The following is a 144,179-nucleotide window of genomic DNA, read 5'->3' as shown; positions in this document are numbered from 1 at the left end:
ATCTCTCAGAACTGAGCAAGTGGAGAGACGTTCGTTCATCTAGCACCAATGGAACGGGTTGCAGGAGACACTTTTTCTCTGCTTTCTCAGTCTGTTTCCTAGTGCCGGTTTGAAGTTCCTGCAGTTTTCACTGTCAAACCGAGTTAGAGCTTGTACCTATCCATATATATGTATGGAATGGAGTTTGCAACTGAAAAGAAACTTTGTGTTCCCAACAAGCTAGGTGAAGGACGGCTTTCACACACACTTATCTCTCAGAACTGAGCAAGTGGAGAGACGTTCGTTCATCTAGCACCAAGGGAACGGGTTGCAGGAGACACTTTTTCTCTGCTTTCTCAGTCTGTTTCCTAATGCCGGTTTGAAGTTCCTGCAGTTTTCACTGTCAAAAAGAGTTGGAAATAGTACCTCCCCATATATATGTATGGAATGGAGTTTGCAACTGGAAAGAAACTTTGTGTTCCCAACAAGCTAGGTGAAGGACGGCTTTCACACACAATTATCTCTCAGAACTGAGCAAGTGGAGAGACGTTCGTTCATCTAGCACCAAGGGAACGGGTTACAGGAGACACTTTTTCTCTACTTTCTCAGTCTGTTTCCTAGTGCCGGTTTGAAGTTCCTGCAGTTTTCACTGTCAAACCGAGTTGGAGCTCGTACCTCCCCATATATATGTATGTATTGGAGTTTGCAACTGAAAAGAAACTTGGTGTTCCCAACAAACTAGGTGAAGGACGGCTTTCACACACACTTATCTCTCAGAAGTGAGCAAGTGGAGAGACGTTCGTTCATCTAGCACCAAGGGAACGGGTTGCAGGAGACACTTTTTCTCTGCTTTCTCAGTCTGTTTCCTAGTGCTGGTTTGAAGTTCCTGCAGATTTCACAGTCAAACCGAGTTGGAGCTAGTACCTACTTATATATATGTATGGAATGTAGTTTGCAACTGAAAAGAAACTTTGTGTTCCCAACAAGCTAGGTGAAGGACGGCTTTCACACACACTTATCTCTCAGAACTGAGCAAGTGGAGAGACGATCGTTCATCTAGCACCAAGGGAACGGGTTGCAGGAGATACTTTTTCTCTGCTTTCTCAGTCTGTTTCCTAGTGCCGGTTTGAAGTTCCTGCAGTTTTCACTGTCAAACCGAGTTGGAGCTTGTACCTCCCCATATATATGTATGGAATGGAGTTTGCAACTGAAAAGAAACTTTGTGTTCCCAACAAGCTAGGTGAAGGACGGCTTTCACACACACTTATCTCTCAGAACTGAGCAAGTGGAGAGACGTTCGTTCATCTAGCATCAAGGGAACGGGTTGCAGGAGACACTTTTTCTCTGCTTTCTCAGTCTGTTTCCTAGTGCCGGTTTGAAGTTCCTGCAGTTTTCACTGTCAAACCGAGTTGGAGCTAGTACCTCCCCATATATATGTATGGAATGGATTTTGCAACTGAAAAGAAACTTTGTGTTCCCAACAAGCTTGGTGAAGGACGGCTTTCACACACACTTATCTCTCAGAACTGAGCAAGTGGAGAGACGTTCGTTCATCTAGCGCCAAGGGAACGGGTTGCAGGAGACACTATTTCTCTGTTTTCTCTGTCTGTTTCCTAGTGCCGGTTTGAAGTTCCTGCAGTTTTCACTGTAAAAACGAGTTAAAGCTTGTACCTCCCCATATATATGTATGGAATGGAGTTTGCAACTGAAAAGAAACTTTGTGTTCCCAACAAGCTAGGTGAAGGACGGCTTTCACACACACTTATCTCTCAGAACTGAGCAAGTGGAGAGACGTTCGTTCATCTAGCACCAAGGGAACGGGTTGCAGGAGACACTTTTTCTCTGCTTTCTCAGTCTGTTTCCTAGTGCTGGTTTGAAGTTCCTGCAGTTTTCACAGTCAAACCGAGTTGGAGCTAGTACCTACTTATATATATGTATGGAATGTAGTTTGCAACTGAAAAGAAACTTTGTGTTCCCAACAAGCTAGGTGAAGGACGGCTTTCACACACACTTATCCCTCAGAACTGAGCAAGTGGAGAGACGATCGTTCATCTAGCACCAAGGGAACGGGTTGAAGGAGACACTTTTTCTCTGCTTTCTCAGTGTGTTTCCTAGTGCCGGTTTGAAGTTCCTGCAGTTTTCACTGTCAAACCGAGTTGGAGCTTGTACCTCCCCATATATATGTATGGAATGGAGTTTGCAACTGAAAAGAAACTTTGTGTTCCCAACAAGCTAGTTGAAGGACGGCTTTCACACACACTTATCTCTCAGAACTGAGCAAGTGGAGAGACGTTCGTTCATCTAGCACCAAGGGAACGGGTTGCAAGAGACACTTTTTCTCTGCTTTCTCAGTCTGTTTCCTAGTGCCGGTTTGAAGTTCCTGCAGTTTTCACTGTCAAACCGAGTTGGAGCTAGTACCTCCCCATATATATGTATGGAATGGAGTTTGCAACTGAAAAGAAACTTTGTGTTCCCAACAAGCTTGGTGAAGGACGGCTTTCACACACACATATCTCTCAGAACTGAGCAAGTGGAGAGACGTTCGTTCATCTAGCGCCAAGGGAACGGGTTGCAGGAGACACTATTTCTCTGTTTTCTCTGTCTGTTTCCTAGTGCCGGTTTGAAGTTCCTGCAGTTTTCACTGTCAAACAGAGTTGGAAATAGTACCTCCCCATATATATGTATGGAATGGAGTTTGCAACTGAAAAGAAACTTTGTGTTCCCAACAAGCTAGGTGAAGGACGGCTTTCACACACACTTATCTCTCAGAACTGAGCAAGTGGAGAGACGTTCGTTCATCTAGCACCAAGGGAACGGGTTGCAGGAGACACTTTTTCTCTGCTTTCTCAGTCTGTTTCCTAGTGCCGGTTTGAAGTTCCTGCAGTTTTCACTGTCAAACCGAGTTGGAGCTCGTACCTCCCCATATATATGTATGGAATGGAGTTTGCAACTGAAAAGAAACTTTGTGTTCCCAACAAGCTAGGTGAAGGACGGCTTTCACACACACTTATCTCTCAGAACTGAGCAAGTGGAGAGACGTTCGTTCATCTAGCACCAAGGGGACGGGTTGCAGTAGACACTTTTTCTCTGCTTTCTCAGTCTGTTTCCTAGTGCCGTTTTGAAGTTCCTGCAGTTTTCACTGTAAAACCGAGTTAGAGCTTCTACCTCCCCATATATATGTATGGAATGGAGTTTGCAACTGAAAAGAAACTTTGTGTTCCCAACAAGCTAGGTGAAGGACGGCTTTCACACACACTTATATCTCAGAACTGAGCAAGTGGAGAGACGTTCGTTCATCTTGCACCAAGGGAACGGGTTGCAGGAGAAACTTTTTCTCTGCTTTCTCAGTCTGTTTCCTAGTGCTGGTTTGAAGTTCCTGCAGTTTTCACTGTCAAACCGAGTTGGAGCTAGTATTTACTTATATATATGTATGGAATGTAGTTTGCAACTGAAAAGAAACTTTGTGTTCCCAACAAGCTAGGTGAAGGACGGCTTTCACACACACTTATCTCTCAGAACTGAGCAAGTGGAGAGACGTTCGTTCATCTAGCACCAAGGGAACGGGTTGCAGGAGAAACTTTTTCTCTGCTTTCTCCGTCTGTTTCCTAGTGCCGGTTTGAAGTTCCTGCAGTTTTCACTGTCAAACCGAGTTGGATCTAGTACCTCCGCATATATATTTATGGAATGGAGTTTGCAACTGAAAAGAAACTTTGTGTTCCCAACAAGACAGGTGAAGGACGGCTTTCACACACACTTATCTCTCAGAACTGAGCAAGTGGAGAGACGTTCGTTCATCTAGCACCAAGGGAACGGGTTGCAGGAGACACTTTTTCTCTGCTTTCTCAGTCTGTTTCCTAGTGCTGGTTTGAAGTTCCTGCAGTTTTCAATGTCAAACCGAGTTGGAGCTAGTACCTACTTATATATATGTATGGAATGTAGTTTGCAACTGAAAAGAAACTTTGTTTTCCCAACAAGCTAGGTGAAGGACGGCTTTCACACACACTTATCTCTCAGAACTGAGCAAGTGGAGAGACGATCGTTCATCTAGCACCAAGGGAACGGGTTGAAGGAGACACTTTTCTCTGCTTTCTCAGTCTGTTTCCTAGTGCCGGTTTGAAGTTCCTGCAGTTTTCACTGTCAAACCGAGTTGGAGCTTGTACCTCCCCATATATATGTATGGAATGGAGTTTGCAACTGAAAAGAAACTTGGTGTTCCCAACAAGCTAGGTGAAGGACGGCTTTCACACACACTTATCTCTCAGAACTGAGCAAGTGGAGAGACGTTCGTTCATCTAGCATCAAGGGAACGGGTTGCAGGAGACACTTTTTCTCTGCTTCTCAGTCTGTTTCTTAGTGCCGGTTTGAAGTTCCTGCAGTTTTCACTCTCAAACCCAGTTGGAGCTAGTACCTCCCCATATATATGTATGGAATGGAGTTTGCAACTGAAAAGAAACTTTGTGTTCCCAACAAGCTAGGTGAAGGTCGGCTTTCACACACACTTATCTCTCAGAACTGAGCAAGTGGAGAGACGTTCGTTCATCTAGCACCAAGGGAACGGGTTGCAGGAGACACTTTTTCTCTGCTTTCTCAGTCTGTTTCCTAGTGCTGGTTTGAAGTTCCTGCAGTTTTCACTGTCAAACCGAGTTGGAGCTAGTATTTACTTATATATATGTATGGAATGTAGTTTGCAACTGAAAAGAAACTTTGTGTTCCCAACAAGCTAGGTGAAGGACGGCTTTCACACACACTTATCTCTCAGAACTGAGCAAGTGGAGAGACGTTCGTTCATCTAGCACCAAGGGAACGGGTTGCAGGAGACACTTTTTCTCTGCTTTCTCAGTCTGTTTCCTAGTGCCGGTTTGAAGTTCCTGCAGTTTTCACTGTCAAACCGAGTTGGATCTAGTACCTCCGCATATATAATTATGGAATGGAGTTTGCAACTGAAAAGAAACTTTGTGTTCCCAACAAGACAGGTGAAGGACGGCTTTCACACACACTTATCTCTCAGAACTGAGCAAGTGGAGAGACGTTCGTTCATCTAGCACCAAGGGAACGGGTTGCAGGAGACACTTTTTCTCTGCTTTCTCAGTCTGTTTCCTAGTGCTGGTTTGAAGTTCCTGCAGTTTTCAATGTCAAACCGAGTTGGAGCTAGTACCTACTTATATATATGTATGGAATGTAGTTTGCAACTGAAAAGAAACTTTGTTTTCCCAACAAGCTAGGTGAAGGACGGCTTTCACACACACTTATCTCTCAGAACTGAGCAAGTGGAGAGACGATCGTTCATCTAGCACCAAGGGAACGGGTTGAAGGAGACACTTTTTCTCTGCTTTCTCAGTCTGTTTCCTAGTGCCGGTTTGAAGTTCCTGCAGTTTTCACTGTCAAACCGAGTTGGAGCTTGTACCTCCCCATATATATGTATGGAATGGAGTTTGCAACTGAAAAGAAACTTGGTGTTCCCAACAAGCTAGGTGAAGGACGGCTTTCACACACACTTATCTCTCAGAACTGAGCAAGTGGAGAGACGTTCGTTCATCTAGCATCAAGGGAACGGGTTGCAGGAGACACTTTTTCTCTGCTTCTCAGTCTGTTTCCTAGTGCCGGTTTGAAGTTCCTGCAGTTTTCACTCTCAAACCCAGTTGGAGCTAGTACCTCCCCATATATATGTATGGAATGGAGTTTGCAACTGAAAAGAAACTTTGTGTTCCCAACAAGCTAGGTGAAGGACGGCATTCACACACACTTATCTCTCAGAACCGAGCAAGTGGAGAGACGTTCGTTCATCTAGCACCAAGGGAACGGGTTTCAGGAGACACTTTTTCTCTGCTTTCTCAGTCTGTTTCCTAGTGCCGGTTTGAAGTTCCTGCAGTTTTCACTGTCAAACCGAGTTGGAGCTAGTGCCTCCCCATATATATGTAAGGAATGGAGTTTGCAACTGAAAAGAAACTTTGTGTTCCCAACAAGCTAGGTGAAGGACGGCTTTCAGACACACTTATCTCTCAGAACTGAGCAAGTGGAGAGACGTTCGTTCATCTAGCACCAAGGGAAAGGGTTGCAGGAGACATTATTTCTCTGCTTCTCAGTCTGTTTCCTAGTGCCGGTTTGAAGTTCCTGCAGTTTTCACTCTCAAACAGAGTTGGAGCTTGTACCACCCCATATATAAGTATGGAATGGAGTTTGCAACTGAAAAGAAACTTTGTGTTCCCAACAAGCTAGGTGAAGTACGGCTTTCACACACACTTATCTCTCAGAAATGAGCAAGTGGAGAGATGTTCGTTCATCTAGCACCAAGGGAACGGGTTGCAGGAGACACTTTTTCTCTGCTTTCTCCGTCTGTTTCCTAGTGCCGGTTTGAAGTTCCTGCAGTTTTCACTGTCAAACCGAGTTGGAGCTAGTACCTCCCCATATATATGTATGGAATGGAGTTTGCAACTGAAAAGAAACTTTGTGTTCCCAACAAGCTATGTGAAGAACGGCTTTCACACACACTTATCTCTCAGATCTGAGCAAGTGGAGAGACTTTCGTTCATCTAGCACCAAGGGAACGGGTTGCAGGGGACACTTTTTCTCTGCTTTCTCAGTCTGTTTCCTAGTGCCGGTTTGAAGTTCCTGCAGTTTTCACTGACAAACCGAGTTGGATCTAGTACCTCCGCATATATATGTATGGAATGGAGTTTGCAACTGAAAAGAAACTTTGTGTTCCCAACAAGACAGGTGAAGGACGACTTTCACACACACTTATCTCTCAGAACTGAGCAAGTGGAGAGACGTTCGTTCATCTAGCACCAAGGGAACGGGTTGCAGGAGACACTTTTTCTCTGCTTTCTCAGTCTGTTTCCTAGTGCTGGTTTGAAGTTCCTGCAGTTTTCACTGTCAAACCGAGTTGGAGCTAGTACCTACTTATATATATGTATGGAATGTAGTTTGCAACTGAAAAGAAACTTTGTGTTCCCAACAAGCTAGGTGAAGGACGGCTTTCACACACACTTATCTCTCAGAACTGAGCAAGTGGAGAGACGTTCGTTCATCTAGCATCAAGGGAACGGGTTGCAGGAGACACTTTTTCTCTGCTTCTCAGTCTGTTTCTTAGTGCCGGTTTGAAGTTCCTGCAGTTTTCACTCTCAAACCAAGTTGGAGCTAGTACCTCCCCATATATATGTATGGAATGGAGTTTGCAACTGAAAAGAAACTTTGTGTTCCCAACAAGCTAGGTGAAGGACGGCATTCACACACACTTATCTCTCAGAACCGAGCAAGTGGAGAGACGTTCGTTCATCTAGCACCAAGGGAACGGGTTTCAGGAGACACTTTTTCTCTGCTTTCTCAGTCTGTTTCCTAGTGCCGGTTTGAAGTTCCTGCAGTTTTCACTGTCAAACCGAGTTGGAGCTAGTGCCTCCCCATATATATGTAAGGAATGGAGTTTGCAACTGAAAAGAAACTTTGTGTTCCCAACAAGCTAGGTGAAGGACGGCTTTCAGACACACTTATCTCTCAGAACTGAGCAAGTGGAGAGACGTTCGTTCATCTAGCACCAAGGGAACGGGTTGCAGGAGACACTTTTTCTCTGCTTTCTCCGTCTGTTTCCTAGTGCCGGTTTGAAGTTCCTGCAGTTTTCACTGTCAAAACGAGTTGGAGCTAGTACCTCCCCATATATATGTATGGAATGGAGTTTGCAACTGAAAAGAAACTTTGTGTTCCCAACAAGCTAGGTGAAGGACGGCTTTCACACACACTTATCTCTCAGAACTGAGCAAGTGGAGAGACGTTCGTTCATCTAGCACCAATGGAACGGGTTGCAGGAGACACTTTTTCTCTGCTTTCTCAGTCTGTTTCCTAGTGCCGGTTTGAAGTTCCTGCAGTTTTCACTGTCAAACCGAGTTAGAGCTTGTACCTATCCATATATAAGTATGGAATGGAGTTTGCAACTGAAAAGAAACTTTGTGTTCCCAACAAGCTAGGTGAAGGACGGCTTTCACACACACTTATCTCTCAGAACTGAGCAAGTGGAGAGACGTTCGTTCATCTAGCACCAAGGGAACGGGTTGCAGGAGACACTTTTTCTCTGCTTTCTCAGTCTGTTTCCTAATGCCGGTTTGAAGTTCCTGCAGTTTTCACTGTCAAACAGAGTTGGAAATAGTACCTCCCCATATATATGTATGGAATGGAGTTTGCAACTGAAAAGAAACTTTGTGTTCCCAACAAGCTAGGTGAAGGACGGCTTTCACACACAATTATCTCTCAGAACTGAGCAAGTGGAGAGACGTTCGTTCATCTAGCACCAAGGGAACGGGTTGCAGGAGACACTTTTTCTCTGCTTTCTCAGTCTGTTTCCTAGTGCCGGTTTGAAGTTCCTGCAGTTTTCACTGTCAAACCGAGTTGGAGCTCGTACCTCCCCATATATATGTATGGATTGGAGTTTGCAACTGAAAAGAAACTTGGTGTTCCCAACAAACTAGGTGAAGGACGGCTTTCACACACACTTATCTCTCAGAAGTGAGCAAGTGGAGAGACGTTCGTTCATCTAGCACCAAGGGAACGGGTTGCAGGAGACACTTTTTCTCTGCTTTCTCAGTCTGTTTCCTAGTGCTGGTTTGAAGTTCCTGCAGTTTTCACAGTCAAATCGAGTTGGAGCTAGTACCTACTTATATATATGTATGGAATGTAGTTTGCAACTGAAAAGAAACTTTGTGTTCCCAACAAGCTAGGTGAAGGACGGCTTTCACACACACTTATCTCTCAGAACTGAGCAAGTGAAGAGACGATCGTTCATCTAGCACCAAGGGAACGGGTTGAAGAGACACTTTTTCTCTGCTTTCTCAGTCTGTTTCCTAGTGCCGGTTTGAAGTTCCTGCAGTTTTCACTGTCAAACCGAGTTGGAGCTTGTACCTCCCCATATATATGTATGCAATGGAGTTTGCAACTGAAAAGAAACTTTGTGTTCCCAACAAGCTAGGTGAAGGACGGCTTTCACACACACTTATCTCTCAGAACTGAGCAAGTGGAGAGACGTTCGTTCATCTAGCACCAAGGGAACGGGTTGCAAGAGACACTTTTTCTCTGCTTTCTCAGTCTGTTTCCTAGTGCCGGTTTGAAGTTCCTGCAGTTTTCACTGTCAAACAGAGTTGGAGCTAGTACCTCCCCATATATATGTATGGAATGGATTTTGCAACTGAAAAGAAACTTTGTGTTCCCAACAAGCTTGGTGAAGGACGGCTTTCACACACACTTATCTCTCAGAACTGAGCAAGTGGAGAGACGTTCGTTCATCTAGCGCCAAGGGAACGGGTTGCAGGAGACACTATTTCTCTGTTTTCTCTGTCTGTTTCCTAGTGCTGGTTTGAAGTTCCTGCAGTTTTCACTGTAAAAACGAGTTAAAGCTTGTACCTCCCCATATATATGTATGGAATGGAGTTTGCAACTGAAAAGAAACTTTGTGTTCCCAACAAGCTAGGTGAAGGACGGCTTTCACACACACTTATCTCTCAGAACTGAGCAAGTGGTGAGACGTTCGTTCATCTAACACCAAGGGAACGGGTTGCAGGAGACACTTTTTCTCTGCTTTCTCAGTCTGTTTCCTAGTGCTGGTTTGAAGTTCCTGCAGTTTTCACAGTCAAACCGAGTTGGAGCTAGTACCTACTTATATATATGTATGGAATGTAGTTTGCAACTGAAAAGAAACTTTGTGTTCCCAACAAGCTAGGTGAAGGACGGCTTTCACACACACTTATCTCTCAGAACTGAGCAAGTGGAGAGACGTTCGTTCATCTAGCACCAAGGGAACGGGTTGCAGGAGACACTTTTTCTCTGCTTTCTCAGTCTGTTTCCTAATGCCGGTTTGAAGTTCCTGCAGTTTTCACTGTCAAACAGAGTTGGAAATAGTACCTCCCCATATATATGTATGGAATGGAGTTTGCAACTGAAAAGAAACTTTGTGTTCCCAACAAGCTAGGTGAAGGACGGCTTTCACACACAATTATCTCTCAGAACTGAGCAAATGGAGAGACGTTCGTTCATCTAGCACCAAGGGAACGGGTTGCAGGAGACACTTTTTCTCTGCTTTCTCAGTCTGTTTCCTAGTGCCGGTTTGAAGTTCCTGCAGTTTTCACTGTCAAACCGAGTTGGAGCTCGTACCTCCCCATATATATGTATGGATTGGAGTTTGCAACTGAAAAGAAACTTGGTGTTCCCAACAAACTAGGTGAAGGACGGCTTTCACACACACTTATCTCTCAGAAGTGAGCAAGTGGAGAGACGTTCGTTCATCTAGCACCAAGGGAACGGGTTGCAGGAGACACTTTTTCTCTGCTTTCTCAGTCTGTTTCCTAGTGCTGGTTTGAAGTTCCTGCAGTTTTCACAGTCAAATCGAGTTGGAGCTAGTACCTACTTATATATATGTATGGAATGTAGTTTGCAACTGAAAAGAAACTTTGTGTTCCCAACAAGCTAGGTGAAGGACGGCTTTCACACACACTTATCTCTCAGAACTGAGCAAGTGAAGAGACGATCGTTCATCTAGCACCAAGGGAACGGGTTGAAGGAGACACTTTTTCTCTGCTTTCTCTGTCTGTTTCCTAGTGCCGGTTTGAAGTTCCTGCAGTTTTCACTGTCAAACCGAGTTGGAGCTTGTACCTCCCCATATATATGTATGGAATGGAGTTTGCAACTGAAAAGAAACTTTGTGTTCCCAACAAGCTAGGTGAAGGACGGCTTTCACACACACTTATCTCTCAGAACTGAGCAAGTGGAGAGACGTTCGTTCATCTAGCACCAAGGGAACGGGTTGCAAGAGACACTTTTTCTCTGCTTTCTCAGTCTGTTTCCTAGTGCCGGTTTGAAGTTCCTGCAGTTTTCACTGTCAAACCGAGTTGGAGCTAGTACCTCCCCATATATATGTATGGAATGGATTTTGCAACTGAAAAGAAACTTTGTGTTCCCAACAAGCTTGGTGAAGGACGGCTTTCACACACACTTATCTCTCAGAACTGAGCAAGTGGAGAGACGTTCGTTCATCTAGCGCCAAGGGAACGGGTTGCAGGAGACACTATTTCTCTGTTTTCTCTGTCTGTTTCCTAGTGCTGGTTTGAAGTTCCTGCAGTTTTCACTGTAAAAACGAGTTAAAGCTTGTACCTCCCCATATATATGTATGGAATGGAGTTTGCAACTGAAAAGAAACTTTGTGTTCCCAACAAGCTAGGTGAAGGACGGCTTTCACACACACTTATCTCTCAGAACTGAGCAAGTGGAGAGACGTTCGTTCATCTAACACCAAGGGAACGGGTTGCAGGAGAAACTTTTTCTCTGCTTTCTCAGTCTGTTTCCTAGTGCTGGTTTGAAGTTCCTGCAGTTTTCACAGTCAAACCGAGTTGGAGCTAGTACCTACTTATATATATGTATGGAATGTAGTTTGCAACTGAAAAGAAACTTTGTGTTCCCAACAAGCTAGGTGAAGGACGGCTTTCACACACACTTATCTCTCAGAACTGAGCAAGTGGAGAGACGTTCGTTCATCTAGCACCAAGGGAACGGGTTGCAGGAGACACTTTTTCTCTGCTTTCTCCGTCTGTTTCCTAGTGCCGGTTTGAAGTTCCTGCAGTTTTCACTGTCAAACCGAGTTGGAGCTAGTACCTCCCCATATATATGTATGGAATTTAGTTTGCAACTGAAAATAAACTTTGTGTTCCCAACAAGCTAGGTGAAGGACGGCTTTCACACACACTTATCTCTCAGAACTGAGCAAGTGGAGAGACGTTCGTTCATCTAGCACCAAGGGAACGGGTTGCAGGAGACACTTTTTCTCTGCTTTCTCAGTCTGTTTCCTAGTGCCGGTTTGAAGTTCCTGCAGTTTTCACTGTCAAACCGAGTTAGAGCTTGTACCTATCCATATATATGTATGGAATGGAGTTTGCAACTGAAAAGAAACTTTGTGTTCCCAACAAGCTAGGTGAAGGACGGCTTTCACACACACTTATCTCTCAGAACTGAGCAAGTGGAGAGACGTTCGTTCATCTAGCACCAAGGGAACGGGTTGCAGGAGACACTTTTTCTCTGCTTTCTCAGTCTGTTTCCTAATGCCGGTTTGAAGTTCCTGCAGTTTTCACTGTCAAACAGAGTTGGAAATAGTACCTCCCCATATATATGTATGGAATGGAGTTTGCAACTGAAAAGAAACTTTGTGTTCCCAACAAGCTAGGTGAAGGACGGCTTTCACACACAATTATCTCTCAGAACTGAGCAAGTGGAGAGACGTTCGTTCATCTAGCACCAAGGGAACGGGTTGCAGGAGACACTTTTTCTCTGCTTTCTCAGTCTGTTTCCTAGTGCCGGTTTGAAGTTCCTGCAGTTTTCACAGTCAAACCGAGTTGGAGCTAGTACCTACTTATATATATGTATGGAATGTAGTTTGCAACTGAAAAGAAACTTTGTGTTCCCAACAAGCTAGGTGAAGGACGGCTTTCACACACACTTATCTCTCAGAACTGAGCAAGTGGAGAGACGATCGTTCATCTAGCACCAAGGGAACGGGTTGCAGGAGATACTTTTTCTCTGCTTTCTCAGTCTGTTTCCTAGTGCCGGTTTGAAGTTCCTGCAGTTTTCACTGTCAAACCGAGTTGGAGCTTGTACCTCCCCATATATATGTATGGAATGGAGTTTGCAACTGAAAAGAAACTTTGTGTTCCCAACAAGCTAGGTGAAGGACGGCTTTCACACACACTTATCTCTCAGAACTGAGCAAGTGGAGAGACGTTCGTTCATCTAGCATCAAGGGAACGGGTTGCAGGAGACACTTTTTCTCTGCTTTCTCAGTCTGTTTCCTAGTGCCGGTTTGAAGTTCCTGCAGTTTTCACTGTCAAACCGAGTTGGAGCTAGTACCTCCCCATATATATGTATGGAATGGATTTTGCAACTGAAAAGAAACTTTGTGTTCCCAACAAGCTTGGTGAAGGACGGCTTTCACACACACTTATCTCTCAGAACTGAGCAAGTGGAGAGACGTTCGTTCATCTAGCGCCAAAGGAACGGGTTGCAGGAGACACTATTTCTCTGTTTTCTCTGTCTGTTTCCTAGTGCCGGTTTGAAGTTCCTGCAGTTTTCACTGTAAAAACGAGTTAAAGCTTGTACCTCTCCATATATATGTATGGAATGGAGTTTGCAACTGAAAAGAAACTTTGTGTTCCCAACAAGCTAGGTGAAGGACGGCTTTCACACACACTTATCTCTCAGAACTGAGCAAGTGGAGAGACGTTCGTTCATCTAGCACCAAGGGAACGGGTTGCAGGAGACACTTTTTCTCTGCTTTCTCAGTCTGTTTCCTAGTGCTGGTTTGAAGTTCCTGCAGTTTTCACAGTCAAACCGAGTTGGAGCTAGTACCTACTTATATATATGTATGGAATGTAGTTTGCAACTGAAAAGAAACTTTGTGTTCCCAACAAGCTAGGTGAAGGACGGCTTTCACACACACTTATCTCTCAGAACTGAGCAAGTGGAGAGACGATCGTTCATCTAGCACCAAGGGAACGGGTTGAAGGAGACACTTTTTCTCTGCTTTCTCAGTCTGTTTCCTAGTGCCGGTTTGAAGTTCCTGCAGTTTTCACTGTCAAACCGAGTTGGAGCTTGTACCTCCCCATATATATGTATGGAATGGAGTTTGCAACTGAAAAGAAACTTTGTGTTCCCAACAAGCTAGGTGAAGGACGGCTTTCACACACACTTATCTCTCAGAACTGAGCAAGTGGAGAGACGTTCGTTCATCTAGCACCAAGGGAACGGGTTGCAAGAGACACTTTTTCTCTGCTTTCTCAGTCTGTTTCCTAGTGCCGGTTTGAAGTTCCTGCAGTTTTCACTGTCAAACAGAGTTGGAAATAGTACCTCCCCATATATATGTATGGAATGGAGTTTGCAACTGAAAAGAAACTTTGTGTTCCCAACAAGCTAGGTGAAGGACGGCTTTCACACACACTTATCTCTCAGAACTGAGCAAGTGGAGAGACGTTCGTTCATCTAGCACCAAGGGAACGGGTTGCAGGAGACACTTTTTCTCTGCTTTCTCAGTCTGTTTCCTAGTGCCGGTTTGAAGTTCCTGCAGTTTTCACTGTCAAACCGAGTTGGAGCTCTTACCTCCCCATATATATGTATGGAATGGAGTTTGCAACTGAAAAGAAACTTTGTGTTCCCAACAAGCTAGGTGAAGGACGGCTTTCACACACACTTATCTCTCAGAACTGAGCAAGTGGAGAGACGTTCGTTCATCTAGCACCAAGGGGACGGGTTGCAGTAGACACTTTTTCTCTGCTTTCTCAGTCTGTTTCCTAGTGCCGTTTTGAAGTTCCTGCAGTTTTCACTGTAAAACCGAGTTAGAGCTTCTACCTCCCCATATATATGTATGGAATGGAGTTTGCAACTGAAAAGAAACTTTGTGTTCCCAACAAGCTAGGTGAAGGACGGCTTTCACACACACTTATCTCTCAGAACTGAGCAAGTGGAGAGACGTTCGTTCATCTTGCACCAAGGGAACGGGTTGCAGGAGAAACTTTTTCACTGCTTTCTCAGTCTGTTTCCTAGTGCTGGTTTGAAGTTCCTGCAGTTTTCACTGTCAAACCGAGTTGGAGCTAGTATTTACTTATATATATGTATGGAATGTAGTTTGCAACTGAAAAGAAACTTTGTGTTCCCAACAAGCTAGGTGAAGGACGGCTTTCACACACACTTATCTCTCAGAACTGAGCAAGTGGAGAGACGTTCGTTCATCTAGCACCAAGGGAACGGGTTGCAGGAGACACTTTTTCTCTGCTTTCTCAGTCTGTTTCCTAGTGCCGGTTTGAAGTTCCTGCTGTTTTCACTGTCAAACCGAGTTGGATCTAGTACCTCCGCATATATATTTATGGAATGGAGTTTGCAACTGAAAAGAAACTTTGTGTTCCCAACAAGACAGGTGAAGGACGGCTTTCACACACACTTATCTCTCAGAACTGAGCAAGTGGAGAGACGTTCGTTCATCTAGCACCAAGGGAACGGGTTGCAGGAGACACTTTTTCTCTGCTTTCTCAGTCTGTTTCCTAGTGCTGGTTTGAAGTTCCTGCAGTTTTCAATGTCAAACCGAGTTGGAGCTAGTACCTACTTATATATATGTATGGAATGTAGTTTGCAACTGAAAAGAAACTTTATTTTCCCAACAAGCTAGGTGAAGGACGGCTTTCACACACACTTATCTCTCAGAACTGAGCAAGTGGAGAGACGATCGTTCATCTAGCACCAAGGGAACGGGTTGAAGGAGACACTTTTCTCTGCTTTCTCAGTCTGTTTCCTAGTGCCGGTTTGAAGTTCCTGCAGTTTTCACTGTCAAACCGAGTTGGAGCTTGTACCTCCCCATATATATGTATGGAATGGAGTTTGCAACTGAAAAGAAACTTGGTGTTCCCAACAAGCTAGGTGAAGGACGGCTTTCACACACACTTATCTCTCAGAACTGAGCAAGTGGAGAGACGTTCGTTCATCTAGCATCAAGGGAACGGGTTGCAGGAGACACTTTTTCTCTGCTTCTCAGTCTGTTTCCTAGTGCCGGTTTGAAGTTCCTGCAGTTTTCACTCTCAAACCCAGTTGGAGCTAGTACCTCCCCATATATATGTATGGAATGGAGTTTGCAACTGAAAAGAAACTTTGTGTTCCCAACAAGCTAGGTGAAGGACGGCGTTCACACACACTTATCTCTCAGAACCGAGCAAGTGGAGAGACGTTCGTTCATCTAGCACCAAGGGAACGGGTTTCAGGAGACACTTTTTCTCTGCTTTCTCAGTCTGTTTCCTAGTGCCGGTTTGAAGTTCCTGCAGTTTTCACTGTCAAACCGAGTTGGAGCTAGTGCCTCCCCATATATATGTAAGGAATGGAGTTTGCAACTGAAAAGAAACTTTGTGTTCCCAACAAGCTAGGTGAAGGACGGCTTTCAGACACACTTATCTCTCAGAACTGAGCAAGTGGAGAGACGTTCGTTCATTCAGCACCAAGGGAACGGGTTGCAGGAGACACTTTTTCTCTGCTTTCTCCGTCTGTTTCCTAGTGCCGGTTTGAAGTTCCTGCAGTTTTCACTGTCAAACCGAGTTAGAGCTTGTACCTATCCATATATATGTATGGAATGGAGTTTGCAACTGAAAAGAAACTTTGTGTTCCCAACAAGCTAGGTGAAGGACGGCTTTCACACACACTTATCTCTCAGAACTGAGCAAGTGGAGAGACGTTCGTTCATCTAGCACCAATGGAACGGGTTGCAGGAGACACTTTTTCTCTGCTTTCTCAGTCTGTTTCCTAGTGCCGGTTTGAAGTTCCTGCAGTTTTCACTGTCAAACCGAGTTAGAGCTTGTACCTATCCATATATATGTATGGAATGGAGTTTGCAACTGAAAAGAAACTTTGTGTTCCCAACAAGCTAGGTGAAGGACGGCTTTCACACACACTTATCTCTCAGAACTGAGCAAGTGGAGAGACGTTCGTTCATCTAGCACCAAGGGAACGGGTTGCAGGAGACACTTTTTCTCTGCTTTCTCAGTCTGTTTCCTAATGCCGGTTTGAAGTTCCTGCAGTTTTCACTGTCAAACAGAGTTGGAAATAGTACCTCCCCATATATATGTATGGAATGGAGTTTGCAACTGAAAAGAAACTTTGTGTTCCCAACAAGCTAGGTGAAGGACGGCTTTCACACACAATTATCTCTCAGAACTGAGCAAGTGGAGAGACGTTCGTTCATCTAGCACCAAGGGAACGGGTTGCAGGAGACACATTTTCTCTGCTTTCTCAGTCCGTTTCCTAGTGCCGGTTTGAAGTTCCTGCAGTTTTCACTGTCAAACCGATTTGGAGCTCGTACCTCCCCATATATATGTATGGATTGGAGTTTGCAACTGAAAAGAAACTTTGTGTTCCCTACAAGCTAGGTGAAGGACGGCTTTCACACACACTTATCTCTCAGAACTGAGCAAGTGGAGAGACGTTCGTTCATCTAGCACCAAGGGAACGGGTTGCAGGAGACACTTTTTCTCTGCTTTCTCAGTCTGTTTCCTAGTGCCGGTTTGAAGTTCCTGCAGTTTTCACTGTCAAACCGAGTTGGATCTATTACCTCCGCATATATATTTATGGAATGGAGTTTGCAACTGAAAAGAAACTTTGTGTTCCCAACAAGACAGGTGAAGGACGGCTTTCACACACACTTATCTCTCAGAACTGAGCAAGTGGAGAGACGTTCGTTCATCTAGCACCAAGGGAACGGGTTGCAGGAGACACTTTTTCTCTGCTTTCTCAGTCTGTTCCCTAGTGCTGGTTTGAAGTTCCTGCAGTTTTCAATGTCAAACCGAGTTGGAGCTAGTACCTACTTATATATATGTATGGAATGTAGTTTGCAACTGAAAAGAAACTTTGTTTTCCCAACAAGCTAGGTGAAGGACGGCTTTCACACACACTTATCTCTCAGAACTGAGCAAGTGGAGAGACGATCGTTCATCTAGCACCAAGGGAACGGGTTGAAGGAGACACTTTTCTCTGCTTTCTCAGTCTGTTTCCTAGTGCCGGTTTGAAGTTCCTGCAGTTTTCACTGTCAAACCGAGTTGGAGCTTGTACCTCCCCATATATATGTATGGAATGGAGTTTGCAACTGAAAAGAAACTTGGTGTTCCCAACAAGCTAGGTGAAGGACGGCTTTCACACACACTTATCTCTCACAACTGAGCAAGTGGAGAGACGTTCGTTCATCTAGCATCAAGGGAACGGGTTGCAGGAGACACTTTTTCTCTGCTTCTCAGTCTGTTTCCTAGTGCCGGTTTGAAGTTCCTGCAGTTTTCACTCTCAAACCCAGTTGGAGCTAGTACCTCCCCATATATATGTATGGAATGGAGTTTGCAACTGAAAAGAAACTTTGTGTTCCCAACAAGCTAGGTGAAGGACGGCGTTCACACACACTTATCTCTCAGAACCGAGCAAGTGGAGAGACGTTCGTTCATCTAGCACCAAGGGAACGGGTTTCAGGAGACACTTTTTCTCTGCTTTCTCAGTCTGTTTCCTAGTGCCGGTTTGAAGTTCCTGCAGTTTTCACTGTCAAACCGAGTTGGAGCTAGTGCCTCCCCATATATATGTAAGGAATGGAGTTTGCAACTGAAAAGAAACTTTGTGTTCCCAACAAGCTAGGTGAAGGACGGCTTTCAGACACACTTATCTCTCAGAACTGAGCAAGTGGAGAGACGTTCGTTCATCTAGCACCAAGGGAACGGGTTGCAGGAGACACTTTTTCTCTGCTTTCTCCGTCTGTTTCCTAGTGCCGGTTTGAAGTTCCTGCAGTTTTCACTGTCAAACCTAGTTGGAGCTAGTACCTCCCCATATATATGTATGGAATGGAGTTTGCAACTGAAAAGAAACTTTGTGTTCCCAACAAGCTAGGTGAAGGACGGCTTTCACACACACTTATCTCTCAGAACTGAGCAAGTGGAGAGACGTTCGTTCATCTAGCACCAATGGAACGGGTTGCAGGAGACACTTTTTCTCTGCTTTCTCAGTCTGTTTCCTAGTGCCGGTTTGAAGTTCCTGCAGTTTTCACTGTCAAACCGAGTTAGAGCTTGTACCTATCCATATATATGTATGGAATGGAGTTTGCAACTGAAAAGAAACTTTGTGTTCCCAACAAGCTAGGTGAAGGACGGCTTTCACACACACTTATCTCTCAGAACTGAGCAAGTGGAGAGACGTTCGTTCATCTAGCACCAAGGGAACGGGTTGCAGGAGACACTTTTTCTCTGCTTTCTCAGTCTGTTTCCTAATGCCGGTTTGAAGTTCCTGCAGTTTTCACTGTCAAACAGAGTTGGAAATAGTACCTCCCCATATATATGTATGGAATGGAGTTTGCAACTGAAAAGAAACTTTGTGTTCCCAACAAGCTAGGTGAAGGACGGCTTTCACACACAATTATCTCTCAGAACTGAGCAAGTGGAGAGACGTTCGTTCATCTAGCACCAAGGGAACGGGTTGCAGGAGACACATTTTCTCTGCTTTCTCAGTCCGTTTCCTAGTGCCGGTTTGAAGTTCCTGCAGTTTTAACTGTCAAACCGAGTTGGAGCTCGTACCTCCCCATATATATGTATGGATTGGAGTTTGCAACTGAAAAGAAACTTGGTGTTCCCAACAAACTAGGTGAATTACGGCTTTCACACACACTTATCTCTCAGAAGTGAGCAAGTGGAGAGACGTTCGTTCATCTAGCACCAAGGGAACGGGTTGCAGGAGACATTTTTTCTCTGCTTCTCAGTCTGTTTCCTAGTGCCGGTTTGAAGTTCCTGCAGTTTTCACTCTCAAACCGAGTTGGAGCTTGTACCTCCCCATATATAAGTATGGAATGGAGATTGCAACTGAAAAGAAACTTTGTGTTCCCAAGAAGCTAGGTGAAGGACGGCTTTCACACACACTTATCTCTCAGATCTGAGCAAGTGGAGAGACGTTCGTTCATCTAGCACCAAGGGAACGGGTTGCAGGAGACACTTTTTCTCTGCTTTCTCAGTCTGTTTCCTAGTGCCGGTTTGAAGTTCCTGCAGTTTTCACTGTCAAACAGAGTTTGATCTAGTACCTCCCCATATATAGGTATGGAATGGAGTTTGCAACTGAAAAGAAACTTTGTGTTCCCAACAAGACAGGTGAAGGACGGCTTTCACACACACTTATCTCTCAGAACTGAGCAAGTGGAGAGACGTTCGTTCATCTAGCACCAAGGGAACGGGTTGCAGGAGACACTTTTTCTCTGCTTTCTCAGTCTGTTTCCTAGTGCCGGTTTGAAGTTCCTGCAGTTTTCACTGTCAAACCGAGTTGGATCTAGTACCTCCCCATATATATGTATGGAATGGAGTTTGCAACTGAAAAGAAACTTTGTGTTCCCAACAAGACAGGTGAAGGACGGCTTTCACACACACTTATCTCTCAGAACTGAGCAAGTGGAGAGACTTTCGTTCATCTAGCACCAAGGGAACGGGTTGCAGGAGACACTATTTCTCTGCTTTCTCAGTCTGTTTCCTAGTGCCGGTTTGAAGTTCCTGCAGTTTTCACTGTCAAACCGAGTTAGAGCTTGTACCTATCCATATATATGTATGGAATGGAGTTTGCAACTGAAAAGAAACTTTGTGTTCCCAACAAGCTAGGTGAAGGACGGCTTTCACACACACTTATCTCTCAGAACTGAGAAAGTGGAGAGACGTTCGTTCATCTAGCACCAAGGGAACGGGTTGCAGGAGACACTTTTTCTCTGCTTTCTCAGTCTGTTTCCTAGTGCCGGTTTGAAGTTCCTGCAGTTTTCACTGTCAAACAGAGTTGGAAATAGTACCTCCCCATATATATGTATGGAATGGAGTTTACAACTGAAAAGAAACTTTGTGTTCCCAACAAGCTAGGTGAAGGACGGCTTTCACACACAATTATCTCTCAGAACTGAGCAAGTGGAGAGACGTTCGTTCATCTAGCACCAAGGGAACGGGTTGCAGGAGACACTTTTTCTCTGCTTTCTCCGTCTGTTTCCTACTGCCGGTTTGAAGTTCCTGCAGTTTTCACTGTCAAACCGAGTTGGAGCTCGTACCTCCCCATATATATGTATGGATTGGAGTTTGCAACTGAAAAGAAACTTGGTGATCCCAACAAACTAGGTGAAGGACGGCTTTCACACACACTTATCTCTCTGAACTGAGCAAGTGGAGAGACGTTCGTTCATCTAGCACCAAGGGAACGGGTTGCAGGAGACATTTTTTCTCTGCTTCTCAGTCTGTTTCCTAGTGCCGGTTTGAAGTTCCTGCAGTTTTCACTCTCAAACCGAGTTGGAGCTTGTACCTCCCCATATATAAGTATGGAATGGAGTTTGCAACTGAAAAGAAACTTTGTGTTCCCAACAAGCTAGGTGAAGTACGGCTTTCACACACACTTATCTCTCAGAACTGAGCAAGTGGAGAGAGGTTCGTTCATCTAGCACCAAGGGAACGGGTTGCAGGAGACACTTTTTCTCTGCTTTCTCCGTCTGTTTCCTAGTGCCGGTTTGAAATTCCTGCAGTTTTCACTGTCAAACCGAGTTGGAGCTAGTACCTCCCCATATATATGTATGGAATGGAGTTTGCAACTGAAAAGAAACTTTGTGTTCCCAACAAGCTAGGTGAAGGACGGCTTTCACACACACTTATCTCTCAGATCTGAGCAAGTGGAGAGACGTTCGTTCATCTAGCACCAAGGGAACGGGTTGCAGGAGACACTTTTTCTCTGCTTTCTCAGTCTGTTTCCTAGTGCCGGTTTGAAGTTCCTGCAGTTTTCACTGTCAAACCGAGTTGGATCTAGTATCTCCCCATATATATGTATGGAATGGAGTTTGCAACTGAAAAGAAACTTTGTGTTCCCAACAAGACAGGTGAAGGACGGCTTTCACACACACTTATCTCTCAGAACTGAGCAAGTGGAGACACGTTCGTTCATCTAGCACCAAGGGAACGGGTTGCAGGAGACACTATTTCTCTGCTTTCTCAGTCTGTTTCCTAGTGCCGGTTTGAAGTTCCTGCAGTTTTCACTGTAAAACAGAGTTAGAGCTTGTACCTCCCCATATATATGTATGGAATGGAGTTTGCAACTGAAAAGAAACTTTGTGTTCCCAACAAGCTAGGTGAAGGACGGCTTTCACACACACTTATCTCTCAGAACTGAGCAAGTGGAGAGACGTTCGTTCATCTAGCACCAAGCGAACGGGTTGCAGGAGACACTTTTTCTCTGCTTTCTCAGTCTGTTTCCTAGTGCCGGTTTGAAGTTCCTGCAGTTTTCACTGTCAAACCGAGTTGGATCTAGTACCTCCCCATATATATGTATGGAATGGAGTTTGCAACTGAAAAGAAGCTTTGTGTTCCCAACAAGACAGGTGAAGGACGGCTTTCACACACACTTATCCCTCAGAACTGAGCAAGTGGAGAGACGTTCGTTCATCTAGCACCAAGGGAACGGGTTGCAGGAGACACTATTTCTCTGCTTTCTCAGTCTGTTTCCTAGTGCCCGTTTGAAGTTCCTGCAGTTTTCACTGTAAAACCGAGTTAGAGCTTGTACCTCCCCATATATATGTATGGAATGGAGTTTGCAACTGAAAAGAAACTTTGTGTTCCCAACAAGCTAGGTGAAGGACGGCTTTCACACACACTTATCTCTCAGAACTGAGCAAGTGGAGAGACGTTCGTTCATCTAGCACCAAGGGAACGGGTTGCAGGTGACACTTTTTCTCAGCTTTCTCATTCTGTTTCCTAGTGCCGGTTTGAAGTTCCTGCAGTTTTCACTGTCAACCGTGTTTTAGCTCGTACCTCCCCATATATATTTATGGAATGGAGTTTGCAACTGAAAAGAAACTTTGTGTTCCCAACAAGCTAGGTGAAGGACGGCTTTCACACACTCTTATCTCTCAGAACTTAGCAAGTGGAGAGACTTTCGTTCATCTAGCACCAAGGGAACGGGTTGCAGGAGACACTTTTTCTCTGCTTTCTCAGTCTGTTTCCTAGTGCCGGTTTGAAGTTCCTGCAGTTTTCACTGTCAAACCGAGTTGGATCTAGTATCTCCCCATATATATGTATGGAATGGAGTTTGCAACTGAAAAGAAACTTTGTGTTCCCAACAAGACAGGTGAAGGACGGCTTTCACACACACTTATCTCTCAGAACTGAGCAAGTGGAGAGACGTTCGTTCATCTAGCACCAAGGGAACGGGTTGCAGGAGACACTATTTCTCTGCTTTCTCAGTCTGTTTCCTAGTGCCGGTTTGAAGTTCCTGCAGTTTTCACTGTAAAACAGAGTTAGAGCTTGTACCTCCCCATATATATGTATGGAATGGAGTTTGCAACTGAAAAGAAACTTTGTGTTCCCAACAAGCTAGGTGAAGGACGGCTTTCACACACACTTATCTCTCAGAACTGAGCAAGTGGAGAGACGTTCGTTCATCTAGCACCAAGCGAACGGGTTGCAGGAGACACTTTTTCTCTGCTTTCTCAGTCTGTTTCCTAGTGCCGGTTTGAAGTTCCTGCAGTTTTCACTGTCAAACCGAGTTGGATCTAGTACCTCCCCATATATATGTATGGAATGGAGTTTGCAACTGAAAAGAAGCTTTGTGTTCCCAACAAGACAGGTGAAGGACGGCTTTCACACACACTTATCCCTCAGAACTGAGCAAGTGGAGAGACGTTCGTTCATCTAGCACCAAGGGAACGGGTTGCAGGAGACACTATTTCTCTGCTTTCTCAGTCTGTTTCCTAGTGCCCGTTTGAAGTTCCTGCAGTTTTCACTGTAAAACCGAGTTAGAGCTTGTACCTCCCCATATATATGTATGGAATGGAGTTTGCAACTGAAAAGAAACTTTGTGTTCCCAACAAGCTAGGTGAAGGACGGCTTTCACACACACTTATCTCTCAGAACTGAGCAAGTGGAGAGACGTTCGTTCATCTAGCACCAAGGGAACGGGTTGCAGGTGACACTTTTTCTCAGCTTTCTCATTCTGTTTCCTAGTGCCGGTTTGAAGTTCCTGCAGTTTTCACTGTCAACCGTGTTTTAGCTCGTACCTCCCCATATATATGTATGGAATGGAGTTTGCAACTGAAAAGAAACTTTGTGTTCCCAACAAGCTAGGTGAAGGACGGCTTTCACACACTCTTATCTCTCAGAACTTAGCAAGTGGAGAGACTTTCGTTCATCTAGCACCAAGGGAACGGGTTGCAGGAGACACTTTTTCTCTGCTTTCTCAGTCTGTTTCCTAGTGCCGGTTTGAAGTTCCTGCAGTTTTCACTGTAAAACCGAGTTAGAGCTTCAACCTCCCCATATATATGTATGGAATGGAGTTTGCAACTGAAAAGAAACTTTGTGTTCCCAACAAGCTAGGTGAAGGACGGCTTTCACACACACTTATCTCTCAGAACTGAGCAAGTGGAGAGACGTTCGTTCATCTAGCACCAAGGGAACGGGTTGCAGGAGACACTATTTCTCTGTTTTCTCTGTCTGTTTCCTAGTGCCGGTTTGAAGTTCCTGCAGTTTTCACTGTCAAACCGAGTTGGAGCTCGTACCTCCCCATATATATGTATGGAATGGAGTTTGCAACTGAAAAGAAACTTTGTGTTCCCAACAAGCTAGGTGAAGGACGGCTTTCACACACACTTATCTCTCAGAACTGAGCAAGTGGAGAGACGTTCGTTCATCTAGCACCAAGGGAACGGGTTGCAGGAGACACTTTTTCTCTGCTTTCTCAGTCTGTTTCCTAGTGCCGGTTTGAAGTTCCTGCAGTTTTCACTGTCAAACCGAGTTAGAGCTTCTACCTCCCCATATATATGTATGGAATGGAGTTTGCAACTGAAAAGAAACTTTGTGTTCCCAACAAGCTAGGTGAAGGACGGCTTTCACACACACTTATCTCTCAGAACTGAGCAAGTGGAGAGACGTTCGTTCATCTAGCACCAAGGGAACGGGTTGCAGGAGACACTTTTTCTCTGCTTTCTCAGTCTGTTTCCTAGTGCTGGTTTGAAGTTCCTGCAGTTTTCACTGTCAAACCGAGTTGGAGCTAGTATTTACTTATATATATGTATGGAATGTAGTTTGCAACTGAAAAGAAACTTTGTGTTCCCAACAAGCTAGGTGAAGGACGGCTTTCACACACACTTATCTCTCAGAACTGAGCAAGTGGAGAGACGATCGTTCATCTAGCACCAAGGGAACGGGTTGAAGGAGACACTTTTTCTCTGCTTTCTCAGTCTGTTTCCTAGTGCTCGTTTGAAGTTCCTGCAGTTTTCACTGTCAAACCGAGTTGGAGCTAGTACCTCCCCATATATATGTATGGAATGGAGTTTGCAACTGAAAAGAAACTTTGTGTTCCCAACAAGCTAGGTGAAGGACGGCTTTCACACACACTTATCTCTCAGAACTGAGCAAGTGGAGAGACGTTCGTTCATCTAGCACCAAGGGAACGGGATGCAAGAGACACTTTTTCTCTGCTTTCTCAGTCTGTTTCCTAGTGCCGGTTTGAATTTCCTGCAGTTTTCACTGTCAAACAGATTTGGAGCTAGTACCTCCCCATATATATGTATGGAATGGAGTTTGCAACTGAAAAGAAACTTTTTGTTCCCAACAAGCTAGGTGAAGGACGGCTTTCACACACACTTATCTCTCAGAACTGAGCAAGTGGAGAGACGTTCGTTCATCTAGCACCAAGGGAACGGGTTGCAGGAGACACTTTTTCTCTGCTTTCTCAGTCTGTTTCCTAGTGCCTGTTTGAAGTTCCTGCAGTTTTCACTGTCAAACAGAGTTGGAGCTAGTACCTCCCCATATATATGTATGGAATGGAGTTTGCAACTGAAAAGAAACTTTGTGTTCCCAACAAGCTAGGTGAAGGACGGCTTTCACACACACTTATCTCTCAGAACTGAGCAAGTGGAGAGACGTTCGTTCATCTAGCACCAAGGGAACGGGTTGCAGGAGACACTTTTTCTCTGCTTTCTCCGTCTGTTTCCTAGTGCCGGTTTGAATTTCCTGCAGTTTTCACTGTCAAGCAGAGTTGGAGCTAGTACCTCCCCATATATATGTATGGAATGGAGTTTGCAACTGAAAAGAAACTTTGTGTTCCCAACAAGCTAGGTGAAGGACGGCTTTCACACACACTTATCTCTCAGAACTGAGCAAGTGGAGAGACGTTCGTTCATCTAGCACGAAGGGAACGGGTTGCAGGTGACACTTTTTCTCTGCTTTCTCAGTCTGTTTCCTAGTGCCGGTTTGAAGTTCCTGCAGTTTTCACTGTCAAACCGAGTTGGAGCTAGTACCTCCCCATATATATGTATGGAATGGAGTTTGCAACTGAAAAGAAACTTTGTGTTCCCAACAAGCTAGGTGAAGGACGGCTTTCACACACACTTATCTCTCAGAACTGAGCAAGTGGAGAGACGTTCGTTCATCTAGCACCAAGGGAACGGGTTGCAGGGAAACTTTTTCTCTGCTTTCTCAGTCTGTTTCCTAGTGCCGGTTTGAAGTTCCTGCAGTTTTCACTGTCAAACCGAGTTGGAGCTTGTACCTCCCCATATATATGTATGGAATGGTGTTTGCAACTGAAAAGAAACTTTGTGTTCCCAACAAGCTAGGTGAAGGACGGCTTTCACACACACTTATCTCTCAGAACTGAGCAAGTGGAGAGACGTTCGTTCATCTAGCACCAAGGGAACGGGATGCAAGAGACACTTTTTCTCTGCTTTCTCAGTCTGTTTCCTAGTGCCGGTTTGAAGTTCCTGCAGTTTTCACTGTCAAACAGATTTGGAGCTAGTACCTCCCCATATATATGTATGGAATGGAGTTTGCAACTGAAAAGAAACTTTGTGTTCCCAACAAGCTAGGTGAAGGACGGCTTTCACACACACTTATCTCTCAGAACTGAGCAAGTGGAGAGACGTTCGTTCATCTAGCACCAAGGGAACGGGTTGCAGGAGACACTTTTTCTCTGCTTTCTCCGTCTGTTTCCTAGTGCCGGTTTGAAGTTCCTGCAGTTTTCACTGTCAAACCGAGTTGGAGCTAGTACCTGCCCATATATAAGTATGGAATGGAGTTTGCAACTGAAAAGAAACTATGTGTTCCCAACAAGCTAGGTGAAGGACGGCTTTCACACACACTTATCTCTCAGAACTGAGCAAGTGGAGAGACGTTCGTTCATCTAGCACCAAGGGAACGGGTTGCAGGAGACACTTTTTCTCTGCTTTCTCCGTCTGTTTCCTAGTGCCGGTTTGAAGTTCCTGCAGTTTTCACTGTCAAACCGAGTTAGAGCTTGTACCTATCCATATATATGTATGGAATGGGGTTTGCAACTGAAAAGAAACTTTGTGTTCCCAACAAGCTAGGTGAAGGACGGCTTTCACACACACTTATCTCTCAGAACTGAGCAAGTGGAGAGACGTTCGTTCATCTAGCACCAAGGGAACGGGTTGCAGGGGACACTTTTTCTCTGCTTTCTCAGTCTGTTTCCTAGTGCCGGTTTGAAGTTCCTGCAGTTTTCACTGTCAAACCGAGTTAGAGCTTCTACCTCCCCATATATATGTATGGAATGGAGTTTGCAACTGAAAAGAAACTTTGTGTTCCCAACAAGCTAGGTGAAGGACGGCTTTCACACACACTTATCTCTCAGAACTGAGCAAGTGGAGAGACGTTCGTTCATCTAGCACCAAGGGAACGGGTTGCAGGAGACACTTTTTCTCTGCTTTCTCAGTCTGTTTCCTAGTGCTGGTTTGAAGTTCCTGCAGTTTTCACTGTCAAACCGAGTTGGAGCTAGTATTTACTTATATATATGTATGGAATGTAGTTTGCAACTGAAAAGAAACTTTGTGTTCCCAACAAGCTAGGTGAAGGACGGCTTTCACACACACTTATCTCTCAGAACTGAGCAAGTGGAGAGACGATCGTTCATCTAGCACCAAGGGAACGGGTTGAAGGAGACACTTTTTCTCTGCTTTCTCAGTCTGTTTCCTAGTGCCCGTTTGAAGTTCCTGCAGTTTTCACTGTCAAACCGAGTTGGAGCTAGTACCTCCCCATATATATGTATGGAATGGAGTTTGCAACTGAAAAGAAACTTTGTGTTCCCAACAAGCTAGGTGAAGGACGGCTTTCACACACACTTATCTCTCAGAACTGAGCAAGTGGAGAGACGTTCGTTCATCTAGCACCAAGGGAACGGGATGCAAGAGACACTTTTTCTCTGCTTTCTCAGTCTGTTTCCTAGTGCCGGTTTGAATTTCCTGCAGTTTTCACTGTCAAACAGATTTGGAGCTAGTACCTCCCCATATATATGTATGGAATGGAGTTTGCAACTGAAAAGAAACTTTTTGTTCCCAACAAGCTAGGTGAAGGACGGCTTTCACACACACTTATCTCTCAGAACTGAGCAAGTGGAGAGACGTTCGTTCATCTAGCACCAAGGGAACGGGTTGCAGGAGACACTTTTTCTCTGCTTTCTCAGTCTGTTTCCTAGTGCCTGTTTGAAGTTCCTGCAGTTTTCACTGTCAAACCGAGTTGGAGCTAGTACCTCCCCATATATATGTATGGAATGGAGTTTGCAACTGAAAAGAAACTTTGTGTTCCCAACAAGCTAGGTGAAGGACGGCTTTCACACACACTTATCTCTCAGAACTGAGCAAGTGGAGAGACGTTCGTTCATCTAGCACCAAGGGAACGGGTTGCAGGAGACACTTTTTCTCTGCTTTCTCCGTCTGTTTCCTAGTGCCGGTTTGAATTTCCTGCAGTTTTCACTGTCAAGCAGGGTTGGAGCTAGTACCTCCCCATATATATGTATGGAATGGAGTTTGCAACTGAAAAGAAACTTTGTGTTCCCAACAAGCTAGGTGAAGGACGGCTTTCACACACACTTATCTCTCAGAACTGAGCAAGTGGAGAGACGTTCGTTCATCTAGCACGAAGGGAACGGGTTGCAGGTGACACTTTTTCTCTGCTTTCTCAGTCTGTTTCCTAGTGCCGGTTTGAAGTTCCTGCAGTTTTCACTGTCAAACCGAGTTGGAGCTAGTACCTCCCCATATATATGTATGGAATGGAGTTTGCAACTGAAAAGAAACTTTGTGTTCCCAACAAGCTAGGTGAAGGACGGCTTTCACACACACTTATCTCTCAGAACTGAGCAAGTGGAGAGACGTTCGTTCATCTAGCACCAAGGGAACGGGTTGCAGGGAAACTTTTTCTCTGCTTTCTCAGTCTGTTTCCTAGTGCCGGTTTGAAGTTCCTGCAGTTTTCACTGTCAAACCGAGTTGGAGCTTGTACCTCCCCATATATATGTATGGAATGGTGTTTGCAACTGAAAAGAAACTTTGTGTTCCCAACAAGCTAGGTGAAGGACGGCTTTCACACACACTTATCTCTCAGAACTGAGCAAGTGGAGAGACGTTCGTTCATCTAGCACCAAGGGAACGGGATGCAAGAGACACTTTTTCTCTGCTTTCTCAGTCTGTTTCCTAGTGCCGGTTTGAAGTTCCTGCAGTTTTCACTGTCAAACAGATTTGGAGCTAGTACCTCCCCATATATATGTATGGAATGGAGTTTGCAACTGAAAAGAAACTTTGTGTTCCCAACAAGCTAGGTGAAGGACGGCTTTCACACACACTTATCTCTCAGAACTGAGCAAGTGGAGAGACGTTCGTTCATCTAGCACCAAGGGAACGGGTTGCAGGAGACACTTTTTCTCTGCTTTCTCCGTCTGTTTCCTAGTGCCGGTTTGAAGTTCCTGCAGTTTTCACTGTCAAACCGAGTTGGAGCTAGTACCTGCCCATATATAAGTATGGAATGGAGTTTGCAACTGAAAAGAAACTATGTGTTCCCAACAAGCTAGGTGAAGGACGGCTTTCACACACACTTATCTCTCAGAACTGAGCAAGTGGAGAGACGTTCGTTCATCTAGCACCAAGGGAACGGGTTGCAGGAGACACTGTTTCTCTGCTTTCTCCGTCTGTTTCCTAGTGCCGGTTTGAAGTTCCTGCAGTTTTCACTGTCAAACCGAGTTAGAGCTTGTACCTATCCATATATATGTATGGAATGGAGTTTGCAACTGAAAAGAAACTTTGTGTTCCCAACAAGCTAGGTGAAGGACGGCTTTCACACACACTTATCTCTCAGAACTGAGCAAGTGGAGAGACGTTCGTTCATCTAGCACCAAGGGAACGGGTTGCAGGGGACACTTTTTCTCTGCTTTCTCAGTCTGTTTCCTAGTGCCGGTTTGAATTTCCTGCAGTTTTCACTGTCAAACAGAGTTGGAAATAGTACCTCCCCATTTATATGTATGGAATGGAGTTTGCAACTGAAAAGAAACTTTGTGTTCCCAACAAGCTAGGTGAAGGACGTCTTTCACTCACACTTATCTCTCAGAACTGAGCAAGTGGAGAGACGTTCGTTCATCTAGCACCAAGGGAACGGGATGCAGGAGACACTTTTTCCCTGCTTTCTCCGTCTGTTTCCTAGTGCCGGTTTGAAGTTCCTGCAGTTTTCACTGTCAAACCGAGTTAGAGCTTGTACCTATCCATATATATGTATGGAATGGAGTTTGCAACTGAAAAGAAACTTTGTGTTCACAACAAGCTAGGTGAAGGACGGCTTTCACACACACTTATCTCTCAGAACTGAGCAAGTGGAGAGACGTTCGTTCATCTAGCACCAAGTGAAAGGGTTGCAGGAGACACTTATTCTCTGCTTTCTCAGTCTGTTTCCTAATGCCGGTTTGAAGTTCCTGCAGTTTTCACTGTCAAACAGAGTTGGAAAAAGTACCTCCCCATATATATGTATGGAATGGAGTTTGCAACTGAAAAGAAACTTTGTGTTCCCAACAAGCTAGGTGAAGGACGGCTTTCACACACAATTATCTCTCAGAACTGAGCAAGTGGAGAGACGTTCGTTCATCTAGCACCAAGGGAACGGGTTGCAGGAGACACTTTTTCTCTGCTTTCTCAGTCTGTTTCCTAGTGCCGGTTTGAAGTTCCTGCAGTTTTCACTGTCAAACCGAGTTGGAGCTCGTACCTCCCCATATATATGTATGGAATGGAGTTTGCAACTGAAAAGAAACTTGGTGTTCCCAACAAAATAGGTGAAGGACGGCTTTCACACACACTTATATCTCAGAAGTGAGCAAGTGGAGAGACGTTCGTTCATCTAGCACCAAGGGAACGGGTTGCAGGAGACACTATTTCTCTGCTTTCTCCGTCTGTTTCCTAGTGCCGGTTTGAAGTTCCTGCAGTTTTCACTGTCAAACCGAGTTGGAGCTAGTACCTCCCCATATATATGTACGGAATGGAGTTTGCAACTGAAAAGAAACTTTGTGTTACCAACAAGCTAGGTGAAGGACGGCTTTCACACACACTTATCTCTCAGATCTGAGCAAGTGGAGAGACGTTCGTTCATCTAGCACCAAGGGAACGGGTTGCAGGAGACACTTTTTCTCTGCTTTCTCAGTCTGTTTCCTAGTGCCGGTTTGAAGTTCCTGCAGTTTTCACTGTCAAACCGAGTTGGAGCTCGTACCTCCCCATATATATGTATGGAATGGGGTTTGCAACTGAAAAGAAACTTGGTGTTCCCAACAACCTAGGTGAAGGACGGCTTTCACACACTCTTATCTCTCAGAACTGAGCAAGTGGAGAGACTTTAGTTCATCTAGCACCAAGGGAACGGGTTGCAGGAGACACTTTTTCTCTTCTTTCTCAGTCTGTTTCCTAGTGCCGGTTTGAAGTTCCTGCAGTTTTCACTGTAAAACCGAGTTAGAGCTTCTACCTCCCCATATATATGTATGGAATGGAGTTTGCAACTGAAAAGAAACTTTGTGTTCCCAACAAGCTAGGTGAAGGACGGCTTTCACACACACTTATCTCTCAGAACTGAGCAAGTGGAGAGACGTTCGTTCATCTAGCACCAAGGGAACGGGTTGCAGGAGACACTTTTTCTCTGCTTTCTTCAATCTGTTTCCTAGTGCTGGTTTGAAGTTCCTGCTGTTTTCACTGTCAAACCGAGTTGGAGCTAGTACCTACTTATATATATGTATGGAATGTAGTTTGCAACTGAAAAGAAACTTTGTGTTCCCAACAAGCTAGGTGAAGGACGGCTTTCACACACACTTATCTCTCAGAACTGAGCAAGTGGAGAGACGATCGTTCATCTAGCACCAAGGGAACGGGTTGAAGGTGACACTTTTTCTCTGCTTTCTCTGTCTGTTTCCTAGTGCCGGTTTGAAGTTCCTGCAGTTTTCACTGTCAAACCGAGTTGGAGCTTGTACCTCCCCATATATATGTATGGAATGGAGTTTGCAACTGAAAAGAAACTTTGTGTTCCCAACAAGCTAGGTGAAGGACGGCTTTCACACACACTTATCTCTCAGAACTGAGCAAGTGGAGAGACGTTCGTTCATCTAGCACCAAGGGAACGGGTTGCAAGAGACACTTTTTCTCTGCTTTCTCAGTCTGTTTCCTAGTGCCGTTTTGAAGTTCCTGCAGTTTTCACTGTCAAACCGATTTGGAGCTAGTACCTCCCCATATATATGTATGGAATGGAGTTTGCAACTGAAAAGAAACTTTGTGTTCCCAACAAGCTAGGTGAAGGACGGCTTTCACACACACTTATCTCTAAGAACTGAGCAAGTGGAGAGACGTTCGTTCATCTAGCACCAAGGGAACGGGTTGCAAGAGACACTTTTTCTCTGCTTTCTCAGTCTGTTTCCTAGTGCCGGTTTGAAGTTCCTGCAGTTTTCACTGTCAAACCGATTTGGAGCTAGTACCTCCCCATATATATGTATGGAATGGAGTTTGCAACTGAAAAGAAACTTTTTGTTCCCAACAAGCTAGGTGAAGGACGGCTTTCACACACACTTATCTCTCAGAACTGAGCAAGTGGAGAGACGTTCGTTCATCTAGCACCAAGGGAACGGGTTGCAGGAGACACTTTTTCTCTGCTTTCTCAGTCTGTTTCCTAGTGCCTGTTTGAAGTTCCTGCAGTTTTCACTGTCAAACCGAGTTGGAGCTAGTACCTCCCCATATATATGTATGGAATGGAGTTTGCAACTGAAAAGAAACTTTGTGTTCCCAACAAGCTAGGTGAAGGACGGCTTTCACACACACTTATCTCTCAGAACTGAGCAAGTGGAGAGACGTTCGTTCATCTAGCACCAAGGGAACGGGTTGCAGGAGACACTTTTTCTCTGCTTTCTCCGTCTGTTTCCTAGTGCCGGTTTGAATTTCCTGCAGTTTTCACTGTCAAGCAGAGTTGGAGCTAGTACCTCCCCATATATATGTATGGAATGGAGTTTGCAACTGAAAAGAAACTTTGTGTTCCCAACAAGCTAGGTGAAGGACGGCTTTCACACACACTTATCTCTCAGAACTGAGCAAGTGGAGAGACGTTCGTTCATCTAGCACGAAGGGAACGGGTTGCAGGTGACACTTTTTCTCTGCTTTCTCAGTCTGTTTCCTAGTGCCGGTTTGATGTTCCTGCAGTTTTCACTGTCAAACCGAGTTGGAGCTAGTACCTCCCCATATATATGTATGGAATGGAGTTTGCAACTGAAAAGAAACTTTGTGTTCCCAACAAGCTAGGTGAAGGACGGCTTTCACACACACTTATCTCTCAGAACTGAGCAAGTGGAGAGACGTTCGTTCATCTAGCACCAAGGGAACGGGTTGCAGGGAAACTTTTTCTCTGCTTTCTCAGTCTGTTTCCTAGTGCCGGTTTGAAGTTCCTGCAGTTTTCACTGTCAAACCGAGTTGGAGCTTGTACCTCCCCATATATATGTATGGAATGGTGTTTGCAACTGAAAAGAAACTTTGTGTTCCCAACAAGCTAGGTGAAGGACGGCTTTCACACACACTTATCTCTCAGAACTGAGCAAGTGGAGAGACGTTCGTTCATCTAGCACCAAGGGAACGGGATGCAAGAGACACTTTTTCTCTGCTTTCTCAGTCTGTTTCCTAGTGCCGGTTTGAAGTTCCTGCAGTTTTCACTGTCAAACAGATTTGGAGCTAGTACCTCCCCATATATATGTATGGAATGGAGTTTGCAACTGAAAAGAAACTTTGTGTTCCCAACAAGCTAGGTGAAGGACGGCTTTCACACACACTTATCTCTCAGAACTGAGCAAGTGGAGAGACGTTCGTTCATCTAGCACCAAGGGAACGGGTTGCAGGAGACACTTTTTCTCTGCTTTCTCCGTCTGTTTCCTAGTGCCGGTTTGAAGTTCCTGCAGTTTTCACTGTCAAACCGAGTTGGAGCTAGTACCTGCCCATATATAAGTATGGAATGGAGTTTGCAACTGAAAAGAAACTATGTGTTCCCAACAAGCTAGGTGAAGGACGGCTTTCACACACACTTATCTCTCAGAACTGAGCAAGTGGAGAGACGTTCGTTCATCTAGCACCAAGGGAACGGGTTGCAGGAGACACTTTTTCTCTGCTTTCTCCGTCTGTTTCCTAGTGCCGGTTTGAAGTTCCTGCAGTTTTCACTGTCAAACCGAGTTAGAGCTTGTACCTATCCATATATATGTATGGAATGGAGTTTGCAACTGAAAAGAAACTTTGTGTTCCCAACAAGCTAGGTGAAGGACGGCTTTCACACACACTTATCTCTCAGAACTGAGCAAGTGGAGAGACGTTCGTTCATCTAGCACCAAGGGAACGGGTTGCAGGGGACACTTTTTCTCTGCTTTCTCAGTCTGTTTCCTAGTGCCGGTTTGAATTTCCTGCAGTTTTCACTGTCAAACAGAGTTGGAAATAGTACCTCCCCATTTATATGTATGGAATGGAGTTTGCAACTGAAAAGAAACTTTGTGTTCCCAACAAGCTAGGTGAAGGACGTCTTTCACTCACACTTATCTCTCAGAACTGAGCAAGTGGAGAGACGTTCGTTCATCTAGCACCAAGGGAACGGGATGCAGGAGACACTTTTTCCCTGCTTTCTCCGTCTGTTTCCTAGTGCCGGTTTGAAGTTCCTGCAGTTTTCACTGTCAAACCGAGTTAGAGCTTGTACCTATCCATATATATGTATGGAATGGAGTTTGCAACTGAAAAGAAACTTTGTGTTCACAACAAGCTAGGTGAAGGACGGCTTTCACACACACTTATCTCTCAGAACTGAGCAAGTGGAGAGACGTTCGTTCATCTAGCACCAAGTGAAAGGGTTGCAGGAGACACTTATTCTCTGCTTTCTCAGTCTGTTTCCTAATGCCGGTTTGAAGTTCCTGCAGTTTTCACTGTCAAACAGAGTTGGAAAAAGTACCTCCCCATATATATGTATGGAATGGAGTTTGCAACTGAAAAGAAACTTTGTGTTCCCAACAAGCTAGGTGAAGGACGGCTTTCACACACAATTATCTCTCAGAACTGAGCAAGTGGAGAGACGTTCGTTCATCTAGCACCAAGGGAACGGGTTGCAGGAGACACTTTTTCTCTGCTTTCTCAGTCTGTTTCCTAGTGCCGGTTTGAAGTTCCTGCAGTTTTCACTGTCAAACCGAGTTGGAGCTCGTACCTCCCCATATATATGTATGGAATGGAGTTTGCAACTGAAAAGAAACTTGGTGTTCCCAACAAAATAGGTGAAGGACGGCTTTCACACACACTTATATCTCAGAAGTGAGCAAGTGGAGAGACGTTCGTTCATCTAGCACCAAGGGAACGGGTTGCAGGAGACACTATTTCTCTGCTTTCTCCGTCTGTTTCCTAGTGCCGGTTTGAAGTTCCTGCAGTTTTCACTGTCAAACCGAGTTGGAGCTAGTACCTCCCCATATATATGTACGGAATGGAGTTTGCAACTGAAAAGAAACTTTGTGTTACCAACAAGCTAGGTGAAGGACGGCTTTCACACACACTTATCTCTCAGATCTGAGCAAGTGGAGAGACGTTCGTTCATCTAGCACCAAGGGAACGGGTTGCAGGAGACACTTTTTCTCTGCTTTCTCAGTCTGTTTCCTAGTGCCGGTTTGAACTTCCTGCAGTTTTCACTGTCAAACCGAGTTGGAGCTCGTACCTCCCCATATATATGTATGGAATGGGGTTTGCAACTGAAAAGAAACTTGGTGTTCCCAACAACCTAGGTGAAGGACGGCTTTCACACACTCTTATCTCTCAGAACTGAGCAAGTGGAGAGACTTTAGTTCATCTAGCACCAAGGGAACGGGTTGCAGGAGACACTTTTTCTCTTCTTTCTCAGTCTGTTTCCTAGTGCCGGTTTGAAGTTCCTGCAGTTTTCACTGTAAAACCGAGTTAGAGCTTCTACCTCCCCATATATATGTATGGAATGGAGTTTGCAACTGAAAAGAAACTTTGTGTTCCCAACAAGCTAGGTGAAGGACGGCTTTCACACACACTTATCTCTCAGAACTGAGCAAGTGGAGAGACGTTCGTTCATCTAGCACCAAGGGAACGGGTTGCAGGAGACACTTTTTCTCTGCTTTCTTCAATCTGTTTCCTAGTGCTGGTTTGAAGTTCCTGCTGTTTTCACTGTCAAACCGAGTTGGAGCTAGTACCTACTTATATATATGTATGGAATGTAGTTTGCAACTGAAAAGAAACTTTGTGTTCCCAACAAGCTAGGTGAAGGACGGCTTTCACACACACTTATCTCTCAGAACTGAGCAAGTGGAGAGACGATCGTTCATCTAGCACCAAGGGAACGGGTTGCAGGAGACACTTTTTCTCTGCTTTCTCAGTCTGTTTCCTAGTGCCGGTTTGAAGTTCCTGCAGTTTTCACTGTCAAACCGAGTTGGAGCTAGTACCTCCCCATATATATGTATGGAATGGAGTTTGCAACTGAAAAGAAACTTTGTGTTCCCAACAAGCTAGGTGAAGGACGGCTTTCACACACACTTATCTCTCAGAACTGAGCAAGTGGAGAGACGTTCGTTCATCTAGCACCAAGGGAACGGGTTGCAAGAGACACTTTTTCTCTGCTTTCTCAGTCTGTTTCCTAGTGCCGTTTTGAAGTTCCTGCAGTTTTCACTGTCAAACCGATTTGGAGCTAGTACCTCCCCATATATATGTATGGAATGGAGTTTGCAACTGAAAAGAAACTTTGTGTTCCCAACAAGCTAGGTGAAGGACGGCTTTCACACACACTTATCTCTAAGAACTGAGCAAGTGGAGAGACGTTCGTTCATCTAGCACCAAGGGAACGGGTTGCAAGAGACACTTTTTCTCTGCTTTCTCAGTCTGTTTCCTAGTGCCGGTTTGAAGTTCCTGCAGTTTTCACTGTCAAACCGATTTGGAGCTAGTACCTCCCCATATATATGTATGGAATGGAGTTTGCAACTGAAAAGAAACTTTGTGTTCCCAACAAGCTAGGTGAAGTACGGCTTTCACACACACTTATCTCTCAGAACTGAGCAAGTGGAGAGACGTTCGTTCATCTAGCACCAAGGGAACGGGTTGCAGGAGACACTATTTCTCTGCTTTCTCCGTCTGTTTCCTAGTGCCGGTTTGAAGTTCCTGCAGTTTTCACTGTCAAACCGAGTTGGAGCTAGTACCTCCCCATATATATGTACGGAATGGAGTTAGCCACTGAAAAGAAACTTTGTGTTCCCAACAAGCTAGGTGAAGGACGGCTTTCACACACACTTATCTCTCAGATCTGAGCAAGTGGAGAGACGTTCGTTCATCTAGCACCAAGGGAACGGGTTGCAGGAGACACTTTTTCTCTGCTTTCTCAGTCTGTTTCCTAGTGCCGGTTTGAAGTTCCTGCAGTTTTCACTGTCAAACCGAGTTGGAGCTCGTACCTCCCCATATATATGTATGGAATGGAGTTTGCAACTGAAAAGAAACTTGGTGTTCCCAACAAGCTAGGTGAAGGACGGCTTTCACACACTCTTATCTCTCAGAACTGAGCAAGTGGAGAGACTTTCGTTCATCTAGCACCAAGGGAACGGGTTGCAGGAGACACTTTTTCTCTTCTTTCTCAGTCTGTTTCCTAGTGCTGGTTTGAAGTTCCTGCAGTTTTCACTGTCAAACCGAGTTGGAGCTAGTACCTACTTATATATATGTATGGAATGTAGTTTGCAACTGAAAAGAAACTTTGTGTTCCCAACAAGCTAGGTGAAGGACGGCTTTCACACACACTTATCTCTCAGAACTGAGCAAGTGGAGAGACGATCGTTCATCTAGCACCAAGGGAACGGGTTGAAGGAGACACTTTTTCTCTGCTTTCTCTGTCTGTTTCCTAGTGCCGGTTTGAAGTTCCTGCAGTTTTCACTGTCAAACCGAGTTGGAGCTTGTACCTCCCCATATATATGTATGGAATGGAGTTTGCAACTGAAAAGAAACTTTGTGTTCCCAACAAGCTAGGTGAAGGACGGCTTTCACACACACTTATCTCTCAGAACTGAGCAAGTGGAGAGACGTTCGTTCATCTAGCACCAAGGGAACGGGTTGCAAGAGACACTTTTTCTCTGCTTTCTCAGTCTGTTTCCTAGTGCCGTTTTGAAGTTCCTGCAGTTTTCACTGTCAAACCGATTTGGAGCTAGTACCTCCCCATATATATGTATGGAATGGAGTTTGCAACTGAAAAGAAACTTTGTGTTCCCAACAAGCTAGGTGAAGGACGGCTTTCACACACACTTATCTCTAAGAACTGAGCAAGTGGAGAGACGTTCGTTCATCTAGCACCAAGGGAACGGGTTGCAAGAGACACTTTTTCTCTGCTTTCTCAGTCTGTTTCCTAGTGCCGGTTTGAAGTTCCTGCAGTTTTCACTGTCAAACCGATTTGGAGCTAGTACCTCCCCATATATATGTATGGAATGGAGTTTGCAACTGAAAAGAAACTTTGTGTTCCCAACAAGCTAGGTGAAGTACGGCTTTCACACACACTTATCTCTCAGAACTGAGCAAGTGGAGAGACGTTCGTTCATCTAGCACCAAGGGAACGGGTTGCAGGAGACACTATTTCTCTGCTTTCTCCGTCTGTTTCCTAGTGCCGGTTTGAAGTTCCTGCAGTTTTCACTGTCAAACCGAGTTGGAGCTAGTACCTCCCCATATATATGTACGGAATGGAGTTAGCAACTGAAAAGAAACTTTGTGTTCCCAACAAGCTAGGTGAAGGACGGCTTTCACACACACTTATCTCTCAGATCTGAGCAAGTGGAGAGACGTTCGTTCATCTAGCACCAAGGGAACGGGTTGCAGGAGACACTTTTTCTCTGCTTTCTCAGTCTGTTTCCTAGTGCCGGTTTGAAGTTCCTGCAGTTTTCACTGTCAAACCGAGTTGGAGCTCGTACCTCCCCATATATATGTATGGAATGGAGTTTGCAACTGAAAAGAAACTTGGTGTTCCCAACAAGCTAGGTGAAGGACGGCTTTCACACACTCTTATCTCTCAGAACTGAGCAAGTGGAGAGACTTTCGTTCATCTAGCACCAAGGGAACGGGTTGCAGGAGACACTTTTTCTCTTCTTTCTCAGTCTGTTTCCTAGTGCTGGTTTGAAGTTCCTGCAGTTTTCACTGTCAAACCGAGTTGGAGCTAGTACCTACTTATATATATGTATGGAATGTAGTTTGCAACTGAAAAGAAACTTTGTGTTCCCAACAAGCTAGGTGAAGGACGGCTTTCACACACACTTATCTCTCAGAACTGAGCAAGTGGAGAGACGATCGTTCATCTAGCACCAAGGGAACGGGTTGAAGGAGACACTTTTTCTCTGCTTTCTCTGTCTGTTTCCTAGTGCCGGTTTGAAGTTCCTGCAGTTTTCACTGTCAAACCGAGTTGGAGCTTGTACCTCCCCATATATATGTATGGAATGGAGTTTGCAACTGAAAAGAAACTTTGTGTTCCCAACAAGCTAGGTGAAGGACGGCTTTCACACACACTTATCTCTCAGAACTGAGCAAGTGGAGAGACGTTCGTTCATCTAGCACCAAGGGAACGGGTTGCAAGAGACACTTTTTCTCTGCTTTCTCAGTCTGTTTCCTAGTGCCGTTTTGAAGTTCCTGCAGTTTTCACTGTCAAACCGATTTGGAGCTAGTACCTCCCCATATATATGTATGGAATGGAGTTTGCAACTGAAAAGAAACTTTGTGTTCCCAACAAGCTAGGTGAAGGACGGCTTTCACACACACTTATCTCCCAGAACTGAGCAAGTGGAGAGACGTTCGTTCATCTAGCACCAAGGGAACGGGTTGCAGGAGACACTTTTTCTCTGCTTTCTCAGTCTGTTTCCTAGTGCCGGTTTGAAGTTCCTGCAGTTTTCACTGTCAAACCGAGTTGGAGCTCGTACCTCCCCATATATATGTATGGAATGGAGTTTGCAACTGAAAAGAAACTTTGTGTTCCCAACAAGCTAGGTGAAGGACGGCTTTCACACACACTTATCTCTCAGAACTGAGCAAGTGGAGAGACGTTCGTTCATCTAGCACCAAGGGAACGGGTTGAAGGAGACACTTTTTCTCTGCTTTCTCAGTCTGTTTCCTAGTGCCGGTTTGAAGTTCCTGCAGTTTTCACTGTCAAACCGAGTTGGAGCTAGTACCTCCCCATATATATGTATGGAATGGAGTTTGCAACTGAAAAGAAACTTTGTGTTCCCAACAAGCTAGGTGAAGGACGGCTTTCACACACACTTATCTCTCAGAACTGAGCAAGTGGAGAGACGTTCGTTCATCTAGCACCAAGGGAACGGGATGCAAGAGACACTTTTTCTCTGCTTTCTCAGTCTGTTTCCTAGTGCCGGTTTGAAGTTCCTGAAGTTTTCACTGTCAAACAGATTTGGAGCTAGTACCTCCCCATATATATGTATGGAATGGAGTTTGCAACTGAAAAGAAACTTTGTGTTCCCAACAAGCTAGGTGAAGGACGGCTTTCACACACACTTATCTCCCAGAACTGAGCAAGTGGAGAGACGTTCGTTCATCTAGCACCAAGGGAACGGGTTGCAGGAGACACTTTTTCTCTGCTTTCTCAGTCTGTTTCCTAGTGCCTGTTTGAAGTTCCTGCAGTTTTCACTGTCAAACAGAGTTGGAAACAGTACCTCCCCATATATATGTATGGAATGGAGTTTGCAACTGAAAAGAAACTTTGTGTTCCCAACAAGCTAGGTGAAGGACGGCTTTCACACACACTTATCTCTCAGAACTGAGCAAGTGGAGAGACGTTCGTTCATCTAGCACCAAGGGAACGGGTTGCAGGAGACACTTTTTCTCTGCTTTCTCCGTCTGTTTCCTAGTGCCGGTTTGAAGTTCCTGCAGTTTTCACTGTCAAACAGAGTTGGAGCTAGTACCTCCCCATATATATGTATGGAATGGAGTTTGCAACTGAAAAGAAACTTTGTGTTCCCAACAAGCTAGTTGAAGGACGGCTTTCACACACACTTATCTCTCAGAACTGAGCAAGTGGAGAGACGTTCGTTCATCTAGCACGAAGGGAACGGGTTGCAGGAGACACTTTTTCTCTGCTTTCTCAGTCTGTTTCCTAGTGCCGGTTTGAAGTTCCTGCAGTTTTCACTGTCAAACAGAGTTGGAGCTAGTACCTCCCCATATATATGTATGGAATGGAGTTTGCAACTGAAAAGAAACTTTGTTTTCCCAACAAGCTAGGTGAAGGACGGCTTTCACACACACTTATCTCTCAGAACTGAGCAAGTGGAGAGACGTTCGTTCATCTAGCACCAAGGGAACGGGTTGCAGGGACACTTTTTCTCTGCTTTCTCCGTCTGTTTCCTAGTGCCGGTTTGAAGTTCCTGCAGTTTTCTCTTTCAAACCGAGTTGGAGCTAGTACCTCCCCATATATATGTATGGAATGGAGTTTGCAACTGAAAAGAAACTTTGTGTTCCCAACAAGCTAGGTGAAGGACGGCTTTCACACACACTTATCTCTCAGAACTGAGCAAGTGGAGAGACATTCGTCCATCTAGCACCAATGGAACGGGTTGCAGGAGACACTTTTTCTCTGCTTTCTCAGTCTGTTTCCTAGTGCCGGTTTGAAGTTCCTGCAGTTTTCACTGTCAAACCGAATTAGAGCTTGTACTTATCCATATATATGTATGGAATGGAGTTTGCAACTGAAAAGAAACTTTGTGTTCCCATCAAGCTAGGTGAAGGACGGCTTTCACACACACTTATCTCTCACAACTGAGCAAGTGGAGAGACGTTCGTTCATCTAGCACCAAGGGAACGGGTTGCAGGGGACACTTTTTCTCTGCTTTCTCAGTCTGTTTCCTAGTGCCGGTTTGAAGTTCCTGCAGTTTTCACTGTCAAACAGAGTTGGAAATAGTACCTCCCCATATATATGTATGGAATGGAGTTTGCAACTGAAAAGAAACTTTGTGTTCCCAACAAGCTAGGTGAAGGACGGCTTTCACACACACTTATCTCTCAGAACTGAGCAAGTGGAGAGACGTTCGTTCATCTAGCACCAAGGGAACGGGTTGCAGGAGATATTTTTTCTCTGCTTCTCAGTCTGTTTCCTAGTGCCGGTTTGAAGTTCCTGCAGTTTTCACTCTCAAACCGAGTTGGAGCTTGTACCTCCCCATATAAAAGTATGCAATGGAGTTTGCAACTGAAAAGAAACTTTGTGTTCCCAACAAGCTAGGTGAAGTACGGCTTTCACACACACTTATCTCTCAGAACTGAGCAAGTGGAGAGACGTTCGTTCATCTAGCACCAAGGGAACGGGTTGCAGGAGACACTTTTTCCCTGCTTTCTCCGTCTGTTCCCTAGTGCCGGTTTGAAGTTCCTGCAGTTTTCACTGTCAAACCGAGTTGGAGCTAGTACCTACTTATATATATGTATGGAATGTAGTTTGCAACTGAAAAGAAACTTTGTGTTCCCAACAAGCTAGGTGAAGGACGGCTTTCACACACACTTATCTCTCAGAACTGAGCAAGTGGAGAGACGTTCGTTCATCTAGCACCAAGGGAACGGGTTGCAGGAGACACTATTTCTCTGCTTTCTCAGTGTGTTTCCTAGTGCCGGTTTGAAGTTCCTGCAGTTTTCACTGTCAAAACGAGTTAGAGCTTGTACCTCCCCATATATATGTATGGAATGGAGTTTGCAACTGAAAAGAAACTTTGTGTTCCCAACAAGCTAGGTGAAGGACGGCTTTCACACACACTTATCTCTCAGAACTGAGCAAGTGGAGAGACGTTCGTTCATCTAGCACCAAGGGAACTGGTTGCAGGAGACACTATTTCTCTGCTTTCTCAGTCTGTTTCCTAGTGCCGGTTTGAAGTTCCTGCAGTTTTCACTGTCAAACCGAGTTGGAGCTCGTACCTCCCCATATATATGTATGGAATGGATTTTGCAACTGAAAAGAAACTTTGTGTTCCCAATAAGCTAGGTGAAGGACGGCTTTCACACACACTTATCTCTCAGAACTGAGCAAGTGGAGAGACGTTCGTTCATCTAGCACCAATGGAACGGGTTGCTGGAGACACTTTTTCTCTGCTTTCTCAGTCTGTTTCCTAGTGCCGGTTTGAAGTTCCTGCAGTTTTCACTGTAAAACCGAGTTAGAGCTTCTACCTCCCCATATATATGTATGGAATGGAGTTTGCAACTGAAAAGAAACTTTGTGTTCCCAACAAGCTAGGTGAAGTACGGCTTTCACACACACTTATCTCTCAGAACTGAGCAAGTGGAGAGACGATCGTTCATCTAGCACCAAGGGAACGGGTTGAAGGAGACACTTTTTCTCTGCTTTCTCAGTCTGTTTCCTTGTGCCGGTTTGAAGTTCCTGCAGTTTTCATTGTCAAACCGAGTTGGAGCTTCTACCTCCCCATATATATGTATGGAATGGAGTTTGCAACTGAAAAGAAACTTTGTGTTCCCAACAAGCTAGGTGAAGGACGGCTTTCACACACACTTATCTCTCAGAACTGAGCAAGTTGAGAGACGTTCGTTCATCTAGCACCAAGGGAACGTGTTGAAAGAGACACTTTTTCTCTGCTTTCTCAGTCTGTTTCCTAGTGCCGGTTTGAAGTTCCTGCAGTTTTCACTGTCAAACCGATTTGGAGCTAGTACCTCCCCATATTTATGTATGGAATGGAGTTTGCAACTGAAAAGAAACTTTGTGTTCCCAACAAGCTAGGTGAAGGACGGCTTTCACACACACTTATCTCTCAGAACTGAGCAAGTGGAGAGACGTTCGTTCATCTAGCACCAAGGGAACGGGTTGCAGGAGACACTTTTTCTCTGCTTTCTCCGTCTGTTTCCTAGTGCCGGTTTGAAGTTCCTGCAGTTTTCACTGTCAAACCGAGTTGGAGCTTGTACCTCCCCATATATATGTATGGAATGGAGTTTGCAACTGAAAAGAAACTTTGTGTTCCCAACAAGCTAGGTGAAGGACGGCTTTCACACACACTTATCTCTCAGAACTGAGCAAGTGGAGAGACGTTCGTTCATCTAGCACCAAGGGAACGGGTTGCAGGAGACACTTTTACTCTGCTTTCTCCGACTGATTCCTAGTGCCCGTGTGAAGTTCCTGCAGTTTTCACTGTCAAACCGAGTTGGATCTAGTACCTCCCCATATATATGTATGGAATGGAGTTTGCAACTGAAAAGAAACTTTGTGTTCCCAACAAGCTAGGTGAAGGACGGCTTTCACACACACTTATCTCTCAGAACTGAGCAAGTGGAGAGACGTTCGTTCATCTAGCACCAAGGGAACGGGTTGCAGGAGACACTTTTTCTCTGCTTTCTCAGTCTGTTTCCTAGTGCCGGTTTGAAGTTCCTGCAGTTTTCACTGTCAAACCGAGTTGGAGCTAGTACCTCCCCATATATATGTATGGAATGGAGTTTGCAACTGAAAAGAAACTTGGTGTTCCCAACAAGCTAGGTGAAGGACGGCTTTCACACACACTTATCTCTCAGAACTGAGCAAGTGGAAAGACGTTCGTTCATCTAGCACCAAGGGAACGGGTTGCAGGAGACATTTATTCTCTGCTTCTCAGTCTGTTTCCTAGTGCCGGTTTGAAGTTCCTGCAGTTTTCACTCTCAAACAGAGTTGGAGCTTATACCTCCCCATATATAAGTATGGAATGGAGTTTGCAACTGAAAAGAAACTTTGTGTTCCCAACAAGCTAGGTGAAGGACGGCTTTCACACACACTAATCTCTCAGAACTGAGCAAGTGGAGAGAGGTTCGTTCATCTAGCACCAAGGGAACAGGTTGCAGGCGACACTTTTTCTCTGCTTTATCCGTCTGTTTCCTAGTGCCGGTTTGAAGTTCCTGCAGTTTTCACTGTCAAACCGAGTTGGAGCTAGTACCTCCCCATATGTATGTATGGAATGGAGTTTGCAACTGAAAAGAAACTTTGTGTTCCCAACAAGCTAGTTGAAGGACGGCTTTCACACACACTTATCTCTCAGAACTGAGCAAGTGGAGAGACGTTCGTTCATCTAGCACCAAGGGAACGGGTTGCAGGAGATATTTTTTCTCTGCTTCTCAGTCTGTTTCCTAGTGCTGGTTTGAAGTTCCTGCAGTTTTCACTCTCAAACCGAGTTGGAGCTTGTACCTCCCCATATAAAAGTATGGAATGGAGTTTGCAACTGAAAAGAAACTTTGTGTTCCCAACAAGCTAGGTGAAGTACGGCTTTCACACACACTTATCTCTCAGAACTGAGCAAGTGGAGAGACGTACGTTCATCTAGCACCAAGGGAACGGGTTGCAGGAGACACTTTTTCCCTGCTTTCTCCGTCTGTTTCCTAGTGCCGGTTTGAAGTTCCTGCAGTTTTCACTGTCAAACCGAGTTGGAGCTAGTACCTACTTATATATATGTATGGAATGTAGTTTGCAACTGAAAAGAAACTTTGTGTTCCCAACAAGCTAGGTGAAGGACGGCTTTCACACACACTTATCTCTCAGAACTGAGCAAGTGGAGAGACGTTCGTTCATCTAGCACCAAGGGAACGGGTTGCAGGAGACACTATTTCTCTGCTTTCTCAGTGTGTTTCCTAGTGCCGGTTTGAAGTTCCTGCAGTTTTCACTGTCAAAACGAGTTAGAGCTTGTACCTCCCCATATATATGTATGGAATGGAGTTTGCAACTGAAAAGAAACTTTGTGTTCCCAACAAGCTAGGTGAAGGACGGCTTTCACACACACTTATCTCTCAGAACTGAGCAAGTGGAGAGACGTTCGTTCATCTAGCACCAAGGGAACTGGTTGCAGGAGACACTATTTCTCTGCTTTCTCAGTCTGTTTCCTAGTGCCGGTTTGAAGTTCCTGCAGTTTTCACTGTCAAACCGAGTTGGAGCTCGTACCTCCCCATATATATGTATGGAATGGATTTTGCAACTGAAAAGAAACTTTGTGTTCCCAATAAGCTAGGTGAAGGACGGCTTTCACACACACTTATCTCTCAGAACTGAGCAAGTGGAGAGACGTTCGTTCATCTAGCACCAATGGAACGGGTTGCTGGAGACACTTTTTCTCTGCTTTCTCAGTCTGTTTCCTAGTGCCGGTTTGAAGTTCCTGCAGTTTTCACTGTAAAACCGAGTTAGAGCTTCTACCTCCCCATATATATGTATGGAATGGAGTTTGCAACTGAAAAGAAACTTTGTGTTCCCAACAAGCTAGGTGAAGTACGGCTTTCACACACACTTATCTCTCAGAACTGAGCAAGTGGAGAGACGATCGTTCATCTAGCACCAAGGGAACGGGTTGAAGGAGACACTATTTCTCTGCTTTCTCAGTCTGTTTCCTTGTGCCGGTTTGAAGTTCCTGCAGTTTTCATTGTCAAACCGAGTTGGAGCTTCTACCTCCCCATATATATGTATGGAATGGAGTTTGCAACTGAAAAGAAACTTTGTGTTCCCAACAAGCTAGGTGAAGGACGGCTTTCACACACACTTATCTCTCAGAACTGAGCAAGTTGAGAGACGTTCGTTCATCTAGCACCAAGGGAACGTGTTGAAAGAGACACTTTTTCTCTGCTTTCTCAGTCTGTTTCCTAGTGCCGGTTTGAAGTTCCTGCAGTTTTCACTGTCAAACCGATTTGGAGCTAGTACCTCCCCATATTTATGTATGGAATGAAGTTTGCAACTGAAAAGAAACTTTGTGTTCCCAACAAGCTAGGTGAAGGACGGCTTTCACACACACTTATCTCTCAGAACTGAGCAAGTGGAAAGACGTTCGTTCATCTAGCACCAAGGGAACGGGTTGCAGGAGACACTTTTTCTCTGCTTTCTCCGTCTGTTTCCTAGTGCCGGTTTGAAGTTCCTGCAGTTTTCACTGTCAAACCGTGTTAGAGCTTGTACCTATCCATATATATGTATGGAATGGAGTTTGCAACTGAAAAGAAACTTTGTGTTCCCAACAAGCTAGGTGAAGGACGGCTTTCACACACACTTATCTCTCAGAACTGAGCAAGTGGAGAGACGTTCGTTCATCTAGCACCAAGGGAACGGGTTGCAGGAGACACTTTTACTCTGCTTTCTCCGACTGATTCCTAGTGCCGGTGTGAAGTTCCTGCAGTTTTCACTGTCAAACCGATTTGGATCTAGTACCTCCCCATATATATGTATGGAATGGAGTTTGCAACTGAAAAGAAACTTTGTGTTCCCAACAAGCTAGGTGAAGGACGGCTTTCACACACACTTATCTCTCAGAACTGAGCAAGTGGAGAGACGTTCGTTCATCTAGCACCAAGGGAACGGGTTGCAGGAGACACTTTTTCTCTGCTTTCTCAGTCTCTTTCCTAGTGCCGGTTTGAAGTTCCTGCAGTTTTCACTGTCAAACCGAGTTGGAGCTAGTACCTCCCCATATATATGTATGGAATGGAGTTTGCAACTGAAAAGAAACTTGGTGTTCCCAACAAGCTAGGTGAAGGACGGCTTTCACACACACTTATCTCTCAGAACTGAGCAAGTGGAAAGACGTTCGTTCATCTAGCACCAAGGGAACGGGTTGCAGGAGACATTTATTCTCTGCTTCTCAGTCTGTTTCCTAGTGCCGGTTTGAAGTTCCTGCAGTTTTCACTGTCAAACCGAGTTGGAGCTAGTACCTACTTATATATATGTATGGAATGTAGTTTGCAACTGAAAAGAAACTTTGTGTTCCCAACAAGCTAGGTGAAGGACGGCTTTCACACACACTTATCTCTCAGAACTGAGCAAGTGGAGAGACGTTCGTTCATCTAGCACCAAGGGAACGGGTTGCAGGAGACACTATTTCTCTGCTTTCTCAGTGTGTTTCCTAGTGCCGGTTTGAAGTTCCTGCAGTTTTCACTGTCAAAACGAGTTAGAGCTTGTACCTCCCCATATATATGTATGGAATGGAGTTTGCAACTGAAAAGAAACTTTGTGTTCCCAACAAGCTAGGTGAAGGACGGCTTTCACACACACTTATCTCTCAGAACTGAGCAAGTGGAGAGACGTTCGTTCATCTAGCACCAAGGGAACGGGTTGCAGGAGACACTTTTTCTCTGCTTTCTCAGTCTCTTTCCTAGTGCCGGTTTGAAGTTCCTGCAGTTTTCACTGTCAAACCGAGTTGGAGCTAGTACCTCCCCATATATATGTATGGAATGGAGTTTGCAACTGAAAAGAAACTTGGTGTTCCCAACAAGCTAGGTGAAGGACGGCTTTCACACACACTTATCTCTCAGAACTGAGCAAGTGGAAAGACGTTCGTTCATCTAGCACCAAGGGAACGGGTTGCAGGAGACATTTATTCTCTGCTTCTCAGTCTGTTTCCTAGTGCCGGTTTGAAGTTCCTGCAGTTTTCACTGTCAAACCGAGTTGGAGCTAGTACCTACTTATATATATGTATGGAATGTAGTTTGCAACTGAAAAGAAACTTTGTGTTCCCAACAAGCTAGGTGAAGGACGGCTTTCACACACACTTATCTCTCAGAACTGAGCAAGTGGAGAGACGTTCGTTCATCTAGCACCAAGGGAACGGGTTGCAGGAGACACTATTTCTCTGCTTTCTCAGTGTGTTTCCTAGTGCCGGTTTGAAGTTCCTGCAGTTTTCACTGTCAAAACGAGTTAGAGCTTGTACCTCCCCATATATATGTATGGAATGGAGTTTGCAACTGAAAAGAAACTTTGTGTTCCCAACAAGCTAGGTGAAGGACGGCTTTCACACACACTTATCTCTCAGAACTGAGCAAGTGGAGAGACGTTCGTTCATCTAGCACCAAGGGAACGGGTTGCAGGAGACACTATTTCTCTGCTTTCTCAGTCTGTTTCCTAGTGCCGGTTTGAAGTTCCTGCAGTTTTCACTGTCAAACCGAGTTGGAGCTCGTACCTCCCCATATATATGTATGGAATGGATTTTGCAACTGAAAAGAAACTTTGTGTTCCCAATAAGCTAGGTGAAGGACGGCTTTCACACACACTTATCTCTCAGAACTGAGCAAGTGGAGAGACGTTCGTTCATCTAGCACCAATGGAACGGGTTGCTGGAGACACTTTTTCTCTGCTTTCTCAGTCTGTTTCCTAGTGCCGGTTTGAAGTTCCTGCAGTTTTCACTGTAAAACCGAGTTAGAGCTTCTACCTCCCCATATATATGTATGGAATGGAGTTTGCAACTGAAAAGAAACTTTGTGTTCCCAACAAGCTAGGTGAAGTACGGCTTTCACACACACTTATCTCTCAGAACTGAGCAAGTGGAGAGACGATCGTTCATCTAGCACCAAGGGAACGGGTTGAAGGAGACACTTTTTCTCTGCTTTCTCAGTCTGTTTCCTTGTGCCGGTTTGAAGTTCCTGCAGTTTTCATTGTCAAACCGAGTTGGAGCTTCTACCTCCCCATATATATGTATGGAATGGAGTTTGCAACTGAAAAGAAACTTTGTGTTCCCAACAAGCTAGGTGAAGGACGGCTTTCACACACACTTATCTCTCAGAACTGAGCAAGTTGAGAGACGTTCGTTCATCTAGCACCAAGGGAACGTGTTGAAAGAGACACTTTTTCTCTGCTTTCTCAGTCTGTTTCCTAGTGCCGGTTTGAAGTTCCTGCAGTTTTCACTGTCAAACCGATTTGGAGCTAGTACCTCCCCATATTTATGTATGGAATGGAGTTTGCAACTGAAAAGAAACTTTGTGTTCCCAACAAGCTAGGTGAAGGACGGCTTTCACACACACTTATCTCTCAGAACTGAGCAAGTGGAGAGACGTTCGTTCATCTAGCACCAAGGGAACGGGTTGCAGGAGACACTTTTTCTCTGCTTTCTCCGTCTGTTTCCTAGTGCCGGTTTGAAGTTCCTGCAGTTTTCACTGTCAAACCGTGTTAGAGCTTGTACCTATCCATATATATGTATGGAATGGAGTTTGCAACTGAAAAGAAACTTTGTGTTCCCAACAAGCTAGGTGAAGGACGGCTTTCACACACACTTATCTCTCAGAACTGAGCAAGTGGAGAGACGTTCGTTCATCTAGCACCAAGGGAACGGGTTGCAGGAGACACTTTTACTCTGCTTTCTCCGACTGATTCCTAGTGCCGGTGTGAAGTTCCTGCAGTTTTCACTGTCAAACCGAGTTGGATCTAGTACCTCCCCATATATATGTATGGAATGGAGTTTGCAACTGAAAAGAAACTTTGTGTTCCCAACAAGCTAGGTGAAGGACGGCTTTCACACACACTTATCTCTCAGAAATGAGCAAGTGGAGAGACGTTCGTTCATCTAGCACCAAGGGAACGGGTTGCAGGAGACACTTTTTCTCTGCTTTCTCAGTCTGTTTCCTAGTGCCGGTTTGAAGTTCCTGCAGTTTTCACTGTCAAACCGAGTTGGAGCTAGTACCTCCCCATATATATGTATGGAATGGAGTTTGCAACTGAAAAGAAACTTGGTGTTCCCAACAAGCTAGGTGAAGGACGGCTTTCACACACACTTATCTCTCAGAACTGAGCAAGTGGAAAGACGTTCGTTCATCTAGCACCAAGGGAACGGGTTGCAGGAGACATTTATTCTCTGCTTCTCAGTCTGTTTCCTAGTGCCGGTTTGAAGTTCCTGCAGTTTTCACTCTCAAACAGAGTTGGAGCTTATACCTCCCCATATATAAGTATGGAATGGAGTTTGCAACTGAAAAGAAACTTTGTGTTCCCAACAAGCTAGGTGAAGTACGGCTTTCACACACACGTATCTCTCAGAACTGAGCAAGTGGAGAGAGGTTCGTTCATCTAGCACCAAGGGAACAGGTTGCAGGCGACACTTTTTCTCTGCTTTATCCGTCTGTTTCCTAGTGCCGGTTTGAAGTTCCTGCAGTTTTCACTGTCAAACCGAGTTGGAGCTAGTACCTCCCCATATGTATGTATGGAATGGAGTTTGCAACTGAAAAGAAACTTTGTGTTCCCAACAAGCTAGGTGAAGGACGGCTTTCACACACACTTATCTCTCAGAACTGAGCAAGTGGAGAGACGTTCGTTCATCTAGCACCAAGGGAACGGGTTGCAGGAGACACTTTTTCTCTGCTTTCTCCGTCTGTTTCCTAGTGCCGGTTTGAAGTTCCTGCAGTTTTCACTGTCAAACCGATTTGGAGCTAGTACCTCCCCATATATATGTATGGAATGGAGTTTGCAACTGAAAAGAAACTTTGTGTTCCCAACAAGCTAGGTGAAGGACGGCTTTCACACACACTTATCTCTCAGAACTGAGCAAGTGGAGAGACGTTCGTTCATCTAGCACCAATGGAACGGGTTGCAGGAGACACATTTTCTCTGCTTTCTCAGTCTGTTTCCTAGTGCCGGTTTGAAGTTCCTGCAGTTTTCACTGTCAAACCGAGTTAGAGCTTGTACCTATCCATATATATGTATGGAATGGAGTTTGCAACTGAAAAGAAACTTTGTGTTCCCAACAAGCTAGGTGAAGGACGGCTTTCACACACACTTATCTCTCAGAACTGAGCAAGTGGAGAGACGTTCGTTCATCTAGCACCAAGGGAACGGGTTGCAGGAGACACTTTTTCTCTGCGTTCTCAGTCTGTTTCCTAGTGCCGGTTTGAAGTTCCTGCAGTTTTCACTGTCAAATAGAGTTGGAAATAGTACCTCCCCATATATATGTATGGAATGGAGTTTGCAACTGAAAAGAAACTTTGTGTTCCCAAAAAGATAGGTGAAGAACGGCTTTCACACACACTTATCTCTCAGAACTGAGCAAGTGGAGAGACGTTCGTTCATCTAGCACCAAGGGAACGGGTTGCAGGAGACACTTTTTCTCTGCTTTCTCAGTCTTTTTCCTAGTGCCGGTTTGAAGTTCCTGCAGTTTTCACTGTCAAACCGAGTTGGAGCTAGTACCTCACCATATATATGTATGGAATGGAGTTTGCAACTGAAAAGAAACTTGGTGTTCCCAACAAGCTAGGTGAAGGACGGCTTTCACACACACTTATCTCTCAGAACTGAGCAAGTGGAGAGGCGTTCGTTCATCTAGCACCAAGGGAACGGGTTGCAGGAGACATTTATTCTCTGCTTCTCAGTCTGTTTCCTAGTGCCGGTTTGAAGTTCCTGCAGTTTTCACTCTCAAACCGAGTTGGAGCTTATACCTCCCCATATATAAGTATGGAATGGAGTTTGCAACTGAAAAGAAACTTTGTGTTCCCAACAAGCTAGGTGAAGTACGGCTTTCACACACACGTATCTCTCAGAACTGAGCAAGTGGAGAGAGGTTCGTTCATCTAGCACCAAGGGAACGGGTTGCAGGCGACACTTTTTCTCTGCTTTCTCAGTCTGTTTCCTAGTGCCGGTTTGAAGTTCCTGCAGTTTTCACTGTCAAACCGAGTTGGAGCTAGTACCTCCCCATATATATGTATGGAATGGAGTTTGCAACTGAAAAGAAACTTTGTGTTCCCAACAAGCTAGGTGAAGGACGGCTTTCACACACACTTATCTCTCAGAACTGAGCAAGTGGAGAGACGTTCGTTCATCTAGCACCAAAGAAACGGGTTGCAGGAGACACTTTTTCTCTGCTTTCTCAGTCTGTTTCCTAGTGCCGGTTTGAAGTTCCTGCAGTTTTCACTCTCAAACCGAGTTGGAGCTTTTACCTCCCCATATATAAGTATGGAATGGAGTTTGCAAATGAAAAGAAACTTTGTGTTCCCAAAAAGCTAGGTGAAGTACGGTTTTCACACACACTTATCTCTCAGAACTGAGCAAGTTGAGAGAGTTTCGTTCATCTAGCACCAAGGGAACGGGTTGCAGGAGACACTATTTCTCTGCTTTCTCCGTCTGTTTCCTAGTGCCGGTTTGACGTTCCTGCAGTTTTCACTGTCAAACCGAGTTGGAGCTCGTACCTCCCCATATATATGTATGGAATGGAGTTTGCAACTGAAAAGAAACTTTGTGTTCCCAACAAGCTAGGTGAAGGACGGCTTTCACACACACTTATCTCTCAGAACTGAGCAAGTGGAGAGACGTTCGTTCATCTAGCACCAAGGGAACGGGTTGCAGGAGACACTTTTTCTCTGCTTTCTCAGTCTGTTTCCTAGTGCCGGTTTGAAGTTCCTGCAGTTTTCACTGTCAAACCGAGTTGGATCTAGTACCTCCCCATATATATGTATGGAATGGAGTTTGCAACTGAAAAGAAACTTTGTGTTCCCAACAAGAAATGTGAAGGACGGCTTTCAGACACACTTCTCTCTCAGAACTGAGCAAGTGGAGAGACGTTCGTTCATCTAGCACCAAGGGAACGGGTTGCAGGAGACACTATTTCTCTGCTTTCTCAGTCTTTTTCCTAGTGCCGGTTTGAAGTTCCTGCAGTTTTCACTGTAAAACCGAGTTAGAGCTTGTACCTCCCCATATATATGTATGGAATGGAGTTTGCAACTGAAAAGAAACTTTGTGTTCCCAACAAGCTAGGTGAAGGACTGCTTTCACACACACTTATCTCTCAGAACTGAGCAAGTGGAGAGACGTTCGTTCATCTAGCACCAAGGGAACGGGTTGCAGGAGACACTTTTTCTCTGCTTTCTCAGTCTGTTTCCTAGTGCCGGTTTGAAGTTCCTGCAGTTTTCACTGTCAAACCGAGTTGGAGCTCGTACCTCCCCATATATATGTATGGAATGGAGTTTGCAACTGAAAAGAAACTTTGTGTTCCCAACAAGCTAGGTGAAGGACGGCTTTCACACACACTTATCTCTCAGAACTGAGCAAGTGGAGAGACGTTCGTTCATCTAGCACCAAGGGAACGGGTTGCAGGAGACACTTTTTCTCAGCTTTCTCAGTCTGTTTCCTAGTGCCGGTTTGAAGTTCCTGCAGTTTTCACTGTAAAACAGAGTTAGAGCTTCTACCTCCCCATATATATGTATGGAATGGAGTTTGCAACTGAAAAGAAACTTTGTGTTCCCAACAAGCTAGGTGAAGGACGGCTTTCACACACACTTATCTCTCAGAACTGAGCAAGTGGAGAGACGTTCGTTCATCTAGCACCAAGGGAACGGTTTGCAGGAGACACTTTTTCTCTGCTTTCTCAGTCTGTTTCCTAGTGCTGGTTTGAAGTTCCTGCAGTTTTCACTGTCAAACCGAGTTGGAGCTAGTACCTCCTTATATATATGTATGGAATGTAGTTTGCAACTGAAAAGAAACTTTGTGTTCCCAACAAGCTAGGTGAAGGACGGCTTTCACACACACTTATCTCTCAGAACTGAGCAAGTGGAGAGACGTTCGTTCATCTAGCACCAATGGAACGGGTTGAAGGAGACACTTTTTCTCTGCTTTCTCAGTCTGTTTCCTAGTGCCGGTTTGAAGTTCCTGCAGTTTTCACTGTCAAACCGAGTTGGATTAGTACCTCCCCATATATATGTATGGAATGGAGTTTGCAACTGAAAAGAAACTTTGTGTTCCCAACAAGCTAGGTGAAGGACGGCTTTCACACACACATATCTCTCAGAACTGAGCAAGTGGAGAGACGTTCGTTCATCTAGCACCAAGGGAACGGGTTGCAAGAGACACTTTTTCTCTGATTCTCAGTCTGTTTCCTAGTGCCGGTTTGAAGTTCCTGCAGTTTTCACTGTCAAACCGATTTGGAGCTAGTACCTCCCCATATATATGTATGGAATGGAGTTTGCAACTGAAAAGAAACTTTGTGTTCCCAACAAGATAGGTGAAGTACGGCTTTCACACACACTTATCTCTCAGAACAGAGCAAGTGGAGAGACGTTCGTTCATCTAGCACCAAGGGAACGGGTTGCAGGAGACACTTTTTCTCTGCTTTCTCAGTCTGTTTCCTAGTGCCGGTTTGAAGTTCCTGCAGATTTCACTGTCAAACCGAGTTGGAACTAGTACCTCCCCATATATATGTATGGAATGGAGTTTGCAACGGAAAAGAAACTTTGTGTTCCCAACAAGCTAGGTGAAGGACGGCATTCACACACACTTATCTCTCAGAACCGAGCAAGTGGATAGACGTTCGTTCATCTAGCACCAAGGGAACGGGTTTCAGGAGACACTTTTTCTCTGCTTTCTCAGTCTGTTTCCTAGTGCCGGTTTGAAGTTCCTGCAGTTTTCACTGTCTAACCGATTTCGAGCTAGTACCTCCCCATATATATGTATGGAATGGAGTTTGCAACTGAAAAGAAACTTTGTGTTCCCTACAAGCTAGGTGAAGGACGGCTTTCACACACACTTATCTCTCAGAACTGAGCAAGTGGAGAGACGTTCGTTCATCTAGCACCAAGGGAACGGGTTGCAGGAGACACTATTTGTCTGCTTTCTCAGTCTGTTTCCTAGTGCCGGTTTGAAGTTCCTGCAGTTTTCACTGTCAAACCGAGTTGGAGGTAGTACCTCCCCATATATATGTATGGAATGGAGTTTGCAACTGAAAAGAAACTTTGTGTTCCCAACAAGCTAGGTGAAGGACGGCTTTCACACACAATTATCTCTCAGAACTGAGCAAGTGGAGAGACGTTCGTTCATCTAGCACCAATGGAACGGGTGGCAGGAGACACTTTTTCTCTGCTTCCTCAGTCTGTTTTCTAGTGCCGGTTTGAAGTTCCTGCAGTTTTCACTGTCAAACCGAGTTGGAGCTTCTACCTCCCCATATATATGTATGGAATGGAGTTTGCAACTGAAAAGAAACTTTGTGTTTCCAACAAGCTAGGTGAAAGACGGCTTTCACACACACTTATCTCTCAGAAATGAGCAAGTGGAGAGACGTTCGTTCATCTAGCACCAAGGGAACGGGTTGCAGGAGACACTTTTTCTCTGCTTTCTCAGTCTGTTTCCTAGTGCCGGTTTGAAGTTCCTGCAGTTTTCACTGTCAAACCGAGTTGGAGCTCGTACCTCCCCATATATATGTATGGAATGGAGTTTGCAACTGAAAAGAAACTTTGTGCTCCCAACAAGCTAGGTGAAGGGCGGCTTTCACACACACTTATCTCTCAGTACTGAGCAAGTGGAGAGACGTTCGTTCATCTAGCACCAAGGGAACGGGTTGCAGGAGACACTTTTTCTCTGCTTTCTCAGTCTGTTTCCTAGTGCCGGTTTGAAGTTCCTGCAGTTTTTACTGTAAAACCGAGTTAGAGCTTCTACCTCCCCATATATATGTATGGAATGGAGTTTGCAACTGAAAAGAAACTTTGTGTTCCCAACAAGCTAGGTGAAGGACGGCTTTCACACACACTTATCTCTCAGAACTGAGCAAGTGGAGAGACGTTCGTTCATCTAGCACCAAGGGAACGGGTTGCAGGAGACACTTTTTCTCTGCTTTCTCCGTCTGTTTCCTAGTGCCGGTTTGACGTTCCTGCAGTTTTCACTGTCAAACCGAGTTGGAGCTAGTATCTCCCCATATATATGTATGGAATGGAGTTTGCAACTGAAAAGAAACTTTGTGTTCCCAACAAGCTAGGTGAAGGACGGCTTTCACACACACTTATCTCTCAGAACTGAGCAAGTGGAGAGACGTTCGTTCATCTAGCACCAAGGGAACGGGTTGCAGGAGACACTTTTTCTCAGCTTTCTCAGTCTGTTTCCTAGTGCCGGTTTGAAGTTCCTGCAGTTTTCACTGTAAAACCGAGTTAGAGCTTCTACCTCCCCATATATATGTATGGAATGGAGTTTGCAACTGAAAAGAAACTTTGTGTTCCCAACAAGCTAGGTGAAGGACGGCTTTCACACACACATATCTCTCAGAACTGAGCAAGTGGAGAGACGTTCGTTCATCTAGCACCAAGGGAACGGGTTGCAAGAGACACTTTTTCTCTGATTCTCAGTCTGTTTCCTAGTGCCGGTTTGAAGTTCCTGCAGTTTTCACTGTCAAACGGATTTGGAGCTAGTACCTCCCCATATATATGTATGGAATGGAGTTTGCAACTGAAAAGAAACTTTGTGTTCCCAACAAGATAGGTGAAGTACAGCTTTCACACACACTTATCTCTCAGAACAGAGCAAGTGGAGAGACGTTCGTTCATCTAGCACCAATGGAACGGGTTGCAGGAGACACTTTTTCTCTGCTTTCTCAGTCTGTTTCCTAGTGCCGGTTTGAAGTTCCTGCAGTTTTCACTGTCAAACCGAGTTGGAACTAGTACCTCCCCATATATATGTATGGAATGGAGTTTGCAACGGAAAAGAAACTTTGTGTTCCCAACAAGCTAGGTGAAGGACGGCATTCACACACACTTATCTCTCAGAACCGAGCAAGTGGAGAGACGTTCGTTCATCTAGCACCAAGGGAACGGGTTGCAGGAGACACTTTTTGTCTGCTTTCTCAGTCTGTTTCCTAGTGCCGGTTTGAAGTTCCTGCAGTTTTCACTGTCAAACCGAGTTGGAGGTAGTACCTCCCCATATATATGTATGGAATGGAGTTTGCAACTGAAAAGAAACTTTGTGTTCCCAACAAGCTAGGTGAAGGACGGCTTTCACACACAATTATCTCTCAGAACTGAGCAAGTGGAGAGACGTTCGTTCATCTAGCACCAATGGAACGGGTGGCAGGAGACACTTTTTCTCTGCTTCCTCAGTCTGTTTTCTAGTGCCGGTTTGAAGTTCCTGCAGTTTTCACTGTCAAACCGAGTTGGAGCTTCTACCTCCCCATATATATGTATGGAATGGAGTTTGCAACTGAAAAGAAACTTTGTGTTTCCAACAAGCTAGGTGAAAGACGGCTTTCACACACACTTATCTCTCAGAAATGAGCAAGTGGAGAGACGTTCGTTCATCTAGCACCAAGGGAACGGGTTGCAGGAGACACTTTTTCTCTGCTTTCTCAGTCTGTTTCCTAGTGCCGGTTTGAAGTTCCTGCAGTTTTCACTGTCAAACCGAGTTGGAGCTCGTACCTCCCCATATATATGTATGGAATGGAGTTTGCAACTGAAAAGAAACTTTGTGTTCCCAACAAGCTAGGTGAAGGGCGGCTTTCACACACACTTTTCTCTCAGTACTGAGCAAGTGGAGAGACGTTCGTTCATCTAGCACCAAGGGAACGGGTTGCAGGAGACACATTTTCTCTGCTTTCTCAGTCTGTTTCCTAGTGCCGGTTTGAAGTTCCTGCAGTTTTCACTGTAAAACCGAGTTAGAGCTTCTACCTCCCCATATATATGTATGGAATGGAGTTTGCAACTGAAAAGAAACTTTGTGTTCCCAACAAGCTAGGTGAAGGACGGCTTTCACACACACTTAACTCTCAGAACTGAGCAAGTGGAGAGACGTTCGTTCATCTAGCACCAAGGGAACGGGTTGCAGGAGACACTTTTTCTCTGCTTTCTCAGTCTGTTTCCTAGTGCTGGTTTGAAGTTCCTGCAGTTTTCACTGTCAAACAGAGTTGGAGCTAGTACCTACTTATATATATGTATGGAATGTAGTTTGCAACTGAAAAGAAACTTTGTGTTCCCAACAAGCTAGGTGAAGGGCGGCTTTCACACACACTTAACTCTCAGAACTGAGCAAGTGGAGAGACGATCGTTCATCTAGCACCAAGGGAACGGGTTGAAGGAGACACTTTTTCTCTGCTTTCTCAGTCTGTTTCCTAGTGCCGGTTTGAAGTTCCTGCAGTTTTCACTGTCAAACCGAGTTGGAGCTAGTACCTCCCCATATATATGTATGGAATGGAGTTTGCAACTGAAAAGAAACTTTGTGTTCCCAACAAGCTAGGTGAAGGACGGCTTTCACACACACTTATCTCTCAGAACTGAGCAAGTGGAGAGACGTTCGTTCATCTAGCACCAAGGGAACGGGTTGCAAGGGACACTTTTTCTCTGCTTTCTCAGTCTGTTTCCTAGTGCCGGTTTGAAGTTCCTGCAGTTTTAACTGTAAAACCGAGTTAGAGCTTCTACCTCCCCATATATATGTATGGAATGGAGTTTGCAACTGAAAAGAAACTTTGTGTTCCCAACAAGCTAGGTGAAGGACGGCTTTCACACACACATATCTCTCAGAACTGAGCAAGTGGAGAGACGTTCGTTCATCTAGCACCAAGGGAACGGGTTGCAAGAGACACTTTTTCTCTGATTCTCAGTCTGTTTCCTAGTGCCGGTTTGAAGTTCCTGCAGTTTTCACTGTCAAACGGATTTGGAGCTAGTACCTCCCCATATATATGTATGGAATGGAGTTTGCAACTGAAAAGAAACTTTGTGTTCCCAACAAGCTAGGTGAAGGACGGCTTTCACACACAATTATCTCTCAGAACTGAGCAAGTGGAGAGACGTTCGTTCATCTAGCACCAATGGAACGGGTGGCAGGAGACACTTTTTCTCTGCTTCCTCAGTCTGTTTTCTAGTGCCGGTTTGAAGTTCCTGCAGTTTTCACTGTCAAACCGAGTTGGAGCTTCTACCTCCCCATATATATGTATGGAATGGAGTTTGCAACTGAAAAGAAACTTTGTGTTTCCAACAAGCTAGGTGAAAGACGGCTTTCACACACACTTATCTCTCAGAAATGAGCAAGTGGAGAGACGTTCGTTCATCTAGCACCAAGGGAACGGGTTGCAGGAGACACTTTTTCTCTGCTTTCTCAGTCTGTTTCCTAGTGCCGGTTTGAAGTTCCTGCAGTTTTCACTGTCAAACCGAGTTGGAGCTCGTACCTCCCCATATATATGTATGGAATGGAGTTTGCAACTGAAAAGAAACTTTGTGTTCCCAACAAGCTAGGTGAAGGGCGGCTTTCACACACACTTATCTCTCAGAACTGAGCAAGTGGAGAGACGTTCGTTCATCTAGCACCAAGGGAACGGGTTGCAAGGGACACTTTTTCTCTGCTTTCTCAGTCTGTTTCCTAGTGCCGGTTTGAAGTTCCTGCAGTTTTAACTGTAAAACCGAGTTAGAGCTTCTACCTCCCCATATATATGTATGGAATGGAGTTTGCAACTGAAAAGAAACTTTGTGTTCCCAACAAGCTAGGTGAAGGACGGCTTTCACACACACATATCTCTCAGAACTGAGCAAGTGGAGAGACGTTCGTTCATCTAGCACCAAGGGAACGGGTTGCAAGAGACACTTTTTCTCTGATTCTCAGTCTGTTTCCTAGTGCCGGTTTGAAGTTCCTGCAGTTTTCACTGTCAAACGGATTTGGAGCTAGTACCTCCCCATATATATGTATGGAATGGAGTTTGCAACTGAAAAGAAACTTTGTGTTCCCAACAAGATAGGTGAAGTACGGCTTTCACACACACTTATCTCTCAGAACAGAGCAAGTGGAGAGACGTTCGTTCATCTAGCACCAAGGGAACGGGTTGCAGGAGACACTTTTTCTCTGCTTTCTCAGTCTGTTTCCTAGTGCCGGTTTGAAGTTCCTGCAGTTTTCACTGTCAAACCGAGTTGGAACTAGTACCTCCCCATATATATGTATGGAATGGAGTTTGCAACGGAAAAGAAACTTTGTGTTCCCAACAAGCTAGGTGAAGGACGGCATTCACACACACTTATCTCTCAGAACCGAGCAAGTGGAGAGACGTTCGTTCATCTAGCACCAAGGGAACGGGTTGCAGGAGACACTTTTTGTCTGCTTTCTCAGTCTGTTTCCTAGTGCCGGTTTGAAGTTCCTGCAGTTTTCACTGTCAAACCGAGTTGGAGGTAGTACCTCCCCATATATATGTATGGAATGGAGTTTGCAACTGAAAAGAAACTTTGTGTTCCCAACAAGCTAGGTGAAGGACGGCTTTCACACACAATTATCTCTCAGAACTGAGCAAGTGGAGAGACGTTCGTTCATCTAGCACCAATGGAACGGGTGGCAGGAGACACTTTTTCTCTGCTTCCTCAGTCTGTTTTCTAGTGCCGGTTTGAAGTTCCTGCAGTTTTCACTGTCAAACCGAGTTGGAGCTTCTACCTCCCCATATATATGTATGGAATGGAGTTTGCAACTGAAAAGAAACTTTGTGTTTCCAACAAGCTAGGTGAAAGACGGCTTTCACACACACTTATCTCTCAGAAATGAGCAAGTGGAGAGACGTTCGTTCATCTAGCACCAAGGGAACGGGTTGCAGGAGACACTTTTTCTCTGCTTTCTCAGTCTGTTTCCTAGTGCCGGTTTGAAGTTCCTGCAGTTTTCACTGTCAAACCGAGTTGGAGCTCGTACCTCCCCATATATATGTATGGAATGGAGTTTGCAACTGAAAAGAAACTTTGTGTTCCCAACAAGCTAGGTGAAGGGCGGCTTTCACACACACTTTTCTCTCAGTACTGAGCAAGTGGAGAGACGTTCGTTCATCTAGCACCAAGGGAACGGGTTGCAGGAGACACATTTTCTCTGCTTTCTCAGTCTGTTTCCTAGTGCCGGTTTGAAGTTCCTGCAGTTTTCACTGTAAAACCGAGTTAGAGCTTCTACCTCCCCATATATATGTATGGAATGGAGTTTGCAACTGAAAAGAAACTTTGTGTTCCCAACAAGCTAGGTGAAGGACGGCTTTCACACACACTTAACTCTCAGAACTGAGCAAGTGGAGAGACGTTCGTTCATCTAGCACCAAGGGAACGGGTTGCAGGAGACACTTTTTCTCTGCTTTCTCAGTCTGTTTCCTAGTGCTGGTTTGAAGTTCCTGCAGTTTTCACTGTCAAACCGAGTTGGAGCTAGTACCTACTTATATATATGTATGGAATGTAGTTTGCAACTGAAAAGAAACTTTGTGTTCCCAACAAGCTAGGTGAAGGGCGGCTTTCACACACACTTAACTCTCAGAACTGAGCAAGTGGAGAGACGATCGTTCATCTAGCACCAAGGGAACGGGTTGAAGGAGACACTTTTTCTCTGCTTTCTCAGTCTGTTTCCTAGTGCCGGTTTGAAGTTCCTGCAGTTTTCACTGTCAAACCGAGTTGGAGCTAGTACCTCCCCATATATATGTATGGAATGGAGTTTGCAACTGAAAAGAAACTTTGTGTTCCCAACAAGCTAGGTGAAGGGCGGCTTTCACACACACTTATCTCTCAGAACTGAGCAAGTGGAGAGACGTTCGTTCATCTAGCACCAAGGGAACGGGTTGCAAGGGACACTTTTTCTCTGCTTTCTCAGTCTGTTTCCTAGTGCCGGTTTGAAGTTCCTGCAGTTTTAACTGTAAAACCGAGTTAGAGCTTCTACCTCCCCATATATATGTATGGAATGGAGTTTGCAACTGAAAAGAAACTTTGTGTTCCCAACAAGCTAGGTGAAGGACGGCTTTCACACACACATATCTCTCAGAACTGAGCAAGTGGAGAGACGTTCGTTCATCTAGCACCAAGGGAACGGGTTGCAAGAGACACTTTTTCTCTGATTCTCAGTCTGTTTCCTAGTGCCGGTTTGAAGTTCCTGCAGTTTTCACTGTCAAACGGATTTGGAGCTAGTACCTCCCCATATATATGTATGGAATGGAGTTTGCAACTGAAAAGAAACTTTGTGTTCCCAACAAGATAGGTGAAGTACGGCTTTCACACACACTTATCTCTCAGAACAGAGCAAGTGGAGAGACGTTCGTTCATCTAGCACCAAGGGAACGGGTTGCAGGAGACACTTTTTCTCTGCTTTCTCAGTCTGTTTCCTAGTGCCGGTTTGAAGTTCCTGCAGTTTTCACTGTCAAACCGAGTTGGAACTAGTACCTCCCCATATATATGTATGGAATGGAGTTTGCAACGGAAAAGAAACTTTGTGTTCCCAACAAGCTAGGTGAAGGACGGCATTCACACACACTTATCTCTCAGAACCGAGCAAGTGGAGAGACGTTCGTTCATCTAGCACCAAGGGAACGGGTTGCAGGAGACACTTTTTGTCTGCTTTCTCAGTCTGTTTCCTAGTGCCGGTTTGAAGTTCCTGCAGTTTTCACTGTCAAACCGAGTTGGAGGTAGTACCTCCCCATATATATGTATGGAATGGAGTTTGCAACTGAAAAGAAACTTTGTGTTCCCAACAAGCTAGGTGAAGGACGGCTTTCACACACAATTATCTCTCAGAACTGAGCAAGTGGAGAGACGTTCGTTCATCTAGCACCAATGGAACGGGTGGCAGGAGACACTTTTTCTCTGCTTCCTCAGTCTGTTTTCTAGTGCCGGTTTGAAGTTCCTGCAGTTTTCACTGTCAAACCGAGTTGGAGCTTCAACCTCCCCATATATATGTATGGAATGGAGTTTGCAACTGAAAAGAAACTTTGTGTTTCCAACAAGCTAGGTGAAAGACGGCTTTCACACACACTTATCTCTCAGAAATGAGCAAGTGGAGAGACGTTCGTTCATCTAGCACCAAGGGAACGGGTTGCAGGAGACACTTTTTCTCTGCTTTCTCAGTCTGTTTCCTAGTGCCGGTTTGAAGTTCCTGCAGTTTTCACTGTCAAACCGAGTTGGAGCTCGTACCTCCCCATATATATGTATGGAATGGAGTTTGCAACTGAAAAGAAACTTTGTGTTCCCAACAAGCTAGGTGAAGGGCGGCTTTCACACACACTTTTCTCTCAGTACTGAGCAAGTGGAGAGACGTTCGTTCATCTAGCACCAAGGGAACGGGTTGCAGGAGACACATTTTCTCTGCTTTCTCAGTCTGTTTCCTAGTGCCGGTTTGAAGTTCCTGCAGTTTTCACTGTAAAACCGAGTTAGAGCTTCTACCTCCCCATATATATGTATGGAATGGAGTTTGCAACTGAAAAGAAACTTTGTGTTCCCAACAAGCTAGGTGAAGGACGGCTTTCACACACACTTAACTCTCAGAACTGAGCAAGTGGAGAGACGTTCGTTCATCTAGCACCAAGGGAACGGGTTGCAGGAGACACTTTTTCTCTGCTTTCTCAGTCTGTTTCCTAGTGCTGGTTTGAAGTTCCTGCAGTTTTCACTGTCAAACCGAGTTGGAGCTAGTACCTACTTATATATATGTATGGAATGTAGTTTGCAACTGAAAAGAAACTTTGTGTTCCCAACAAGCTAGGTGAAGGGCGGCTTTCACACACACTTAACTCTCAGAACTGAGCAAGTGGAGAGACGATCGTTCATCTAGCACCAAGGGAACGGGTTGAAGGAGACACTTTTTCTCTGCTTTCTCAGTCTGTTTCCTAGTGCCGGTTTGAAGTTCCTGCAGTTTTCACTGTCAAACCGAGTTGGAGCTAGTACCTCCCCATATATATGTATGGAATGGAGTTTGCAACTGAAAAGAAACTTTGTGTTCCCAACAAGCTAGGTGAAGGACGGCTTTCACACACACTTATCTCTCAGAACTGAGCAAGTGGAGAGACGTTCGTTCATCTAGCACCAAGGGAACGGGTTGCAAGGGACACTTTTTCTCTGCTTTCTCAGTCTGTTTCCTAGTGCCGGTTTGAAGTTCCTGCAGTTTTAACTGTCAAACCGATTTGGAGCTAGTACCTCCCCATATATATGTATGGAATGGAGTTTGCAACTGAAAAGAAACTTTGTGTTCCCAACAAGCTAGGTGAAGGACGGCTTTCACACACACTTATCTCTCAGAACTGAGCAAGTGGAGAGACGTTCGTTCATCTAGCACCAAGGGAACGGGTTGCAGGAGACACTTTTCTCTGCTTTCTCAGTGTGTTTCCTAGTGCCGGTTTGAAGTTCCTGCAGTTTTCACTGTCAAACAGAGTTGGAAATAGTACCTCCCCATATATATGTATGGAATGGAGTTTGCAACTGAAAAGAAACTTTGTGTTCCCAACAAGCTAGTTGAAGGACGGCTTTCACACACACTTATCTCTCAGAACTGAGCAAGTGGAGAGACGTTCGTTCATCTAGCACCAAGGGAACGGGTTGCAGGAGACACTTTTTCTCTGCTTTCTCCGTCTGTTTCCTAGTGCCGGTTTGAAGTTCCTGCAGTTTTCACTGTCAAACCGAGTTGGAGCTAGTACCTCCCCATATATATGTATGGAATGGAGTTTGCAACTGAAAAGAACTTGGTGTTCCCAACAAGCTAGGTGAAGGACGGCTTTCACACACACTTATCTCTCAGAACTGAGCAAGTGGAGAGACGTTCGTTCATCTAGCACCAAGGGAACGGGTTGCAGGAGACATTTATTCTCTGCTTCTCAGTCTGTTTCCTAGTGCCGGTTTGAAGTTCCTGCAGTTTTCACTCTCAAACCGAGTTGGAGCTTATACCTCCCCATATATAAGTATGGAATGGAGTTTGCAACTGAAAAGAAACTTTGTGTTCCCAACAAGCTAGGTGAAGTACGGCTTTCACACACACTTATCTCTCAGAACTGAGCAAGTGGAGAGAGGTTCGTTCATCTAGCACCAAGGGAACGGGTTGCAGGAGACACTTTTTCTCTGCTTTCTCCGTCTGTTTCCTACTGCCGGTTTGAAGTTCCTGCAGTTTTCACTGTCAAACCGATTTGGAGCTAGTACCTCCCCATATATATGTATGGAATGGAGTTTGCAACTGAAAAGAAACTTTGTGTTCCCTACAAGCTAGGTGAAGGACGGCTTTCACACACACTTATCTCTCAGAACTGAGCAAGTGGAGAGACGTTCGTTCATCTAGCACCAAGGGAACGGGTTGCAGGAGACACTTTTTCTCTGCTTTCTCAGTCTGTTTCATAGTGCCGGTTTGAAGTTCCTACAGTTTTCACTGTCAAAACGAGTTGGAGCTAGTACCTCCCCATATATATGTATGGAATGGAGTTTGCATCTGAAAAGAAACTTTGTGTTCCCAACAAGCTAGGTGAAGGACGGCTTTCACACACAATTATCTCTCAGAACTGAGCAAGTGGATAGACGTTCGTTCATCTAGCACCAAGGGAACGGGTTGCAGGAGACACTTTTTCTCTGCTTTCTCAGTCTGTTTCCTAGTGCCGGTTTGAAGTTCCTGCAGTTTTCACTGTAAAACCGAGTTGGAGCTCGTACCTACCCATATATATGTATGGAATGGAGTTTGCAACTGAAAAGAAACTTTATGTTCCCAACAAGCTAGTTGAAGGACGGCTTTCACACACACTTATCTCTCAGAACTGAGCAAGTGAAGAGACGTTCGTTCATCTAGCACCAAGGGAACTGGTTGCAGGAGACAATTTTTCTCAGCTTTCTCATTCTGTTTCCTAGTGCCGGTTTGAAATTCCTGCAGTTTTCACTGTAAAATCGAGTTGGAGCTTGTACCTCCCCATATGTATGTATGGAATGGAGTTTGCAACTGAAAAGAAACTTGGTGTTCCCAACAAGCTAGGTGAAGGACGGCTTTCACACACACTTATCTCTCAGAACTGAGCAAGTGGAGAGACGTTCGTTCATCTAGCACCAAGGGAACGGGTTGCAGGAGACACATTTTCTCTGCTTTCTAAGTCTGTTTCCTAGTGCCGGTTTGAAGTTCCTGCAGTTCTCACTGTCAAACAGAGTTGGAGCTTGTACCTCCCTATATATATGTATGGAATGGAGTTTGCAACTGAAAAGAAACTTTGTGATCCCAACAAGCTTGGTGAAGGACGGCTTTCACACACACTTATCTCTCAGAACTGAGCAAGTGGAGAGACGTTCGTTCATCTAGCACCAAGGGAACGGGTTGCAGGAGAAACTTTTTCTCTGCTTTCTAAGTCTGTTTCCTAGTGCCGGTTTGAAGTTCCTGCAGTTTTCACTGTCAAACGGAGTTGGAGCTAGTACCTCCCCATATATATTTATGGAATGGAGTTTGCAACTGAAAAGAAACTTTGTGTTCCCAACAAGCTAGGTGAAGGACGGCATTCACACACACTTATCTCTCAGAACTGAGCAAGTGGAGAGACGTTCGTTTATCTAGCACCAAGGGAACGGGTTGCAGGAGACACTTTTTCTCTGCTTTCTCAGTCTGTTTCCTAGTGCCGGTTTGAAGTTCCTGCAGTTTTCACTGTCAAACCGATTTGGAGCTAGTACCTCCCCATATATATGTATGGAATGGAGTTTGCAACTGAAAAGAAACTTTGTGTTCCCAACAAGCTAGGTGAAGGACGGCTTTCACACACACTTATCTCTCAGAACAGAGGAAGTGGAGAGACGTTCGTTCATCTAGCACCAAGGGAACGGGTTGCAGGAGACACTTTTTCTCTGCTTTCTCAGTCTGTTTCCTAGTGCCGGTTTGAAGTTCCTGCAGTTTTCACTGTCAAACCGAGTTGGAGCTAGTACCTCCCCATATATATGTATGGAATGGAGTTTGCAACTGAAAAGAAACTTTGTGTTCCCAACAAGCTAGGTGAAGGACGGCATTCACACACACTTATCTCTCAGAACCGAGCAAGTGGAGAGACGTTCGTTCATCTAGCACCAAGGGAACGGGTTTCAGGAGACACTTTTTCTCTGCTTTCTCAGTCTGTTTCCTAGTGCCGGTTTGAAGTTCCTGCAGTTTTCACTGTAAAACCGAGTTGGAGCTCGCACCTACCCATATATATGTATGGAATGGAGTTTGCAACTGAAAAGAAACTTTGTGTTCCCAACAAGCTAGGTGAAGGACGGCTTTCACACACACTTATCTCTCAGAACTGAGCAAGTGGAGAGACGTTCGTTCATCTAGCACCAATGGAACGGGTTGCAGGGGACACTTTTTCTCTGCTTTCTCAGTCTGTTTCCTAGTGCCGGTTTGATGTTCCTGCAGTTTTCACTGTCAAACCGAGTTGGAGGTAGGATCCTCCCCATATATATGTATGGAATGGAGTTTGCAACTGAAAAGAAACTTTGTGTTCCCAACAAGCTAGGTGAAGGACGGCTTTCACACACACTTATCTCTCAGAACTGAGCAAGTGGAGAGACGTTCGTTCATCTAGCACCAAGGGTACGGGTTGCAGGAGACACTTTTTCTCTGCTTTCTCAGTCTGTTTCCTAGTGCCGGTTTGAAGTTCCTGCAGTTTTCACTGTCAAACAGATTTGGAGCTAGTACCTCCCCATATATATGTATGGAATGGAGTTTGCAACTGAAAAGAAACTTGGTGTTCCCAACAAGCTAGGTGAAGGACGGCTTTCACACACACTTATCTCTCAGAACTGAGCAAGTGGAGAGACGTTCGTTCATCTAGCACCAAGGGAACGGGTTGCAGGAGACACATTTTCTCTGCTTTCTAAGTCTGTTTCCTAGTGCCGGTTTGAAGTTCCTGCAGTTCTCACTGTCAAACAGAGTTGGAGCTTGTACCTCCCTATATATATGTATGGAATGGAGTTTGCAACTGAAAAGAAACTTTGTGATCCCAACAAGCTTGGTGAAGGACGGCTTTCACACACACTTATCTCTCAGAACTGAGCAAGTGGAGAGACGTTCGTTCATCTAGCACCAAGGGAACGGGTTGCAGGAGAAACTTTTTCTCTGCTTTCTAAGTCTGTTTCCTAGTGCCGGTTTGAAGTTCCTGCAGTTTTCACTGTCAAACGGAGTTGGAGCTAGTACCTCCCCATATATATTTATGGAATGGAGTTTGCAACTGAAAAGAAACTTTGTGTTCCCAACAAGCTAGGTGAAGGACGGCATTCACACACACTTATCTCTCAGAACTGAGCAAGTGGAGAGACGTTCGTTTATCTAGCACCAAGGGAACGGGTTGCAGGAGACACTTTTTCTCTGCTTTCTCAGTCTGTTTCCTAGTGCCGGTTTGAAGTTCCTGCAGTTTTCACTGTCAAACCGATTTGGAGCTAGTACCTCCCCATATATATGTATGGAATGGAGTTTGCAACTGAAAAGAAACTTTGTGTTCCCAACAAGCTAGGTGAAGGACGGCTTTCACACACACTTATCTCTCAGAACAGAGGAAGTGGAGAGACGTTCGTTCATCTAGCACCAAGGGAACGGGTTGCAGGAGACACTTTTTCTCTGCTTTCTCAGTCTGTTTCCTAGTGCCGGTTTGAAGTTCCTGCAGTTTTCACTGTCAAACCGAGTTGGAGCTAGTACCTCCCCATATATATGTATGGAATGGAGTTTGCAACTGAAAAGAAACTTTGTGTTCCCAACAAGCTAGGTGAAGGACGGCATTCACACACACTTATCTCTCAGAACCGAGCAAGTGGAGAGACGTTCGTTCATCTAGCACCAAGGGAACGGGTTTCAGGAGACACTTTTTCTCTGCTTTCTCAGTCTGTTTCCTAGTGCCGGTTTGAAGTTCCTGCAGTTTTCACTGTAAAACCGAGTTGGAGCTCGCACCTACCCATATATATGTATGGAATGGAGTTTGCAACTGAAAAGAAACTTTGTGTTCCCAACAAGCTAGGTGAAGGACGGCTTTCACACACACTTATCTCTCAGAACTGAGCAAGTGGAGAGACGTTCGTTCATCTAGCACCAATGGAACGGGTTGCAGGGGACACTTTTTCTCTGCTTTCTCAGTCTGTTTCCTAGTGCCGGTTTGATGTTCCTGCAGTTTTCACTGTCAAACCGAGTTGGAGGTAGGATCCTCCCCATATATATGTATGGAATGGAGTTTGCAACTGAAAAGAAACTTTGTGTTCCCAACAAGCTAGGTGAAGGACGGCTTTCACACACACTTATCTCTCAGAACTGAGCAAGTGGAGAGACGTTCGTTCATCTAGCACCAAGGGTACGGGTTGCAGGAGACACTTTTTCTCTGCTTTCTCAGTCTGTTTCCTAGTGCCGGTTTGAAGTTCCTGCAGTTTTCACTGTCAAACAGAGTTGGAGCTAGTACCTCCCCATATATATGTATGGAATGGAGTTTGCAACTGAAAAGAAACTTTGTGTTCCCAACAAGATAGTTGAAGGACGGCTTTCACACACACTTATCTCTCAGAACTGAGCAAGTGGAGAGACGTTCGTTCATCTAGCACCAAGGGAACAGGTTGCAGGAGACACTTTTTCTCTGCTTTCTCAGTCTGTTTCCTAGTGCCGGTTTGAAGTTCCTGCAGTTTTTACTGTCAAACCGAGTTGGAGCTAGTACCCCCCCATATATATGTATGGAATGGAGTTTGCAACTGAAAAGAAACTTTGTGTTCCCAACAAGTTAGGTGAAGGACGGCTTTCACACACACTTATCTCTCAGAACTGAGCAAGTGGAGAGACGTTCGTTCATCTAGCACCAATGGAACGGGTTGCAGGGGACACTTTTTCTCTGCTTTCTCAGTCTGTTTCCTAGTGCCGGTTTGATGTTCCTGCAGTTTTCACTGTCAAACCGAGTTGGAGGTAGGATCCTCCCCATATATATGTATGGAATGGAGTTTGCAACTGAAAAGAAACTTTGTGTTCCCAACAAGCTAGGTGAAGGACGGCTTTCACACACACATATCTCTCAGAACTGAGCAAGTGGAGAGACGTTCGTTCATCTAGCACCAAGGGAACGGGTTGCAGGAGACAATTTTTCTCTGCTTCTTCAGTCTTTTTCCTAGTGCCGGTTTGAAGTTCCTGCAGTTTTCACTGTCAAACCGATTTGGAGGTAGTACCTCCCCATATATATGTATGGAATGGAGTTTGCAACTGAAAAGAAACTTTGTGTTCCCAACAAGCTAGGTGAAGGACGGCTTTCACACACACTTATCTCTCAGAAATGAGCAAGTAGAGAGACGTTCGTTCATCTAGCATCAAGGGAACGGGTTGCAGGAGACACTTTTTCTCTGCTTTCTCAGTCTGTTTCCTAGTGCCGGTTTGAAGTTCCTGCAGTTTTCACTTTAACCGAGTTGGAGCTTCTACCTCTCCATATATATGTATGGAATGGAGTTTGCAACTGAAAAGAAACTTTGTGTTCCCAAGAAGCTAGGTGAATACGGCTTTCACACACACATATCTCTCAGAACAGTGCAAGTGGAGAGACGTTCGTTCATCTAGCACCAAGGGAACGGGTTGCAGGAGACACTATTTCTCTGCTTTCTCCGTCTGTTTCCTAGTGCCGGTTTGAAGTTCCTGCAGTTTTCACTGTAAAACCGAGTTGGAGCTTCAACCTCCCCATATATATGTATGGAATGGAGTTTGCAACTGAAAAGAAAGTTTGTGTTCCCAACAACCTAGGTGAAGAGCGGCTTTCACACACACTTATCTCTCAGAACAGAGCAAGTGGAGAGACGTTCGTTCATCTAGCACCAAGGGAACGGGTTGCAGGAGACACTTTTTCTCTGATTTCTCAGTCTGTTTCCTAGTGCCGGTTTGAAGTTCCTGCAGTTTTCACTGTCAAACCGAGTTGGAGCTAGTACCTCCCCATATATATGTATGGAATGGAGTTTGCAACTGAAAAGAAACTTTGTGTTCCCTACAAGCTAGGTGAAGGACGGCATTCACACACACTTATCTCTCAGAACCGAGCAAGTGGAGAGACGTTCGTTCATCTAGCACCAAGGGAACGGGTTTCAGGAGACACTTTTTCTCTGCTTTCTCAGTCTGTTTCCTAGTGCCGGTTTGAAGTTCCTGCAGTTTTCACTATCTAAACGATTTGGAGCTAGTACCTCCCCATATATATGTATGGAATGGAGTTTGCAACTGAAAAGAAACTTTGTGTTCCCAACAAGCTAGGTGAAGGACGGCTTTCACACACACTTATCTCTCAGAACTGAGCAAGTGGAGAGACGTTCGTTCATCTAGCACCAATGGAACGGGTTGCAGGGGACACTTTTTCTCTGCTTTCTCAGTCTGTTTCCTAGTGCCGGTTTGATGTTCCTGCAGTTTTCACTGTCAAACCGAGTTGGAGGTAGGATCCTCCCCATATATATGTATGGAATGGAGTTTGCAACTGAAAAGAAACTTTGTGTTCCCAACAAGCTAGGTGAAGGACGGCTTTCACACACACTTATCTCTCAGAACTGAGCAAGTGGAGAGACGTTCGTTCATCTAGCACCAAGGGAACGGGTTGCAGGAGACACTTTTTCTCTGCTTTCTCAGTCTGTTTCCTAGTGCCGGTTTGAAGTTCCTGCAGTTTTCACTTTAACCGAGTTGGAGCTTCTACCTCTCCATATATATGTATGGAATGGAGTTTGCAACTGAAAAGAAACTTTGTGTTCCCAAGAAGCTAGGTGAATACGGCTTTCACACACACATATCTCTCAGAACAGAGCAAGTGGAGAGACGTTCGTTCATCTAGCACCAAGGGAACGGGTTGCAGGAGACACTATTTCTCTGCTTTCTCCGTCTGTTTCCTAGTGCCGGTTTGAAGTTCCTGCAGTTTTCACTGTAAAACCGAGTTGGAGCTTCAACCTCCCCATATATATGTATGGAATGGAGTTTGCAACTGAAAAGAAAGTTTGTGTTCCCAACAAGCTAGGTGAAGAGCGGCTTTCACACACACTTATCTCTCAGAACAGAGCAAGTGGAGAGACGTTCGTTCATCTAGCACCAAGGGAACGGGTTGCAGGAGACACTTTTTCTCTGATTTCTCAGTCTGTTTCCTAGTGCCGGTTTGAAGTTCCTGCAGTTTTCACTGTCAAACCGAGTTGGAGCTAGTACCTCCCCATATATATGTATGGAATGGAGTTTGCAACTGAAAAGAAACTTTGTGTTCCCTACAAGCTAGGTGAAGGACGGCATTCACACACACTTATCTCTCAGAACCGAGCAAGTGGAGAGACGTTCGTTCATCTAGCACCAAGGGAACGGGTTTCAGGAGACACTTTTTCTCTGCTTTCTCAGTCTGTTTCCTAGTGCCGGTTTGAAGTTCCTGCAGTTTTCACTATCTAAACGATTTGGAGCTAGTACCTCCCCATATATATGTATGGAATGGAGTTTGCAACTGAAAAGAAACTTTGTGTTCCCAACAAGCTAGGTGAAGGACGGCTTTCACACACACTTATCTCTCAGAACTGAGCAAGTGGAGAGACGTTCGTTCATCTAGCACCAATGGAACGGGTTGCAGGGGACACTTTTTCTCTGCTTTCTCAGTCTGTTTCCTAGTGCCGGTTTGATGTTCCTGCAGTTTTCACTGTCAAACCGAGTTGGAGGTAGGATCCTCCCCATATATATGTATGGAATGGAGTTTGCAACTGAAAAGAAACTTTGTGTTCCCAACAAGCTAGGTGAAGGACGGCTTTCACACACACTTATCTCTCAGAACTGAGCAAGTGGAGAGACGTTCGTTCATCTAGCACCAAGGGAACGGGTTGCAGGAGACACTTTTTCTCTGCTTTCTCAGTCTGTTTCCTAGTGCCGGTTTGAAGTTCCTGCAGTTTTCACTGTCAAACAGAGTTGGAGCTAGTACCTCCCCATATATATGTATGGAATGGAGTTTGCTACTGAAAAGAAACTTTGTGTTCCCAACAAGATAGGTGAAGGACGGCTTTCACACACAATTATCTCTCAGAACTGAGCAAGTGGAGAGACGTTCGTTCATCTAGCACCAAGGGAACGGGTGGCAGGAGACACTTTTTCTCTGCATCCTCAGTCTGTTTCCTAGTGCCGGTTTGAAGTTCTTGCAGTTTTCACTGTCAAACCGAGTTGGAGCTTCTACCTCCCCATATATATGTATGGAATGGTGTTTGCAACTGAAAAGAAACTTTGTGTTCCCAACAAGCTAGGTGAAGGACGGCTTTCACACACACTTATCTCTCAGAAATGAGCAAGTGGAGAGACGTTCGTTCATCTAGCACCAAGGGAACGGGTTGCAGGAGACACTTTTTCTCTGCTTTCTCAGTCTGTTTCCTAGTGCCGGTTTGAAGTTCCTGCAGTTTTCACTTTAAAACCGAGTTGGAGCTTCTACCTCTCCATATATATGTATGGAGTGGAGTTTGCAACTGAAAAGAAACTTTGTGTTCCCAAGAAGCTAGGTGAAGTACGGCTTTCACACACACATATCTCTCAGAACAGAGCAAGTGGAGAGACGTTCGTTCATCTAGCACCAAGGGAACGGGTTGCAGGAGACACTATTTCTCTGATTTTTCCGTCTGTTTCCTAGTGCCGGTTTGAAGTTCCTGCAGTTTTCACTGTAAAACCGAGTTGGAGCTTCTACCTCCCCATATATATGTATGGAATGTAGTTTGCAACTGAAAAGAAACTTTGTGTTCCCAACAAGATAGGGGAAGAGCGGCTTTCACACACACTTATCTCTCAGAACAGAGCAAGTGGAGAGACGTTCGTTCATCTAGCACCAAGGGAACGGGTTGCAGGAGACACTTTTTCTCTGCTTTCTCAGTCTGTTTCCTAGTGCCGGTTTGAAGTTCCTGCAGTTTTCACTGTCAAACCGAGTTGGAGCTAGTACCTCCCCATATATATGTATGGAATGGAGTTTGCAACTGAAAAGAAACTTTGTGTTCCCTACAAGCTAGGTGAAGGACGGCTTTCACACACACTTATCTCTCAGAACTGAGCAAGTGGAGAGACGTTCGTTCATCTAGCACCAAGGGAACGGGTTGCAGGAGACACTTTTTCTCTGCTTTCTCAGTCTGTTTCATAGTGCCGGTTTGAAGTTCCTACAGTTTTCACTGTCAAAACGAGTTGGAGCTAGTACCTCCCCATATATATGTATGGAATGGAGTTTGCATCTGAAAAGAAACTTTGTGTTCCCAACAAGCTAGGTGAAGGACGGCTTTCACACACAATTATCTCTCAGAACTGAGCAAGTGGATAGACGTTCGTTCATCTAGCACCAAGGGAACGGGTTGCAGGAGACACTTTTTCTCTGCTTTCTCAGTCTGTTTCCTAGTGCCGGTTTGAAGTTCCTGCATTTTTCACTGTAAAACCGAGTTGGAGCTCGTACCTACCCATATATATGTATGGAATGGAGTTTGCAACTGAAAAGAAACTTTATGTTCCCAACAAGCTAGTTGAAGGACGGCTTTCACACACACTTATCTCTCAGAACTGAGCAAGTGAAGAGACGTTCGTTCATCTAGCACCAAGGGAACTGGTTGCAGGAGACAATTTTTCTCAGCTTTCTCATTCTGTTTCCTAGTGCCGGTTTGAAATTCCTGCAGTTTTCACTGTAAAATCGAGTTGGAGCTTGTACCTCCCCATATGTATGTATGGAATGGAGTTTGCAACTGAAAAGAAACTTGGTGTTCCCAACAAGCTAGGTGAAGGACGGCTTTCACACACACTTATCTCTCAGAACTGAGCAAGTGGAGAGACGTTCGTTCATCTAGCCCCAAGGGAACGGGTTGCAGGAGACACATTTTCTCTGCTTTCTAAGTCTGTTTCCTAGTGCCGGTTTGAAGTTCCTGCAGTTCTCACTGTCAAACAGAGTTGGAGCTTGTACCTCCCTATATATATGTATGGAATGGAGTTTGCAACTGAAAAGAAACTTTGTGATCCCAACAAGCTTGGTGAAGGACGGCTTTCACACACACTTATCTCTCAGAACTGAGCAAGTGGAGAGACGTTCGTTCATCTAGCACCAAGGGAACGGGTTGCAGGAGAAACTTTTTCTCTGCTTTCTAAGTCTGTTTCCTAGTGCCGGTTTGAAGTTCCTGCAGTTTTCACTGTCAAACGGAGTTGGAGCTAGTACCTCCCCATATATATTTATGGAATGGAGTTTGCAACTGAAAAGAAACTTTGTGTTCCCAACAAGCTAGGTGAAGGACGGCATTCACACACTTATCTCTCAGAACTGAGCAAGTGGAGAGACGTTCGTTTATCTAGCACCAAGGGAACGGGTTGCAGGAGACACTTTTTCTCTGCTTTCTCAGTCTGTTTCCTAGTGCCGGTTTGAAGTTCCTGCAGTTTTCACTGTCAAACCGATTTGGAGCTAGTACCTCCCCATATATATGTATGGAATGGAGTTTGCAACTGAAAAGAAACTTTGTGTTCCCAACAAGCTAGGTGAAGGACGGCTTTCACACACACTTATCTCTCAGAACAGAGGAAGTGGAGAGACGTTCGTTCATCTAGCACCAAGGGAACGGGTTGCAGGAGACACTTTTTCTCTGCTTTCTCAGTCTGTTTCCTAGTGCCGGTTTGAAGTTCCTGCAGTTTTCACTGTCAAACCGAGTTGGAGCTAGTACCTCCCCATATATATGTATGGAATGGAGTTTGCAACTGAAAAGAAACTTTGTGTTCCCAACAAGCTAGGTGAAGGACGGCATTCACACACACTTATCTCTCAGAACCGAGCAAGTGGAGAGACGTTCGTTCATCTAGCACCAAGGGACGGGTTTCAGGAGACACTTTTTCTCTGCTTTCTCAGTCTGTTTCCTAGTGCCGGTTTGAAGTTCCTGCAGTTTTCACTGTAAAACCGAGTTGGAGCTCGTACCTACCCATATATATGTATGGAATGGAGTTTGCAACTGAAAAGAAGCTTTGTGTTCCCAACAAGCTAGGTGAAGGACGGCTTTCACACACACTTATCTCTCAGAACTGAGCAAGTGGAGAGACGTTCGTTCATCTAGCACCAATGGAACGGGTTGCAGAGGACACTTTTTCTCTGCTTTCTCAGTCTGTTTCCTAGTGCCGGTTTGATGTTCCTGCAGTTTTCACTGTCAAACCGAGTTGGAGGTAGGATCCTCCCCATATATATGTATGGAATGGAGTTTGCAACTGAAAAGAAACTTTGTGTTCCCAACAAGCTAGGTGAAGGACGGCTTTCACACACACTTATCTCTCAGAACTGAGCAAGTGGAGAGACGTTCGTTCATCTAGCACCAAGGGAACGGGTTGCAGGAGACACTTTTTCTCTGCTTTCTCAGTCTGTTTCCTAGTGCCGGTTTGAAGTTCCTGCAGTTTTCACTGTCAAACAGAGTTGGAGCTAGTACCTCCCCATATATATGTATGGAATGGAGTTTGCAACTGAAAAGAAACTTTGTGATCCCAACAAGCTTGGTGAAGGACGGCTTTCACACACACTTATCTCTCAGAACTGAGCAAGTGGAGAGACGTTCGTTCATCTAGCACCAAGGGAACGGGTTGCAGGAGAAACTTTTTCTCTGCTTTCTAAGTCTGTTTCCTAGTGCCGGTTTGAAGTTCCTGCAGTTTTCACTGTCAAACGGAGTTGGAGCTAGTACCTCCCCATATATATTTATGGAATGGAGTTTGCAACTGAAAAGAAACTTTGTGTTCCCAACAAGCTAGGTGAAGGACGGCATTCACACACTTATCTCTCAGAACTGAGCAAGTGGAGAGACGTTCGTTTATCTAGCACCAAGGGAACGGGTTGCAGGAGACACTTTTTCTCTGCTTTCTCAGTCTGTTTCCTAGTGCCGGTTTGAAGTTCCTGCAGTTTTCACTGTCAAACCGATTTGGAGCTAGTACCTCCCCATATATATGTATGGAATGGAGTTTGCAACTGAAAAGAAACTTTGTGTTCCCAACAAGCTAGGTGAAGGACGGCTTTCACACACACTTATCTCTCAGAACAGAGGAAGTGGAGAGACGTTCGTTCATCTAGCACCAAGGGAACGGTTTGCAGGAGACACTTTTTCTCTGCTTTCTCAGTCTGTTTCCTAGTGCCGGTTTGAAGTTCCTGCAGTTTTCACTGTCAAACCGAGTTGGAGCTAGTACCTCCCCATATATATGTATGGAATGGAGTTTGCAACTGAAAAGAAACTTTGTGTTCCCAACAAGCTAGGTGAAGGACGGCATTCACACACACTTATCTCTCAGAACCGAGCAAGTGGAGAGACGTTCGTTCATCTAGCACCAAGGGACGGGTTTCAGGAGACACTTTTTCTCTGCTTTCTCAGTCTGTTTCCTAGTGCCGGTTTGAAGTTCCTGCAGTTTTCACTGTAAAACCGAGTTGGAGCTCGTACCTACCCATATATATGTATGGAATGGAGTTTGCAACTGAAAAGAAACTTTGTGTTCCCAACAAGCTAGGTGAAGGACGGCTTTCACACACACTTATCTCTCAGAACTGAGCAAGTGGAGAGACGTTCGTTCATCTAGCACCAATGGAACGGGTTGCCGAGGACACTTTTTCTCTGCTTTCTCAGTCTGTTTCCTAGTGCCGGTTTGATGTTCCTGCAGTTTTCACTGTCAAACCGAGTTGGAGGTAGGATCCTCCCCATATATATGTATGGAATGGAGTTTGCAACTGAAAAGAAACTTTGTGTTCCCAACAAGCTAGGTGAAGGACGGCTTTCACACACACTTATCTCTCAGAACTGAGCAAGTGGAGAGACGTTCGTTCATCTAGCACCAAGGGAACGGGTTGCAGGAGACACTTTTTCTCTGCTTTCTCAGTCTGTTTCCTAGTGCCGGTTTGAAGTTCCTGCAGTTTTCACTGTCAAACAGAGTTGGAGCTAGTACCTCCCCATATATATGTATGGAATGGAGTTTGCAACTGAAAAGAAACTTTGTGTTCCCAACAAGATAGTTGAAGGACGGCTTTCACACACACTTATCTCTCAGAACTGAGCAAGTGGAGAGACGTTCGTTCATCTACCACCAAGGGAACGGGTTGCAGGAGACACTTTTTCTCTGCTTTCTCAGTCTGTTTCCTAGTGCCGGTTTGAAGTTCCTGCAGTTTTCACTGTCAAACCGAGTTGGAGCTAGTACCCACCCATATATATGTATGGAATGGAGTTTGCAACTGAAAAGAAACTTTGTGTTCCCAACAAGTTAGGTGAAGGACGGCTTTCACACACACATATCTCTCAGAACTGAGCAAGTGGAGAGACGTTCGTTCATCTAGCACCAAGGGAACGGGTTGCAGGAGACAATTTTTCTCTGCTTCTTCAGTCTTTTTCCTAGTGCCGGTTTGAAGTTCCTGCAGTTTTCACTGTCAAACCGATTTGGAGGTAGTACCTCCCCATATATATGTATGGAATGGAGTTTGCAACTGAAAAGAAACTTTGTGTTCCCAACAAGCTAGGTGAAGGACGGCTTTCACACACACTTATCTCTCAGAAATGAGCAAGTAGAGAGACGTTCGTTCATCTAGCATCAAGGGAACGGGTTGCAGGAGACACTTTTTCTCTGCTTTCTCAGTCTGTTTCCTAGTGCCGGTTTGAAGTTCCTGCAGTTTTCACTTTAACCGAGTTGGAGCTTCTAACTCTCCATATATATGTATGGAATGCAGTTTGCAACTGAAAAGAAACTTTGTGTTCCCAAGAAGCTAGGTGAAGTACGGCTTTCACACACACATATCTCTCAGAACAGAGCAAGTGGAGAGACGTTCGTTCATCTAGCACCAAGGGAACGGGTTGCAGGAGACACAATTTCTCTGCTTTCTCCGTCTGTTTCCTAGTGCCGGTTTGAAGTTCCTGCAGTTTTCACTGTAAAACCGAGTTGGAGCTTCAACCTCCCCATATATATGTATGGAATGGAGTTTGCAACTGAAAAGAAACTTTGTGTTCCCAACAAGCTAGGTGAAGAGCGGCTTTCACACACACTTATCTCTCACAACAGAGCAAGTGGAGAGACGTTCGTTCATCTAGCACCAAGGGAACGGGTTGCAGGAGACACTTTTTCTCTGATTTCTCAGTCTGTTTCCTAGTGCCGGTTTGAAGTTCCTGCAGTTTTCACTGTCAAACCGAGTTGGAGCTTGTACCTCCCCATATATATGTATGGAATGGAGTTTGCAACTGAAAAGAAACTTTGTGTTCCCTACAAGCTAGGTGAAGGACGGCATTCACACACACTTATCTCTCAGAACCGAGCAAGTGGAGAGACGTTCGTTCATCTAGCACCAAGGGAACGGGTTTCAGTAGACACTTTTTCTCTGCTTTCTCAGTCTGTTTCCTAGTGCCGGTTTGAAGTTCCTGCAGTTTTCACTGTCTAACCGATTTGGAGCTAGTACCTCCCCATATATATGTATGGAATGGAGTTTGCAACTGAAAAGAAACTTTGTGTTCCCAACAAGCTAGGTGAAGGACGGCTTTAACACACACTTATCTCTCAGAACTGAGCAAGTGGAGAGACGTTCGTTCATCTAGCACCAATGGAACGGGATGCAGGGGACACTTTTTCTCTGCTTTCTCAGTCTGTTTCCTAGTGCCGGTTTGATGTTCCTGCAGTTTTCACTGTCAAACCGAGTTGGAGGTAGGATCCTCCCCATATATATGTATGGAATGGAGTTTGCAACTGAAAAGAAACTTTGTGTTCCCAACAAGCTAGGTGAAGGACGGCTTTCACACACACTTATCTCTCAGAACTGAGCAAGTGGAGAGACGTTCGTTCATCTAGCACCAAGGGAACGGATAGCAGGAGACACTTTTTCTCTGCTTTCTCAGTCTGTTTCCTAGTGCCGGTTTGAAGTTCCTGCAGTTTTCACTGTCAAACAGAGTTGGAGCTAGTACCTCCCCATATATATGTATGGAATGGAGTTTGCAACTGAAAAGAAACTTTGTGTTCCCAACAAGATAGTTGAAGGACGGCTTTCACACACACTTATCTCTCAGAACTGAGCAAGTGGAGAGACGTTCGTTCATCTAGCACCAAGGGAACGGGTTGCAGGAGACACTTTTTCTCTGCTTTCTCAGTCTGTTTCCTAGTGCCGGTTTGAAGTTCCTGCAGTTTTCACTGTCAAACCGAGTTGGAGCTAGTACCTCCCCATATATATGTATGGAATGGAGTTTGCAACTGAAAAGAAACTTTGTGTTCCCAACAAGTTAGGTGAAGGACGGCTTTCACACACACATATCTCTCAGAACTGAGCAAGTGGAGAGACGTTCGTTCATCTAGCACCAAGGGAACGGGTTGCAGGAGACAATTTTTCTCTGCTCCTTCAGTCTTTTTCCTAGTGCCGGTTTGAAGTTCCTGCAGTTTTCACTGTCAAACCGATTTGGAGGTAGTACCTCCCCATATATATGTATGGAATGGAGTTTGCAACTGAAAAGAAACTTTGTGTTCCCAACAAGCTAGGTGAAGGACGGCTTTCACACACACTTATCTCTCAGAAATGAGCAAGTGGAGAGACGTTCGTTCATCTAGCATCAAGGGAACGGGTTGCAGGAGACACTTTTTCTCTGCTTTCTCAGTCTGTTTCCTAGTGCCGGTTTGATGTTCCTGCAGTTTTCACTGTAAAACCGAGTTGGAGCTTCAACCTCCCCATATATATGTATGGAATGGAGTTTGCAACTGAAAAGAAACTTTGTGTTCCCAACAAGCGAGGTGAAGAGCGGCTTTCACACACACTTATCTCTCAGAACAGAGCAAGTGGAGAGACGTTCGTTCATCTAGCACCAAGGGAACGGGTTGCAGGAGACACTTTTTCTCTGCTTTCTCAGTCTGTTTCCTAGTGCCGTTTTGAAGTTCCTGCAGTTTTCACTGTCAAACCGAGTTGGAGCTAGTACCTCCCTATATATATGTATGGAATGGAGTTTGCAACTGAAAAGAAACTTTGTGATCCCAACAAGCTTGGTGAAGGACGGCTTTCACACACACTTATCTCTCAGAAGTGAGCAAGTGGAGAGACGTTCGTTCATCTAGCACCAAGGGAACGGGTTGCAGGAGAAACTTTTTCTCTGCTTTCTAAGTCTGTTTCCTAGTGCCGGTTTGAAGTTCCTGCAGTTTTCACTGTCAAACGGAGTTGGAGCTAGTACCTCCCCATATATATTTATGGAATGGAGTTTGCAACTGAAAAGAAACTTTGTGTTCCCAACAAGCTAGGTGAAGGACGGCTTTCACACACACTTATCTCTCAGAACTGAGCAAGTGGAGAGACGTTCGTTCATCTAGCACCAAGGGAACGGGTTGCAGGAGACACTTTTTCTCTGCTTTCTCAGTCTGTTTCCTAGTGCCGGTTTGAAGTTCCTGCAGTTTTCACTGTCAAACCGAGTTGGAGCTAGTACCTCCCCATATATATGTATGGAATGGAGTTTGCAACTGAAAAGAAACTTTGTGTTCCCAACAAGTTAGGTGAAGGACGGCTTTCACACACACATATCTCTCAGAACTGAGCAAGTGGAGAGACGTTCGTTCATCTAGCACCAAGGGAACGGGTTGCAGGAGACAATTTTTCTCTGCTTCTTCAGTCTTTTTCCTAGTGCCGGTTTGAAGTTCCTGCAGTTTTCACTGTCAAACCGATTTGGAGGTAGTACCTCCCCATATATATGTATGGAATGGAGTTTGCAACTGAAAAGAAACTTTGTGTTCCCAACAAGCTAGGTGAAGGACGGCTTTCACACACACTTATCTCTCAGAAATGAGCAAGTGGAGAGACGTTCGTTCATCTAGCATCAAGGGAACGGGTTGCAGGAGACACTTTTTCTCTGCTTTCTCAGTCTGTTTCCTAGTGCCGGTTTGAAGTTCCTGCAGTTTTCACTTTAAAACCGAGTTGGAGCTTCTACCTCTCCATATATATGTATGGAATGGAGTTTGCAACTGAAAAGAAACTTTGTGTTCCCAACAAGATAGTTGAAGGACGGCTTTCACACACACTTATCTCTCAGAACTGAGCAAGTGGAGAGACGTTCGTTCATCTACCACCAAGGGAACGGGTTGCAGGAGACACTTTTTCTCTGCTTTCTCAGTCTGTTTCCTAGTGCCGGTTTGAAGTTCCTGCAGTTTTCACTGTCAAACCGAGTTGGAGCTAGTACCCACCCATATATATGTATGGATTGGAGTTTGCAACTGAAAAGAAACTTTGTGTTCCCAACAAGTTAGGTGAAGGACGGCTTTCACACACACATATCTCTCAGAACTGAGCAAGTGGAGAGACGTTCGTTCATCTAGCACCAAGGGAACGGGTTGCAGGAGACAATTTTTCTCTGCTTCTTCAGTCTTTTTCCTAGTGCCGGTTTGAAGTTCCTGCAGTTTTCACTGTCAAACCGATTTGGAGGTAGTACCTCCCCATATATATGTATGGAATGGAGTTTGCAACTGAAAAGAAACTTTGTGTTCCCAACAAGCTAGGTGAAGGACGGCTTTCACACACACTTATCTCTCAGAAATGAGCAAGTAGAGAGACGTTCGTTCATCTAGCATCAAGGGAACGGGTTGCAGGAGACACTTTTTCTCTGCTTTCTCAGTCTGTTTCCTAGTGCCGGTTTGAAGTTCCTGCAGTTTTCACTTTAACCGAGTTGGAGCTTCTAACTCTCCATATATATGTATGGAATGCAGTTTGCAACTGAAAAGAAACTTTGTGTTCCCAAGAAGCTAGGTGAATTACGGCTTTCACACACACATATCTCTCAGAACAGAGCAAGTGGAGAGACGTTCGTTCATCTAGCACCAAGGGAACGGGTTGCAGGAGACACAATTTCTCTGCTTTCTCCGTCTGTTTCCTAGTGCCGGTTTGAAGTTCCTGCAGTTTTCACTGTAAAACCGAGTTGGAGCTTCAACCTCCCCATATATATGTATGGAATGGAGTTTGCAACTGAAAAGAAACTTTGTGTTCCCAACAAGCTAGGTGAAGAGCGGCTTTCACACACACTTATCTCTCACAACAGAGCAAGTGGAGAGACGTTCGTTCATCTAGCACCAAGGGAACGGGTTGCAGGAGACACTTTTTCTCTGATTTCTCAGTCTGTTTCCTAGTGCCGGTTTGAAGTTCCTGCAGTTTTCACTGTCAAACCGAGTTGGAGCTTGTACCTCCCCATATATATGTATGGAATGGAGTTTGCAACTGAAAAGAAACTTTGTGTTCCCTACAAGCTAGGTGAAGGACGGCATTCACACACACTTATCTCTCAGAACCGAGCAAGTGGAGAGACGTTCGTTCATCTAGCACCAAGGGAACGGGTTTCAGTAGACACTTTTTCTCTGCTTTCTCAGTCTGTTTCCTAGTGCCGGTTTGAAGTTCCTGCAGTTTTCACTGTCTAACCGATTTGGAGCTAGTACCTCCCCATATATATGTATGGAATGGAGTTTGCAACTGAAAAGAAACTTTGTGTTCCCAACAAGCTAGGTGAAGGACGGCTTTAACACACACTTATCTCTCAGAACTGAGCAAGTGGAGAGACGTTCGTTCATCTAGCACCAATGGAACGGGATGCAGGGGACACTTTTTCTCTGCTTTCTCAGTCTGTTTCCTAGTGCCGGTTTGATGTTCCTGCAGTTTTCACTGTCAAACCGAGTTGGAGGTAGGATCCTCCCCATATATATGTATGGAATGGAGTTTGCAACTGAAAAGAAACTTTGTGTTCCCAACAAGCTAGGTGAAGGACGGCTTTCACACACACTTATCTCTCAGAACTGAGCAAGTGGAGAGACGTTCGTTCATCTAGCACCAAGGGAACGGATAGCAGGAGACACTTTTTCTCTGCTTTCTCAGTCTGTTTCCTAGTGCCGGTTTGAAGTTCCTGCAGTTTTCACTGTCAAACAGAGTTGGAGCTAGTACCTCCCCATATATATGTATGGAATGGAGTTTGCAACTGAAAAGAAACTTTGTGTTCCCAACAAGTTAGGTGAAGGACGGCTTTCACACACACATATCTCTCAGAACTGAGCAAGTGGAGAGACGTTCGTTCATCTAGCACCAAGGGAACGGGTTGCAGGAGACAATTTTTCTCTGCTCCTTCAGTCTTTTTCCTAGTGCCGGTTTGAAGTTCCTGCAGTTTTCACTGTCAAACCGATTTGGAGGTAGTACCTCCCCATATATATGTATGGAATGGAGTTTGCAACTGAAAAGAAACTTTGTGTTCCCAACAAGCTAGGTGAAGGACGGCTTTCACACACACTTATCTCTCAGAAATGAGCAAGTGGAGAGACGTTCGTTCATCTAGCATCAAGGGAACGGGTTGCAGGAGACACTTTTTCTCTGCTTTCTCAGTCTGTTTCCTAGTGCCGGTTTGATGTTCCTGCAGTTTTCACTTTAAAACCGAGTTGGAGCTTCTACCTCTCCATATATATGTATGGAATGGAGTTTGCAACTGAAAAGAAACTTTGTGTTCCCAAGAAGCTAGGTGAAGTACGGCTTTCACACACACATATCTCTCAGAACAGAGCAAGTGGAGAGACGTTCGTTCATCTAGCACCAAGGGAACGGGTTGCAGGAGACACTATTTCTCTGCTTTCTCCGTCTGTTTCCTAGTGCCGGTTTGAAGTTCCTGCAGTTTTCACTGTAAAACCGAGTTGGAGCTTCAACCTCCCCATATATATGTATGGAATGGAGTTTGCAACTGAAAAGAAACTTTGTGTTCCCAACAAGCGAGGTGAAGAGCGGCTTTCACACACACTTATCTCTCAGAACAGAGCAAGTGGAGAGACGTTCGTTCATCTAGCACCAAGGGAACGGGTTGCAGGAGACACTTTTTCTCTGCTTTCTCAGTCTGTTTCCTAGTGCCGTTTTGAAGTTCCTGCAGTTTTCACTGTCAAACCGAGTTGGAGCTAGTACCTCCCTATATATATGTATGGAATGGAGTTTGCAACTGAAAAGAAACTTTGTGATCCCAACAAGCTTGGTGAAGGACGGCTTTCACACACACTTATCTCTCAGAAGTGAGCAAGTGGAGAGACGTTCGTTCATCTAGCACCAAGGGAACGGGTTGCAGGAGAAACTTTTTCTCTGCTTTCTAAGTCTGTTTCCTAGTGCCGGTTTGAAGTTCCTGCAGTTTTCACTGTCAAACGGAGTTGGAGCTAGTACCTCCCCATATATATTTATGGAATGGAGTTTGCAACTGAAAAGAAACTTTGTGTTCCCAACAAGCTAGGTGAAGGACGGCTTTCACACACACTTATCTCTCAGAACTGAGCAAGTGGAGAGACGTTCGTTCATCTAGCACCAAGGGAACGGGTTGCAGGAGACACTTTTTCTCTGCTTTCTCAGTGTGTTTCCTAGTGCCGGTTTGAAGTTCCTGCAGTTTTCACTGTCAAACCGAGTTGGAGCTAGTACCTCCCCATATATATGTATGGAATGGAGTTTGCAACTGAAAAGAAACTTTGTGTTCCCAACAAGTTAGGTGAAGGACGGCTTTCACACACACATATCTCTCAGAACTGAGCAAGTGGAGAGACGTTCGTTCATCTAGCACCAAGGGAACGGGTTGCAGGAGACAATTTTTCTCTGCTTCTTCAGTCTTTTTCCTAGTGCCGGTTTGAAGTTCCTGCAGTTTTCACTGTCAAACCGATTTGGAGGTAGTACCTCCCCATATATATGTATGGAATGGAGTTTGCAACTGAAAAGAAACTTTGTGTTCCCAACAAGCTAGGTGAAGGACGGCTTTCACACACACTTATCTCTCAGAAATGAGCAAGTGGAGAGACGTTCGTTCATCTAGCATCAAGGGAACGGGTTGCAGGAGACACTTTTTCTCTGCTTTCTCAGTCTGTTTCCTAGTGCCGGTTTGAAGTTCCTGCAGTTTTCACTTTAAAACCGAGTTGGAGCTTCTACCTCTCCATATATATGTATGGAATGGAGTTTGCAACTGAAAAGAAACTTTGTGTTCCCAACAAGCTAGGTGAAGTACGGCTTTCACACACAATTATCTCTCAGAACAGAGCAAGTGGAGAGACGTTCGTTCATCTAGCACCAAGGGAACGGGTTGCAGGAGACACTATTTCTCTGCTTTCTCCGTCTGTTTCCTAGTGCCGGTTTGAAGTTCCTGCAGTTTTCACTGTAAAACCGAGTTGGAGCTTCAACCTCCCCATATATATGTATGGAATGGAGTTTGCAACTGAAAAGAAACTTTGTGTTCCCAACAAGCGAGGTGAAGAGCGGCTTTCACACACACTTATCTCTCAGAACAGAGCAAGTGGAGAGACGTTCGTTCATCTAGCACCAAGGGAACGGGTTGCAGGAGACACTTTTTCTCTGCTTTCTCAGTCTGTTTCCTAGTGCCGTTTTGAAGTTCCTGCAGTTTTCACTGTCAAACCGAGTTGGAGCTAGTACCTCCCTATATATATGTATGGAATGGAGTTTGCAACTGAAAAGAAACTTTGTGTTCCCTACAAGCTAGGTGAAGGACGGCTTTCACACACACTTATCTCTCAGAACTGAGCAAGTGGAGAGACGTTCGTTCATCTAGCACCAAGGGAACGGGTTGCAGGAGACACTTTTTCTCTGCTTTCTCAGTCTGTTTCATAGTGCCGGTTTGAAGTTCCTACAGTTTTCACTGTCAAAACGAGTTGGAGCTAGTACCTCCCCATATATATGTATGGAATGGAGTTTGCATCTGAAAAGAAACTTTGTGTTCCCAACAAGCTAGGTGAAGGACGGCTTTCACACACACTTATCTCTCAGAACTGAGCAAGTGGAGAGACGTTCGTTCATCTAGCACCAAGGGAACGGGTTGCAGGGGACACTTTTTCTCTGCTTTCTCAGTCTGTTTCCTAGTGCCGGTTTGAAGTTCCTGCAGTTTTCACTGTAAAACCGAGTTGGAGCTCGTACCACCCCATATATATGTATGGAATGGAGTTTGCAACTGAAAAGAAACTTTATGTTCCCAACAAGCTAGTTGAAGGACGGCTTTCACACACACTTATATCTCAGAACTGAGCAAGTGAAGAGACGTTCGTTCATCTAGCACCAAGGGAACTGGTTGCAGGAGACAATTTCTCTCAGCTTTCTCATTCTGTTTCCTAGTGCCGGTTTGAAGTTCCTGCAGTTTTAACTGTAAAACCGAGTTGGAGCTTGTACCTCCCCATATGTATGTATGGAATGGAGTTTGCAACTGAAAAGAAACTTGGTGTTCCCAACAAGCTAAGTGAAGAACGGCTTTCACACACACTTATCTCTCAGAACTGAGCAAGTGGAGAGACGTTCGTTCATCTAGCACCAAGGGAACGGGTTGCAGGAGACACATTTTCTCTGCTTTCTAAGTCTGTTTCCTAGTGCCGGTTTGAAGTTCCTGCAGTTCTCACTGTCAAACAGAGTTGGAGCTTGTACCTCCCTATATATATGTATGGAATGGAGTTTGCAACTGAAAAGAAACTTTGTGATCCCAACAAGCTTGGTGAAGGACGGCTTTCACACACACTTATCTCTCAGAAGTGAGCAAGTGGAGAGACGTTCGTTCATCTAGCACCAAGGGAACGGGTTGCAGGAGAAACTTTTTCTCTGCTTTCTAAGTCTGTTTCCTAGTGCCGGTTTGAAGTTCCTGCAGTTTTCACTGTCAAACGGAGTTGGAGCTAGTACCTCCCCATATATATTTATGGAATGGAGTTTGCAACTGAAAAGAAACTTTGTGTTCCCAACAAGCTAGGTGAAGGACGGCTTTCACACACACTTTTCTCTCAGAACTGAGCAAGTGGAGAGACATTCGTTCATCTAGCACCAAGGGAACGGGTTGCAGGAGACACTTTTTCTCTGTTTTCTCAGTCTGTTTCCTAGTGCCGGTTTGAAGTTCCTGCAGTTTTCACTGTAAAACCGAGTTGGAGCTAGTACCTCCCCATATATACGTATGGAATGGAGTTTGCAACTGAAAAGAAACTTTGTGTTCCCAACAAGCTAGGTGAAGGACGGCTTTCACACACACTTTTCTCTCAGAACTGAGCAAGTGGAGAGACGTTCGTTCATCTAGCACCAAGGGAACGGGTTGCAGGAGACACTTTTTCTCTGCTTTCTCAGTCTGTTTCCTAGTGCCGGTTTGAAGTTCCTGCAGTTTTCACTGTCAAAACGAGTTGGAGCTTGTACCTCCCCATATATATGTATGGAATAGTGTTTGCAACTGAAAAGAAACTTTGTGTTCCCAACAAGCTAGGTGAAGGACGGCTTTCACACACACTTATCTCTAAGAACTGAGCAAGTGGAGAGACGTTCGTTCATCTAGAACCAAGGGAACGGGTTGCATGAGACACTATTTCTCTGTTTCTCAGTCTGTTTCCTAGTGCCGGTTTGAAGTTCCTGCAGTTTTCACTGTCAAACCGAGTTTGAGCTAGTACCTCCCCATATATATGTATGGAATGGATTTTGCAACTGAAAAGAAACTTTGTGATCCCAACAAGCTTGGTGAAGGACGGCTTTCACACACACTTATCTCTCAGAAGTGAGCAAGTGGAGAGACGTTCGTTCATCTAGCACCAAGGGAACGGGTTGCAGGAGAAACTTTTTCTCTGCTTTCTAAGTCTGTTTCCTAGTGCCGGTTTGAAGTTCCTGCAGTTTTCACTGTCAAACGGAGTTGGAGCTAGTACCTCCCCATATATATTTATGGAATGGAGTTTGCAACTGAAAAGAAACTTTGTGTTCCCAACAAGCTAGGTGAAGGACGGCTTTCACACACACTTTTCTCTCAGAACTGAGCAAGTGGAGAGACATTCGTTCATCTAGCACCAAGGGAACGGGTTGCAGGAGACACTTTTTCTCTGTTTTCTCAGTCTGTTTCCTAGTGCCGGTTTGAAGTTCCTGCAGTTTTCACTGTAAAACCGAGTTGGAGCTAGTACCTCCCCATATATACGTATGGAATGGAGTTTGAAACTGAAAAGAAACGTTGTGTTCCCAACAAGCTAGATGAAGGACGACTTTCACACACACATATCTCTCTGAACTGAGCATGTGGAGAGACGTTCGTTCATCTAGCCCCAAGGGAACGGGTTGCATGAGACACTTTTTCTCTGCTTTCTCAGTCTGTTTCCTTGAGCCGGTTTGAAGTTCCTGCAGTTTTCACTGTCAAACCGAGTTGGAGCTAGTACCTCCCCATATATATGTATGGAATGGAGTTTGCAACTGAAAAGAAACTTTGTGTTCCCTACAAGCTAGGTGAAGGACGGCTTTCACACACACTTATCTCTCAGAACTGAGCAAGTGGAGAGACGTTCGTTCATCTAGCACCAAGGGAACGGGTTGCAGGAGACACTTTTTCTCTGCTTTCTCAGTCTGTTTCATAGTGCCGGTTTGAAGTTCCTACAGTTTTCACTGTCAAAACGAGTTGGAGCTAGTACCTCCCCATATATATGTATGGAATGGAGTTTGCATCTGAAAAGAAACTTTGTGTTCCCAACAAGCTAGGTGAAGGACGGCTTTCACACACACTTATCTCTCAGAACTGAGCAAGTGGAGAGACGTTCGTTCATCTAGCACCAAGGGAACGGGTTGCAGGGGACACTTTTTCTCTGCTTTCTCAGTCTGTTTCCTAGTGCCGGTTTGAAGTTCCTGCAGTTTTCACTGTAAAACCGAGTTGGAGCTCGTACCTCCCCATATATATGTATGGAATGGAGTTTGCAACTGAAAAGAAACTTTATGTTCCCAACAAGCTAGTTGAAGGACGGCTTTCACACACACTTATATCTCAGAACTGAGCAAGTGAAGAGACGTTCGTTCATCTAGCACCAAGGGAACTGGTTGCAGGAGACAATTTCTCTCAGCTTTCTCATTCTGTTTCCTAGTGCCGGTTTGAAGTTCCTGCAGTTTTAACTGTAAAACCGAGTTGGAGCTTGTACCTCCCCATATGTATGTATGGAATGGAGTTTGCAACTGAAAAGAAACTTGGTGTTCCCAACAAGCTAAGTGAAGAACGGCTTTCACACACACTTATCTCTCAGAACTGAGCAAGTGGAGAGACGTTCGTTCATCTAGCACCAAGGGAACGGGTTGCAGGAGACACATTTTCTCTGCTTTCTAAGTCTGTTTCCTAGTGCCGGTTTGAAGTTCCTGCAGTTCTCACTGTCAAACAGAGTTGGAGCTTGTACCTCCCTATATATATGTATGGAATGGAGTTTGCAACTGAAAAGAAACTTTGTGATCCCAACAAGCTTGGTGAAGGACGGCTTTCACACACACTTATCTCTCAGAAGTGAGCAAGTGGAGAGACGTTCGTTCATCTAGCACCAAGGGAACGGGTTGCAGGAGAAACTTTTTCTCTGCTTTCTAAGTCTGTTTCCTAGTGCCGGTTTGAAGTTCCTGCAGTTTTCACTGTCAAACGGAGTTGGAGCTAGTACCTCCCCATATATATTTATGGAATGGAGTTTGCAACTGAAAAGAAACTTTGTGTTCCCAACAAGCTAGGTGAAGGACGGCTTTCACACACACTTTTCTCTCAGAACTGAGCAAGTGGAGAGACATTCGTTCATCTAGCACCAAGGGAACGGGTTGCAGGAGACACTTTTTCTCTGTTTTCTCAGTCTGTTTCCTAGTGCCGGTTTGAAGTTCCTGCAGTTTTCACTGTAAAACCGAGTTGGAGCTAGTACCTCCCCATATATACGTATGGAATGGAGTTTGCAACTGAAAAGAAACTTTGTGTTCCCAACAAGCTAGGTGAAGGACGGCTTTCACACACACTTTTCTCTCAGAACTGAGCAAGTGGAGAGACGTTCGTTCATCTAGCACCAAGGGAACGGGTTGCAGGAGACACTTTTTCTCTGCTTTCTCAGTCTGTTTCCTAGTGCCGGTTTGAAGTTCCTGCAGTTTTCACTGTCAAAACGAGTTGGAGCTTGTACCTCCCCATATATATGTATGGAATAGTGTTTGCAACTGAAAAGAAACTTTGTGTTCCCAACAAGCTAGGTGAAGGACGGCTTTCACACACACTTATCTCTAAGAACTGAGCAAGTGGAGAGACGTTCGTTCATCTAGAACCAAGGGAACGGGTTGCATGAGACACTATTTCTCTGTTTCTCAGTCTGTTTCCTAGTGCCGGTTTGAAGTTCCTGCAGTTTTCACTGTCAAACCGAGTTTGAGCTAGTACCTCCCCATATATATGTATGGAATGGATTTTGCAACTGAAAAGAAACTTTGTGATCCCAACAAGCTTGGTGAAGGACGGCTTTCACACACACTTATCTCTCAGAAGTGAGCAAGTGGAGAGACGTTCGTTCATCTAGCACCAAGGGAACGGGTTGCAGGAGAAACTTTTTCTCTGCTTTCTAAGTCTGTTTCCTAGTGCCGGTTTGAAGTTCCTGCAGTTTTCACTGTCAAACGGAGTTGGAGCTAGTACCTCCCCATATATATTTATGGAATGGAGTTTGCAACTGAAAAGAAACTTTGTGTTCCCAACAAGCTAGGTGAAGGACGGCTTTCACACACACTTTTCTCTCAGAACTGAGCAAGTGGAGAGACATTCGTTCATCTAGCACCAAGGGAACGGGTTGCAGGAGACACTTTTTCTCTGTTTTCTCAGTCTGTTTCCTAGTGCCGGTTTGAAGTTCCTGCAGTTTTCACTGTAAAACCGAGTTGGAGCTAGTACCTCCCCATATATACGTATGGAATGGATTTTGAAACTGAAAAGAAACGTTGTGTTCCCAACAAGCTAGATGAAGGACGACTTTCACACACACATATCTCTCTGAACTGAGCATGTGGAGAGACGTTCGTTCATCTAGCACCAAGGGAACGGGTTGCATGAGACACTTTTTCTCTGCTTTCTCAGTCTGTTTCCTTGAGCCGGTTTGAAGTTCCTGCAGTTTTCACTGTAAAACCGAGTTGGAGCTAGTACCTCCCCATATATATGTATGGAATGGATTTTGCAACTGAAAAGAAACTTTGTGTTGCCAACAAGCTATTTGAAGGACGGCTTTCACACACACATATCTCTCAGAAGTCAGCAAGTGGAGAGACGTTCGTCCATCTAGCACCAATGGAACGGGTTGCAGGAGACACTTTTTCTCTGCTTTCTCAGTCTGTTTCCTAGTGCCGGCTTGAATTTCCTGCAGTTTTCACTGTCAAACCGAGTTGGAGCTAGTACCTCCCCATATATATGTATGGAATGGAGTTTGCAACTGAAAAGAAACTTTGTGTTCCCAACAAGCTAGGTGAAGGACGGCTTTCACACACACTTATCTCTAAGAACTGAGCAAGTGGAGAGACGTTCGTTCATCTAGCACCAAGGGAAAGTGTTGCAGGAGACAATTTTCTCTGCTTTCTCAGTCTGTTTCCTAATGCCGGTTTGAAGTTCCTGCAGTTTTCACTGTAAAACCGAGTTGGAGCTTCTACCTCCCCATATATATGTATGGAATGGAGTTTGAAACTGAAAAGAAACTTTGTGTTCCCAACAAGCTAGGTGAAGGACGGCTTTCACACACACATATCTCTCAGAACTGAGCATGTGGAGAAACGTTCGTTCATCTAGCACCAAGGGAACGGGTTGCATGAGACACTTTTTCTCTGCTTTCTCAGTCTGTTTCCTAGAGCCGGTTTGAAGTTCCTGCAGTTTTCACTGTAAAACCGAGTTGGAGATAGTACCTCCCCATATATATGTATGGAATGGAGTTTGCAACTGAAAAGAAACTTTGTGTTCCCAACAAGCTAGTTGAAGGACGGCTTTCACACACACTTATCTCTCAGAAGTCAGCAAGTGGAGAGACGTTCGTCCATCTAGCACCAATGGAACGGGTTGCAGGAGACACTTTTTCTCTGCTTTCTCAGTCTGTTTCCTAGTGCCGGTTTGAAGTTCCTGCAGTTTTCACTGTAAAACCGAGTTGGAGCTTCTACCTCCCCATATATACGTATGGAATGGAGTTTGCAACTGAAAAGAAACTTTGTGTTCCCAACAAGCTAGGTGAAGGACGGCTTTCACACACAATTATCTCTCAGAACTGAGCAAGTGTAGAGACGTTCGTTCATCTAGCACCAAGGAAACGGGTTGCAGGAGACACTTTTTCTCTGCTTTCTCAGTCTGTTTCTTAGTGCCGGTTTGAAGTTCCTGCAGTTTTCACTGTAAAACCGAGTTGGAGCTTCTACCTCCCCATAGATATGTATGGAATGGAGTTAGCCACTGAAAAGAAACTTTGTGTTCCCAACAAGTTGGTGAAGCACGGCTTTCACACACACTTATCTCTCAGAACTGAGCAGGTGGAGAGACGTTCGTTCATCTAGCACCAAGGGAAAGGGTTGCAATAGACACTTTTTCTCTGCTTTCTCAGTCTGTTTCCTAGTGCCGGTTTGAAGTTCCTGCAGTTTTCACGGTCAAACCGAGTTGGAGCTAGTACCTCCCCATATATATGTATGGAATGGAGTTTGCAACTGAAAAGAAACTTTGTGTTCCCAACAAGCTAGGTGAAGGACGGCTTTCACACACACTTATCTCTCAGAACTGAGCAAGTGGAGAGACGTTCGTTCATCTAGAACCAAGGGAACGGGTTGCAGGAGACACTTTTTCTCTGCTCTTTCAGTCTGTTCCTAGTTCCGGTTTGAATTTCCTGCAGTTTTCACTGTCAAACCGAGTTGGAGCTAGTACCTCCCCATATATATGTATGGAATGGAGTTTGCAACTGAAAAGAAACTTTGTGTTCCCAACAAGCTAGGTGAAGGACGGCTTTCACACACACTTATCTCTCAGAACCGAGCTAGTGGAGAGACGTTCGTTCATCTAGCACCAAGGGAACGGGTTTCAGGAGACACTTTTTCTCTGCTTTTTCAGTCTGTTTCCTAGTGCCGGTTTGAAGTTCCTGCAGGTTTCACTGTCAAACCGATTTGGAGCTAGTACCTCCCCATATATATGTATGGAATGGAGTTTGCAACTGAAAAGAAACTTTGTGTTCCCAACAAGCTATGTGAAGGACGGCTTTCACACACACTTATCTCTCAGAACTGAGCAAGTGGAGAGACGTTCGTTCATCTAGCACCAAGGGAACGGGTTGCAGGAGACACTTTTTCTCTGCTTTCTCAGTCTGTTTCCTTGTGCCGGTTTGAAGTTCCTGTAGTTTTCACTGTCAAACCGAGTTGGAGCTAGTACCTCCCAATATATATGTATGGAATGGAGTTTGCAACTGAAAAGAAACTTTGTGTTCCCAACAAGCTAGGTGAAGGACGGCTTTCACACACACTTATCTCTCAGAACTGAGCAAGTGGAGAGACGTTCGTTCATCTAGCACCAAGGGAACGGGTTGCAGGAGACACTTTTTCTCTGCTTTCTCATTCTGTTTCCTAGTGCCGGTTTGAAGTTCCTGCAGTTTTCACTGTCAAACAGATTTGGAAATAGTACCTCCCCATATATATGTATGGAATGGAGTTTGCAACTGAAAAGAAACTTTGTCTTCCCAACAAGCTAGGTGAAGGACGGCTTTCAAACACACTTATCTCTCAGAACTGAGCAAGTGGAGAGACGTTCGTTCATCTGGCACAAAGGGAACGGTTTGCAGGAGACACTTTTTCTCTGCTCTCTCAGTCTGTTTCCTAGTTCCGGTTTGAATTTCCTGCAGTTTTCACTGTCAAACCGAGTTGGAGCTAGTACCTCCCCATATATATGTATGGAATGGAGTTTGCAACTGAAAAGAAACTTTGTGTTCCCAACAAGCTAGGTGAAGAACGGCTTTCACACACAGTTATCTCTCAGAACCGAGCAAGTGGAGAGACGTTCGTTCATCTAGCACCAAGGAACGGGTTGCAGGAGACACTTTTTCTCTGCTTTCTCAGTCTGTTTCCTAGTGCCGGTTTGAAGTTCCTGCAGTTTTCACTGTCAAACCGAGTTGGAGCTAGTACCTCCCCATATATATGTTTGGAATGGTGTTTGCAACTGAAAAGAAACTTTGTGTTCCCAACAAGCTAGGTGAAGGACGGCTTTCACACACACATATCTATCAGAACTCAGCAAGCGGAGAGACGTTCGTTCATCTAGCCCCAAGGGAACGGGTTGCAGGAGACACTTTTTTTCTGCTTTCTCAGTCTGTTTCCTAGTGCCGGTTTGAAGTTCCTGCAGTTTTCACTTTCAAACCGAGTTGGAGCTAGTACCTCCCCATATATATGTATGGAATGGAGTTTGCAACTGAAAAGAATCTTTGTGTTCCCAACAATCTAGGTGAAGGACGGCTTTCACACACACTTATCTCTCAGAACTGAGCAAGTGGAGAGACTTTCGTTCATCTAGCACCAAGGGAACTGGTTGCAAGAGACACTTTTTCTCTGCTTTCTCAGTCTGTTTCCTAGTGCCGGTTTGAAGTTCCTGCAGTTTTCACTGTCAAACCGAGTTAGAGCTTGTAACTATCCATATATATGTATGGAATGGAGTTTGCAACTGAAAAGAAACTTTGTGTTCCCAACAAGCTAGGTGAAGGACGGCTTTCACACACACTTTTCTCTCAGAACTGAGCAAGTGGAGAGACGTTCGTTCATCTAGCACAAAGGGAACGGGTTGCAGGGGACACTTTTTCTCTGCTTCTCAGTCTGTTTCCTAGTGCCGGTTTGAACTTCCTTCAGTTTTCACTGTCAAACCGAGTTGGAGCTAGTACCTCCCCATATATATGAATGGAATGGAGTTTGCAACAGAAAAGAAACTTTGTGTTCCCAACAAGCTAGGTGAAGGACGGCTTTCACACACACTTATCTCTCAGAACTGAGCAAGTGGATAGACGTTCGTTCATCTAGCACCAAGGGAACGGGTTGCAGGAGACACTTTTTCTCTGCTTTCTCCGTCTGTTTCCTAGTGCCGGTTTGAAGTTCCTGCAGTTTTCACTGTCAAACCGAGTTGGAGCTTCTACCTCCCCATATATATGTATGGAATGGAGTTTGCAACTGAAAAGAAACTTTGTGTTCCCAACAAGCTAGGTGAAGGACGGCTTTCACACACACTTATCTCACAGAACTGAGCAAGTGGAGAGAATTTTTTTCATCTAGCACCAAGGGAACGGGTTGCAGGAGACACTTTTTCTCTGCTTTCTCAGTCTGTTTCCTAGTGCCGGTTTGAAGTTCCTGCAGTTTTCACTGTCAAACAGAGTTGGATCTAGTACCTCCCCATATATATGTATGGAATGGATTTTGCAACTGAAAAGAAACTTTGTGTTCCCAACAAGCTAGGTGAAGGACGGCTTTCACACACACTTATCTCTCAGAACTGAGTAAGTGGAGAGACGTTCGTTCATCTAGCACCAAGGGAACGGGTTGCAGGAGACACTTTTTCTCTGCTTTCTCAGTCTGTTTCCTAGTGCTGGTATGAAGTTCCTGCAGTTTTCACTGTCAAACCGAGTTGGAGCTAGTACCTCCCAATATATATGTATGGAATGGAGTTTGCAACTGAAAAGAAACTTTGTGTTCCCAACAAGCTAGGTGAAGGACGGCTTTCACACACAATTATCTCTCAGAACTGAGCAAGTGGAGAGACGTTCGTTCATCTAGCACCAAGGGAACGGGTTGCAGGAGACACTTTTTCTCTGCTTTCTCAGTCTGTTTCCTAGTGCCGGTTTGAAGTTCCTGCAGTTTTCACTCTCAAACCGAGTTGGAGCTAGTACCTCCCCATATATATGTATGGAATGTAGTTTGCAACTGAAAAGAAACTTTGTGTTCCCAACAAGCTAGGTGAAGCACGGCTTTCACACACACTTATCTCTCAGAACTGAGCAAGTGGAGAGACGTTCGTTCATCTAGCACCAAGGGAACGGGTTTCAGGAGACACTTTTTCTCTGCTTTCTCAGTCTGTTTCCTAGTGCCGGTTTGAAGTTCCTGCAGTTTTCACTGTCAAACAGAGTTGGAAATAGTACCTCCCCATATATATATATGGAATGGAGTTTGCAACTGAAAAGAAACTTTGTGTTCCCAACAAGATAGGTGAAGGACGGCTTTCACACACACTTATCTCACAACTGAGCAAGTGGAGAGATGTTCGTTCATCTAGCACCAAGGGAACGGGTTGCAGGAGACACTTTTTCTCTGCTTCTCAGTCTGTTTCCTAGTGCCGGTTTGAAGTTCCTGCAGTTTTCACTGTCAAACCGAGTTGGAGCTAGTACCTCCCCATATATATGTATGGAATGGAGTTTGCAACTGAAAAGAAACTTTGTGTTCCCAACAAGCTAGGTTAAGGGCGGCATTCACACACACTTATCTCTCAGAACCGAACAAGTGGAGAGACTTTCGTTCATCTAGCACCATGGGAACGGGTTTCAGGAGACACTTTTTCTCTGCTTTCTCAGTCTGTTTCCTAGTGCCGGTTTGAAGTTCCTGCAGTTTTCACTGTCAAACCGAGTTGGAGCTAGTACCTCCCCATATATATGTATGGAATGGAGTTTGCAACTGAAAAGAAACTTTGTGTTCCCAACAAGCTAGGTGAAGGACGGCTTTCATACACACTTATCTCTCAGAACTGAGCAAGTGGAGAGACGTTCATTCATCTAGCACCAAGGGAACGGGTTGCAGGAGACACTTTTTCTCTGCTTTCTCAGTCTGTTTCCTAGCGCCGGTTTGAAGTTCCTGCAGTTTTCACTGTCAAACAGAGTTGGAAATAGTACCTCCCCATATATATGTATGGAATGGAGTTTGCAACTGAAAAGAAACTTTGTGTTCCCAACAAGCTAGGTGAAGGACGGCATTCACACACACTTATCTCTCAGAACCGAGCTAGTGGAGAGACGTTCGTTCATCTAGCACCAAAGGAACGGGTTTCAGGAGACACTTTTTCTCTGCTTTCTCAGTCTGTTTCCTAGTGCCGGTTTGAAGTTCCTGCAGTTTTCACTGTCAAACCGATTTGGAGCTAGTACCTCCCCATATATATGTATGGAATGGAGTTTGCAACTGAAAAGAAACTTTGTGTTCCCAACAAGCTAGGTGAAGGACGGCTTTCACACACACTTATCTCTCAGAACTGAGCAAGTGGAGAGACGTTCGTTCATCTAGCACCAAGGGAACGGGTTGCAGGAGACACTTTTTCTCTGCTTTCTCAGCCTGTTTCCTAGTGCCGGTTTGAAGTTCCTGCAGTTTTCACTGTCAAACCGAGTTGGAGCTAGTACCTCCCAATATATATGTATGGAATGGAGTTTGCAACTGAAAAGAAACTTTGTGTTCCCAACAAGCTAGGTGAAGGACGGCTTTCACACACACTTATCTCTCAGAACTGAGCAAGTGGAGAGACGTTCGTTCATCTAGCACCAAGGGAACGGTTTGCAGGAGACACTTTTTCTCTGCTTTCTCAGTCTGTTTCCTAGTGCCGGTTTGAAGTTCCTGCAGTTTTCACTGTCAAACAGATTTGGAAATAGTACCTCCCCATATATATGTATGGAATGGAGTTTGCAACTGAAAAGAAACTTTGTGTTCCCAACAAGCTAGGTGAAGGACGGCTTTCACACACACTTATCTCTCAGAACTGAGCAAGTGGAGAGACGTTCGTTCATCTAGCACCAAGGGAACGGGTTGCAGGAGACACTTTTTCTCTGCTCTCTCAGTCTGTTTCCTAGTTCCGGTTTGAATTTCCTGCAGTTTTCACTGTCAAACCGAGTTGGAGCTAGTACCTCCCCATATATATGTATGGAATGGAGTTTGCAACTGAAAAGAAACTTTGTGTTCCCAACAAGCTAGGTGAAGGACGGCTTTCACACACAGTTATCTCTCAGAACCGAGCAAGTGGAGAGACGTTCGTTCATCTAGCACCAAGGGAACGGGTTGCAGGAGACACTTTTTCTCTGCTTTCTCAGTCTGTTTCCTAGTGCCGGTTTGAAGTTCCTGCAGTTTTCACTGTCAAACCGAGTTGGAGCTAGTACCTCCCCATATATATGTATGGAATGGAGTTGGCAACTGAAAAGAAACTTTGTGTTCCCAACTAGCTAGGTGAAGGACGGCTTTCACACACACTTATCTCTCAGAAATGAGCAAGCGGAGAGACGTTCGTTCATCTAGCACCAAGGGAACGGGTTGCAGGAGACACTTTTTTTCTGCTTTCTCAGTCTGTTTCCTAGTGCCGGTTTGAAGTTCCTGCAGTTTTCACTGTCAAACAGAGTTGGAGCTAGTACCTCCCCATATATATGTATGGAATGGAGTTTGCAACTGAAAACAAACTTTGTGTTCCCAACAATCTAGGTGAAGGACGGCTTTCACACACACTTATCTCTCAGAACTGAGCAAGTGGAGAGACTTTCGTTCATCTAGCACCAAGGGAACGGGTTGCAGGAGACACTTTTTCTCTGCTTTCTCAGCCTATTTCCTAGTGCCGGTTTGAAGTTCCTGCAGTTTTCACTGTCAAACCGATTTAGAGCTTGTAACTATCCATATATATGTATGGAATGGAGTTTGCAACTGAAAAGAAACTTTGTGTTCCCAACAAGCTAGGTGAAGGACGGCTTTCACACACACTTATCTCTCAGAACTGAGCAAGTGGAGAGACGTTCGTTCATCTAGCACCAAGGGAACGGGTTGCAGGAGACACTTTTTCTCTGCTTCTCAGTCTGTTTCCTAGTGCCGGTTTGAAGTTCCTGCAGTTTTCACTGTCAAACCGAGTTGGAGCTAGTACCTCCCCATATATATGTATAGAATGGAGTTTGCAACTGAAAAGAAACTTTGTGTTCCCAACAAGCTAGGTGAAGGACGGCTTTCACACACACTTATCTCTCAGAACTGAGTAAGTGGAGAGACGTTCGTTCATCTAGCACCAAGGGAACGGGTTGCAGGAGACACTTTTTCTCTGCTTTCTCAGTCTGTTTCCTAGTGCTGGTATGAAGTTCCTGCAGTTTTCACTGTCAAACCGAGTTGGAGCTAGTACCTCCCAATATATATGTATGGAATGGAGTTTGCAACTGAAAAGAAACTTTGTGTTCCCAACAAGCTAGGTGAAGGACGGCTTTCACACACAATTATCTCTCAGAACTGAGCAAGTGGAGAGACGTTCGTTCATCTAGCACCAAGGGAACGGGTTGCAGGAGACACTTTTTCTCTGCTTTCTCAGTCTGTTTCCTAGTGCCGGTTTGAAGTTCCTGCAGTTTTCACTCTCAAACCGAGTTGGAGCTAGTACCTCCCCATATATATGTATGGAATGTAGTTTGCAACTGAAAAGAAACTTTGTGTTCCCAACAAGCTAGGTGAAGCACGGCTTTCACACACACTTATCTCTCAGAACTGAGCAAGTGGAGAGACGTTCGTTCATCTAGCACCAAGGGAACGGGTTTCAGGAGACACTTTTTCTCTGCTTTCTCAGTCTGTTTCCTAGTGCCGGTTTGAAGTTCCTGCAGTTTTCACTGTCAAACAGAGTTGGAAATAGTACCTCCCCATATATATATATGGAATGGAGTTTGCAACTGAAAAGAAACTTTGTGTTCCCAACAAGATAGGTGAAGGACGGCTTTCACACACACTTATCTCACAACTGAGCAAGTGGAGAGATGTTCGTTCATCTAGCACCAAGGGAACGGGTTGCAGGAGACACTTTTTCTCTGCTTCTCAGTCTGTTTCCTAGTGCCGGTTTGAAGTTCCTGCAGTTTTCACTGTCAAACCGAGTTGGAGCTAGTACCTCCCCATATATATGTATGGAATGGAGTTTGCAACTGAAAAGAAACTTTGTGTTCCCAACAAGCTAGGTTAAGGGCGGCATTCACACACACTTATCTCTCAGAACCGAACAAGTGGAGAGACTTTCGTTCATCTAGCACCATGGGAACGGGTTTCAGGAGACACTTTTTCTCTGCTTTCTCAGTCTGTTTCCTAGTGCCGGTTTGAAGTTCCTGCAGTTTTCACTGTCAAACCGAGTTGGAGCTAGTACCTCCCCATATATATGTATGGAATGGAGTTTGCAACTGAAAAGAAACTTTGTGTTCCCAACAAGCTAGGTGAAGGACGGCTTTCATACACACTTATCTCTCAGAACTGAGCAAGTGGAGAGACGTTCATTCATCTAGCACCAAGGGAACGGGTTGCAGGAGACACTTTTTCTCTGCTTTCTCAGTCTGTTTCCTAGCGCCGGTTTGAAGTTCCTGCAGTTTTCACTGTCAAACAGAGTTGGAAATAGTACCTCCCCATATATATGTATGGAATGGAGTTTGCAACTGAAAAGAAACTTTGTGTTCCCAACAAGCTAGGTGAAGGACGGCATTCACACACACTTATCTCTCAGAACCGAGCTAGTGGAGAGACGTTCGTTCATCTAGCACCAAAGGAACGGGTTTCAGGAGACACTTTTTCTCTGCTTTCTCAGTCTGTTTCCTAGTGCCGGTTTGAAGTTCCTGCAGTTTTCACTGTCAAACCGATTTGGAGCTAGTACCTCCCCATATATATGTATGGAATGGAGTTTGCAACTGAAAAGAAACTTTGTGTTCCCAACAAGCTAGGTGAAGGACGGCTTTCACACACACTTATCTCTCAGAACTGAGCAAGTGGAGAGACGTTCGTTCATCTAGCACCAAGGGAACGGGTTGCAGGAGACACTTTTTCTCTGCTTTCTCAGCCTGTTTCCTAGTGCCGGTTTGAAGTTCCTGCAGTTTTCACTGTCAAACCGAGTTGGAGCTAGTACCTCCCAATATATATGTATGGAATGGAGTTTGCAACTGAAAAGAAACTTTGTGTTCCCAACAAGCTAGGTGAAGGACGGCTTTCACACACACTTATCTCTCAGAACTGAGCAAGTGGAGAGACGTTCGTTCATCTAGCACCAAGGGAACGGTTTGCAGGAGACACTTTTTCTCTGCTTTCTCAGTCTGTTTCCTAGTGCCGGTTTGAAGTTCCTGCAGTTTTCACTGTCAAACAGATTTGGAAATAGTACCTCCCCATATATATGTATGGAATGGAGTTTGCAACTGAAAAGAAACTTTGTGTTCCCAACAAGCTAGGTGAAGGACGGCTTTCACACACACTTATCTCTCAGAACTGAGCAAGTGGAGAGACGTTCGTTCATCTAGCACCAAGGGAACGGGTTGCAGGAGACACTTTTTCTCTGCTCTCTCAGTCTGTTTCCTAGTTCCGGTTTGAATTTCCTGCAGTTTTCACTGTCAAACCGAGTTGGAGCTAGTACCTCCCCATATATATGTATGGAATGGAGTTTGCAACTGAAAAGAAACTTTGTGTTCCCAACAAGCTAGGTGAAGGACGGCTTTCACACACAGTTATCTCTCAGAACCGAGCAAGTGGAGAGACGTTCGTTCATCTAGCACCAAGGGAACGGGTTGCAGGAGACACTTTTTCTCTGCTTTCTCAGTCTGTTTCCTAGTGCCGGTTTGAAGTTCCTGCAGTTTTCACTGTCAAACCGAGTTGGAGCTAGTACCTCCCCATATATATGTATGGAATGGAGTTGGCAACTGAAAAGAAACTTTGTGTTCCCAACTAGCTAGGTGAAGGACGGCTTTCACACACACTTATCTCTCAGAAATGAGCAAGCGGAGAGACGTTCGTTCATCTAGCACCAAGGGAACGGGTTGCAGGAGACACTTTTTTTCTGCTTTCTCAGTCTGTTTCCTAGTGCCGGTTTGAAGTTCCTGCAGTTTTCACTGTCAAACAGAGTTGGAGCTAGTACCTCCCCATATATATGTATGGAATGGAGTTTGCAACTGAAAACAAACTTTGTGTTCCCAACAATCTAGGTGAAGGACGGCTTTCACACACACTTATCTCTCAGAACTGAGCAAGTGGAGAGACTTTCGTTCATCTAGCACCAAGGGAACGGGTTGCAGGAGACACTTTTTCTCTGCTTTCTCAGCCTATTTCCTAGTGCCGGTTTGAAGTTCCTGCAGTTTTCACTGTCAAACCGATTTAGAGCTTGTAACTATCCATATATATGTATGGAATGGAGTTTGCAACTGAAAAGAAACTTTGTGTTCCCAACAAGCTAGGTGAAGGACGGCTTTCACACACACTTATCTCTCAGAACTGAGCAAGTGGAGAGACGTTCGTTCATCTAGCACCAAGGGAACGGGTTGCAGGAGACACTTTTTCTCTGCTTCTCAGTCTGTTTCCTAGTGCCGGTTTGAAGTTCCTGCAGTTTTCACTGTCAAACCGAGTTGGAGCTAGTACCTCCCCATATATATGTATAGAATGGAGTTTGCAACTGAAAAGAAACTTTGTGTTCCCAACAAGCTAGGTGAAGGAAGGCTTTCACACACACTTATCTCTCAGAACTGAGCAAGTGGAGAGACGTTCGTTCTTCTAGCACCAAGGGAACGGGTTGCAGGAGACACTTTTTCTCTGCTTTCTCAGTCTGTTTCCTAGTGCCGGTATGAAGTTCCTGCAGTTTTCACTGTCAAACCGAGTTGGAGCTAGTACCTCCCTATATATATGTATGGAATGGAGTTTGCAACTGAAAAGAAACTTTGTGTTCCCAACAAGCTAGGTGAAGGACGGCTTTCACACACACTTATCTCTCAGAACTGAGCAAGTGGAGAGACGTTCGTTCATCTAGCACCAAGGGAACGGGTTGCAGGAGACACTTTTTCTCTGCTTTCTCAGTCTGTTTCCTACTGCCGGTTTGAAGTTCCTGCAGTTTTCACTGTCAAACAGAGTTGGAGCTTCTACCTCCCCATATATATGTATGGAATGGAGTTTGAAACTGAAAAGAAACTTGCTGTTCCCAACAAGCTAGGTGAAGGACGGCTTTCACACACACATATCTCTCAGAACTGAGCATGTGGAGAGACGTTCGTTCATCTAGCACCAAGGGAACGGGTTGCAGGAGACACTTTTTCTCTGCTTTCTCAGTCTGTTTCCTAGTGCCGGTTTGAAGTTCCTGCAGTTTTCACTGTAAAACCGAGTTGAGCTAGTACCTTCCCATATATATATATGGAATGGAGTTTGCAACTGAAAAGAAATTTTGTGTTCCCAACAAGCTAGTTGAAGAACGGCTTTCACACACTTATCCCTCAGAAGTCAGCAAGTGGAGAGACGTTCGTTCATCTAGCACCAATGGAACGGGTTGCAGGAGACACTTTTTCTCTGCTTTCTCAGTCTGTTTCCTAGTGCCGGTTTGAAGTTCCTGCAGTATTCACTGTAAAACCGAGTTGGAGCTTCTACCTCCCCATATATATGTAGGAATGGAGTTTGCAACTGAAAAGAAACTTTGTGTTCCCAACAAGCTAGGTGAAGGACGGCTTTCACACACACTAATCTCTCAGAACTGAGCAAGTGGAGAGACGTTCGTTCATCTAGCACCAAGGGAACGGGTTGCAGGAGACACTTTTTCTCTGCTTTCTCAGTCTGTTTCCTAGTGCCGGTTTGAAGTTCCTGCAGTTTTCACTGTAAAACCGAGTTGGAGCTTCTACCTCCCCGTATATATGTATGGAATGGAGTTTGCAACTGAAAAGAAACTTTGTGTTCCCAACAAGCTAGGTGAAGGACGGCTTTCACACACACTTATCTCTCAGAACTGAGCAAGTGGAGAGACGTTCGTTCATCTAGCACCAAGGGAACGGGTTGCAATAGACACTTTTTCTCTGCTTTCTCAGTCTGTTTCCTAGTGCCGGTTTGAAGTTCCTGCAGTTTTCACTGTAAAACAGAGTTGGAGCTAGTACCTCCCCATATATATGTATGGAATGGAGTTTGCAACTGAAAAGAAACTTTGTGTTCCCAACAAGCTAGGTGAAGGACGGCTTTCACACACACTTATCTCTCAGAAATGAGCAAGTGGGAGACGTTCGTTCATCTAGAACCAAGGGAACGGGTTGCAGGAGACACTTTTTCTCTGCTCTCTCAGTCTGTTTCCTAGTGCCGGTTTGAAGTTCCTGCAGTTTTCACTCTCAAACCGAGTTGGAGCTAGAACCTCCCCATATATATGTATGGAATGGAGTTTGCAACTGAAAAGAAACTTTGTGTTCCCAACAAGCTAGGTGAAGGACGGCTTTCACACACACTTATCTCTCAGAACTGAGCAAGTGGAGAGACGTTCGTTCATCTAGCACCAAGGGAACGGGTTGCAGGAGACACTTTTTCTCTGCTTTCTCAGTCTGTTTCCTAGTGCCGGTTTGAAGTTCCTGCAGTTTTCACTGTCAAACAGAGTTGGAAATAGTACCTCCCCATATATATATATGGAATGGAGTTTGCAACTGAAAAGAAACTTTGTGTTCCCAACAAGCTAGGTGAAGGACGGCTTTCACACACACTTATCTCTCAACTGAGCAAGTGGAGAGACGTTCGTTCATCTAGCACCAAGGGAACGGGTTGCAGGAGACACTTTTTCTCTGCTTCTCAGTCTGTTTCCTAGTGCCGGTTTGAAGTTCCTGCAGTATTCACTGTCAAACCGAGTTGGAGCTAGTACCTCCCCATATATATGTATGGAATGGAGTTTGCAACTGAAAACAAACTTTGTGTTCCCAACAAGCTAGGTTAAGGGCGGCATTCACACACACTTATCTCTCAGAACCGAGCAAGTGGAGAGACTTTCGTTCATCTAGCACCAAGGGAACGGGTTTCAGGAGACACTTTTTCTCTGCTTTCTCAGTCTGTTTCCTAGTGCCGGTTTGAAGTTCCTGCAGTTTTCACTGTCAAACCGAGTTGGAGCTAGTACCTCCCCATATATATGTATGGAATGGAGTTTGCAACTGAAAAGAAACTTTGTGTTCCCAACAAGCTAGGTGAAGGACGGCTTTCACACACACTTATCTCTCAGAACTGAGCAAGTGGAGAGACGTTCATTCATCTAGCACCAAGGGAACGGGTTGCAGGAGACAATTTTTCTCTGCTTTCTCAGTCTGTTTCCTAGTGCCGGTTTGAAGTTCCTGCAGTTTTCACTGTCAAACAGAGTTGGAAATAGTACCTCCCCATATATATGTATGGAATGGAGTTTGCAACTGAAAAGAAACTTTGTGTTCCCAAGAAGCTAGGTGAAGGACGGCATTCACACACACTTATCTCTCAGAACCGAGCTAGTGGAGAGACGTTCGTTCATCTAGCACCAAGGGAACGGGTTTCAGGAGACACTTTTTCTCTGCTTTCTCAGTCTGTTTCCTAGTGCCGGTTTGAAGTTCCTGCAGTTTTCACTGTCAAACCGATTTGGAGCTAGTACCTCCCCATATATATGTATGGAATGGAGTTTGCAACTGAAAAGAAACTTTGTGTTCCCAACAAGCTAGGTGAAGGACGGCTTTCACACACACTTATCTCTCAGAACTGAGCAAGTGGAGAGACGTTCGTTCATCTAGCACCAAGGGAACGGGTTGAAGGAGACACTATTTCTCTGCTTTCTCAGCCTGTTTCCTAGTGCCGGTTTGAAGTTCCTGCAGTTTTCACTGTCAAACCGAGTTGGAGCTAGTACCTCCCAATATATATGTATGGAATGGAGTTTGCAACTGAAAAGAAACTTTGTGTTCCCAACAAGCTAGGTGAAGGACGGCTTTCACACACACTTATCTCTCAGAACTGAGCAAGTGGAGAGACGTTCGTTCATCTAGCACCAAGGGAACGGGTTGCAGGAGACACTTTTTCTCTGCTCTCTCAGTCTGTTTCCTAGTTCCGGTTTGAATTTCCTGCAGTTTTCACTGTCAAACCGAGTTGGAGCTAGTACCTCCCCATATATATGTATGGAATGGAGTTTGCAACTGAAAAGAAACTTTGTGTTCCCAAGAAGCTAGGTGAAGGACGGCATTCACACACACTTATCTCTCAGAACCGAGCTAGTGGAGAGACGTTCGTTCATCTAGCACCAAGGGAACGGGTTTCAGGAGACACTTTTTCTCTGCTTTCTCAGTCTGTTTCCTAGTGCCGGTTTGAAGTTCCTGCAGTTTTCACTGTCAAACCGATTTGGAGCTAGTACCTCCCCATATATATGTATGGAATGGAGTTTGCAACTGAAAAGAAACTTTGTGTTCCCAACAAGCTAGGTGAAGGACGGCTTTCACACACACTTATCTCTCAGAACTGAGCAAGTGGAGAGACGTTCGTTCATCTAGCACCAAGGGAACGGGTTGAAGGAGACACTATTTCTCTGCTTTCTCAGCCTGTTTCCTAGTGCCGGTTTGAAGTTCCTGCAGTTTTCACTGTCAAACCGAGTTGGAGCTAGTACCTCCCAATATATATGTATGGAATGGAGTTTGCAACTGAAAAGAAACTTTGTGTTCCCAACAAGCTAGGTGAAGGACGGCTTTCACACACACTTATCTCTCAGAACTGAGCAAGTGGAGAGACGTTCGTTCATCTAGCACCAAGGGAACGGGTTGCAGGAGACACTTTTTCTCTGCTCTCTCAGTCTGTTTCCTAGTTCCGGTTTGAATTTCCTGCAGTTTTCACTGTCAAACCGAGTTGGAGCTAGTACCTCCCCATATATATGTATGGAATGGAGTTTGCAACTGAAAAGAAACTTTGTGTTCCCAACAAGCTAGGTGAAGGACGGCTTTCTCACAGTTATCTCTCAGAACCGAGCAAGTGGAGAGACGTTCGTTCATCTAGCACCAAGGGAACGGGTTGCAGGAGACACTTTTTCTCTGCTTTCTCAGTCTGTTTCCTAGTGCCGGTTTGAAGTTCCTGCAGTTTTCACTGTCAAACCGAGTTGGAGCTAGTACCTCCCCATATATATGTATGGAATGGAGTTTGCAACTGAAAAGAAACTTTGTGTTCCCAACAAGCTAGTTGAAGTACGGCATTCACACACACTTATCTCTCAGAACCGAGCTAGTGGAGAGACGTTCGTTCATCTAGCACCAAGGGAACGGGTTTCAGGAGACACTTTTTCTCTGATTTCTCAGTCTGTTTCCTAGTGCCGGTTTGAAGTTCCTGCAGTTTTCACTGTCAAACCGATTTGGAGCTAGTACCTCCCCATATATATGTATGGAATGGATTTTGCAACTGAAAAGAAACTTTGTGTTCCCAACAAGCTAGGTGAAGGACGGCTTTCACACACACTTATCTCTCAGAACTGAGCAAGTGGAGAGACGTTCGTTCATCTAGCACCAAGGGAACGGGTTGAAGGAGACACTATTTTTCTGCTTTCTCAGCCTGTTTCCTAGTGCCGGTTTGAAGTTCCTGCAGTTTTCACTGTCAAACCGAGTTGGAGCTAGTACCTCCCAATATATATGTATGGAATGGAGTTTGCAACTGAAAAGAAACTTTGTGTTCCCAACAAGCTATGTGAAGGACGGCTTTCACACACACTTATCTCTCAGAACTGAGCAAGTGGAGAGACGTTCGTTCATCTAGCACCAAGGGAAAGGGTTGCAGGAGACACTTTTTCTCTGCTTTCTCAGTCTGTTTCCTAGTGCCGGTTTGAAGTTCCTGCAGTTTTCACTGTCAAACAGATTTGGAAATAGTACCTCCCCATATATATGTATGGAATGGAGTTTGCAACTGAAAAGAAACTTTGTGTTCCCAACAAGCTAGGTGAAGGACGGCTTTCACACACACTTATCTCTCAGAACTGAGCAAGTGGAGAGACGTTCGTTCATCTAGCACCAAGGGAACGGGTTGCAGGAGACACTTTTTCTCTGCTCTCTCAGTCTGTTTCCTAGTTCCGGTTTGAATTTCCTGCAGTTTTCACTGTCAAACCGAGTTGGAGCTAGTACCTCCCCATATATATGTATGGAATGGAGTTTGCAACTGAAAAGAAACTTTGTGTTCCCAACAAGCTAGGTGAAGGACGGCTTTCTCACAGTTATCTCTCAGAACCGAGCAAGTGGAGAGACGTTCGTTCATCTAGCACCAAGGGAACGGGTTGCAGGAGACACTTTTTCTCTGCTTTCTCAGTCTGTTTCCTAGTGCCGGTTTGAAGTTCCTGCAGTTTTCACTGTCAAACCGAGTTGGAGCTAGTACCTCCCCATATATATGTATGGAATGGAGTTTGCAACTGAAAAGAAACTTTGTGTTCCCAACAAGTTAGGTGAAGGACGGCTTTCACACACACTTATCTCTCAGAAATGAGCAAGCGGAGAGACGTTCGTTCATCTAGCACCAAGGGAACGGGTTGCAGGAGACACTTTTTTTCTGCTTTCTCAGTCTGTTTCCTAGTGCCGGTTTGAAGTTCCTGCAGTTTTCACTGTCAAACAGAGTTGGAGCTAGTACCTCCCCATATATATGTATGGAATGGTGTTTGTAACTGAAAAGAAACTTTGTGTTCCCAAAAATCTAGGTGAAGGACGGCTTTCACACACACTTATCTCTCAGAACTGAGCAAGTGGAGAGACTTTCGTTCATCTAGCACCAAGGGAACGGGTTGCAGGAGACACTTTTTCTCTGCTTTCTCAGTCTGTTTCCTAGTGCCGGTTTGAAGTTCCTGCAGTTTTCACTGTCAAACCGAGTTAGAGCTTGTAACTATCCATATATATGTATGGAATGGAGTTTGCAACTGAAAAGAAACTTTGTGTTCCCAACAAGCTAGGTGAAGGACGGCTTTCACACACACTTATCTCTCAGAAATGAGCAAGTGGATAGACGTTCGTTCATCTAGCACCAAGGGAACGGGTTGCAGGAGACACTTTTTCTCTGCTTTCTCCGTCTGTTTCCTAGTGCCGGTTTGAAGTTCCTGCAGTTTTCACTGTCAAACCGAGTTGGATCTAGTATCTCCCCATATATATGTATGGAATGGAGTTTGCAACTGAAAAGAACTTTGTGTTCCCAACAAGCTAGGTGAAGGAAGGCTTTCACACACACTTATCTCTCAGAACTGAGCAAGTGGAGAGACGTTCTTTCATCTAGCACCAAGGGAACGGGTTGCAGGAGACACTTTTTCTCTGCTTTCTCAGTCTGTTTCCTTGTGCCGGTATGAAGTTCCTGCAGTTTTCACTGTCAAACCGAGTTGGAGCTAGTACCCCCATATATATATGTATGGAATGTAGTTTGCAACTGAAAAGAAACTTTGTGTTCCCAACAAGCTAGGTGAAAGACGGCTTTCACACACACTTATCTCTCAGAACTGAGCAAGTGGAGAGACGTTCGTTCATCTAGCACCAAGGGAACGGGTTGCAGGAGACACTTTTTCTCTGCTTTCTCAGTCTGTTTCCTAGTGCCGGTTTGAAGTTCCTGCAGTTTTCACTGTCAAACAGAGTTGGAGCTTCTACCTCCCCATATATATGTATGGAATGGAGTTTGCAACTGAAAAGAAACTTTGTGTTCCCAACAAGCTAGGTGAAGGACGGCTTTCACACACACATATCTCTCAGAACTGAGCATGTGGAGAGACGTTCGTTCATCTAGCACCAAGGGAACGGGTTGCAGGAGACACTTTTTCTCTGCTTTCTCAGTCTGTTTCCTAGTGCCGGTTTGAAGTTCCTGCAGTTTTCACTGTAAAACCGAGTTGAGCTAGTACCTTCCCATATATATGTATGGAATGGAGTTTGCAACTGAAAAGAAATTTTGTGTTCTCAACAAGCTAGTTGAAGAACGGCTTTCACACACTTATCCCTCAGAAGTCAGCAAGTGGAGAGACGTTCGTTAATCTAGCACCAATGGAACGGGTTGCAGGAGACACTTTTTCTCTGGTTTCTCAGTCTGTTTCCTAGTGCCGGTTTGACGTTCCTGCAGTATTCACTGTAAAACCGAGTTGGAGCTTCTACCTCCCCATATATATGTATGGAATGGAGTTTGCAACTGAAAAGAAACTTTGTGTTCCCAACAAGCTAGGTGAAGGACGGCTTTCACACACACTAATCTCTCAGAACTGAGCAAGTGGAGAGACGTTCGTTCATCTAGCACCAAGGGAACGGGTTGAAGGAGACACTTTTTCTCTGCTTTCTCAGTCTGTTTCCTTGTGCCGGTTTGAAGTTCCTGCAGTTTTCACTGTAAAACCGAGTTGGAGCTTCTACCTCCCCATATATATGTATGGAATGGAGTTTGCAACTGAAAAGAAACTTTGTGTTCCCAACAAGCTAGGTGAAGGACGGCTTTCACACACACTTATCTCTCAGAACTGAGCAAGTGGAGAGACGTTCGTTCATCTAGCACCAAGGGAACGGGTTGCAATAGACACTTTTTCTCTGCTTTCTCAGTCTGTTTCCTAGTGCCGGTTTGAAGTTCCTGCAGTTTTCACTGTCAAACCGAGTTGGAGCTCGTACCTCCCCATATATATGTATGGAATGGAGTTTGCAACTGAATAGAACCTTTGTGTTCCCAACAAGCTAGGTGAAGGACGGCTTTCACACACACTTATCTCTCAGAACTGAGCAAGTGGAGAGACGTTCGTTCATCTAGCACCAAGGGAACGGGTTGCAGGAGACACTTTTTCTCTGCTTTCTCAGTCTGTTTCCTAGTGCCGGTTTGAAGTTCCTGCAGTTTTCACTGTCAAACCGAGTTGGAGCTAGTACCTCCCAATATATATGTATGGAATGGAGTTTGCAACTGAAAAGAAACTTTGTGTTCCCAACAAGCTAGGTGAAGGACGGCTTTCACACACACTTATCTCTCAGAACTGAGCAAGTGGAGAGACGTTCGTTCATCTAGCACCAAGGGAACGGGTTGCAGGAGACACTTTTTCTCTGCTCTCTCAGTCTGTTTCCTAGTTCCGGTTTGAATTTCCTGCAGTTTTCACTGTCAAACCGAGTTGGAGCTAGTACCTCCCCATATATATGTATGGAATGGAGTTTGCAACTGAAAAGAAACTTTGTGTTCCCAAGAAGCTAGGTGAAGGACGGCATTCACACACACTTATCTCTCAGAACCGAGCTAGTGGAGAGACGTTCGTTCATCTAGCACCAAGGGAACGGGTTTCAGGAGACACTTTTTCTCTGCTTTCTCAGTCTGTTTCCTAGTGCCGGTTTGAAGTTCCTGCAGTTTTCACTGTCAAACCGATTTGGAGCTAGTACCTCCCCATATATATGTATGGAATGGAGTTTGCAACTGAAAAGAAACTTTGTGTTCCCAACAAGCTAGGTGAAGGACGGCTTTCACACACACTTATCTCTCAGAACTGAGCAAGTGGAGAGACGTTCGTTCATCTAGCACCAAGGGAACGGGTTGAAGGAGACACTATTTCTCTGCTTTCTCAGCCTGTTTCCTAGTGCCGGTTTGAAGTTCCTGCAGTTTTCACTGTCAAACCGAGTTGGAGCTAGTACCTCCCAATATATATGTATGGAATGGAGTTTGCAACTGAAAAGAAACTTTGTGTTCCCAACAAGCTAGGTGAAGGACGGCTTTCACACACACTTATCTCTCAGAACTGAGCAAGTGGAGAGACGTTCGTTCATCTAGCACCAAGGGAACGGGTTGCAGGAGACACTTTTTCTCTGCTCTCTCAGTCTGTTTCCTAGTTCCGGTTTGAATTTCCTGCAGTTTTCACTGTCAAACCGAGTTGGAGCTAGTACCTCCCCATATATATGTATGGAATGGAGTTTGCAACTGAAAAGAAACTTTGTGTTCCCAACAAGCTAGGTGAAGGACGGCTTTCTCACAGTTATCTCTCAGAACCGAGCAAGTGGAGAGACGTTCGTTCATCTAGCACCAAGGGAACGGGTTGCAGGAGACACTTTTTCTCTGCTTTCTCAGTCTGTTTCCTAGTGCCGGTTTGAAGTTCCTGCAGTTTTCACTGTCAAACCGAGTTGGAGCTAGTACCTCCCCATATATATGTATGGAATGGAGTTTGCAACTGAAAAGAAACTTTGTGTTCCCAACAAGCTAGTTGAAGTACGGCATTCACACACACTTATCTCTCAGAACCGAGCTAGTGGAGAGACGTTCGTTCATCTAGCACCAAGGGAACGGGTTTCAGGAGACACTTTTTCTCTGATTTCTCAGTCTGTTTCCTAGTGCCGGTTTGAAGTTCCTGCAGTTTTCACTGTCAAACCGATTTGGAGCTAGTACCTCCCCATATATATGTATGGAATGGATTTTGCAACTGAAAAGAAACTTTGTGTTCCCAACAAGCTAGGTGAAGGACGGCTTTCACACACACTTATCTCTCAGAACTGAGCAAGTGGAGAGACGTTCGTTCATCTAGCACCAAGGGAACGGGTTGAAGGAGACACTATTTCTCTGCTTTCTCAGCCTGTTTCCTAGTGCCGGTTTGAAGTTCCTGCAGTTTTCACTGTCAAACCGAGTTGGAGCTAGTACCTCCCATTATATATGTATGGAATGGAGTTTGCAACTGAAAAGAAACTTTGTGTTCCCAACAAGCTATGTGAAGGACGGCTTTCACACACACTTATCTCTCAGAACTGAGCAAGTGGAGAGACGTTCGTTCATCTAGCACCAAGGGAAAGGGTTGCAGGAGACACTTTTTCTCTGCTTTCTCAGTCTGTTTCCTAGTGCCGGTTTGAAGTTCCTGCAGTTTTCACTGTCAAACAGATTTGGAAATAGTACCTCCCCATATATATGTATGGAATGGAGTTTGCAACTGAAAAGAAACTTTGTGTTCCCAACAAGCTAGGTGAAGGACGGCTTTCACACACACTTATCTCTCAGAACTGAGCAAGTGGAGAGACGTTCGTTCATCTAGCACCAAGGGAACGGGTTGCAGGAGACACTTTTTCTCTGCTCTCTCAGTCTGTTTCCTAGTTCCGGTTTGAATTTCCTGCAGTTTTCACTGTCAAACCGAGTTGGAGCTAGTACCTCCCCATATATATGTATGGAATGGAGTTTGCAACTGAAAAGAAACTTTGTGTTCCCAACAAGCTAGGTGAAGGACGGCTTTCTCACAGTTATCTCTCAGAACCGAGCAAGTGGAGAGACGTTCGTTCATCTAGCACCAAGGGAACGGGTTGCAGGAGACACTTTTTCTCTGCTTTCTCAGTCTGTTTCCTAGTGCCGGTTTGAAGTTCCTGCAGTTTTCACTGTCAAACCGAGTTGGAGCTAGTACCTCCCCATATATATGTATGGAATGGAGTTTGCAACTGAAAAGAAACTTTGTGTTCCCAACAAGTTAGGTGAAGGACGGCTTTCACACACACTTATCTCTCAGAAATGAGCAAGCGGAGAGACGTTCGTTCATCTAGCACCAAGGGAACGGGTTGCAGGAGACACTTTTTTTCTGCTTTCTCAGTCTGTTTCCTAGTGCCGGTTTGAAGTTCCTGCAGTTTTCACTGTCAAACAGAGTTGGAGCTAGTACCTCCCCATATATATGTATGGAATGGAGTTTGTAACTGAAAAGAAACTTTGTGTTCCCAACAATCTAGGTGAAGGACGGCTTTCACACACACTTATCTCTCAGAACTGAGCAAGTGGAGAGACTTTCGTTCATCTAGCACCAAGGGAACGGGTTGCAGGAGACACTTTTTCTCTGCTTTCTCAGTCTGTTTCCTAGTGCCGGTTTGAAGTTCCTGCAGTTTTCACTGTCAAACCGAGTTAGAGCTTGTAACTATCCATATATATGTATGGAATGGAGTTTGCAACTGAAAAGAAACTTTGTGTTCCCAACAAGCTAGGTGAAGGACGGCTTTCACACACACTTATCTCTCAGAAATGAGCAAGTGGATAGACGTTCGTTCATCTAGCACCAAGGGAACGGGTTGCAGGAGACACTTTTTCTCTGCTTTCTCCGTCTGTTTCCTAGTGCCGGTTTGAAGTTCCTGCAGTTTTCACTGTCAAACCGAGTTGGATCTAGTATCTCCCCATATATATGTATGGAATGGAGTTTGCAACTGAAAAGAACTTTGTGTTCCCAACAAGCTAGGTGAAGGAAGGCTTTCACACACACTTATCTCTCAGAACTGAGCAAGTGGAGAGACGTTCTTTCATCTAGCACCAAGGGAACGGGTTGCAGGAGACACTTTTTCTCTGCTTTCTCAGTCTGTTTCCTTGTGCCGGTATGAAGTTCCTGCAGTTTTCACTGTCAAACCGAGTTGGAGCTAGTACCCCCATATATATATGTATGGAATGTAGTTTGCAACTGAAAAGAAACTTTGTGTTCCCAACAAGCTAGGTGAAAGACGGCTTTCACACACACTTATCTCTCAGAACTGAGCAAGTGGAGAGACGTTCGTTCATCTAGCACCAAGGGAACGGGTTGCAGGAGACACTTTTTCTCTGCTTTCTCAGTCTGTTTCCTAGTGCCGGTTTGAAGTTCCTGCAGTTTTCACTGTCAAACAGAGTTGGAGCTTCTACCTCCCCATATATATGTATGGAATGGAGTTTGCAACTGAAAAGAAACTTTGTGTTCCCAACAAGCTAGGTGAAGGACGGCTTTCACACACACATATCTCTCAGAACTGAGCATGTGGAGAGACGTTCGTTCATCTAGCACCAAGGGAACGGGTTGCAGGAGACACTTTTTCTCTGCTTTCTCAGTCTGTTTCCTAGTGCCGGTTTGAAGTTCCTGCAGTTTTCACTGTAAAACCGAGTTGAGCTAGTACCTTCCCATATATATGTATGGAATGGAGTTTGCAACTGAAAAGAAATTTTGTGTTCTCAACAAGCTAGTTGAAGAACGGCTTTCACACACTTATCCCTCAGAAGTCAGCAAGTGGAGAGACGTTCGTTAATCTAGCACCAATGGAACGGGTTGCAGGAGACACTTTTTCTCTGGTTTCTCAGTCTGTTTCCTAGTGCCGGTTTGACGTTCCTGCAGTATTCACTGTAAAACCGAGTTGGAGCTTCTACCTCCCCATATATATGTATGGAATGGAGTTTGCAACTGAAAAGAAACTTTGTGTTCCCAACAAGCTAGGTGAAGGACGGCTTTCACACACACTAATCTCTCAGAACTGAGCAAGTGGAGAGACGTTCGTTCATCTAGCACCAAGGGAACGGGTTGAAGGAGACACTTTTTCTCTGCTTTCTCAGTCTGTTTCCTTGTGCCGGTTTGAAGTTCCTGCAGTTTTCACTGTAAAACCGAGTTGGAGCTTCTACCTCCCCATATATATGTATGGAATGGAGTTTGCAACTGAAAAGAAACTTTGTGTTCCCAACAAGCTAGGTGAAGGACGGCTTTCACACACACTTATCTCTCAGAACTGAGCAAGTGGAGAGACGTTCGTTCATCTAGCACCAAGGGAACGGGTTGCAATAGACACTTTTTCTCTGCTTTCTCAGTCTGTTTCCTAGTGCCGGTTTGAAGTTCCTGCAGTTTTCACTGTCAAACCGAGTTGGAGCTCGTACCTCCCCATATATATGTATGGAATGGAGTTTGCAACTGAATAGAACCTTTGTGTTCCCAACAAGCTAGGTGAAGGACGGCTTTCACACACACTTATCTCTCAGAACTGAGCAAGTGGAGAGACGTTCGTTCATCTAGCACCAAGGGAACGGGTTGCAGGAGACACTTTTTCTCTGCTTTCTCAGTCTGTTTCCTAGTGCCGGTTTGAAGTTCCTGCAGTTTTCACTGTCAAACAGAGTTGGAAATAGTACCTCCCCATATATATGTATGGAATGGAGTTTGCAACTGAAAAGAAACTTTGTGTTCCCAACAAGCTAGGTGAAGGACGGCATTCACACACACTTATCTCTCAGAACCGAGCAAGTGGAGAGACGTTCGTTCATCTAGCACCAAGGGAACGGGTTTCAGGAGACACTTTTTCTCTGCTTTCTCAGTCTGTTTCCTAGTGCCGGTTTGAAGTTCCTGCAGTTTTCACTCTCAAACCGAGTTGGAGCTAGTACCTCCCCATATATATGTATGGAATGGAGTTTGCAACTGAAAAGAAACTTTGTGTTCCCAACAAGCTAGGTGAAGGACGGCTTTCACACACACTTATCTCTCAGAACTGAGCAAGTGGAGAGACGTTCGTTCATCTAGCACCAAGGTAACGGGTTGCAGGAGACACTTTTTCTCTGCTTTCTCAGTCTGTTTCCTAGTGCCGGTTTGAAGTTCCTGCAGTTTTCACTGTCAAACAGAGTTGGAAATAGTACCTCCCCATATATATGTATGGAATGGAGTTTGCAACTGAAAAGAAACTTTGTGTTCCCAACAAGCTAGGTGAAGGACGGCTTTCACACACACTTATCTCTCAGAACTGAGCAAGTGGAGAGACGTTCGTTCATCTAGCACCAATGGAACGGGTTGCAGGAGACACTTTTTCTCTGCTTTCTCAGTCTGTTTCCTAGGGCCGTTTAGAAGTTCCTGCAGTTTTCACTCTAAAACCGAGTTGGAGCTTGTACCTCCCCATATATATGTATGGAATGGAGTTTGCAACTGAAAAGAAACTTTGTGTTCCCAACAAGCTAGGTGAAGGACGGCTTTCACACACACTTATCTCTCAGAACTGAGCAAGTGGAGAGACGTTCGTTCATCTAGCACCAAGGGAACGGGTTGCAGGAGGCACTTTTTCTCTGCTTCTCAGTCTGTTTCCTAGTGCCGGTTTGAAGTTCCTGCAGTTTTCAATCTCAAACAGAGTTGGAGCTAGTACCTCCCCATATATAAGTATGGAATGGAGTTTGCAACTGAAAAGAAACTTTGTGTTCCCAACAAGCTAGTTGAAGTACGGCTTTCACACACAATTATCTCTCAGAACTTAGCAAGTGGAGAGACGTTCGTTCATCTAGCACCAAGGGAACGGATAGCAGGAGACACTTTTTCTCTGCTTTCTCCGTCTGTTTCCTAGTGCCGGTTTGAAGTTCCTGCAGTTTTCACTGTCAAACCGAGTTGGAGCTTGTACCTCCCCTTATATATGTATGGAATGGAGTTTGCAACTGAAAAGAAACTTTGTGTTCCCAACAAGCTAGGTGAAGGTCGGCTTTCACACACACTTATCTCTCAGAACTGAGCAAGTGGAGAGACGTTCGTTCATCTAGCACCAAATGAACGGGTTGCAGGAGACACTTTTTCTCTGTTTTCTCAGTCTGTTTCCTAGTGCCGTTTTGAAGTTCCTGCAGTTTTCACTGTCAACCCGAGTTGGAGCTAGTACCTCCCAATATATATGTATGGAATGGAGTTTGCAACTGAAAAGAAAATTTGTGTTCCCAACAAGACAGGTGAAGTACGGCTTTCACACACACTTATCTCTCAGAACTGAGCAAGTGGAGAGACGTTCGTTCATCTAGCACCAAGGGAAAGGGTTGCAGGAGACACTTTTTCTATGCTTTCTCAGTCTGTTTCCTAGTGCCGGTTTGAAGTTAATGCAGTTTTCACTGAAAAAACGAGTTAGAGCTTGTACCTCCCCATATATATGTATGGAATGGAGTTTGCAACTGAAAAGAAACTTTGTGTTCCCAACAAGCTAGGTGAAGGACGGCTTTCACACACACTTATCTCTCACAACTGAGCAAGTGGAGAGACGTTCGTTCATCTAGCACCAAGGGAACGGGTTGCAGGAGACACTTTTTCTCTGCTTTCTCAGTCTGTTTCCTAGTGCCGGTTTGAAGTTCCTGCAGTTTTCACTGTCAAACCGAGTTGGAGCTCGTACCTCCCCATATATATGTATGGAATGGAGTTTGCAACTGAAAAGAAACTTTGTGTTCCCAACAAGCTAGGTGAAGGACGGCTTTCACACACACTTATCTCTCAGAACTGAGCAAGTGGAGAGACGTTCGTTCATCTAGCACCAAGGGAACGGGTTGCAGAAGACACTTTTTCTCTGCTTTCTCAGTCTGTTTCCTAGTGCTGGTTTGAAGTTCCTGCAGTTTTCACTGTAAAACCGAGTTAGAGCTTCTACCTCCCCATATATATGTATGGAATGGAGTTTGCAACTGAAAAAAACTTTGTGTTCCCAACAAACTAGGTGAAGGACGGCTTTCACACACACTTATCTCTCAGAACTGAGCAAGTTGAGAGACGTTCTTTCATCTAGCACCAAGGTAACGGGTTGCAGGAGACACTTTTTCTCTGCTTTCTCAGTCTGTTTCCTAGTGCTGGTTTGAAGTTCCTGCAGTTTTCACTGTCAAACAGAGTTGGAGCTAGTACCTCCCCATATATATGTATGGAATGGAGTTTGCAACTGAAAAGAAACTTGGTGTTCCCAACAAGCTAGGTGAAGGACGGCTTTCACACACACTTATCTCTCAGAACTGAGCAAGTGGAGAGACGTTCGTTCATCTAGCACCAATGGAACGGGTTGCAGGAGACACATTTTCTCTGCTTTCTCAGTCTGTTTCCTAGTGCCGGTTTGAAGTTCCTGCAGTTTTCACTGTCAAACCGAGTTAGAGCTTGTACCTCCCCATATATATGTATGGAATGGAGTTTGCAACTGAAAAGAAACTTTGTGTTCCCAACAAGCTAGGTGAAGGACGGCTTTCACACACACTTATCTCTCAGAACTGAGCAAGTGGAGAGACGTTCGTTCATCTAGCACCAAGGGAACGGGTTGCAGGAGACACTTTTTCTCTGCTTTCTCAGTCTGTTTCCTAGTGCCGGTTTGAAGTTCCTGCAGTTTTCACTGTCAAAAAGAGTTGGAAATAGTACCTCCCCATATATATGTATGGAATGGAGTTTGCAACTGAAAAGAAACTTTGTGTTCCCAACAAGACAGGTGAAGGACGGCTTTCACACACACTTATCTCTCAGAACTGAGCAAGTGGAGAAACTTTCGTTCATCTAGCACCAAGGGAACGGGTTGCAGGAGACACTTTTTCTCTGCTTTCTCAGTCTGTTTCCTAGTGCCGGTTTGAAGTTCCTGCAGTTTTCACTGAAAAAACGAGTTAGAGCTTGTACCTCCCCATATATATGTATGGAATGGAGTTTGCAACTGAAAAGAAACTTTGTGTTCCCAACAAGCTAGGTGAAGGACGGCTTTCACACACACTTATCTCTCAGAACTGAGCAAGTGGAGAGACGTTCGTTCATCTATCACCAAGGGAACGGGTTGCAGGAGACACTTTTTCTCTGCTTTCTCAGTCTGTTTCCTAGTGCCGGTTTGAAGTTCCTGCAGTTTTCACTGTCAACCCGAGTTGGAGCTCGTACCTCCCCATATATATGTATGGAATGGAGTTTGCAACTGAAAAGAAACTTTGTGTTCCCAACAAGCTAGGTGAAGTACGGCTTTCACACACACTTATCTCTCAGAACTGAGCAAGTGGAGAGACGTTCGTTCATCTAGCACCAAGGGAACGGGTTGCAGAAGACACTTTTTCTCTGCTTTCTCAGTCTGTTTCCTAGTGCTGGTTTGAAGTTCCTGCAGTTTTCACTGTAAAACCGAGTTAGAGCTTCTACCTCCCCATATATATGTATGGAATGGAGTTTGCAACTGAAAAAAACTTTGTGTTCCCAACAAACTAGGTGAAGGACGGCTTTCACACACACTTATCTCTCAGAACTGAGCAAGTGGAGAGACGTTCGTTCATCTAGCACCAAGGGAACGGGTTGCAGGAGACACTTTTTCTCTGCTTTCTCAGTCTGTTTCCTAGTGCTGGTTTGAAGTTCCTGCAGTTTTCACTGTCAAACCGAGTTGGAGCTAGTACCTCCTTATATATATATATGGAATGTAGTTTGCAACTGAAAAGAAACTTTGTGTTCCCAACAAGATAGGTGAAGGACGGCTTTCACACACACTTATATCTCAGAACTGAGCAAGTGGAGAGACGTTCGTTCATCTAGCACCAAGGGAACGGGTTGCAGGAGACACTTTTTCTCTGCTTTCTCAGTCTGTTTCCTAGTGCCGGTTTGAAGTTCCTGCAGTTTTCACTGTCAAACCGAGTTGGAGCTAGTACCTCCCCATATATATGTATGGAATGGAGTTTGCAACTGAAAAGAAACTTGGTGTTCCCAACAAGCTAGGTGAAGGACGGCTTTCACACACACTTATCTCTCAGAACTGAGCAAGTGGAGAGACGTTCGTTCATCTAGCACCAAGGGAACGGGTTGCAGGAGACACTTTTTCTCTGCTTTCTCAGTCTGTTTCCTAGTGCCGGTTTGAAGTTCCTGCAGTTTTCACTGTCAAACCGAGTTGGAGCTCGTACCTCCCCATATATATGTATGGAATGGAGTTTGCAACTGAAAAGTAACTTTGTGTTCCCAACAAGCTAGGTGAAGTACGGCTTTCACACACACTTATCTCTCAGAACTGAGCAAGTGGAGAGACGTTCGTTCATTTAGCACCAAGGGAACGGGTTGCAGAAGACAATTTTTCTCTGCTTTCTCAGTCTGTTTCCTAGTGCTGGTTTGAAGTTCCTGCAGTTTTCACTGTAAAACCGAGTTAGAGCTTCTACCTCCCCATATATATGTATGGAATGGAGTTTGCAACTGAAAAAAACTTTGTGTTCCCAACAAACTAGGTGAAGGACGGCTTTCACACACACTTATCTCTCAGAACTGAGCAAGTTGAGAGACGTTCGTTCATCTAGCACCAAGGTAACGGGTTGCAGGAGACACTTTTTCTCTGCTTTCTCAGTCTGTTTCCTAGTGCTGGTTTGAAGTTCCTGCAGTTTTCACTGTCAAACCGAGTTGGAGCTAGTACCTCCTTATATATATGTATGGAATGTAGTTTGCAACTGAAAATAAACTTTGTGTTCCCAACAAGATAGGTGAAGGACGGCTTTCACACACACTTATATCTCAGAACTGAGCAAGTGGAGAGACGTTCGTTCATCTAGCACCAAGGGAACGGGTTGCAGGAGACACTTTTTCTCTGCTTTCTCAGTCTGTTTCCTAGTGCCGGTTTGAAGTTCCTGCAGTTTTCACTGTCAAACCGAGTTGGAGCTAGTACCTCCCCATATATATGTATGGAATGGAGTTTGCAACTGAAAAGAAACTTGGTGTTCCCAACAAGCTAGGTGAAGGACGGCTTTCACACACACTTATCTCTCAGAACTGAGCAAGTGGAGAGACGTTCGTTCATCTAGCATCAATGGAACGGGTTGCAGGAGACACTTTTTCTCTGCTTTCTCAGTCTGTTTCCTAGTGCAGGTTTGAAGTTCCTGCAGTTTTCACTGTCAAACCGAGTTAGAGCTTGTACCTCCCCATATATATGTATGGAATGGAGTTTGCAACTGAAAAGAAACTTTGTGTTCCCAACAAGCTAGGTGAAGGACGGCTTTCACACACACTAATCTCTCAGAACTGAGCAAGTGGAGAGACGTTCGTTCATCTAGCACCAAGGGAACGGGTTGCAGGAGACACTTTTTCTCTGCTTTCTCCGTCTGTTTCCTAGTGCCGGTTGGAAGTTCCTGCAGTTTTCACTGTCAAACCGATTTGGAGCTAGTACCTCCCCATATATTTGTATGGAAAGGAGTTTGCAACTGAAAAGAAACTTTGTGTTCCCAACAAGCTAAGTGAAGGACGGCTTTCACAAACAATTATCTCTCAGAACTGAGCAAGTGGAGAGACGTTCGTTCATCTAGCACCAATGGAACGGGTTGCAGGAGACCCTTTTTCTCTGCTTTCCCAGTCTGTTTCCTAGTGCCGGTTTGAAGTTCCTGCAGTTTTCACTGTCAAACCGAGTTAGAGCTTGTACCTCCCCATATATATGTATGGAATGGAGTTTGCAACTGAAAAGAAACTTTGTGTTCCCAACAAGCTAGGTGAAGGACGGCTTTCACACACACTTATCTCTCAGAACTGAGCAAGTGGAGAGACGTTCGTTCATCTAGCACCAAGGGAACGGGTTGCAGGAGACACTTTTTCTCTGCTTTCTCAGTCTGTTTCCTAGTGCCGGTTTGAAGTTCCTGCAGTTTTCACTGTCAAAAAGAGTTGGAAATAGTACCTCCCCATATATATGTATGGAATGGAGTTTGCAACTGAAAAGAAACTTTGTGTTCCCAACAAGCTAGGTGAAGGACGGCTTTCACACACACTTATCTCTCAGAACTGAGCAAGTGGAGAGACGTTCGTTCATCTAGCACCAAGGGAACGGGTTGCAGGAGACACATTTTCTCTGCTTTCTCAGTCTGTTTCCTAGTGCCGGTTTGAAGTTCCTGCAGTTTTCACTGTCAAACCGAGTTGGAGCTAGTACCTCCCCATATATATGTATGGAATGGAGTTTGCAACTGAAAAGAAACTTTGTGTTCCCAACAAGACAGGTGAAGGACGGCTTTCACACACACTTATCTCTCAGAACTGAGCAAGTGGAGAGACGTTCGTTCATCTAGCACCAAGGGAACGGGTTGCAGGAGACACTTTTTCTCTGCTTTCTCAGTCTGTTTCCTAGTGCCGGTTTGAAGTTCCTGCAGTTTTCACTGTCAAACCGAGTTGGAGCTCGTACCTCCCCATATATATGTATGGAATGGAGTTTGCAACTGAAAAGAAACTTTGAGTTCCCAACAAGCTAGGTGAAGGATGGCTTTCACACACACTTATCTCTCAGAACTGAGCAAGTGGAGAGACGTTCGTTCATCTAGCACGAAGGGAACGGGTTGCAGAAGACAATTTTTCTCTGCTTTCTCAGTCTGTTTCCTATTGCCGGTTTGAAGTTCCTGCAGTTTTCACTGTAAAACCGAATTAGAGCTTCTACCGCCCCATATATATGTATGGAATGGAGTATGCAACTGAAAAAAACTTTGTGTTCCAAACAAACTAGGTGAAGGACGGCTTTCACACACACTTATCTCTCAGAACTGAGCAAGTGGAGAGACGTTCGTTCATCTAGCACCAAGGGAACGGTTTGCAGGAGACACTTTTTCTCTGCTTTCTCAGTCTGTTTCCTAGTGCCTTTTTGAAGTTCCTGCAGTTTTCACTGTCAAACCGAGTTGGAGCTAGTACCTCCTTATATATATGTATGGAATGGAGTTTGCAACTGAAAAGAAACTTTGTGTTCCCAACAAGCTAGCTGAAGGACGGCTTTCACACACACTTATATCTCTGAACTGAGCAAGTTGAGAGACGTTCGTTCATCTAGCACCAAGGGAACGGGTTGCAGGAGACACTTTTTCTCTGCTTTCTCCGTCTGTTTCCTAGTGCCGGTTTGAAGTTCCTGCAGTTTTCACTGTCAAACCGAGTTGGAGCTAGTACCTCCCCATATATATGTATGGAATGGAGTTTGCAACTGAAAAGAAACTTGGTGTTCCCAACAAGCTAGGTGAAGGACGGCTTTCACACACACTTATCTCTCAGAACTGAGCAAGTGGAGAGACGTTCGTTCATCTAGCACCAAGGGAACGGGTTGCAGGAGACACTTTTTCTCTGCTTCTCAGTCTGTTTCCTAGTGCCGGTTTGAAGTTCCTGCAGTTTTCACTCTCAAACCGAGTTGGAGCTAGTACCTCCCCATATATAAGTATGGAATGGAGTTTGCAACTGAAAAGAAATTTTGTGTTCCCAACAAGACAGGTGAAGGACGGCTTTCACACACACTTATCTCTCAACTGAGCAAGTGGAGAGACGTTCGTTCATCTAGCACCAAGGGAACGGGTTGCAGGAGACACTTTTTCTCTGCTTCTCAGTCTGTTTCCTAGTGCCGGTTTGAAGTTCCTGCAGTTTTCACTGTCAAACAGAGTTGGAGCTAGTACCTCCCCATATATATGTATGGAATGGAGTTTGCAACTGAAAAGAAACTTTGTGTTCCCAACAAGCTAGGTGAAGGACGGCATTCACACACATTTATCTCTCAGAACCGAGCAAGTGGAGAGACGTTCGTTCATCTAGCACCAATGGAACGGGTTGCAGGAGACACTTTTTCTCTGCTTTCTCAGTCTGTTTCCTAGTGCCGGTTTGAAGTTCCTGCAGTTTTCACTGTCAAAACGAGTTAGAGCTTGTACCTCCCCATATATATGTACGGAATGGAGTTTGCAACTGAAAAGAAACTTAGTGTTCCCAACAAGCTAGGTGAAGGACGGCTTTCACACACACTTGTCTCTCAGAACTGAGCAAGTGGAGAGACGTTCGTTCATCTAGCACCAAGAGAACGGGTTGCAGGAGACACTTTTTCTCTGCTTTCTCAGTCTGTTTCCTAGTGCCGGTTTGAAGTTCCTGCAGTTTTCACTGTCAAACCGAGTTGGATATAGTACCTCCCAATATATATGTATGGAATGGAGTTTGCAACTGAAAAGAAACTTTGTGTTCCCAATAAGACAGGTGAAGGACGGCTTTCACACACACTTATCTCTCAGAACTGAGCAAGTGGAGAGACGTTCGTTCATCTAGCACCAAGGGAACGGGTTGCAGGAGACACTTTTTCTCTGCTTTCTCAGTCTGTTTCCTAGTGCCGGTTTGAAGTTCCTGCAGTTTTCACTGTAAAACCGAGTTGGAGCTCGTACCTCCCCATATATATGTATGGAATGGAGTTTGCAACTGAAAAGAAACTTTGTGTTCCCAACAATCTAGGTGAAGGACGGCTTTCACACACACTTATCTCTCAGAAATGAGCAAGTGGGAGACGTTCGTTCATCTAGAACCAAGGGAACGGGTTGCAGGAGACACTTTTTCTCTGCTCTCTCAGTCTGTTTCCTAGTTCCGGTTTGAATTTCCTGCAGTTTTCACTGTCAAATCGAGTTGGAGCTAGTACCTCCCCATATATATGTATGGAATGGAGTTTGCAACTGAAAAGAAACTTTGTGTTCCCAACAAGCTAGGTGAAGGACGGCATTCACACACACATATCTCTCAGAACCGAGCAAGTGGAGAGACGTACGTTCATCTAGCACCAAGAGAACGGGATTCAGGAGACACTTTTTCTCTGCTTTCTCAGTCTGTTTCCTAGTGCCGGTTTGAAGTTCCTGCAGTTTTCACTCTCAAACCGAGTTGGAGCTAGTACCTCCCCATATATATGTATGGAATGGAGTTTGCAACTGAAAAGAAACTTTGTGTTCCCAACAAGCTAGGTGAAGGACGGCTTTCACACACACTTATCTCTCAGAACTGAGCAAGTGGAGAGACGTTCGTTCATCTAGCACCAAGGGAACGGGTTGCAGGAGACACTTTTTCTCTGCTTTCTCAGTCTGTTTCCTAGTGCCGGTTTGAAGTTCCTGCAGTTTTCACTGTCAAACAGAGTTGGAAATAGTACCTCCCCATATATATTTATGGAATGGAGTTTGCAACTGAAAAGAAAATTTGTGTTCCCAACAAGCTAGGTGAAGGACGGCTTTCACACACACTTATCTCTCAACTGAGCAAGTGGAGAGACGTTCGTTCATCTAGCACCAAGGGAACGGGTTGCAGGAGACACTTTTTCTCTGCTTCTCAGTCTGTTTCCTAGTGCCAGTTTGAAGTTCCTGCAGTTTTCACTGTCAAACCGAGTTGGAGCTATTACCTCCCCATATATATGTATGGAATGGAGTTTGCAACTGAAAAGAAACTTTGTGTTCCCAACAAGCTAGGTGAAGGACGGCATTCACACACACTTATCTCTCAGAACAGAGCAAGTGGAGAGACGTTCGTTCATCTAGCACCAAGGGAACGGGTTTCAGGAGAAACTTTTTCTCTGCTTTCTCAGTCTGTTTCCTAGTGCCGGTTTGAAGTTCCTGCAGTTTCCACTGTCAAACCGAGTTGGAGCTAGTACCTCCCCATATATATGTATGGAATGGTGTTTGCAACTGAAAAGAAACTTTGTGTTCCCAACAAGCTAGGTGAAGGACGGCTTTCACACACACTTATCTCTCAGAACTGAGCAAGTGGAGAGACTTTCGTTCATCTAGCACCAAGGGAACGGGTTGCAGGGGACACTTTTTCTCTGCTTTCTCAGTCTGTTTCCTAGTGCCGGTTTGAAGTTCCTGCAGTTTTCACTGTCAAACAGAGTTGGAAATAGTACCTCCCCATATATATGTATGGAATGGAGTTTGCAACTGAAAAGAAACTTTGTGTTCCCAACAAGCTAGGTGAAGGACGGCTTTCACACACACTTATCTCTCAGAACTGAGCAAGTGGAGAGACGTTCGTTCATCTAGCACCAATGGAACGGGTTGCAGGAGACACTTTTTCTCTGCTTTCTCAGTCTGTTTCCTAGTGCCGGTTTGAAGTTCCTGCAGTTTTCACTGTCAAACCGAGTTAGAGCTTGTACCTCCCCATATATATGTAAGGAATGGAGTTTGCAACTGAAAAGAAACTTTGTGTTCCCAACAAGCTAGGTGAAGGACGGCTTTCACACACACTTATCTCTCAGAACTGAGCAAGTGGAGAGACGTTCGTTCATCTAGCACCAAGGGAACGGGTTTCAGGAGACACTTTTTCTCTGCTTTCTCAGTCTGTTTCCTAGTGCCGGTTTGAAGTTCCTGCAGTTTTCACTGTCAAAAAGAGTTGGAAATAGTACCTCCCCATATATATGTATGGAATGGAGTTTGCAACTGAAAAGAAACTTTGTGTTCCCAACAAGCTAGGTGAAGGACGGCTTTCACACACACTTATCTCTCAGAACTGAGCAAGTGGAGAGACGTTCGTTCATCTAGCACCAAGGGAACGGGTTGCAGGAGACACTATTTCTCTGTTTTCTCTGTCTGTTTCCTAGTGCCGGTTTGAAGTTCCTGCAGTTTTCAATGTCAAAACGAGTTGGAGCTAGTACCTCCCAATATATATGTATGGAATGGAGTTTGCAACTGAAAAGAAACTTTGTGTTCCCAACAAGCTAGGTGAAGGACGGCTTTCACACACACTTATCTCTCAGAACTGAGCAAGTGGAGAGACGTTCGTTCATCTAGCACCAAGGGAACGGTTTGCAGGAGACACTTTTTCTCTGCTTCTCAGTCTGTTTCCTAGTGCCGGTTTGAAGTTCCTGCAGTTTTCAATCTCAAACGGATTTGGAGCTAGTACCTCCCCATATATAAGTATGGAATGGAGTTTGCAACTGAAAAGAAACTTTGTGTTCCCAACAAGCTAGTTGAAGTACGGCTTTCACACACAATTATCTCTCAGAACTTAGCAAGTGGAGAGACGTTCGTTCATCTAGCACCAAGGGAACGGATAGAAGGAGACACTTTTTCTCTGCTTTCTCCGTCTGTTTCCTAGTGCCGGTTTGAAGTTCCTGCAGTTTTCACTGTAAAACCGAGTTGGAGCTAGTACCTCCCCATATATATGTATGGAATGGAGTTTGCAACTGAAAAGAAACTTTGTGTTCCCAACAAGCTAGGTGAAGGACGGCTTTCACACACACTTATCTCTCAGAACTGAGCAAGTGGAGAGACGTTCGTTCATCTAGCACCAAGGGAACGGGTTGCAGGAGACACTTTTTCTCTGCTTTCTCAGTCTGTTTCCTAGTGCCGGTTTGAAGTTCCTGCAGTTTTCACTGTCAAACAGAGTTGGAAATAGTACCTCCCAATATATATGTATGGAATGGAGTTTGCAACTGAAAAGAAACTTTGTGTTCCCAACAAGCTAGGTGAAGGACGGCTTTCACACACACTTATCTCTCAGAACTGAGCAAGTGGAGAGACGTTCGTTCATCTAGCACCAATGGAACGGGTTGCAGGAGACACTTTTTCTCTGCTTTCTCAGTCTGTTTCCTAGTGCCGGTTTGAAGTTCCTGCAGTTTTCACTGTCAAACCGAGTTAGAGCTTGTACCTCCCCATATATATGTATGGAATGGAGTTTGCAACTGAAAAGAAACTTTGTGTTCCCAACAAGCTAGGTGAAGGACGGCTTTCACACACACTTATCTCTCAGAACTGAGCAAGTGGAGAGACGTTCGTTCATCTAGCACCAAGGGAACGGGTTGCAGGAGACACTTTTTCTCTGCTTTCTCAGTCTGTTTCCAAGTGCCGGTTTGAAGTTCCTGCAGTTTTCACTGTCAAAAAGAGTTGGAAATAGTACCTCCCCATATATATGTATGAAATGGAGTTTGCAACTGAAAAGAAACTTTGTGTTCCCAACAAGCTAGGTGAAGGACGGCTTTCACACACACTTATCTCTCAGAACTGAGCAAGTGGAGAGACGTTCGTTCATCTAGCACCAAGGGAACGGGTTGCAGGAGACACTTTTTCTCTGCTCTCTCAGTCTGTTTCCTAGTGCCGGTTTGAAGTTCCTGCAGTTTTCAATGTCAAAACGAGTTGGAGCTAGTACCTCCCCATATATATGTATGGAATGGAGTTTGCAACTGAAAAGAAACTTTGTGTTCCCAACAAGCTAGGTGAAGGACGGCTTTCACACACACTTATCTCTCAGAACTGAGCAAGTGGAGAGACGTTCGTTCATCTAGCACCAAGGGAACGGGTTGCAGGAGACACTTTTTCTCTGCTTCTCAGTCTGTTTCCTAGTGCCGGTTTGAAGTTCCTGCAGTTTTCAATCTCAAACCGAGTTGGAGCTAGTACCTCCCCATATATATGTATGGAATGGAGTTTGCAACTGAAAAGAAACTTTGTGTTCCCAACAAGCTAGGTGAAGGACGGCTTTCACACACAATTATCTCTCAGAACTTAGCAAGTGGAGAGACGTTCGTTCATCTAGCACCAAGGGAACGGGTTGCAGGAGACACTTTTTCTCTGCTTTCTCAGTCTGTTTCCTAGTGCCGGTTTGAAGTTCCTGCAGTTTTCACTGTCAAACCGAGTTGGATCTAGTACCTCCCCATATATATGTATGGAATGGAGTTTGCAACTGAAAAGAAACTTTGTGTTCCCAACAAGCTAGGTGAAGGACGGCTTTCACACACACTTATCTCTCAGAACCGAGCAAGTGGAGAGACGTACGTTCATCTAGCACCAAGAGAACGGGTTTCAGGAGACACTTTTTCTCTGCTTTCTCAGTCTGTTTCCTAGTGCCGGTTTGAAGTTCCTGCAGTTTTCACTCTCAAACCGAGTTGGAGCTAGTACCTCCCCATATATATGTATGGAATGGAGTTTGCAACTGAAAAGAAACTTTGTGTTCCCAACAAGCTAGGTGAAGGACGGCTTTCACACACACTTATCTCTCAGAACTGAGCAAGTGGAGAGACGTTCGTTCATCTAGCACCAAGGGAACGGGTTGCAGGAGACACTTTTTCTCTGCTTTCTCAGTCTGTTTCCAAGTGCCGGTTTGAAATTCCTGCAGTTTTCACTGTCAAAAAGAGTTGGAAATAGTACCTCCCCATATATATGTATGAAATGGAGTTTGCAACTGAAAAGAAACTTTGTGTTCCCAACAAGCTAGGTGAAGGACGGCTTTCACACACACTTATCTCTCAGAACTGAGCAAGTGGAGAGACGTTCGTTCATCTAGCACCAAGGGAACGGGTTGCAGGAGACACTTTTTCTCTGCTCTCTCAGTCTGTTTCCTAGTGCCGGTTTGAAGTTCCTGCAGTTTTCAATGTCAAAACGAGTTGGAGCTAGTACCTCCCCATATATATGTATGGAATGGAGTTTGCAACTGAAAAGAAACTTTGTGTTCCCAACAAGCTAGGTGAAGGACGGCTTTCACACACACTTATCTCTCAGAACTGAGCAAGTGGAGAGACGTTCGTTCATCTAGCACCAAGGGAACGGGTTGCAGGAGACACTTTTTCTCTGCTTCTCAGTCTGTTTCCTAGTGCCGGTTTGAAGTTCCTGCAGTTTTCAATCTCAAACCGAGTTGGAGCTAGTACCTCCCCATATATAAGTATGGAATGGAGTTTGCAACTGAAAAGAAACTTTGTGTTCCCAACAAGCTAGTTGAAGTACGGCTTTCACACACAATTATCTCTCAGAACTTAGCAAGTGGAGAGACGTTCGTTCATCTAGCACCAAGGGAACGGATAGAAGGAGACACTTTTTCTCTGCTTTCTCCGTCTGTTTCCTAGTGCCGGTTTGAAGTTCCTGCAGTTTTCACTGTCAAACCGAGTTGGAGCTAGTACCTCCCCATATACATGTATGGAATGGAGTTTGCAACTGAAAAGAAACTTTGTGTTCCCAACAAGCTAGGTGAAGGACGGCTTTCACACACACTTATCTCTCAGAACTGAGCAAGTGGAGAGACGTTCGTTCATCTAGCACCAAGGGAACGGGTTGCAGGAGACACTTTTTCTCTTCTTTCTCCGTCTGTTTCCTAGTGCCGGTTTGAAGTTCCTGCAGTTTTCACTGTCAAACCGAGTTGGATCTAGTACCTCCCCATATATATGTATGGAATGGAGTTTGCAACTGAAAAGAAACTTTGTGTTCCCAACAAGCTAGGTGAAGGACGGCTTTCACACACACTTATCTCTCAGAACCGAGCAAGTGGAGAGACGTACGTTCATCTAGCACCAAGAGAACGGGTTGCAGGAGACACTTTTTCTCTGCTTTCTCAGTCTGTTTCCTAGTGCCGGTTTGAAGTTCCTGCAGTTTTCACTGTCAAACAGAGTTGGAAATAGTACCTCCCCATATATATTTATGGAATGGAGTTTGCAACTGAAAAGAAACTTTGTGTTCCCAACAAGCTAGGTGAAGTACGGCTTTCACACACACTTATCTCCCAACTGAGCAAGTGGAGAGACGTTCGTTCATCTAGCACCAAGGGAACGGGTTGCAGGAGACACTTTTTCTCTGCTTCTCAGTCTGTTTCCTAGTGCCGGTTTGAAGTTCCTGCAGTTTTCACTGTCAAACCGAGTTGGAGCTAGTACCTCCCCATATATATGTATGGAATGGAGTTTGCAACTGAAAAGAAACTTTGTGTTCCCAACAAGCTAGGTGAAGGACGGCATTCACACACACTTATCTCTCAGAACCGAGCAAGTGGAGAGACTTTCGTTCATCTAGCACCAAGGGAACGGGTTTCAGGAGACACTTTTTCTCTGCTTTCTCAGTCTGTTTCCTAGTGCCGGTTTGAAGTTCCTGCAGTTTTCACTGTCAAACCGAGTTGGAGCTAGTACCTCCCCATATATATGTATGGAATGGAGTTTGCAACTGAAAAGAAACTTTGTGTTCCCAACAAGCTAGGTGAAGGACGGCTTTCACACACACTTATCTCTCAGAACTGAGCAAGTGGAGAGACGTTCGTTCATCTAGCACCAAGGGAACGGGTTGCAGGAGACACTTTTTCTCTGCTTTCTCAGTCTGTTTCCTAGTGCCGGTTTGAATTTCCTGCAGTTTTCACTGTCAAACAGTTTTGGAAATAGTACCTCCCCATATATATGTATGGAATGGAGTTTGCAACTGAAAAGAAACTTTGTGTTCCCAACAAGCTAGGTGAAGGACGGCTTTCACACACACTTATCTCTCAGAACTGAGCAAGTGGAGAGACGTTCGTTCATCTAGCACCAAGGGAACGGGTTGCAGGAGACACTTTTTCTCTGCTTCTCAGTCTGTTTCCTAGTGCCGGTTTGAAGTTCCTGCAGTTTTCAATCTCAATCCGAGTTGGAGCTAGTACCTCCCCATATATAAGTATGGAATGGAGTTTGCAACTGAAAAGAAACTTTGTGTTCCCAACAAGCTAGTTGAAGTACGGCTTTCACACACAATTATCTCTCAGAACTTAGCAAGTGGAGAGACGTTCGTTCATCTAGCACCAAGGGAACGGATAGCAGGAGACACTTTTTCTCTGCTTTCTCCGTCTGTTTCCTAGTGCCGGTTTGAAGTTCCTGCAGTTTTCACTGTAAAACCGAGTTGGAGCTAGTACCTCCCCATATATATGTATGGAATGGAGTTTGCAACTGAAAAGAAACTTTGTGTTCCCAACAAGCTAGGTGAAGGACGGCTTTCACACACACTTATCTCTCAGAACTGAGCAAGTGGAGAGAAGTTCGTTCATCTAGCACCAAGGGAACGGGTTGCAGGAGACACTATTTCTCTGCTTTCTCAGTCTGTTTCCTAGTGCCGGTTTGAAGTTCCTGAAGTTTTCACTGTCAAACAGAGTTGGAAATAGTACCTCCCCATATATATGTATGGAATGGAGTTTGCAACTGAAAAGAAACTTTGTGTTCCCAACAAGCTAGTTGAAGGACGGCTTTCACACACACTTATCTCTCAGAACTGAGCAAGTGGAGAGACGTTCGTTCATCTAGCACCAAGGGAACGGGTTGCAGGAGACACTTTTTCTCTGCTTCTCAGTCTGTTTCCTAGTGCCGGTTTGAAGTTCCTGCAGTTTTCAATCTCAAACCGAGTTGGAGCTAGTACCTCCCCATATATAAGTATGGAATGGAGTTTGCAACTGAAAAGAAACTTTGTGTTCCCAACAAGCTAGTTGAAGTTCGGCTTTCACACACAATTATCTCTCAGAACTTAGCAAGTGGAGAGACGTTCGTTCATCTAGCACCAAGGGAACGGATAGCAGGAGACACTTTTTCTCTGCTTTCTCCGTCTGTTTCCTAGTGCCGGTTTGAAGTTCCTGCAGTTTTCACTGTAAAACCGAGTTGGAGCTAGTACCTCCCCATATATATGTATGGAATGGAGTTTGCAACTGAAAAGAAACTTTGTGTTCCCAACAAGCTAGGTGAAGGGCGGCTTTCACACACACTTATCTCTCAGAACTGAGCAAGTGGAGAGACGTTCATTCATTTAGCACCAAGGGAACGGGTTGCAGGAGACACTTTTTCTCTGCTTTCTCAGTCTGTTTCCTAGTGCCGGTTTGAAGTTCCTGCAGTTTTCACTGTCAAACCGAGTTGGATCTAGTACCTCCCAATATATATGTATGGAATGGAGTTTGCAACTGAAAAGAAACTTTGTGTTCCCAACAAGGTAGGTGAAGGACGGCTTTCACACACACTTATCTCTCAGAACCGAGCAAGTGGAGAGACGTACGTTCATCTAGCACCAAGAGAACGGGTTTCAGGAGACACTTTTTCTCTGCTTTCTAAGTCTGTTTCCTAGTGCCGGTTTGAAGTTCCTGCAGTTTTCACTCTCAAACCGAGTTGGAGCTAGTACCTCCCCATATATATGTATGGAATGGAGTTTGCAACTGAAAAGAAACTTTGTGTTCCAACAAGCTAGGTGAAGGACGGCTTTCACAGACACTTATCTCTCAGAACTGAGCAAGTGGAGAGACGTTCGTTCATCTAGCACCAAGGGAACGGGTTGCAGGAGACACTTTTTCTCTGCTTCTCAGTCTGTTTCCTAGTGCCGGTTTGAAGTTCCTGCAGTTTTCACTGTCAAACAGAGTTGGAAATAGTACCTCCCCATATATATTTATGGAATGGAGTTTGCAACTGAAAAGAAACTTTGTGTTCCCAACAAGGTAGGTGAAGGACGGCTTTCACACACACTTATCTCTCAACTGAGCAAGTGGAGAGACGTTCGTTCATCTAGCACCAAGGGAACGGGTTGCAGGAGACACTTTTTCTCTGCTTCTCAGTCTGTTTCCTAGTGCCGGTTTGAAGTTCCTGCAGTTTTCACTGTCAAACCGAGTTGGAGCTAGTACCTCCCCATATATATGTATGGAATGGAGTTTGCAACTGAAAAGAAACTTTGTGTTCCCAACAAGCTAGGTGAAGGACGGCATTCACACACACTTATCTCTCAGAACCGAGCAAGTGGAGAGACGTTCGTTCATCTAGCACCAAGGGAACGGGTTTCAGGAGACACTTTTTCTCTGCTTTCTCAGTCTGTTTCCTAGTGCCGGTTTGAAGTTCCTGCAGTTTTCACTGTCAAAACGAGTTGGAGCTAGTACCTCCCCATATATATGTATGGAATGGAGTTTGCAACTGAAAAGAAACTTTGTGTTCCCAACAAGCTAGGTGAAGGACGGCTTTCACACACACTTATCTCTCAGAACTGAGCAAGTGGAGAGACGTTCGTTCATCTAGCACCAAGGTAACGGGTTGCAGGAGACACTTTTTCTCTGCTTTCTCAGTCTGTTTCCTAGTGCCGGTTTGAAGTTCCTGCAGTTTTCACTGTCAAACAGAGTTGGAAATAGTACCTCCCCATATATATGTATGGAATGGAGTTTGCAACTGAAAAGAAACTTTGTGTTCCCAACAAGCTAGGTGAAGGACGGCTTTCACACACACTTATCTCTCAGAACTGAGCAAGTGGAGAGACGTTCGTTCATCTAGCACCAATGGAACGGGTTGCAGGAGACACTTTTTCTCTGCTTTCTCAGTCTGTTTCCTAGTGCCGGTTTGAAGTTCCTGCAGTTTTCACTGTCAAACCGAGTTAGAGCTTGTACCTCCCCATATATATGTATGGAATGGAGTTTGCAACTGAAAAGAAACTTTGTGTTCCCAACAAGCTAGGTGAAGGACGGCTTTCACACACACTTATCTCTCAGAACTGAGCAAGTGGAGAGACGTTCGTTCATCTAGCACCAAGGGAACGGGTTGCAGGAGACACTTTTTCTCTGCTTTCTCCGTCTGTTTCCTAGTGCCGGTTTGAAGTTCCTGCAGTTTTCACTGTCAAAAAGAGTTGGAAATAGTACCTCCCCATATATATGTATGGAATGGAGTTTGCAACTGAAAAGAAACTTTGTGTTCCCAACAAGCTAGGTGAAGGACGGCTTTCACACACACTTATCTCTCAGAACTGAGCAAGTGGAGAGACGTTCGTTCATCTAGCACCAAGGGAACGGGTTGCAGGAGACACTTTTTCTCTGCTCTCTCAGTCTGTTTCCTAGTGCCGGTTTGAAGTTCCTGCAGTTTTCAATGTCAAACCGAGTTGGAGCTAGTACCTCCCCATATATATGTATGGAATGGAGTTTGCAACTGAAAAGAAACTTTGTGTTCCCAACAAGCTAGGTGAAGGACGGCTTTCACACACACTTATCTCTCAGAACTGAGCAAGTGGAGAGACGTTCGTTCATCTAGCACCAAGGGAACGGGTTGCAGGAGACACTTTTTCTCTGCTTTCTCAGTCTGTTTCCTAGTGCCGGTTTGAAGTTCCTGCAGTTTTCACTGTCAAACCGAGTTAGAGCTTGTACCTCCCCATATATATGTATGGAATGGAGTTTGCAACTGAAAAGAAACTTTGTGTTCCCAACAAGCTAGGTGAAGGACGGCTTTCACACACACTTATCTCTCAGAACTGAGCAAGTGGAGAGACGTTCGTTCATCTAGCACCAAGGGAACGGGTTGCAGGAGACACTTTTTCTCTGCTTTCTCAGTCTGTTTCCTAGTGCCGGTTTGAAGTTCCTGCAGTTTTCACTGTCAAACCGAGTTAGAGCTTGTACCTCCCCATATATATGTATGGAATGGAGTTTGCAACTGAAAAGAAACTTTGTGTTCCCAACAAGCTAGGTGAAGGACGGCTTTCACACACACTTATCTCTCAGAACTGAGCAAGTGGAGAGACGTTCGTTCAACTAGCACCAAGGGAACGGGTTGCAGGAGACACTTTTTCTCTGCTTTCTCAGTCCTTTTCCTAGAGCCGGTTTGAAGTTCCTGCAGTTTTCACTGTCAAAAAGAGTTGGAAATAGTACCTCCCCATATATATGTATGGAATGGAGTTTGCAACTGAAAAGAAACTTTGTGTTCCCAACAAGCTAGGTGAAGGACGGCTTTCACACACACTTATCTCTCAGAACTGAGCAAGTGGAGAGACGTTCGTTCATCTAGCACCAAGGGAACGGGTTGCAGGAGACAATTTTTCTCTGCTTTCTCAGTCTGTTTCCTAGAGCCGGTTTGAAGTTCCTGCAGTTTTCACTGTCAAAAAGAGTTGGAAATAGTACCTCCCCATATATATGTATGGAATGGAGTTTGCAACTGAAAAGAAACTTTGTGTTCCCAACAAGCTAGGTGAAGGACGGCTTTCACACACACTTATCTCTCAGAACTGAGCAAGTGGAGAGACGTTCGTTCATCTAGCACCAAGGGAACGGGTTGCAGGAGACACTTTTTCTCTGCTCTCTCAGTCTGTTTCCTAGTGCCGGTTTGAAGTTCCTGCAGTTTTCAATGTCAAACCGAGTTGGAGCTAGTACCTCCCCATATATATGTATGGAATGGAGTTTGCAACTGAAAAGAAACTTTGTGTTCCCAACAAGCTAGGTGAAGGACGGCTTTCACACACACTTATCTCTCAGAACTGAGCAAGTGGAGAGACGTTCGTTCATCTAGCACCAAGGGAACGGGTTGCAGGAGACACTTTTTCTCTGCTTCTCAGTCTGTTTCCTAGTGCCGGTTTGAAGTTCCTGCAGTTTTCAATCTCAAACCGAGTTTGAGCTAGTACCTCCCCATATATAAGTATGGAATGGAGTTTGCAACTGAAAAGAAACTTTGTGTTCCCAACAAGCTAGTTGAAGTACGGCTTTCACACACAATTATCTCTAAGAACAGAGCAAGTGGAGAGACTTTCGTTCATCTAGCACCAAGGGAACGGATAGCAGGAGACACTTTTTCTCTGCTTTCTCCGTCTGTTTCCTAGTGCCGGTTTGAAGTTCCTGCAGTTTTCACTGTAAAACCAAATTGGAGCTAGTACCTCCCCATATATATGTATGGAATGGAGTTTGCAACTGAAAAGAAACTTTGTGTTCCCAACAAGCTAGGTGAAGGACGGCTTTCACACACACTTATCTCTCAGAACTGAGCAAGTGGAGAGACGTTCGTTCATCTAGCTCCAAGGGAACGGGTTGCAGGAGACACTTTTTCTCTGCTTTCTCAGTCTGTTTCCTAGTGCCGGTTTGAAGTTCCTGCAGTTTTCACTGTCAAACCGAGTTGGATCTAGTACCTCCCAATATATATGTATGGAATGGAGTGTGCAACTGAAAAGAAACTTTGTGTTCCCAACAAGACAGGTGAAGGACGGCTTTCACACACAATTATCTCTCAGAACTGAGCAAGTGGAGAGACGTTCGTTCATCTAGCACCAAGGGAACGGGTTGCAGGAGACACTTTTTCTCTGCTTTCTCAGTCTGTTTCCTAGTGCCGGTTTGAAGTTCCTGCAGTTTTCACTGAAAAAACGAGTTAGAGCTTGTACCTCCCCATATATATGTATGGAATGGAGTTTGCAACTGAAAAGAAACTTTGTGTTCCCAACAAGCTAGGTGAAGGACGGCTTTCACACACACTTATCTCTCAGAACTGAGCAAGTGGAGAGACGTTCGTTCATCTAGCACCAAGGGAACGGGTTGCAGGAGACACTTTTTCTCTGCTTTCTCAGTCTGTTTCCTAGTGCCGGTTTGAAGTTCCTGCAGTTTTCACTGTCAAACCGAGTTGGAGCTCGTACCTCCCCATATATATGTATGGAATGGAGTTTGCAACTGAAAAGAAACTTTGTGTTCCCAACAAGCTAGGTGAAGGACGGCTTTCACACACACTTATCTCTCAGAACTGAGCAAGTGGAGAGACGTTCGTTCATCTAGCACCAAGGGAACGGGTTGCAGAAGACACTTTTTCTCTGCTTTCTCAGTCTGTTTCCTAGTGCTGGCTTGAAGTTCCTGCAGTTTTCACTGTAAAACCGAGTTAGAGCTTCTACCTCCCCATATATATGTATGGAATGGAGTTTGCAACTGAAAAAAACTTTGTGTTCCCAACAAACTAGGTGAAGGACGGCTTTCACACACACTTATATCTCAGAACTGAGCAAGTGGAGAGACGTTCGTTCATCTAGCACCAAGGGAACGGTTTGCAGAAGACACTTTTTCTCTGCTTTCTCAGTCTGTTTCCTAGTGCTGGTTTGAAGTTCCTGCAGTTTTCACTGTCAAACCGAGTTAGAGCTTCTACCTCCCCATATATATGTATGGAATGGAGTTTGCAACTGAAAAGAAACTTGGTGTTCCCAACAAGCTAAGTGAAGGACGGCTTTCACACACACTTATCTCTCAGAAATGAGCAAGTGGAGAGACGTTCGTTCATCTAGCACCAAGGGAACGGGTTGCAGGAGACACTTTTTCTCTGCTTTCTCCGTCTGTTTCCTAGTGCCGGTTTGAAGTTCCTGCAGTTTTCAATCTCAAACCGAGTTGGAGCTAGTACCTCCCCATATATATGTATGGAAAGGAGTTTGCAACTGAAAAGAAACTTTGTGTTCCCAACAAGCTAAGTGAAGGACGGCTTTCACACACACTTATCTCTCAGAACTGAGCAAGTGGAGAGACGTTCGTTCATCTAGCACCAATGGAACGGGTTGCAGGAGACAATTTTCTCTGCTTTCTCAGTCTGTTTCCTAGTGCCGGTTTGAAGTTCCTGCAGTTTTCACTGTCAAACCGAGTTTGAGCTTGTACCTCCCCATATATATGTATGGAATGGAGTTTGCAACTGAAAAGAAACTTTGTGTTCCCAACAAGCTAGGTGAAGGACGGCTTTCACACACACTTATCTCTCAGAACTGAGCAAGTGGAGAGACGTTCGTTCATCTAGCACCAAGGGAACGGGTTGCAGGAGACAATTTTTCTCTGCTTTCTCAGTCTGTTTCATAGTGCCGGTTTGAAGTTCCTGCAGTTTTCACTGTCAAAAAGAGTTGGAAATTGTACCTCCCCATATATATGTATGGAATGGAGTTTGCAACTGAAAAGAAACTTTGTGTTCCCAACAAGACAGGTGAAGGACGGCTTTCACACACACTTATCTCTCAGAACTGAGCAAGTGGAGAGACGTTCGTTCATCTAGCACCAAGGGAACGGGTTGCAGGAGACACTTTTTCTCTGCTTTCTCAGTCTGTTTCCTAGTGACGGTTTGAAGTTCCTGCAGTTTTCACTGAAAAAACGAGTTAGAGCTTGTACCTCCCCATATATATGTATGGAATGGAGTTTGCAACTGAAAAGAAACTTTGTGTTCCCAACAAGCTAGGTGAAGGACGGCTTTCACACACACTTATCTCTCAGAACTGAGCAAGTGGAGAGACGTTCGTTCATCTAGCACCAAGGGAACGGGTTGCAGGAGACACTTTTTCTCTGCTTTCTCAGTCTGTTTCCTAGTGCCGGTTTGAAGTTCCTGCAGTTTTCACTGTCAAACCGAGTTGGAGCTCGTACCTCCCCATATATATGTATGGAATGGAGTTTGCAACTGAAAAGAAACTTTGTGTTCCCAACAAGCTAGGTGAAGGACGGCTTTCACACACACTTATCTCTCAGAACTGAGCAAGTGGAGAGACGTTCGTTCATCTAGCACCAAGGGAACGGGTTGCAGAAGACACTTTTTCTCTGCTTTCTCAGTCTGTTTCCTAGTGCTGGTTTGAAGTTCCTGCAGTTTTCACTGTAAAACCGAGTTAGAGCTTCTACCTCCCCATATATATGTATGGAATGGAGTTTGCAACTGAAAAAAACTTTGTGTTCCCAACAAACTAGGTGAAGGACGGCTTTCACACACACTTATCTCTCAGAACTGAGCAAGTTGAGAGACGTTCGTTCATCTAGCACCAAGGTAACGGGTTGCAGGAGACACTTTTTCTCTGCTTTCTCAGTCTGATTCCTAGTGCTGGTTTGAAGTTCCTGCAGTTTTCACTGTCAAACCGACTTGGAGCTAGTACCTCCTTATATATATGTATGGAATGTAGTTTTCAACTGAAAAGAAACTTTGTGTTCCCAACAAGCTAGGTGAAGGACGGCTTTCACACACACTTATATCTCAGAACTGAGCAAGTGGAGAGACGTTCGTTCATCTAGCACCAAGGGAACGGGTTGCAGGAGACACTTTTTCTCTGCTTTCTCAGTCTGTTTCCTAGTGCCGGTTTGAAGTTCCTGCAGTTTTCACTGTCAAACCGAGTTGGAGCTAGTACCTCCCCATATATATGTATGGAATGGAGTTAGCAACTGAAAAGAAACTTGGTGTTCCCAACAAGCTAGGTGAAGGACGGCTTTCACACACACTTATCTCTCAGAAATGAGCAAGTGGAGAGACGTTCGTTCATCTAGCACCAAGGGAACGGGTTGCAGGAGACACTTTTTCTCTGCTTTCTCCGTCTGTTTCCTAGTGCCGGTTTGAAGTTCCTGCAGTTTTCACTGTAAAACCGAGTTGGAGCTAGTACCTCCCCATATATATGTATGGAAAGGAGTTTGCAACTGAAAAGAAACTTTGTGTTCCCAACAAGCTAGGTGAAGGACGGCTTTCACACACACTTATCTCTCAGAACTGAGCAAGTGGAGAGACGTTCGTTCATCTAGCACCAAGGGAACGGGTTGCAGGAGACACTTTTTCTCTGCTTTCTCAGTCTGTTTCCTAGTGCCGGTTTGAAGTTCCTGCAGTTTTCACTGTCAAACAGAGTTGGAAATAGTACCTCCCCATATATATGTATGGAATGGAGTTTGCAACTGAAAAGATACTTTGTGTTCCCAACAAGCTAGGTGAAGGACGGCTTTCACACACTCTTATCTCTCAGAACTGAGCAAGTGGAGAGACGTTCGTTCATCTAGCACCAATGGAACGGGTTGCAGGAGACACTTTTTCTCTGCTTTCTCAGTCTGTTTCCTAGTGCCGGTTTGAAGTTCCTGCAGTTTTCACTGTCAAACCGAGTTAGAGCTTGTACCTCCCCATATATATGTATGGAATGGAGTTTGCAACTGAAAAGAAACTTTGTGTTCCCAACAAGCTAGGTGAAGGGCGGCTTTCACACACACTTAACTCTCAGAACTGAGCAAGTGGAGAGACGTTCGTTCATCTAGCACCAAGGGAACGGGTTCATGAGACACTTTTTCTCTGCTTTCTCAGTCTGTTTCCTAGTGCCGGTTTGAAGTTCCTGCAGTTTTCACTGTCAAAAAGAGTTGGAAATAGTACCTCCCCATATATATGTATGGAATGGAGTTTGCAACTGAAAAGAAACTTTGTGTTCCCAACAAGCTAGGTGAAGGACGGCTTTCACACACACTTATCTCTCAGAACTGAGCAAGTGGAGAGACGTTCGTTCATCTAGCACCAAGGGAACGGGATGCAGGAGACACATTTTCTCTGCTCTCTCAGTCTGTTTCCTAGTGCCGGTTTGAAGTTCCTGCAGTTTTCAATGTCAAACCGTGTTGGAGCTAGTACCTCCCCATATATATGTATGGAATGGAGTTTGCAACTGAAAAGAAACTTTGTGTTCCCAACAAGCTTGGTGAAGGACGGCTTTCACACACACTTATCTCTCAGAACTGAGCAAGTGGAGAGACGTTCGTTCATCTAGCACCAAGGGAACGGGTTGCAGGAGACACTTTTTCTCTGCTTCTCAGTCTGTTTCCTAGTGCCGGTTTGAAGTTCCTGCATTTTTCAATCTCAAACCGAGTTGGAGCTAGTACCTCCCCATATATAATTATGGAATGGAGTTTGCAACTGAAAAGAAGCTTTGTGTTCCCAACAAGCTAGTTGAAGTACGGCTTTCACACACAATTATCTCTCAGAACTTAGCAAGTGGAGAGACGTTCGTTCATCTAGCACCAAGGGAACGGATAGCAGGAGACACTTTTTCTCTGCTTTCTCCGTCTGTTTCCTAGTGCCGGTTTGAAGTTCCTGCAGTTTTCACTGTCAAACCGAGTTGGAGCTAGTACCTCCCCATATATATGTATGGAATGGAGTTTGCAACTGAAAAGAAACTTTGTGTTCCCAACAAGCTAGGTGAAGGACGGCTTTCACACACACTTATCTCTCAGAACTGAGCAAGTGGAGAGACGTTCGTTCATCTAGCACCAAGGGAACGGGTTGCAGGAGACACTTTTTCTCTGCTTTCTCAGTCTGTTTCCTAGTGCCGGTTTGAAGTTCCTGCAGTTTTCACTGTCAAACCGAGTTGGATCTAGTACCTCCCAATATATATATATGGAATGGAGTTTGCAACTGAAAAGAAACTTTGTGTTCCCAACAAGACAGGTGAAGGACGGCTTTCACACACACTTTTCTCTCAGAACTGAGCAAGTGGAGAGACGTTCGTTCATCTAGCACCAAGGGAACGGGTTGCAGGAGACACTATTTCTCTGCTTTCTCAGTCTGTTTCCTAGTGCCGGTTTGAAGTTCCTGCAGTTTTCACTGAAAAACGAGTTAGAGCTTGTACCTCCCCATATATATGTATGGAATGGAGTTTGCAACTGAAAAGAAACTTTGTGTTCCCAACAAGCTAGGTGAAGGACGGCTTTCACACACACTTATCTCTCAGAACTGAGCAAGTGGAGAGACGTTCGTTCATCTAGCACCAAGGGAACGGGTTGCAGGAGACACTTTTTCTCTGCTTTCTCAGTCTGTTTCCTAGTGCCGGTTTGAAGTTCCTGCAGTTTTCACTGTCAAACCGAGTTGGAGCTCGTACATCCCCATATATATGTATGGAATGGAGTTTGCAACTGAAAAGAAACTTTGTGTTCCCAACAAGCTAGGTGAAGTACGGCTTTCACACACACTTATCTCTCAGAACTGAGCAAGTGGAGAGACGTTCGTTCATCTAGCACCAAGGGAACGGGTTGCAGAAGACACTTTTTCTCTGCTTTCTCAGTCTGTTTCCTAGTGCTGGTTTGAAGTTCCTGCAGTTTTCACTGTAAAACCGAGTTAGAGCTTCTACCTCCCATATATATGTATGGAATGGAGTTTGCAACTGAAAAAAACTTTGTGTTCCCAACAAACTAGGTGAAGGACGGCTTTCACACACACTTATCTCTCAGAACTGAGCAAGTGGAGAGACGTTCGTTCATCTAGCACCAAGGGAACGGGTTGCAGGAGACACTTTTTCTCTGCTTTCTCAGTCTGTTTCCTAGTGCCGGTTTGAAGTTCCTGCAGTTTTCACTGTCAAACCGAGTTAGAGCTTGTACCTCCCCATATATATGTATGGAATGGAGTTTGCAACTGAAAAGAAACTTTGTGTTCCCAACAAGCTAGGTGAAGGACGGCTTTCACACACACTTATCTCTCAGAACTGAGCAAGTGGAGAGACGTTCGTTCATCTAGCACCAAGGGAACTGGTTGCAGGGGACACTTTTTCTCTGCTTTCTCCGTCTGTTTCCTAGTGCCGGTTTGAAGTTCCTGCAGTTTTCACTGTAAAACCGAGTTGGAGCTAGTACCTCCCCATATATATGTATGGAAAGGAGTTTGCAACTGAAAAGAAACTTTGTGTTCCCAACAAGCTAAGTGAAGGACGGCTTTCACACACACTTATCTCTCAGAACTGAGCAAGTGGAGAGACGTTCGTTCATCTAGCACCAAGGGAACGGGTTGCAGGAGACACTTTTTCTCTGCTTTCTCAGTCTGTTTCCTAGTGCCGGTTTGAAGTTCCTGCAGTTTTCACTGTCAAACCGAGTTGGATCTAGTACCTCCCCATATATATGTATGGAATGGAGTTTGCAACTGAAAAGAAACTTTGTGTTCCCAACAAGCTAGGTGAAGGACGGCTTTCACACACACTTATCTCTCAGAACTGAGCAAGTGGAGAGACGTTCGTTCATCTAGCACCAAGGGAACGGGTTGCAGGAGACACTTTTTCTCTGCTTCTCAGTCTGTTTCCTAGTGCCGGTTTGAAGTTCCTGCAGTTTTCAATCTCAAACCGAGTTGGAGCTAGTACCTCCCCATATATATGTATGGAATGGAGTTTGCAACTGAAAAGAAACTTTGTGTTCCCAACAAGCTAGGTGAAGGACGGCTTTCACACACACTTATCTCTCAGAACTGAGCAAGTGGAGAGACGTTCGTTCATCTAGCACCAAGGGAACGGGTTGCAGGAGACACTTTTTCTCTGCTTTCTCAGTCTGTTTCCTAGTGCCGGTTTGAAGTTCCTGCAGTTTTCACTGTCAAACCGAGTTGGATCTAGTACCTACCAATATATATGTATGGAATGGAGTTTGCAACTGAAAAGAAACTTTGTGTTCCCAACAAGACAGGTGAAGGACGGCTTTCACACACACTTATCTCTCAGAACTGAGCAAGTGGAGAGACGTTCGTTCATCTAGCACCAAGGGAACGGGTTGCAGGAGACACTATTTCTCTGCTTTCTCAGTCTGTTTCCTAGTGCCGGTTTGAAGTTCCTGC

Source organism: Camelus dromedarius, chromosome 15 (assembly GCF_036321535.1).
Source record: "Camelus dromedarius isolate mCamDro1 chromosome 15, mCamDro1.pat, whole genome shotgun sequence".
Lineage (NCBI taxonomy): Eukaryota > Metazoa > Chordata > Mammalia > Artiodactyla > Camelidae > Camelus > Camelus dromedarius.
This window is presented reverse-complemented; position numbering follows the sequence as displayed.